At 57.8% G+C, this 125782-nt stretch overlaps 8 protein-coding genes across 14 annotated transcripts; 4 read left to right on the top strand and 4 right to left on the bottom strand.

The window, feature by feature from the left end:
• Window positions 1-16885: 16885 nt before the first annotated feature.
• LINGO3 (leucine rich repeat and Ig domain containing 3) lies at window positions 16886-19253 on the top strand. The gene has a single exon (XM_045544084.1). The coding sequence runs from the start codon at window positions 16953-16955 to the stop codon at window positions 18729-18731; it is 1779 nt and encodes a 592-aa protein (XP_045400040.1). The 5' UTR covers window positions 16886-16952; the 3' UTR covers window positions 18732-19253.
• Window positions 19254-22657: 3404 nt separating this feature from the next.
• PEAK3 (PEAK family member 3) lies at window positions 22658-27186 on the top strand. 2 transcript variants are annotated; one of them, XM_045544060.1, is made up of 4 exons: window positions 22658-22744; window positions 23234-23319; window positions 23620-24149; window positions 25710-27186. In XM_045544060.1, the coding sequence occupies exons 2-4, from the start codon at window positions 23238-23240 to the stop codon at window positions 26490-26492; spliced, it is 1395 nt and encodes a 464-aa protein (XP_045400016.1). In that variant the 5' UTR covers window positions 22658-22744; window positions 23234-23237; the 3' UTR covers window positions 26493-27186. The 2 variants fall into 2 exon arrangements, with proteins under 2 accessions (XP_045400016.1, XP_045400026.1); XM_045544070.1 differs by having other exon boundaries at window positions 22727-22744; window positions 23209-23319.
• A 1540-nt stretch (window positions 27187-28726) lies between these two features.
• Window positions 28727-31796, bottom strand: OAZ1 (ornithine decarboxylase antizyme 1). Its single transcript, XM_045544039.1, is given in 6 exon segments — window positions 28727-29143; window positions 29239-29324; window positions 29602-29774; window positions 29967-30053; window positions 30055-30112; window positions 31554-31796. Coding segments are annotated over 6 exon segments (687 nt in total). The 5' UTR covers window positions 31700-31796; the 3' UTR covers window positions 28727-29006.
• Window positions 31797-41570: 9774 nt separating this feature from the next.
• On the top strand, window positions 41571-44035 carry JSRP1 (junctional sarcoplasmic reticulum protein 1). Its single transcript, XM_045544030.1, has 5 exons — window positions 41571-41763; window positions 41895-42015; window positions 42401-42574; window positions 43308-43399; window positions 43502-44035. The coding sequence occupies exons 1-5, from the start codon at window positions 41623-41625 to the stop codon at window positions 43964-43966; spliced, it is 993 nt and encodes a 330-aa protein (XP_045399986.1). The 5' UTR covers window positions 41571-41622; the 3' UTR covers window positions 43967-44035.
• A 159-nt stretch (window positions 44036-44194) lies between these two features.
• On the bottom strand, window positions 44195-46983 carry AMH (anti-Mullerian hormone). The gene is made up of 5 exons (XM_045544006.1): window positions 46452-46983; window positions 45800-45942; window positions 45488-45596; window positions 45245-45404; window positions 44195-45157 (listed from the first exon to the last, which is right to left on the bottom strand). The coding sequence occupies exons 1-5, from the start codon at window positions 46861-46863 to the stop codon at window positions 44299-44301; spliced, it is 1683 nt and encodes a 560-aa protein (XP_045399962.1). The 5' UTR covers window positions 46864-46983; the 3' UTR covers window positions 44195-44298.
• Window positions 46984-47571: 588 nt separating this feature from the next.
• Window positions 47572-57430, bottom strand: SF3A2 (splicing factor 3a subunit 2). The gene is made up of 9 exons (XM_045544018.1): window positions 57332-57430; window positions 53576-53739; window positions 52411-52482; window positions 51011-51057; window positions 50650-50759; window positions 49407-49456; window positions 49172-49312; window positions 48524-48592; window positions 47572-48425 (listed from the first exon to the last, which is right to left on the bottom strand). Exons 2-9 carry the CDS (start codon window positions 53699-53701, stop codon window positions 47667-47669), a joined length of 1374 nt encoding a protein of 457 aa, XP_045399974.1. The 5' UTR covers window positions 53702-53739; window positions 57332-57430; the 3' UTR covers window positions 47572-47666.
• A 311-nt stretch (window positions 57431-57741) lies between these two features.
• PLEKHJ1 (pleckstrin homology domain containing J1) lies at window positions 57742-59890 on the top strand. The gene is made up of 6 exons (XM_045544049.1): window positions 57742-58030; window positions 58125-58192; window positions 58271-58337; window positions 59061-59151; window positions 59244-59307; window positions 59378-59890. Exons 1-6 carry the CDS (start codon window positions 57820-57822, stop codon window positions 59441-59443), a joined length of 567 nt encoding a protein of 188 aa, XP_045400005.1. The 5' UTR covers window positions 57742-57819; the 3' UTR covers window positions 59444-59890.
• Window positions 59891-60395: 505 nt separating this feature from the next.
• Window positions 60396-112964, bottom strand: DOT1L (DOT1 like histone lysine methyltransferase). 6 transcript variants are annotated; one of them, XR_006733530.1, is made up of 29 exons: window positions 112828-112964; window positions 100687-100730; window positions 99172-99246; window positions 95664-95727; window positions 93637-93865; window positions 91956-92050; window positions 91280-91342; window positions 86840-86895; window positions 85135-85214; window positions 82449-82517; window positions 82211-82317; window positions 81798-81839; window positions 80806-80916; window positions 80487-80721; window positions 79906-80019; window positions 79189-79280; window positions 78073-78174; window positions 77707-77844; window positions 77028-77153; window positions 74615-75099; window positions 74347-74482; window positions 73777-73923; window positions 72781-72895; window positions 69912-70495; window positions 69476-69681; window positions 67549-67613; window positions 66121-67065; window positions 63712-65440; window positions 60396-63372 (listed from the first exon to the last, which is right to left on the bottom strand). XR_006733530.1 is itself a non-coding variant. In XM_045543955.1 (28 exons), exons 1-28 carry the CDS (start codon window positions 112906-112908, stop codon window positions 64842-64844), a joined length of 5205 nt encoding a protein of 1734 aa, XP_045399911.1. In that variant the 5' UTR covers window positions 112909-112964; the 3' UTR covers window positions 60396-64841. The 6 variants fall into 6 exon arrangements, 5 of the variants coding, with proteins under 5 accessions (XP_045399911.1, XP_045399950.1, XP_045399923.1 ...); XM_045543955.1 differs by having other exon boundaries at window positions 60396-65440; XM_045543994.1 differs by lacking the exon at window positions 63712-65440.
• Window positions 112965-125782: the final 12818 nt, after the last annotated feature.

Genomic DNA, 125782 nt, shown 5'->3' with positions numbered 1-125782 from the left:
CCCATCTAATCCTCCCAAAGCAATAAGGAATAGTTATTGTTATTCTCACATTACAGATGAGGCTGTCGGGGCTCAGAGAGGTTAGGGCACTAGGCTAAAGTCACACAGCAAAGCCGGAGCTGTTCCCCAGGCCCTTGGAGCGCAAGGCTTCAGTTACTCCCAGTGTTTGCCCCTTCAAGACTGATGACTGTACCCCACTGACAGAAAGGGAGCCCCATAGTCTGGGGCCACACCTGAATCTCCCAGGCCACCTGCCCCCAGCCTCCCATCACCGGGCTGTGACCACCGCACCTGGTCCCGTGCATGGCGCTGGAGAGAGAGGGCGACAGCTGGAGGGCTTTTAATTTTAGAAATAATTCCTGCCACATAAGGTCCCCTGCTGGCTTTGCCCGGCAGGGGAAACAGGATGGGCAGAGCCCCTCCCCAGAGGGGCAAGCGGGGGCTCAAAAGCCCCATTGGGCAGACCCCTGTGCATACAGCCGCCTCCTTGCCCCCAGCCCCTCCCACGGATTCTCATCTGGAGTCATCCCAGGTGGCCCGTCTCCATGGCAACATCTCCATCACAGGTGGTCGTAACCTTAGCAACCAGGTACTCCCGCCCCAGTGCCTGGGAGGCTCTAACCTGCACCCGTCCTCCTCCCAAGCCCTCTACATCCTTCCAGGGCAGGTCTCAGGGAGGGACAGGGGGGACACCCGCCCGGGATGCCAGGCCCAGAGACAACAAGCCATGCCCCAAGGTCACCCAGCGTCCGGGAGCGGTCCGGCCTGGGATTCTCCATGGAACTTCAAACCCACCTCCCTCATCCTGCTACAAGCAACAGAACCTGCACATTCTCATCATCCACTAATGCCTACTTTGTACCAGCCCCATGCTGCGCCCAGGTGCGGTCCCTGCCCTGCCGAGGAAAGAAAGGGAGACATGAGGCCCTGGTTTCTGGGAGCAGGAAGCACCTCCAGGAAAACCGCTCGGACCCCCAGAAACCCTTGTCCTGGGAGCAAACTCCATCTGCCTCAATGCCTCTGGATCCTTCATGCATCCAACCAGCCTGTGTCAGACGCCTGCTGTGTGTGACGCAGCGATGAAGGGGAGGGCAGAGACATGCGGGATAAATCACTGAATCACAGAGATCGTAACAGGAACGTACAGGAGGCTGGGAAGGAGGGACAGACGGGGACGTGCGTGCGTGAGGGGAAACGGGGTGGCAGGGCAGACGTATGTGGGAAGGGCGCCCCAGGACGAGGGAACAGCTTGGCCCGATGCCCCCATCCCGAGTTCTCACCCCTGCTGTCTGGCCACAGGCGTGTGCCCCTGTCACTGGGGGCCCTGGAAGATGAGAACTGTTCCTCTCCCCGTTGTACAGATGGGGAAACTGAGGCTGGAGGGGAGTCCCCCACGGTCACACAGCCAGGCTGTGGCAGAACCTAGACTAGAACACGGGGTTGACTAACGTCCCTTGCCCTCCAGGACTCACAGCAAGTGTCTTCTCCTAGGGCAGCCTCCTAGACCCGGCTTAGGTCAGGCGCTGGGTGTCTCTGCTGTCTCTTCCACCCCCCTCTGTGATTATTTCATGCACCTGCTCCCCCTTGTTCCTCAAAGTTTCCTCCCTCCAGAGCTTGGCCTGGTACACAGTAGGTGCTCAATGAATGCCTTCCTCCAAAAGCCCCAAGAAGCAGAGATGGGGTAGTTATTTTGCAGAGGTAGAAACTGAAGATCAGACAGGTGAAGCAACTCCCCTGAGGTCACACAGCACAGTGGCACCTCCACGCTCCTCCTTTGGGCTGGCTGGTGGGGGAGGGGGACCGTGGGAGGGGCCATGTGGTCCTTCTGGGCCTCTGCAAGAGCCAGGGAGGGAACCGCTCCCCCTGCAGCGTCCCATGGGGGCACTGGCCTGCGGCCTCCCAGGATGCAGTTTCTGGGCCTCCAGCCAACGCGACAGTCTGGGACCGGAGCCTGCTTGAGTCACAGGTGGCCAAGTGGATGCCAAGCCACCACCAAAGCCGCCGGGAGGACGCAGCGGATAGAGAGGACTGCAGGGGGAACAGTGCAGGGTTACACGCCCAGGCCCTCGAGGCAGCCAGGCTTCTTGCCCCTCGAGTGGGACAAGTGGCATCTTTAAGCCTCAGTCTGTTCATCTGAGAAATGGGAATAAGTGTCCACCTTGCGACAGTGCAGATGCAGCAAGGATCAAAGTCTGGTGCTGGGAACCGAGCCCAGCACACAGCAAATGCTTGGCGGGTCTCAGCTGGTGTTTTTTGTATGATCGGGGGTGACCCCACCCTCTCCTCTTTGACCCTGCACCCGCCATGCTGCAGAACGTCCCACCACCCACGCCGGACTCCACAGGGAAGACCCTGTCCTGGGGCACACCCCACCCTTGGTCCCAGTCCTGGTCCCACTCCTGCCCCCTGTGAACCCCCAGTGTCCCAGCTTGGGGGATGGGAGTAGGACCCTTCACCCCCACATTCAGTGGTTCTTGGCCTGTCCTCAGGCGGGAGGCCCGTCATTAGACAAGGACGAAGTTCCCAAGTACGGGGGCACTCACGGCTCCCCAGTCTGGTCACCACATGTGAAAGTAAAAGACTCACTCTTTCCACAAACACTCACTGAGCACTTCCTGTGTGTCCCCGCACGCCGGGCAGGGGGTGCCACGGTGTATGAGTCAGGCTAGACTAACGCAATGGTCACAGACTGCTCCACGCAAGCACCGAGGGAAAGGCATTTCAGGCTAGGGAACAGCAAGTGCAGAGGCCCTGGGACTGGAGGAACTTGGCACCAAGGTGTGCCAGGCAGGGCACATGAGGTCGCGGGTGGGAGGAGGTGAGTGGGCAGGTCCAACGGCTCACCTGCAGTTTAGGCAGGTCCCAGAGCAATGGGGAGCCATAGGAGGTTCCGGAGCACAGTGGCTAAGCTTCCTCTGCGGAGTGGACCTGAGGGCTGGGCCAGGGGAGGTGTCCAGGTGCAGGAGGCCTGGACTGAGGACAGGGGAGCGGAGGAGGTGGCAGGTTCCAGAAGGTTCCAGATGGGACAACCTGCGCACTTGGGGAGCCCTTGCGTCTCCTGCAGGGCAGTCTGCGCAGGCCTGCCGAGGCCGTGGGGACAGAGGGTCTCGGACATAGTGCGGGCAGCATACGCGCTGGTCCCGCCCTCAGCCCCCCGCGCCGCCCTGGCGCGCGTCCCGGCTGCGGCCCGGCAGGCACCCCCCCCCCCCGCACCTGCGCCCACGTGTCCCCGCACACCTGCGGCCTCGGCAGCCGCGCGCGCCCCGGCGCAGCCCCCGCGCGCTCCCGCCATGCGTGCTGGGGAAGCCGGCGGCGGGGGCGCGCGGCGGGGGCGCGCACGGCGGAGCCTGGCAGGCGGCGGTGGCGGTGGCGGTGGCGGTGGCTCGAGTCGGCTCCGCGCGGCCCCCGCGCCGCAGCCCGCGCCGTGTCCACAGCGGAGCCGCCCAGGTGAGTGGCCGCGCGCGGGGCCCGGGCAGGGCGCGTCCGCAGGCCGAGGATCCCGCTGCCTGTGCCCCGCGCCCCTGCAGCCCGCAGCCCCCGATCGGCATCCCCATCCTTGGCCGGGGGACTCCCCCCGCGCGCCCCTCCCCGGCGCATCGCTCCTGGCCAGGCCCCCAGCGCTCCCCCCGGAAACTTTGGGGGGCAACTCCCCACGCTGGGGTCCCCCCACCCCTCCCCTGGGGCGCCAAGGAGCGGGGAACCGGGTGGGCATCTCCCAGACGCCAGGGAGGATGCGCCCCCCTTCAGGGCGGATGAAGGGAGACTGGCTGGGTCTGGGGATGGGGGCCGTCTGGACGGAGCCTCAGCGCCCCACCTTCCTGTCTCCCTCAGCCGGCTCTGGTCCAGCCTGGGGGTGCCGGAGCAGGAAGGCAGACAGGGTGTTTGGGGTCCCTGGAGCTGGAGACAGCTCAGTCTGGCTGGGAGGAATGTGGGGGCACAGGGCTGAGCCCCTGCTCTGTGGGCCCCTGTCCAGGCAGTGCCAAGGATGGTAGGGGCTTCTCTCCATCCCCTGAGGCTGAGCCTGGGTGCCCCCGGCCATCTGGGGTCTGGCCAATGGGGGCCCCTAAACCTCATTCAACAAGTTGGGGAGCAGCACTTTGTACCTCCATCTGGGCACGAGCAAAGATCTGGGTCCTCGTTTTGGAGACCACCTTGTAACTGGGTTTCTCAGCATGTGCCTCGGGCACTAAAGCTGCAGATTCCCCCAAACCCCCCGTTTCTGAGGAGTCACAACTTCTCAGGGGGATGGGCCCCAGAACCCACATTTTTAGCCAATGGCCTCTGGCGAGTGCATGTGCACACAGCTATGCCTGAGAACCTCTTGCTCCGGCAGGGGTGGGGAGGGGGCTTCTGGCATGGCGCCGTAGCAGGCAGAGGGCTCATCTGGGGCCGGCTGGGGGGACCTTTCAGAAACAGCAGAGCCATGAGGCCCAGAGCAACCTGGGAGGGCTTCCTGAGAGAGATGTGCAGGACGGGAAGGGTTTGGTGGTGTGGGAGGGAGGAGAGGCTGAGGACGCAGGCCAGCAGGTTCAGGGAGTCGGGGATTATCCAGGGGCTGGGCTGTGACTTCAGGCAAATGACATCCCCTCTGTCGACTTTACCTGATGCAGGGCTAAATAAGACCGGACCATGGAGACCCTGGCATGGTGCTGCCCCAAAACAGGTGCTCCATAGGGTCACAAAGGTTATGACACCAGCTCTGCCTCGTCCCGCTCAGCCTCAGTGTTCATGTCTGCACAATGGGGGTGGCCATGGCTGTCACCCTCAGCCTAATCCCGGGATCTGAAGGTGCCTTGCTGAGTGGGAACAGAAAGCAGGTCTAAAGCAGCAGTTTGATGTCTCTTCCCACCATGCTGTCATTCCTGAGCGCCCTTGAGTCATCACCTAGTCACCAGGTAGCGAGCCTCTCAGAGAGCTCTCCTGGTAAACTTGTCCCAGGGGGGCCCCAGAGAGCCGCCCACCACCGCATGTCAGTCCTGGGCCTTGGAGGAGTGCCCTCCAACCTCCAGGAGGGAGCTGGGATTTTGTGAGTAGGAGCTGGCATCCATCCTAGGTTCAAATGCTGACTGTCTCCAGCTGAGCGATGACAGGTGAGCTGGGGCTCACTCTGACCCTCAGTCTCCTTTTCTCCAGAATAAGCTTCATTATCCCCACCCTCGGAGCTGAGCTAGTGGGTGAAGCAGCCAGGGTATACAGTGGGTGCTCCAAAAGCGGTTCCAGATCTAGAGGCCCTGCCTGCAGAGGGCAGTCTGTAGACCCCATGCCCAGGCTGGCAAGGAAAGTGGGTTGAGAGGCCCCCAGCCCCTGGAGGGGTTGACAGGGAGGAACAGCAGATGGAAGCTAATTAGGGCTTAATGAATTTCATGGATGAAGCCCCGGGAGGGCCCAGATCTAGGACATAGATTGCACCAGTCCTGGGGGACCTGCAGTGTGTCACCCCAATTGTGGTGGGGGGCCTGGGAACAGAGGGGCCAGTTGCTAAGCTTTTGTCTCCCTGGCCCCATGTAGGTGCAGCTGCTGCCTCCAGGAGGGACCACGTCAGCATGCCCTGCCCCGAGAGTGGCCACAGGGAGGATGTGTCCAGAGTAACCTTGGTGGGGGCAGGCGCAGGTGGACAGAAAGGAGCTGGGGCTTGGCCAGGAGCGAAGGGAGGGGGCTGCCTCTGTTCAAGGGGAAGGACCTCCACAGTCCGCCTCCCGCTTAGGCTTAGAGTTTCCTGGCAGATTCGTCCAGGATCATATCGAAGGACAGCTCGGGGCGTGGGGAAGAGGGGCCTCAACTTCCCAGGTCCCACCGTGAGGGTCAGTTTTCAGGGGATCCCCTAGACAGGTGCCTGCACTGCGGCTAACGCAGGCATCAGACCCCGTGGGGAGTGCGGTGCCTCCCACCTTCCGAGCCCGGGAAGCAGGTGCACAGCTCCAGGACGCCTGTGCCCCCTCGGCCTTCATGGCCTTGTGCGAGCTTCCTCTTACTGCTATAGTGGTCACCACGAATGACTGGAACCACATACGTTTGTCATTCCACAGTTCTGGGGTCAGAAATCTGACATGGTCTCACTAGGCTAAAATCAAGGTATGGCAGGGCTGATCCCTCCTGGGGGCTCCAGGGGAGGACCCGTCTCCCGCCTTTCCCAGGGTCTAGCTGCCGCCAGCGTCCCTCAGCTCGGGGCCCTTCCTCCCCCTTCAGAGCCAGCAGTGCAGCGTCTCCCAGTCTCTCTGCCTCCGACCCTCCTGCCTCCTCGTGGGAGGACCCTGTGCTGACACTGGGCTCCGGGTCACCCAGGGTGACCTCCCATCTCAAGATTCTTAACCTAATTCCATCTGCAGAGTCCTATGTGAGGTGACATATCCACAGGTCCCAGGGATTAGGACAGGGACGTCTGTGGGGAGGCCGTAGTTCAAAACCCCCTAGACAGAATGGTCGGGATTTTGTGTTTTGTTTATTGCTATTTCCCTTAAGAACAAGAACAGTGCCTGGCACATAGCTGGCGCCCATTAAATGCTTGCCAAATGAATGAATGAGGTGACGACTTGGCCAGGAGCAGCACAGGGCCTGTCCCCGGTTGGCACCTGGTGGAGATGTGTCCAAAAGGTGCCAGGTCAGGAAGCACCTTCCCGCTGACTTCTCTCCTGCTCCTCATGTCAGCCCCAGGAGGTGGTTAGGTGTCTTCCGAGTCCCTTGTGCAAAAGTGGAAACTGAAGCTCAGAGAGTTAAATGTCTCTGCCCAAGGCAGTCAGTGGCAGGCTCAGGCAGAAGCCCTTGAGTCCTTGTCTTGGCTCTGGAGTGGGATGGGCGATAGGTTTGCGATTCTGCCTCCTCTGAGCCTGTGCTGAGTTCACCGGGTGTTGCTGAGCCCTTGGCGCACCCAGCTCTGTGTGGTGGTGGGGAGGGACTTGGAGAGGGGAATACTAGATTCCTGCTGTCTCGTGGTCAAGGTCTAGGCAGGAGACAAGGCTTTCCAGGCTCAGGTGAGGTGGGGTCACCTGGGGTCACATCACACGGAGCTGGACACATCTTCAAACTGCAACTCCAATCACGTCATGCTCTCTCTCAGCATCCTCCATGGCTCACCAGTGCTCATAGATCCAAGTCCAAACACCTCACTGTGGGTTCAGTTCCCTGTGTGGTTTTACACTTGCCAACCCCAACACCAACCCCAAACTCAGACACACCCAGCCCCCAGCCTCCCTTGCCCAGGCAGTTCCCTCCACCCGGAACGCTGCTCCCTGCGCCTCGCCTGGTGGGTTCCTGCTCGCCATCCGGGTCCCCGGCCATGCGGAGCAAAGCAGCAGACCGGGACAGACCTCTCAGCCCTTTCCCAGACGACTAGTTCACTCATTTGTTTCCACAATTCTTGTCCGTTTGTCCCCCCAGCATCCTACTCAGTGAGAGACGCCAGGCACAGAAGGACACACAGTGTTTGACTCCATTTATATGAAATGTCCAGGACAGGCAGGTCCACAGAGACAGAACGTGGATTCGTGGTCCCCAGGGGCTGGGGAGGGGGTGGGGAGTGACTGCTGATGGGGACAGGGCCTCTCGTGGGGGTGATGGAATGTTCTGGAATTAGATAGCGGGGATGGTTGCTGAATATACAAAGCATTCAATGGGAGACTTGGAGTGGGGCAAAACGCACCGCGTGCAGGCCGGGATGCCGCAGTCTGCGTGGACATCCGTGAGCCGCCCGCACCCCGTGCCAGCCCAGGGCCTGCACGTGCTGCGGTTTAGAAAGCAAACTCGAGTCCTGGGGTGTGATCGCGTACTGGGGTGTCTGCACAGGGGCTGTCCCCGCCTCCTCAGGGCAGGCCCCCGACTCCTGGCCGCTGTCCCTGCCGCCCGGCCCAGCCCCCCGCCAAAGGCCTTTGCGGCCTCTGCTGTGGCTCGTCGTGCATGGTAATGAACCTCTGTCCTTGAAACAGCGTAGTCTGTCCACAGGGGTCGATACTGCATCCCCCCGCCCCCCACGGCCAAGCAGCAGACGCTGCCCGAAGCCAGGGCCTGAGCAGGGCCCCCTGGGGACAGATGGGCAGCCTGGCTCTTGTGGGGTGCGCCCACAAGAGGGGAGGCAGGAACGTCCTCAGCCACCAACCCCAGCTCCAGCTTCACGCCTGTGAATGGCGGGGCACAGAGCTGAGGAGGTGACATCACCCGGGGACACAGCTGTCCCCTCCTGCCTTAGCATTTATTAGCAACTGATATGCCATATGCTTCCCCCCCGCCTTTTTTTTTTAGAGACAGGGTCTCACCAGGCTGGAGTGCGGTGGCATCATCACAGCTCACTGCAGCCTCCAACTTCCAGGCTCAAGTGATCCTCCTGCCTCAGCCTCCCCAGTAGCTGGGACTACAGGCATGCGCCACTGTGCCCAGCTTTTGATGCGCCATATCCTTGTTTCATTGTGTGTCACTGCACCACAATATAAGCTCCTTAAGGACAGGGATTGTCTGCAAGTCTCTGTTCCCTGTTGTATTCCCGGCTCAGGGAAGAGAGATGAATGAATGAATGAACGAACGAACGAATGAATCCCGAGATCCGGCATATAGGAAATGCTTTATAAACATTCAGTAGTGGCTTGGGCGAGTCTCTCATTTATCTCTGAGCCTCAGTTTCCCCATCTGGAAAGTGGGGTGGTAGAGGGCTTTGGTCCCGAGGGTGGCTGAAGTTTTGGGGATCTGGTCTGTAACATGCTTAGCGCAGGCCCTGGGATTCTGCAAACACTCAATCCACATCCCTGAGGACTTTCCTCTGGTGGCAGCAGCCACACAGTAGCCCCAGGGGCTCCCCCACCTGTGTCACCCGAACATCTGCTGAGCTACCCGTGGGCTCGCTGGCCCTGATGCTTTTGCGGTGGGGCCCTGGGGCGGCATGAGAGGAGGAAGCCTCGCTTAGCCAGGGCAGCTCCTGGGGGCCTCGTGGCTCTGCCAGGCTGCCATGGGATGGGCGCCTGGGTCCCATGGAGGCCGGGGTCCCCCCAGCCCTGGGAGGGCCGTGGGAGGAACACGGAGTGTGTGGTCATGGGGTTGAGTCCTGCAGCTGTTGCTTGAATGCTGTGTGTCCCTGGGCACGTTGCTTGCCCTCTCTGGGCCTCTGCTTCCCTGTCTATAACAGGCTGAGTCATTCTGTTTCCTCCTGGGCATCCGTGGGATGCCTGCTCTGCACTGCACCCGCTAAGGCAGGGGCCCTTGTTTGGGCTGGTTCTGTCCCCCCAGGACATGGGGCCTATGGGGCCCTCACACGACCCCCAGTCCCAATCTGCAGGTGAGAACTGTGAGGCCAGAAGTAGGAGGAGCAACTCATCTGCTGGGGCGCAAGTCCTGGATGTGTTTGGAGGTTGAGCCGATGGTGCCAGGTGACAGACTGGCCGGGCTGTGGGTGAGGATTCTGGCCCGAGCAAGAGGGAGGGTGGAGTTGGGGTCCGCCCGTGTGGCCACCGGGGGTGAGTCCGGGACACAGTGGGTCATCCCAGGAGAGGTTGGGGATGTGGCTGGGTCCCCAGGGCTGGTGCTCAGGGGACACACAGTGGCTGAGACGCACCAGGAAGAGGCGTCAGTGAACAGATGGTATTTGTGTCCTGGGACGTAGGAGGAGATGCCCCAGGCAGGTCCCTGGGCGGGGATGGGGACAGACAGAGACAGCCCTGCAGTGTCACCTCTCCCAGGGCCACAGGCTGAGGCAAAGAGAAGGGCAGAGAAATGTATAGAATCAAAGTCAGCCCCTCCTGGTCCAGCAGGGTCCTGCCCCGGGGCCTGAGCCCCGAGGTCCTCTCCCAAGGGGCCAACTTGCTCACCTCCCTCAAGTCTTTGCACAAATTCCCTGGAAATGGGCCTAATGTCTTAAAACTCGCCGCAGAAGCAAGACTGGGATCCAGATGCCCCACCCTAATCAGGAACTGGGGGCCCGGCCTCCTCACCCCACCTTACGTGAGGACAGGGCTCTAGGGTGAGGTTGCAGGCCCAGAGAGGGTCACCCGCCTGCTCAGGGTGCCCAGCCTCTTCCTCACCCGACAGTGGAAGAATAGAGGGGGTACTCGGGCATCTCGGCTAGAGCCCCCCGAAGACCTCCCCCCATGCCCACCCTCCTGCGCACCCGCCAGCCTTCCAGGTAGTGAGTGTCGGGGAAGGAAGACCAGAGAGGTCGATGCTGTTCCCTCGGGCCACACAATAGACAAATGGGGTCCAATAGGCGGAACCCACGTTCCCACCAGCCCTTCCTCTCAAATTGGGGGCACCAGATCCTGTAGGGGTGACATTAGAGGCTTTAGTCCAGCTGCAGTTTCCTGCCCCCCCAACCCTTCTCAACACCCCGCAGAGAAGATGATCGGGCCAGGCCCGCAGGGAGAGGTAAGGGTTGAGAAACTAGGTCACAGCTCTCGTGGCCCCCGCAGGCTGCAGGGGGATCAGCTGTCCTCTCAGCCCAGGAGTAATTATAGAGCCAGAGCTCCGAGGGCGCCCCGGAGGGTTCTCATGCCTGGGCTCTGACAGGCGAGGTCCAGAGAGGGTGCATTTCTCACTGGAGGTCACACAGCACATCAGAACTGAGGTCTCCTGCCTGCACTTCTGCTGCTGGGACTCAGTAGCCGTGACTGAGCAATTCCTGACCTTCCGTTACTTGAGAACTTTCTGATTTTGTCCTTATCTGCATCCTGTGGGAATTACTTTTTAAAGAATTCTTTCAAACTTAAAAAAATATATAACTCGTTCAAAAAATGTCAACTGGGCACCTGTAATCCCAGCACTTTGGGAGGCTGAGGCAGGAGGATCACTGAGGTCAGGAGTTTGAGACCAGCCTGGGCAACATATAGAGACCCCGTCTCTACAAAAAATAGAAAAATGAGCCAGGTGTGGTGGCGCCTGTAGTCCCAGCTACTCCAGAGGCTGAGGCAGGAGGATCGCTTGAGCCCAGGAGTTGGAGGCTGCAGTGAGCTGTGATGACACCACTGCACTCCAGCCCAGGTGACAGAGGGAGACGCTGTCTCTAAAAAAATAAAAGAAGAAGTTCATTGTCATCTCTAAGACCACAGGGCCCCCATGGCCTCCTGGCTGTGGCCTCTTTCCTCATATCCTGTGAGTCTTACGTGCTTTCTGAGTAAATTGCACCACTGTAAATCCCTAGAGACTCACCAACGCCCCTCCCTGGATTTATTTTTCTCTGCTAATCGCCTCCCAAGGTGGGACAGGGTGTCTGTATTCACCTTGTTTAGCATCTGTCTGCACCGAGAAACCTGAGCTCTTTGTCTTTTGCGCTGCTGTGTCCCCTGCCCCCGGGAAATGCTTGGTGCACTTGTCGATGTTTGTTGACTGACTGACTGACCAACTGCATCCATGAAAGAGGGGAAACCAGTTTTGTGGTCTCTTGGGAGGTAATGATAAAAGTAGGTTCAGCAAAAACACAAGCATGTTTTAAGTTCTAGATGGGGGAGCTGCCAGGACTCTGTCTTTACTCTGTTTAAAAAAAAAAATTAGCAAACGTCCTAGGGCTGTCGGGGTGCAAGGACCATTGAGCTCCACCCCAAGAGTTTCCCCTGTCCCTGACACGAGGGATTCAGTGGTGCTCGAGAAGGGAGCGACCATCTCCCTACAGGCGTCTGTGATGTTGGACGCCTCCACTTTGAGCTCCCAGAGCGGCCGCTCCAACCAGACCTGAGGAACACAGCATCACGTCCTGCAGGGTTGTTGAGAGTCTGTTCAAAGGAGGAGCAGTGGGAGGGAGGGCTCATGCAAAGGCCCTGGGGCAGCTGGGAGCAGGGTGCGTGAGGGTCTTCCACTGAGGGGAGGGAGCTCACGGCAGCCGGGATTAGGCCAGGGAGGTGGAAGAGGGCTTTGAATGTCATTATCTGCACCATCCAGGAAGAAATACTCAAATTCAACAAGTTTAAATGACATTTAAGGGAGGGTGGGGTGGAGACTTTGTTAGAGAGAGCAAGCAGGGAAGTGACATTTGAGGTGAGACCAAAATGAAGTGAGAGAGAGAGAGAGAGAGCCATGCAAGGAAGTCGTCCCAGGTGGCAGGCACAGCCCGTGCAAAGGCCCTGGGGCCGGACCATGCCTGGTGTGTTGGGGGCACAGCGAGGAGGCCCGTGTGGCCAGGGCTGAGTGAGGAGGGGGAGAGAGGGAGGAGGGGAGGCTGGGGAGGGGACAGGACCAGGGGAGGCAGGGTCTGTGGGCCACCTGTAAGACCTGAAATTTTATTCTAGGGTCATGAAGTTCTCTCCGGGGAGAACCAAACACCTCTGTTCCTACAGTGAGTGTGTGTTTCGGGGGCTGGAAGGGACCTCCTTTCAGGGCCCCAACCCCTCCAAAGCAGGCTGCTGAGACTCTAGTCCCGACTCCCGGGTGAGGGTACAGTTGCCCCTGACCCCAGGGAGATGCACAGGCCAGGACAGGGACCTGGTGCTGGCCAGAGAACCCAGGACAGGTTTAAGGTAAGAAGTTGCCAGAGGTGCGAGATGGGGCCTGAAATAGGGGGCCTGTTGGCTGTTCAGGCTCTCTTTTCGCACCCTGGGACACAGCCTCTCGGCGTGCTGTCCAGGGGCAACAGCTCGGGAAAGAATGACCTAGAAAAGCAGCCCCGGGGGGGAGTTTGCGGTGAGAGAAGATTATGTTTCCTGCAATGCCCAGGTCAGGATTAAGGACAATTCCAGCGGGAGGACCCCGTCCAGTCCTCTGTCCTCCCTTGTCCCCAATCTGGGGGCAGAAGGCGAGGGCTGCTGAGCTCCGGGAGACCAGGGGTCCCTCCGTTTTCTTGTGGTGTGACCACACTCTCAGCGACAGCAACTTCCCGCCACTCACTGGTGCCACCCCATGTGGTGTGCGAATTCCCAGACGTTTTCTGGGCATCTGCACATAAACACGTGTCCACCCAACTCTAGAATTCAGTTTGGCATTTCGTTTTATTTTGCCACGGAGAGGCTTACACCATCTGCAATTGTTTGGCAACCTTGATTTTTTTTTTCCCCCATCTAAAGACATCTCAGCCGTCCTCCCCCGTCCCCCGACAAAGATCTCGTCACAATACCACAGATCACAGCTTACCTGAGTGATCCCCGACTGATGGACACTGAGTTTAGTTCCATTGCCACCCCCTGCATGGCTGCATTCCTGCCACCTTTCCCCGCATCTCAGGACAGGCACGGACTGCAGTTGACTTGTCTGATCCCCTATTTGGTGGATACTTCCGTTAGTTTCCAGTTTTTTTCAGTGTTTCTGACAACACTGCAGAAACCCTACCCATCCGCCGCGCTCTGGTCCTACATATAAATTTTTCTCAAGGATACCTCTGTCCTCATTCGAGTCTTGTAGGGAGCTGCCAGGGCTGCCATCACCACGCACCACAAACTGGTGGCTTAAAACAATAGAGAGTGATTCTCTGGCGGTTCTGGCGCTCAGACGTCCAAGATCAAGGCATCAGCAGGGCCGGGCTGCATCCGGAGGCTCCAGGGAAAGATCTTTCCTTGCCCCACTGGTGGCTGCTGGCAATCCTTCGTGTCCCTTGGCTCGTAGACATATCACTCCAGTCTCTGCTTCTGTTGTCACACAGCCATCTCCCTGCGTCTCTGTGTCCACATTTCCGTTGTGTAAGGACACCAGTCATTGGATCGGGGCCCACCCGAATCCATTGTGACCTCATCTTAACTAATCACACCTGCAAACACAAACTCTCCCTGTTACCTACGCGTCGTCTCCAGCACTAAGCAAGCGGGCGCTCGGGCTCTGCACGTGTTGCCTTAAATTCCCCAGAGCGCCGGGGAGGGCGGGAGTGGCCCGCACGGGTGTTTATTTAGCAGAGGAGGATGCACAGCCTGGGTCCGGGCTGAGCCAGGCCTGGGGGAACCGTGGGGAACAGACGGCCTGGTGTGGGCCGAGGGGTGTCGGGGAAAGGCCTGGGGGTGCTCAGCTGCTCAGATGCCCAAAGTAGCTGCCTGGCAAATGAGGCAGAGGAGGCTGGGCCGCGCTGTCTAGCTGCCACCCAGCTGTTCCCTATCCACCCTGACCCCACCTCGACCCCCAGGAGCTGGGCTGTGGCCAAACAGAGTCAGGGGTGGGTGAGGGGTGGCCAGCAGGCTTCCGGGAGAGATGGGAGCAGCTGGAAAGTCACAGCCACTGGGACCCAGGGTGTGCTGGCATCATCTGTTCCTCTGGTCACCACAGGTCCACACAATCTCCCCCGCCCTGCGCCCCGAGACCCCTCTCAACTTACTTCCCACCCCTCCCCCACTCACGCCCCTTGCGGCTCCGCCAGCTGCCTGCTCCACCACAGGGCCTTTGCACAGGCTGTTCTCCCCACTTGCAACGCCCTTCCCTAGCGCCCAGGGCACTTTTCTGCTCATCCCTTGGGTCTGTCTGAGTTTGCCAGGGCTGCTGTGAGAAAGCGCCACATAGTGGGGGCTTCAAATGACAGAAACGCATTCTCTCCCCGTTCTGGAGGGCAGAGGTGCAAAATCAAGGCGTCCGCACCACCCTGCTCCTGCCAAAGGCTCCAGGGGAGGACCCTTGTCTCTCCCGGCTTCTGGGAGCTCCCAGGAAAGGCTGGCTGTGCCTGCATCTCGCCAGTCCCTGCCTTGTCTTCATGCGGCTTTGTTCCCTCTGCATGGCTGTGTGTGTGTCCAGATCCCCTCCGGTATGCGAACACCTGACTCCAGTGCAACCTCATTGTGACCTGAGCCCATCTGCAAAGACTTCGTTTCCAAATAAGGTCCCGTTCCCAGGTACCAGAGGGTAGGACTTGAACATATCCTTTGGGGGGACACAGTCCTTCCCACAATGGAGTCTCAGCTCCAATGTCACCTTTCCCAGCCTGAAGTCACAGCCTCCTTCAGCCCTGGTCACCCATTAGGCTACTTCCCTGCAGAGCCCGTAACGGGCATCCTGCGGCCTTGTTGCCCGTGTTTATTGAACTCATCGATGTTTAGCAAGCTGTTATATCCCAGGCACAGTTCTAGGCCCTGGGGTGACAGCTGTGATGGAGACAAAGGCCTTGGAGAGTGACCATGCATTTGGAAGAGACAGCAAGCAGGGCTTTAAGATACACCATAGGCCGGGCGTGGTGGCTCATGCCTGTAATCCTAGCACTCTGGGAGACCGAGGTGGGAGGATTGCTTGAGCTCGGGAGTTTGAGACCAGCCTGAGCAAGAGCGAGACCCTGTCTCTACGATAAATAGAAAGAAATTAGGCAAACTAAAAATAGAAGAAATTAGCCAGGCACAGTGGCGCGTGCCTATAGTCCCAGCTACTCAGGAGGCTGAGGCAGAAGGATTGCTTGAGCCCAGGAGTTTGAGGTTGCTGCGAGCTAGGCTGATGCCACGGCACTCCAGCTCGGGCAACAGAGTAAGACTGTGTCTCAAAAAAAACAAAAAACGATACACCATAATTTCAGGTGACAGTGCCAGGTAGACAAACAGGGTAACACATGGAGGACAACACAGGAGGTGGCTTTTAGCAGGTGAGGCTTCTCAGGGGGTTGGGGGCTGTTTGGGCCACCTATGTCCCCACCCTATAGCCATGAACCCCAGGAGGGCAGGATCCATGTCTAACTTATTCACTGGTGTATGTGAGCCTGGTACACAGTAGGTGCTCAATAATTTTTTTTTTTTTTTGAGACAGACTCTTGCTCTGTCTCCCTGGGTAGAGTGCCGTGGCATCATCAGAGCTCAGTGCAGCCTCCAACTCCTGGGCTCAAGTGATCCTTCTGCCTCAGCCTCCCGAGTAGCTAGGACTATGGGCGCCACCACGCCTGGCTAATTTTTCTATTTTTAGTAGAGACAGGGTCTCATTGTTGCTCAGGTTGGTCTCAAACTTCTGAGCTCAAATGATCCTCCCACCTTTGCCTCCCAGAGTGCTGGGATTACAGGCATGAGCCACCCTGCCCAGCTAATTTTAAAAATTTTTATAGAAGGGATCTTGCTATGTTGCCCAGGCTAGTCTCAAAATCCTGGCCTCAAGAGATCCTCCCTCCTCAGCCTCTCAAGTAGCTGGGACTACAGGCATGAACCACCATGTCCCACCCTTTTTTTTTTTTTTTTTTTTTTTGAGACAGGGTCTTGCTCTGTTGCCCAGGCTGGAGTACAGTGGCATCATCATAGCTCGCTGTAGCCTCCAACTCCTGGAATGAATGATTTTTAAACAAAAATTTTTATGTTACGTGTATGGTTCCTCTCCAGTCCAACCAATCCTTTCTTTTGCAATGTTCTTATTGAGATAAAATTCATATAAAATAAAAATCACCTTTTTATTTTTATTCCAAAATATTAAGGAGTACAAGTGCTTTTGTTACGTGGATATCTTGTATAATGCTTAAGCCAGGGCTTTTGGTGTGCCCACCACCAGAATAGTGTTCATTGTACCCCCAAATCGCCCTTTTAAAATGTACAATTCAGTAGTTTTTAGTATATTTACAAGGGAGTGCAACCATTGCCACTAATTCCAGAACACTCCATCACCCCAAAAGAAACCCTGTCTGCCTCCCCCAGCCCCTGGCACCCACGAATCCACATCCCGTCTCCGTGGATCTGCCTGTTCTGGACATTTCATATAAATGGAGTCTCACACTGTGTGTCCTTCTATGTCTGGCGTCTCACTGAGCACGATGTCCTCAAGGTCCCTCCACGCTGTAGTCTGTGTCAGAGCCTCGTCCCTTTTCATGGCTGAGTGATGTTCCAGTGTGTGGATGGACCATGTGTGTGTGTGTCCATCATCCACTGGTGGACATTTGAGCTGCTTCTGCTGTTTGCCTGTCACAAATGCTGCCCCTGTGAACGACCTCGTACAGGTTTCCATGTGTTCAGCTCTTGTGTATGCATATCCCCAGGCCTGGGACTGCGGGGCGCGCTGGAGATGCACCTGCTAGGCCGGGCGCGCTGGGGGCGGCTGGGGACGCGGGCGCCCATGCTAACGCTGCCCCGCCCGTCCTCAGGTGCACAGGAGGATGGTGGCGCGGCCCTAGGCCCAGGCCCCGCACCATGAGCTGCTGGCTGTGCGTCCTGAGCCTGCACCTGCTGCTGCTGCCCGCGGCGCCGCCCCCGGCCGGGGGCTGCCCGGCCCGCTGCGAGTGCACCGCCCTGACGCGCGCCGTGGCCTGTGCGCGCCGCCGGCTCACCGCCGTGCCCGACGGCATCCCGGCGGAGACACGTGTGCTGGAGCTCAGCCGCAACCGCATCCGCTGCCTGAACCCGGGCGACCTGGCGGCGCTGCCTGCGCTGGAGGAGCTGGACCTCAGCGAGAACGTGATCGCGCACGTGGAGCCGGGCGCCTTCGCCAACCTGCCGCACCTGCGCGTCCTGCGCCTCCGCGGCAACCAGCTGAAGCTCATCCCGCCTGGGGTCTTCACGCGCCTGGACAACCTCACGCTGCTGGACCTGAGCGAGAACAAGCTGGTCATCCTGCTGGACTACACCTTCCAGGACCTGCACAGCCTCCGCAGGCTTGAGGTGGGCGACAACGACCTGGTGTTCATCTCACGCCGGGCCTTTGCAGGGCTGCTGGCGCTGGAGGAGCTCACCCTGGAGCGCTGCAACCTCACAGCGCTGTCGGGAGAGTCGCTGGGCCACCTGCGGGGCCTGGGCGCCCTGCGGCTGCGACACCTGGCCATCGCTGCCCTGGAAGACCAGAACTTCAGGAAGCTTCCCGGGCTGTTGCACCTGGAGATCGACAACTGGCCGCTGCTGGAGGAGGTGGCTGCGGGCAGCCTGCAGGGCCTCAACCTCACGTCGCTGTCGGTCACCCACACCAACATCACCGCTGTGCCGGCCGCTGCGCTGCGCCACCAGGAGCACCTGACCTGCCTCAACCTCTCCCACAACCCCATCAGCACGGTGCCGCGTGGGTCCTTCCGGGACCTGGTCCGCCTGCGCGAGCTGCACCTGGCCGGGGCCCTGCTGGCCGTGGTGGAGCCGCAGGCCTTCCTGGGGCTGCGACAGATCCGCCTGCTCAACCTCTCCAACAACCTGCTGTCCACGCTGGAGGAGAGCACGTTCCACTCTGTGAACACGCTGGAGACGTTGCGCGTGGACGGCAACCCGCTGGCCTGCGACTGTCGCCTGCTGTGGATCGTGCAGCGCCGCAAGACCCTCAACTTTGACGGGCGACTGCCGGCCTGCGCCACCCCGGCCGAGGTGCGTGGCGACGCCCTGCGCAACCTGCCTGACTCGGTGCTGTTCGAGTACTTCGTGTGCCGCAAGCCCAAGATTCGCGAGCGGCGGCTGCAGCACGTCACGGCCACCGTGGGCGACGACGTGCGCTTCCTCTGCCGCGCGGAGGGCGAGCCGGCGCCCACGGTGGCCTGGGTGACGCCCCAGCACCGCGCGGTGACGGCCGCCAGCGCGGGCCGGGCGCGCGTGCTGCCCGGGGGCACCCTGGAGATCCGAGACACGCGGCCTCAGGACGGCGGCACCTACACCTGCGTGGCCAGCAACGCGGGCGGCAACGACACCTACTTCGCCACGCTGACCGTGCAGCCCGAGCCGGCCGCCAACCGGACCCTGGCCGAGGCTCGCAACGAGACGCAGGCGGCAGCGCGTGCGCCGCTGGACCTCACCACCATCCTGGTGTCCACAGCCATGGGCTGCATCACCTTCCTCGGCGTGGTCCTGTTCTGCTTCCTGCTGCTGTTCGTGTGGAGCCGCGGCCGCGGGCAGCACAAGAACAACTTCTCCGTGGAGTACTCCTTCCGCAAGGTGGACGGCCCAGCCGCCGCCGCGGGCCAGGGCGGCGCGCGCAAGTTCAACATGAAGATGATCTGAAGGGTCTCCAGGGGCCTCCCCTCCGCACCCCCACTGGATCCCGTCCCAGCCGGGAGGGCCGGGCTGATTCTACCTATGCATTTTCCCAAGGGGGAGGGGCGGCTGCAAGGCAGCTCCCGGCAGAACTTCCCGTTTTGTTTTGTTTTTTTTTTTGTAGACACCCAACCAACCGCAGGACTGTTTTTCATCCGGATGCATTTTTTGCAGTTTCTCAAACGTTTTCTAAAGGTTTCAACCTGTCTTCCTGCCCCTGCTGTGGTCGCTGAGCTGGCGGGGATGGAGGGGGTGTGAACGGATGAGGGGGTGAGGGAGCTCAAAGACCCCGGGGTCCTCAGAGCCCACAGCCACACCCAGGACACACACCGCTGCTGCTCCAGGACTCCTGCCCCTGCCCGGCCTCTTTGCACAGCTCACACCTGGGGGGTGGTCTACATCCAGGACCCACCAAGGGCCCACAGCCCTGAGGGGCGGCTGCACAGAAAGTCTGCACTGTTCACACGTGGGTGGCACACCCAGAGCTCACTCGCATCCGGGACACAATCAGACACAAAGCTCAGAAGTGAAACACACGCACCTCACACCCAACTGACACCAAAACCAGGCCCAGGCTCCAGAGCTGACCATGGGGGCGTGCAGGGCTCTCATGAGAGCTCACATCTGGACATGCTCAGCTCATACCCAGGACATGTACAATTCACACCTGGGACACACTCATCTCATGCCAGAGACATGCTAAGTTCACACCTGGGCCATGCTAAACTCACACTCAGGATATGCACAACTCACACCAGGGCTGCACTCAGCTCACACCAGGGATGAACTCAGCTCACACCTGTGACACATTCAATTCACACCTAGGACAGTCACAGCTCACACCAGGGACACACTCACCTCACACCTGAGGCAGTCACAAATCACACTAAGGACACACTCAGCTCACACCTGGAACAGGCACAGTTCACACCTGAAACACAGCTCACACCTGGGACACAACTCACACCTGCCACAGTCACAGCTCACCCCCAGGTCCTGCTGAGCCCAGCATCTCCCAGCAGACCTCGGGGACCCGGTCAAGGTCTTATGGAGCAGGTCAGCCTCACTCTGAGGGGCCCAGCACTCTCTGGGTGGTCCCTGTCACAGGTTCCCATGCCTTGCCCTCCGCCCTCCCACCAGGGCGCCCTGCCCAGCAGAGCCCACTAGGAGAAGCCATTTCCCAGCTTCCAAAACCACCCTTGCCGCTGCCACCTGCTTCCCTGGGGCAGCAAGCAAGAGGGTGCCCACGGGACAGGCAGGTGCCCTGGCCCCTGGCCCAGGAGCATGGCTTCTGGGGTGTCGGTGTCCCTCGAATAGGCCAGCTGGAGGGACCTTCAGCCCTAAGTACACACTGACCCCTGAGCTGGCCTTGGACGAGCCCCGAGTGTGCCCCCCGCCGCCCCTGTGCCCAGCCTCTGCTGGCCCATGGCTCAGGTGCGGAATGAGACCAGAGAGTGGGGGTGGTTCTCAGTTCCCTGCTATGTGCACCACAGGGGCAGAGATGGGGATAAGGACAGAGCAAGGGCTTCACGCTACAGGGAGGCCTGGACCCGGGTCCTTGGTCTCTGCAACGTTCAGGGTGGGGCAAATCTAGGACCAGAGTGGGGGTCACAGGCAGATTGCAGTTCTGGTTAAGGAAGAGTGTCCCCAAGGTCACTGCTCTGTTGTGCTACAGGTGATGAGTTCCCCATCGCTAGGGCTAAGCAAACAGGAGCTGAGGTTTTGCAGGATTCAGACACCAGACAGGGACCACCCATGACCAGCCTCCCCATGCCGAAGTTCCTGCCCTGGGACCCTCCACCTTGGCCAGGCGACAGTTGGGACAACATTGGGAGAAGGGGCCCAGGAAACATCATGGGGCCTGACCTTGGCCAGAAAGGGGCTTGGCCACTGAGTGGGAGGTTAGGACAGTGTCCTGAAGGACTCTGCAGGAAAGCTTAAAGCCAGCTCTGCTCCCACCCAGCTTTGTGGTCTCAGCTGCCAACTGAGAACCACTCAGACCATCAGTGTCCTCGTCTGTGAAGTGGGTCTGAGGGTCAAACCCGTCGCCCTGTATTCAGAGGCCAGGCCCTCAGATGGGCTCGATGGCTTGACTTGGATCCCGGATCCCCCTAGACTGCTTCGATGTCAGCCGGAGAGAAAGCTGGCGCAACCCCGGGGGTGTTGAGCAAAGGACTCAGGTGCAGCCTGTTCTCCCCAGGCTGTGGCTGGGGGCATCGGGAGGCCCCTGGACCGGATGTGAGTGAGGAGTGAAGACCCCACACCCCCAAATTCCACCCCTGAGCTGGGCAGAACTATTTGTTTTTCCCTAGCATCCACCTGACCCTGGTTGTTATGACAACCCCAAGGGCCCCTCAAAAAGACATCCAAGTGCCTTTAGATCATCAAAGACGGGAGGGGGCGCGTTCTCTGCAGCATTCGGGTATACAGAGCATCAGTGTAGTGGGATTCGCAGCCCCCGCCCTCCCCACCGTCCCCACCTGAACCAAGACCCCCCCAGCCCTCCACCTCCAACCCTGCTGTATTTGGTTAAAATCCAATAAAAAAGGAAACTGATTTAATAACAAACTTCTGCTTTTTTTTTATTCCCATGGGAGAGGTAGAGGGAAGGAGGCAGGGCTGAGGGATAAGGGGGCTGCTGGGGTCCCTGGCCGGGGGCGGGGGGGAGCTGACATTGAAAGAATAGCATGTAGTGACAATGTTTGGAGGTCACACCTTGGGAGTGCCCATGCTGTTCCTGGTCCTGTTCCAGGCACTGTCCTTTCACACCGATGACCACTCCAGGAGCTGGGTCCCGTTAGGAACCCACTCTACAGGTGGGCCAAGGCGGGGGCCAGAGGGTGCCTCCTTAGGTTTTAACCATTCTTGATTTTCCAATTATGGTGATTGTATATAAAACGTCTTTTCTAAAAAAAAAAAAAAAAAAAAAAAAAAGAATGTGGCCAGGCATGGTGGCTCACGCCTGTAATCCTAGCACTCTGGGAGGCTGAAGCGGGTGGATTGTTTGAGCTCAGGAGTTCGAGACCAGCCTGAGCAAGAGCGAGACCCCGTCTCTACTAAAAATAGAAAGAAATTATATGGACAACTAAAAATATATATACAAAAAATTAGCCAGGCATGGTGGTGCATGCCTGTAGTCCCAGCTACTCAGGAGGCTGAGGCAGGAGGATGGCTTGAGCCCAGGAGTTTGAGGTTGCTGTGAGCTAGGCTGACACCACAGCACTCTAGCCCGGGCAACAGAGTGAGACTCTGTCTGAAAAAAAAAATAATAATAAAATAAAAAAGAATGCATTAAGGCAGTGGAGGAGGGGGAGGTGGGGAAGTGAGATAATTTTTTAACGAGGAATCCAGCAAGTGCAGCTGTTATGAGGCGGGATGTGGGAGATGCTTTCCTTGACTCGCTGGAGCACAGAGAGGGGTGGAGACTTGCCCACGGTCACACAGTACAGGGAAACGGAGCCAGAGGGGCCCCGCCCATGCTGCCAGGGCTCTGGGACAGGGCAAGGGGTGCGCTGGGGATTCTTCAATGGTCCCGCAGGAGGGGACGAAGTTCTCAGGGAAGCAAAAGCCACAGGGGAAGCGGCGCCCTGGTTGCGTTTCTCCCTGAACAGCCACGGCTGGGGTTGTCTGCCCTCACCTAGGGTGGGGGAGGAGGACGTGTCCCACACCCAATCCCAGGAGGCCCCCATTGCTCTGCACCCCAGCTTGGCCTGCAGAAGAACAGCCTGTCCCCCACCTCACCAATCCCACCTCCAGCCCTAAACTGTTTCCTTTGGGATGCCACCTCCATCCCACCCCAGCTGTGGAAGTCCCGCAGGGGCCCCCAGCCCCACCCCGCCTGGCTGCGGTCTAACAGTCGCCCGGATGGACGTTTCCTGTTGGCTTCCCGGCCACACCTCTCCTGGGAGGCCAGGCACTGCAGCCCTCGGGAGTTTGTCCCCAGGGACCCCTCCTCCCCCCGAAGTCACTCCGGTCTGAAGGTAGGGGCTCCCAGAGGGTGGCTGGACAGAAGCAGCCACTTTCTAAAGTTGGGGGTGTGGCGGGGGAGGGACAGGCGCTGGCTGCTGTCAGCAACCACATGGCTGAGCTCTTGGGGACAGGTCCGAGGGTGGGTCCTGGGGTCTCTGTGTCTTGTAGCTCATCCCAGGCATGCCCCCGACGGCCTGTCATCTGGGCGGGACATTCTGTCCCCGTCCCACACGCACAGTGGGGGCCCTGCCCACAGTGAAGATTGATGGGTAGCACGCCTGTCTCATGAATGAGGAAGTGACCCAGAGAGGGCGAGAGACCCACTCAGGGTCACACAGCAGGGTCACCGCTGGCCAGGAGAGCTGGAGTCTGGGCGCCCCTGCCCTCCCCAAGGGCCCTGGAGCATCTCCCCCTTCCCCGGCAACGCCACCCATCAAGCACAGGCAGACCCGGAGCCCAGGCCCACCCCACACAGGCCCCCACCTCTGACCTTTCTCCAGCGACATGACCAGCTCCGAGCCAGTCCCCGAGACCCTCGAGCCCGATGGCCCCACCTGGCCCGCTCAGCCCACGTACAGCAACCTCGGTGAGCAGCGCCTCGCGGGACCGGGCTAGGGGGACACCGGGAACAGTGGCTTGTGAAAGTGAGTCACCTGCCCAGAGCCACACAGGGAAATAGGGTCACCTGGGGCTGGATGGCACGACTCTCTGCAACTGCCCTCAGTTCTCTCCTCCATACCTTGGGGTTGGCATCACAGAGGGTACAGGGCGATTGGGTACCATTTCCATTTTAGAGACAGGGAAATTGAGACTGAGGGGCGGAGTCACATATCTGGGGCCCCACACTCCACCTTGTCCTCAACCCCCCCAATCTCTCACCCCACAGGTGAGGTCCGAGCCCACCTGCTGCCCTCCAAGGCCTGCCGCCCCCGGACCCATGGGTCCCCCTCTCCAGACCCGCAGCCCTTGCCCCCACCCCTGCCCAAGAAAACTTTAACCCGGACGCAGTCTCTGCCCACCCAGGGGGCCCCCACCCCCAGCTCTGCCAGGGCACAGCAGCCTCGGCAGCTCCTTCTAGGGTCCCACAGTGTGGACGAGACCCAGGCTGAGGCCGGGCCAGCCTGTCCCCCCACAGAGCTGGCCTTCAGCGTGCCCGATTCTACACTGGGCCTCTTGTTCCGAGACCTGAGCAGCCTGGAGGCCGTGCATGCTGCACTGGCCACCAGGCAGCTGGAGGGCCTCCGTGTCATCCGCGCCCTGCTCAGGGCCCGGCTCATGGGGGGCCACCCCGGCCCCTGCTGCCCTGGCGACGGCTTCCGCCTCCTGGACAGCTCACCCTGCGTGGAGAGCGGGGAAGCCCTGTACTACCGGGTGGTGCGGATGCACGAGGAGAGGTGGCACATCCTGGCCGCCAAGGTGAGCCCTGCCACCCCCCCACCTTCTTGGAGGTCTTCCTTCCTGATTTTCTGTCTTAGACATAACCAGGGGCTTGTTCAGCTGGGCTAAGTAGCTTATTTTGCAACTAACATATGAATCAACAGTCAACCCTTGGATCCAAGTTTCTAAAGTGTGAGGCCACCGACATTTGAATCACCAGGGAGTCTTGTGAATATCCCTCCCCACGCCTCTCAGAGGGCCAGGAATCTGCTTTTTTGTATTATTATTAAAAAAAAAATTTACAAACTCCATTGCACTAAAGAGAAAATAGAAAATTTACGAAATAAAAATTGTGTCTTGTACAGATGGGGGTCTTGCTGTGTTGCCCAGGCTGGTCTCAAACTCCTGGCCTCAAGTGATCCTCTTGCCTCGGCCTCCCAAATTATTAGGATCACAAGTGTGAGCCACTGCAACGGGCCAAGTTTATTTTTAAAATACTCACCCCAGGCCAGGCGTGGTGGCTCACGCCTGTAATCCTAGCCCTCTGGGAGGCCAAGGCGGGTGGATTGCTCAAGGTCAGGAATTCGAGACCAGCCTGAGCAAGACCCCGTCTCTACTAAAAACAGAAATAAAAATTATCTGGACAACTAAAAATAAATATAGAAAAAATTAGCCGGGCATGGTGGCACATGTCTGTAGTCCCAGCTACCCAGGAGGCTGAGGCAGGAGGATCACTTAAGCCCAGGAGTTTGAGGTTGCTGTGAGCTAGGCTGACGCCACGGCACTCACTCTAGCCTGGGCAACAGAGCGAGACTCTGTCTCAAAAAAATAAATAAATAAATAAAATAAAATAAATTAAATACTCACCCCAGATCCCCATCCCGGCAACTGTAACTTTTAAACGCCCCCACCCCAGGTGAATCTAATATAATGCCCGGTGCTGACTTCTAGAAAGAGCTTCGCTGTCCAACATTGCAGCCATTGGCCACGTGTGACTTCTGAGCACTTGAACTGTGGCTGGTCCCAATGGAGATACGCTGAGCGTCAAATACACACTAGATCTGGAAGCCTCAGTATCCAAAAATGATACTAGTAATGATTATATAAACTATCTCAGAATTTCTGAAGGACCAGTTGAAATGATAGTATTTTGGATCTACTGGGTTAAATAAAACGTATTATGAGAATTAGCTTCACCTGGGTTCATTTCACTTTTCCCTCCAATGTGGCTATGGGAAAATGTTACATGTCCTGGTGGCCGGTGGCGTGTTGGTATCGGACAGCCCAACTCTGGCCTGTAGCTGACACCTCCCTCCTTACCAAGCCGTCAGGAAGAACCAGCCCTTTGGCAAACACACTTTAACCCCTGAACACCATCCTCCCTGGTTTAATTTTCCTAAAAGTCATTATCTGTGACTAACATCCGAATTAACACTGACCCCTGCTCTGGAGGCAATGCAGTCATCCCCTCACCCGCGGCCGCGGCAGGGACAATTTAGGGGTGAGAGAGGAGGGGTTCAGGGCAGATAGAGCGCCGGGGCAGGCTGTGCTGGTTAGGGGCTTAGTGGTCCAGGCCCTGACGTCCCCTCTGCCCTGCAGGTGCCCAAGCCCGGAGCGGAGGTGCCCCACCCGTGGGGCCTGGAGTTGCAGGCCTCCCTGCCCCCACACTTCAACCTGCAGGGGCTGTGTGGCCAGGTGCCTGAGGGCGTGCTGCCCGGGGCGCCCTGGAGAGGCCCTACGGTGCTGGTGGCCGAGGTGCCTGAGCGCACGGTGGCCCAGTGGCTGGCGGAGGTCGGCGCGCAGGAGTTCGCGTGGGCCGTGGCCCTTCTGCTGCTGCAGCTGAGCGCGGCCCTGGAGCACCTGGAGGCGCAGGGCGCAGCCCTGGCCGAGCTGCGGCCTGAGAACCTGCTGCTGGTGGCGCCGCGGGGCTGTGCAGCCTCGGAGCCCCCGCGCCTGCTGCTGGCTGACTTTGGCCGCGTCCGCCAGTGGTCCCTGGGAGCCCCGGGCACCCACGCGCCGCAGCTGGGCCGCCTGCTCCGCGCACTGCTGGGCCCCGCCGGGCCCTTGACCGCGCCCTTGGCCTCGCCCTTGGCCGCGGGCCTGGAGCGCCTGGCGGCCCAGCTGTCCCGCTTGCGGCCCTCTGCGGCCCGGACCCGCGGCGCGCTGCAGGCGCTGCTCTGGGGGCCGGGGCCGGAGCTGCGCGGCCGCGGAGCCCCGCTTGGGCCCTGGCTGCGGGCGCGCCGCGCGCTGCTGGTCCTGCACCTGGCCGAGCGGGCAGCGGGTGGAGAGGCGCCGGGCCTGGAGGACTGGCTGTGCTGTGAATACCTGGCCGAGGCCACCGAGGCCTTGCTGAGCCAGGCCCTGGTGCTGCTGTGGGACTGACCACAACCTGGGGCCCACAACTTGCCCAGGGCCTGTCCAGGAGGCAGGCACCCCTTCCCAGGGCTGGGGGCCCATGACCCGCCATAGACAACACAGAGTTGCAGGTCTATGTGTCTCTATCATAGACAACACAGAGTGCAGGCCCCTCCAATGCCTGCCCCCTCCTTTGGTGGGGACTTAGGCCCAGGGCTCCCCAAGAGTGCAGCTGCCCACTCCAGGGCATCTCTCTGATGCCAGGGCCACCATCACCGCTCTTCCAGGGGTACACACCCCCTGCCAATCAATGTCTCTTTGAATATGTCCCACCTTCCGGGCCTGTCGCTGTCTCCATGGGAGTGTGGACACTCCTTCCAAAGCCGGGCCAAAGGCATTTCTGGCCTGGAGCACCCCCGCGTGCTGAGGACAGCCAGTGACTCCGAGAGTGTGAACGGCCCAGTCCCTCGTGGAAAACTGCCTGGTGCTCACAGGCTGGGGGTGGGGCTTCCTGGAACCTTAGACACCCAGCCCACCCAGGGGGAGTCCGGACTGTCCTGCCCCCAAGCCTCCCATGCTGTCCCTGCCACTTCACCACTCTCTCCCCACCCTCCGGCCCCCTCCCTGTTCCTTCCAGCCTCCAAGCCTTTGTATGGGCTGTTCCTCTGCCAGACTGTTCCAATCCCACCTGCTCTAAGCAAATAAAGTCACCCCTCCAGTCGCTTGCTGCCTCCTATCCCTGTTCTCTCCCCGCCACAGCAGGTGTCACCACTTGGACGTATTTATTGTTAGCTTCTGTGAGGCTGTGAGCTCCCTGAGGGCAAGGCCAGGCTTGGCACACAGTAGGTGCTCAATTAATAGCCTAAGATGATAGAATGAGCAAGCGGGTAGAGACAAGACTCCTCAGGAGTCCCTGTTTACACCTCTGAAATATGAACTCAGGAGCTCTGAGGGGCCCCTTTGCCCTTGCGTGAGGCCTCCTCCTTGGACGTGCCCCCATCCCATCTCCCACAGCAATCCTGGGGGGATCTTTCTAACCCCCAGGTATGACCAGGCCCCTCTCCTGCTCAAACACCTCCTATGGCTCCCTAGTGCCCTCAGGATACACACAAGGCTCCTGCAAAAGCTCTGTGAACTCTCTCTGGCCAACCTCTCATGCCACACTGCTCATCTGCGGAGGTGCTTTCTGGCCACCAGGCCTTTGCCCACGTTACTTTTCCTCCGCTCTGCTTCAGACTCCTATTCATCCCTCAACACCTGGGCTTCAAAGCCCTTTCCCTGCATTTGCATCGCCCAAACGGGCCGAGAGCGTGTGCCCAGCCTGTCCTCACAGCCGACCCCACCCTCGCTCAGATGCCTGGATGTCTCACCCCTTCAGGTCTGCCCCACCCTCCCAGCTCCCCGCTCCTGTAGAAGGGCCCCTTTCCCACCCGTCCCAGCCAAGGCCCAGCTGGGCGGCGCTCCCGGATGCGGCAGGCAGGTGGCGCTGCGGCCATGCGGACCTTGGCGGGGGCAGGGGCGGGCCCGGAAGTGACTGTCCAGTCGGCCCAGCCCGGTGCCCAGAGTTCTCAGCCTTGGCCTTCACCCCCGAGCTCGGCCCGGCCTCACCGCACGACCCGGGTGGCCCTTCGCCTCCGCGCTGCCTCGGTCTTGCCCCACCCCTGCCCAGGTGACCCCCCCCAGGAGGGCTCCTGGTCCCCAGTACTGCGCTGCCACGCGCCCCCAGGAACGACTGGGGGACACGGGGCCCCACGGGCACACCCCACCCAGCCTCCGCACGCGCGCCCCAGCTGGGAAAGTCCCCGCCGGGACACCGGACGCCCTGGAGGACCCAGCAGACCGGAGGTGGGGCCTAAGAGCCAGTAGGGACCTGGGAAGCCCGGCCACACCCCCAGCCGCCCCTGAGAGCTTCAAGGGTGGGACAGAAAGCAAGGCTTGGCTTGAGGGGCCCGAATGAGGGCAGTTCTGACAGCAGAGTGCTGTGGCCCTGGCCTAGGCCACAAGCCCAGTTTCCTCTCTGGGGACAGGTGCCCGCAGGTGTTGTCAGACCCTCCACCCCTCCAGGGGAGCCCCTCCCAGTCCCCAGCAACATCACCAGCAACCGGGTCTTGGAGGTGTGATCACTTTATTTGGATGTTTGAGTAGAAGGGTAGATTAATACCGATCTTTCCAAGTTAAGAGACCTAAGACTGTTTCCAAAAGACTTCAAATAAGAAACTTTTCAAAGTACAAGGATAATCTGAATCATCTTAAACCAGCAATAAAAAAGTAAAATATAAATTTTTATTTAGAATTAAAGCAAATACTTCAGTATCACAAACACAATATTAAACTTCAAGAAATATACCGCTAATTTGGAGTGAGCATTTATTTGCACAATTACAACATGCGACAAACCCAGAAGAGATGAACGAGTCTGACATTTCCACCCCCAGCACAGCAGCGGCAACCCCACCCCGCAGTGACACCAGGGGCTGCCAGGAAGGAGCTCCTGCCTCTAGCCCCATCTCTAGAGCGGAGTGCAGGCCATGCCTGCTGCTACTACTCCTCCTCCTCGCCTGAGGACTCTTTCTCGAACGTGTAGGCCATGAAGCAAGCATCGGGTCTCTTGGGGACGAGGGGATGCCCCGGTCTCACAATCTCAAAGCCCAGAAAGCTGAAGGTGCGGAGCAGCGCGGCTGCGGGGTACAGGGGGTACAGGGCGTTACACCAGGGTCCGGCAGGCCAGCCACCCCCTCCTTCTCCAGGACCAGGAGGGGACGGTGGCACCTACCTCTGTCTTCTCTATTCTTGTGGAAGCAGATGAAGACATGGTCGGCGCGGAGCTGTTCCTCAGCGAACTCGAGGAGAACTGCAAAACTGAGCCGGCCCTCAGCACACCCCGCCAGGCCGGGCCCACCCCACGCTCCCCGGGCCTTATTCACACTGAGCAGGTCTTCTCGTCTGGAATGGGGCCGCCCAGCACTGCGGGGTGATGAGCCCTTCCCTGCCCAGCCCAGCTCTCACCCCACCCACCATGGCAACAGGAAAGGCTCCCAAAGGTTGCCCAGAGTCCCCCAAGGGGAAGGACTCCTGGGGGTGCAGTGTTTAAAACGGGAGCCCCCTTCCCACAAAGCAGCGGTGGCAGCCAACTCACCTGTCTTTGCTCCCCTCGGGCAGTGCGCCGCCCGGGATCTCGATGTATAGGCTGTCGCCGCGCAGCACTGCCCTCCAGGTGATGTGTTTGGCGTCCGTGAGCCTGGACTGGACATTAAGAATCCTCGTCTTGTTGTTAGACGTTAGTTCCTCTGTTACATTCAGCCGATTATCCTGTGGGAAGACGACACGTCCCCAATCTTGCAGTTTGAAAAAGGCAAAAAAACACAAAGACCACCCAGCAGTGCTACAGTGGGGGCCGAGGGGGGCTGGGGCGCGGGGCAGGTGGGGGTCCCAGTGAGGCTACCTGCCAGCGGCCTGAGCGCGGCAGCAGATGCACAAGAATGCCGTCGCGCGGATACTCACGGAGTACAGTAAGTTAGCTGAAAGACTGTGATCCCGCTGGCTATTCCCTCGCCCACCTGGGATCTTCAGGGGTGGGTGAGGGACATCAGGAGCACCACCGAGGCCCCGGACCCAGGTTACTACAGCAACTGAGTGAGACCCTGGAACTGCAGGAAGCGGCCATCACAACGCGGCCAGCTAAGAGGTAGCCCTCGGGCCGTCCACTGCCCACCGCCTACAGCCCTGCGGGACCCGGCCCTGCCAAACATGTGGCTTTGCGGGCGCGGCTCCATCCCCACCCCACGGCAAGAAGCAAAGACGCTAAGATACTGGCAGCACTCCGCCAGGCCACCTCAAGGTAGGCAGTCTCTCAGGAACCAGCCCCTCCAGTTTCATTTCCCCTTTCTAACTCCGGCTCCGTAGCTTCTCCTTTTGCACATCGCCGCAGCGAGAGCCCCAAGCGTGGCTACGGCTCAGCCACCAGCCACCTACCTTTCCAGAGAAACCCCGGCCCAGACCCTGCGTCGTCAGGACACCCGGGGGCGCGGCCGCCGGCTCCTAACCTGGCCGGGCGCAGCGCTCGCTCCGGCCGCCCCCCCCCCCACACACACCCCAGCCCGGGCCTCCCGATTGCGTCATCTCGGCAGACGCGCCCAGCGCCCCGGGGGAGATTTTCACAATCGCGCAGCCGACAGCGCCAGCAGCCATTTGCCGCGCGGCGTAAACAGGCCCCAGAGTCGCCTCCATTTTGCTGCCACCCGGGCCCCGCCGGCAGGGGCCACTGAGCGCGGGCTCAGGCTCCGGTCCCCACCGACGCCCACCTCGGGCCGAGAAGCCCCTCGGGGAGACACGGCCACGACGCTGCGAGCCGCACCACCACCACCAGCACATCGGGCCCGCGCCCCCGGGAAGGGTCGACACGCGCGCTCCGGGGCGCTGTCCGGCCGGCAGTCACGCGAGGAAAAGCCGCGGGCACCGTCTACGTGGGCGGCCAAGCCGCGCGTCCTGTGGGGCCTGGATAACCACGGCGGCTCGCTGAAAACCGAGCCCACAAGGAAGGTCGCGTCTGGGGGCCGCGTCGCGGAGCCGGGAGGCCGCGTTCAAGTTGGTCCACCTGGGAAGAGCTCGCGGCTCCTGCAGCCAACGCTCGTCGCCGGCGACAGAAAAGTGCAGATTCATGGGCCCTGAGGGCCCCGCTCGGCCTCGGGCCAGCTGTCCGACAGCGACCCCGCCCCCACCTGCTTTCCGCATCCTGCGTCCCCCAAATCCGACTGGACCCCCCCGACCCTACCCGAAATCCGACACATCTGTGCCCCTCCCCACCTGACCCCTGACCCCACGCCCCTCTCCCAATCCAACCCCCCAGCCCGCGCCCCCAGCTACGCAAGTGTGTCCATAATCAGTTTCCCTTTCTGCGCCCCCCAAAACCTGACACGCCTAGTTTGCCGCCAGGCCTTGGGGGGACCTCGGGACCGGCCCCGCCCCCGCGGCCTTGATAAAGGGGCGGATCTCGCGCTCCCGGGACGGATCTGGCGCCCTGAGGCCGGCCCCCCACGGGCTTGCGCGGCCGGCGCTTCTGGAAGCTTCGGGCGGGGGCGGGGCGCTCACTTCTCGCTGCTGCGGCCGCCGCGGCTATGCAGGCTAAGGAGCGGCATGGTCAGGCTGGCGTGGACGGTGGCGCTGGGTTTATCCCCCTCCTTTTCTCTGGCGAAACAGTGGCTGTTGAGGATCCGCTGCAGGGAGGATTTCACCATCCGGCCGCTGGGGTCCGAAACCAGGAAAACCTCCGCTGCACCCCTCCGCGCCGCCGCCGCTGCTCGCCGTCCGCAAAATGGCGCCGCCGCCGCCGCCCGCGTTTATAGACACCGCGTTCTGGCCACGCCCCCCAAGCCGCCGGGAACGCGGCCGCACAAGGGGGCAGAGCCTCAGGGCCTCCAGGAAACCGAAGTTCTCCCTCCCATCCAGGCATCTGATTGGTGGAGGGGGAGGGGACCGGGGGCAGGGACGCGCAGGTGACTGGTCAGTATACCTCGAACCTCGCCCCTGCCGCGGACGACACTCTGTGGGCGCTCGGGGGCGGAGCCACTGTGGCGCCGGGTACGCGCCGCGCCCGCCCCTCGCCGCCCCGCCCCCACAGCCAGGCTTTGGGGCGGGGGCGTAGCGCTGGGGTCGGGTTTTCGAGGGGGTCTGGCGGTGGCCTTGTCTCCGTCATCGTCCCTGTCGCCCTCACTAGGATCCCTTCACCCCGCGGACCCCCCTCCCCGGGCGGCTTGAGGCCACAAAGGCCCTCGGGTATTGGGAGGGGGTTCCACCGCACCCATCCCGTGATAGAAAATTATTTTCTGTAATAACCTTGTAATAATCGGTACTAATTATAGTTCTTTTAATTCTTTTAAGTTTTAAAACAGATTACATTTACAAAAAAAGAACTTTCAATGTTAAAGATATTATTCAAATTTAGTATAATAAAATGTTTCATGTTAAATTTAAACTTAGACAAAAAATTTGCTCCTCGCAGATAAAGCCAGAAAGATTTTTCCTGTGAGAACTAAAATTTGCCCACCAGTGAAAAAGTATTACTCCTGGGAGTTAAAATTCAGAAACACGTTTCACATATAAACTAAAATCTGGATCTACCAAGCAAAAATATTATTCCTCTTGCAGTTACGTTGGGTTGGGTAAACTATTTCATGTGTGAACTAAAATTTGGACTCATCAACTTGCTTGTTTCCTTGTCTGTAGAATCTCGGGCTGTCATTTGATTTTGAATCTACTGTGTTGGTTTGAGTTAGAGACACAAACTTTCCCCAAAGGGACCTTTGATGATCAGGAATAATTACAAACCCACACAGACTTACTGTGCCATGGGTACGGCTGTGTCCCACATGTCTCCAAATTCCCATCCACGTGGATTGCGATATTTATTAAAATATATCTTTTTAAAAAAGCCTAAATTGAAGCTTCCCTGTACAGATTATTAAGACTCAGTCCAAACTGTATTGAGTACAGATGTTAGGCCAACCAGAGAACTTTTCCAGGGAAGGTATATCTTAGGAGTGGCAGCTCATGGGGATAATAAAAACCAAATGGGGAGTTTGGCGAACTTTATAGTTGTTTTAAATTTTCCTGCAGAGGGTGCAGGCTTTCACTGCGAGGGGCCACTCCCGCCAGCCCCTGAAGGGGGATCCAGCGTCCTCCTTGGCAGGAGGATTCATATCTTTGTTATTATTTAGGCTGTTTCTTGAGGCTAGGAGATCCTCCAGGTTTCAAAATCTGTTTTTTGACCTCTTGGTAGCTACCCGGGGCTTGCACAGGCGATTCTGGGCCAAGAGTCCAGAATGCAGACCTGCCAATGGCTGGCCCCTGGTCACCGGGTCACGCTGTGTTTACCCTCAGAACTCAAGCCAGGAAGTGGGAGAAGTCGCCACTGTCCCCCCAGCACGGTGGGTGCCAGGCCGTCTGGCCCTGAGCCAATGCAGAGCCTGGTCTAGTGGGCTGTCCAAGAGCTTCTGGCCTGCTGGGCTGTCTCCAGGGGAGGGGGGACATCTGGGCCACACCCAGGCCTGCGTGGGCCACAAGGAACCAGCAGAGGCCTGGATCCAAGATGTGGGGCGGGCAGGGCTCCTTCCTCATTGGCAGGTCTTACGGGGCCACTGGGCAGAACAGGCTTTAATTTGGAAGCATCGTGGGTGGAAAGAAAAAAATGAAAGGAGTTTCTTGGTAAAAACAAACCAGAGCAGGAGCAGCTCTCAAGAAAGTGGGGCTGGCAGAAAAGTTAGGGGTGTGTGTGTGTGTGTGTGTGTGTGGTGGGGAGGGGGTTCAAGGGAAGTCTCTGCAGGGATCTCAGGCCGTCTGAGGGATCTCAGGTCTGGGCCGGGTTGTGGGGGCACTTTCCTGCCACCTCCACAGACTACAAATCCTGGAGCCAGACCCAGAACTCTTTGGAGATTTCATAGGGCACCCAAAGGCTGTCTGTCATGGTCAATGAGTGTTCACTATGCAGTGTTGACACAGAAATTCATTCCCACTGTTGACATTCAGGCCTGGGTCACTCTCTTGGGTGGGGCCGTCCTGGACACTGCAGATGCTGAGCAGTGTCCCTGCCCCCACCCCTTCCATGCCAGGAGCACACCAGTCGTGGCAACCACAGATGTCCCCAGACATAACCAAGTCCAGGGGAGCCTTGTCTGTTCATACCGGGACAGTTCACCTCCCCTCTGTGTCTAACTCTGGTAGCCGCCTTCAGATGCTGTGAGACTATTTGAAGGGGAAAACCCCAACCTCACATGGCCTCGCTGGAGCTCAGCATGGCCAAAGGTGTCCTGCCAGCCCAGCCTTGCTGGGGACCCACAGAGACATGGGATCTGGTGGGAAGTGAGAGGCCCCTAGACAGCAGGGAGGGAAAGAGGCGTATCAGGGAGGGCTTCTTGGAGGTGGCAACAGTTGAACAGCCTGAGAGGGACAGCAGATAGGGGGGTGCACGTCAAGAACGGAGGACCTATGGCTGGGCACAGTGGCTCACCCGTGTAATCCCAGCACTTGGGGAGGCCAAGGTGGGAGGATCACTTGAAGCCAGGAGTTCGAGACCAGCCAGGGAGACATAGCAAGACCCCATTTCTACAAAAATATATATTTTTTAAATTAGCAAAGAAGAAAGAAGGATTGAGCCTTCGCTTGGTGTCATCTTCAAGTCTGCCTCTGCCTCCTGGTCACAAGTCTCTGAAACAAGAAGTCAGAAGGCCTTTGGGCTCTTTTGAGCGAACAGTGTGAAAAAAAGGAAGTAACCAAGAATTGACCATTTCTAATACGCATCAAGCTGCCAGCAATGAAATCAGGCCCGATGGAGGCTGTGAATGGCTGGAATTTGGCCACAAATTCACAGGGGCATCTGCTGCCTGGCGATAAGACCCAGGACCCAGAATCGTGCTTGCAGCCTTGAGACCAGCTGTGCAAACACGCACACGACAGCCTTGGCAGAAGCCTGGACCCAGATGACGGGCTTATCTCGGGCAGATGGCTGTTTCTCACTTCACGTTGCTTATGTTTATTAGGTTGATGCTCCCCACTAGACTGTCATTATTTTTCTTACATTTGCTTGCTATTTTATTTTTTCTAAGTGTATAAAAATATATGGGATGCAGGTGCAGTTTTGTTACAAGCATAGTGGTCTAGGCTGGGCTTTTACAGTATCACTCCAATAACATACATTGTCCCCATTAGCCATTTCTCATCCTCCACCTCCCCTTCATTATTTTATTTTGCAGTATTTCCAGTGTTTTTATACAAAGGTCTCGTTCTAGAACACAGACGATTCCCAGGCCAAATGCCTGAACAAAATCGTGCAGCTCTGAATGTTTCCGGTTCACTGTCCCAGGCCTCTGTTTGCACGCAGTTTTTTTTTGTTTGTTTGTTTTTTGTGTGTTTTTTTTCTTTTTTCTTTTATTTTTTTGAGATGGGGGTCGCGCTCTGTCGCACAGGCTGGAGTGCAGTGGCATCATCGTAGCTCACTGCAGCCTCCTACTCAGGAGGCTGAAGCAGGAAGATCACTCCAGCCCAGAAGTTGGAGGCTGCAGTGAGCTACGATGATGCCACTACACTTTACCCGGGGTGACAGAGTGAGATCCTGTATGAAAAAAAAAAGGTGTGTTGCCTTAAAAAGGGACGAGGCTCTGACACAGGCTACAGCATGGATGGACCCTGAGGACCTGGTGCTCAGTGAGAGATGCCAGACACAGAAGGACAAATCCTGTGTGGTTCCACTCACAGGAGGTCCCTAGAGTCATCCGATCCACAGAGACAGGAAGTAGGACGGTGGGCGCCAGGGGCTGGGGAGGGGAAGGGGAGTGAGTGTTTCATGGGGACAGAGCGTCAGTTGGGAAGATGAGGAAGTTCTGGAAGTGGAGAGTGGTGATGGCCGCACAACAGTGTCAATGTGCTTAATAATACTGAACTGTAGACTTAAAAATTAAGATTGTAAATTTTGTTATGTATCTTTTACTACAATAAAAAAAAATTAAAATTAAAACACCCCTGCAAACCAGGGAAGGATTATTTCTTGCTCTCCCTCTGTGACCTTGTTGGCTGATGGGGGCACTGCCTGTCACCCCTGCCATCTTTTCTTTTTTTTTGAAACAGAGTCTCACTGTGTTGCCCGGGCTGGAGTGCCTGGCATCAGCCTAGCTCACAGCAACCTCAAACTCCTGGGCTCGAGCAATCCTCCTGCCTCAGCCTCCCGAGTAGCTGGGACTACAGGCATGCGCCACCATGCCCGGATAATATTTTCTATATATTTTTAGGTGTCCAGCTAATTTCTTTCTATTTTTAGTAGAGACGGGGTCTTGCTCTTGCTCAGGCTGGTCTCAAACTCCTGACCTCAAGCGATCCTCCCGCCTCGGCCTCCCAGACTGCTAGGATTACAGGTGTGAGCCACCGTGCCCGGCCCACTCCTGCCATCTTGAATGTCACTATAGCAGAGAGAGGAGGACCATAGAAGGTCTCACTTCTCCTATTAAAAGACCCAGCCTGAGAGTCACCCCAGGAACGGGGACACGTTTCCCTGAGGACAAGGAGGGGTAGACACCCAAAAGAGATTGGGGTGCTGCCCTTTTGCAGGGACAGGGAAGGCAGCCACCCACACTCCTTGCCCGGCACTCCCCAGAGTTCTCGGGCACGTCAACGGCGAGTCCCAAGGGCCCCTGGGGATTTCCCATGGGGGTGTTTTGTCTTCTAGGGGTTGGAAGGGCCCTGCCATGGCCAGCTGTGGCCAGACATCCACGACAGAGATGGCAGTGATGGCCATTTCCAGGATCCAGGCACCCACCCAACTGCTTGGCATAATCTTCACAATAAGCCCATGAGCTGGGGTCTCCATTATGTTTCCATTTTACAGGAAGGGAAACTGAGGCACAGCCAGGAAGCAGCAAAGCAGCAAGGGTTCTAATCTGGGCAGTGGACATCCAGAGCTGATGCTCTCAGATGTCGCTGCCTCTTATAAAATTTACACCAGAGAAAAATCTAGAATGATCTCTGACAACAAATCTTGCAAGAGAGGATTAGTGGGGGCAGAGGGAAAGCTTCAGCTCCCTCAGAACCCGCCTATCTTACCCCCGCAGACTGGGACGTGGTGAGGTTATGGGTAGGCACAGTGTCCACGCCAGGCAGAGTGTGCCCAGTGATGCCCCGTTCTGGTGGCCCAGGAGGGAGGTGGGAGGAAGGAGCTTGGGTGGATGATGTCATAGGTGGCCTCTATTTTGCCATTTAGCTCCTGCCCTGGGAGAAATGAGTTTGCATATTTTACTTTCTTCTTTCATTAGCTGAATGTCAACATCACCAAATGACCCACACCAGGGACCTTCTGTTGATAAGGTTTGGGACCTGCCCAGGCCCCGGGGAGAACTTGCTGCAGCAGGGCCTGCCTGGAATCCCTCCCTCCGGCTCTTTCAAAACAAAGCCTGCAGAGAAGTCTCTCCAAAGCCCCAGGTTTGAGTCCAGGCTTTGCTTCTGGGAGAGCTGAGCCTCCCAGGACAGGCGTCTGAAGGAAGAAACTGCAGTCCTGGGAACGGAAAAATGCCATCAGCCAGGGATATGCAAATCAAAGCCACAATGAAGTCACACCACTTCACAGCCACTAGGCTGGCCATCAAACAAACACACAAATTGGAAAATGACAAGTGTCCTAGATGTGGAAAAAGTGGAACCCTCCCATGCTGCCGGTGGGAGAGTAAAATGGTGAGGCCACTTTGGAAAACAGTCTGGTAGCTTCTTGAAATGTTAAATAGCACCATAAAAGGAAGCCATCCCCATCAGCAGTCACTCCCATCCCCTCCCCAGCCCCTGGTGACCACAAATCCACGTCCCGTCTCTGTGGATCTGCCTGTTCTGGATGTTTCATATAAATGGAGTCTCACACTGTGTGTCCTTCTGTGTCTGGCGTCTCTCACTGAGCACGATGTCCTCAAGGTCCCTCCACGCTGTAGGCTGTGTCAGAGCCTCGTCCGTTTTTGTGGCTGAGTGATGTTCCAGTGTGTGGATGGGCCACGTTGTGTGTGTCCACTCGTGTTGGTGGACACTTGGGTTGTTCCCACTCTTGTGCTGCTCTGAACGTGGGTGTGCAAGCGCCTGTTTGATTCTCTGCCTTCAATCCCCTCGAGGACGTACCCAGGAGTGGAATTTCTGCCTCATATGATCCATCTGTGTTTAGCTTTTTGAGGAATTGCCAAGCCATAATACACTTTAAAGAGATACAAAAAATATCTACTTTACCAAACAAGAAGTTCAGACCTTCAGGAAGGATGATCACTCAGTTTTATAAAAATAAATATGTAACTAATAATAAAATTAACAGTTACGAAAACAAACACCAGAGGGAAGAAGAAAACACCGAACTATTCCACAGTGGCTGTTTCTGCTTGGTAAGATGACAGGTGTTAAGGAAGTTTTTGGTTTTGGTTTTTTTTTTTCAATTTGTCTGCATTTTCTAAATGTGCATGTTTGGTGTGTGTGGAAAGGAAGGAACTAGAGCTGTTTTTGCATTGGGTGCAAGAGGGGACAGGGAAGCCTGTGCCTTCGCTATGCAGGTGGGCTGGTTTGTCGGGTTTCTTGGTGGCTGTGTTTGCTCAAGATTTTTAACAGTGGTGACTCACCGCTAAGATCCACTTCCCCGTTCCCCTCGGGGCTCCCAAAGCGGCCCACAGTTTCCAGCGGGGGCACAGACATCTGGGTACAGGCCTGGGAATGCACCCTTGGGGGTTGAGAAGAAGCCTGAAGCCCCCCAGAAAAGGGGTGCCGGGTTTCTCTGCAAAGCCACACGGGGAGAATGAAGTTTCAGGGTGTGTGGCCACACAGTAGGGAGCTTAAAACAACAAGAGTTTTTCTCGTCGCTGTTCTGAAGGCCAGAAGTCCTAAATCTATGTGTCTGCACATCCGAGCTCCCTCCAGAGGCTGCAGGGGAGGGTCCTCCCATCTCTGCCAGCTTCCAGGGGCTCCAGGTGTCCCTTGGTTTGTGGCCACATCACTCCAGCCTCTGCCTCCGCCTCCACGTGGTTTCTGCTGTGTCTCTAAGTGACGCTGTGTCTCTTCTCATGAGGACACCACCCGTTGCATTACAGCCCACCCCACTCTAGTCCAACCTCATCTCGACTAGTTCCATCTACAAAGACCCCATTTCCAAATACGATCACTTTCTGGGGTCCCAGGGGTTGGGACTTGGACATGTGTTTTTGGAGACACGATTCCACCCATAACAGGGGGAGCAGGGTGCAGAAGGATGACCCCTCCAGGTCCACCTGGCATAAAGGACTCGAGTGAGCTGTGGGGGTGCCCGGTGGAGTGGAGGGAGGTGTTGTTCAGCTGGGTAGGGCATGGACTAGGGAGCCCCCGACATTGGGGGGACACGAGGTGAGGTTCCAGCCACTCTCTCCCAACTCCCCAGGAATGATGTGGCTTCTGCGACGGCCTTTGCCCTGCGGTCCTGGCTTCCTTGCTCAAAGTGATCTCGTCAAATGTATGAGGGTGTCTCCCTCCCAGAAGAATCCCATGTCCAAGGTGTGGACACCCCCTATCCGGGAGGCAGAGATGAAACACAGGAGCCGTCCCCGAGGGTGGGCTGGGCTAAGAAGTGGGTGGGAAGGGAAGATGGTGATTGGCTGTGGGGAACCCGGGCATCCCACCTACACCAGGTGATGTCGCATGGGTACTCGGTGTCCCCAGTAGGGTGTGAGGAGGAGCCTCACCTCTGGGTGTTGGTCCCCAAACTGTGTTTGGTGACTGATCCAACCAAGGTAGCAGCGCGGTGAACAGGTGGACTGATGAAAAACCATGGGCAGAGGCAGCCCGTGGCTATCGGGTGGTCATAGAGTGAGGATTAACTCACTTCCACCCCACCACCACCCTGGGAGGCAGTGGCCCCACTTTCTAGATGAGGAAACAGGTCTCTGGGCTCGTCTGCCAGCGCAGCCCAGATTCCAGGCAGCTCTTTTGCTGCAGGTGTGTGGAACGCCATCTCCTCCAGGGAGCCCTCCCTGCTGCCGCTGTGCTCTGCCAGCCACCGGTTATGGTCCCCTTCGTCCCTGTGAGCCACTTTTGAGCCCCCAACGGGGAGAGAGGAGGAGTCTCCCTGTCCTGACAGTGGCCCTGGGCTGATATAGGGGTGGTGTCCCCCCTTCCAGGCTAATGCCCTGCCCTGCTCCAATAGCAGGTGGGTGGGGGACTCCCTGGCCATGACCTCTTGCCAGCCCCACCCCCCTGCTCCAAGGCCATGCTGATTGGCCTACGCGGCTGTGTCCGGCCACCTGTTGCTGTCTGTCTTGGGGCCACCCTCCCCATACTTCATCCCGGCCACAAGTCTCAGCGCAGCGGCTGGGGGGTAAGCGGGGCTGGGGGTGGCCTGGGCAGTGGTATGGGTCCCCCAGGTCTGGGAGGGTGTCGCCAAGGTCCATGGGGGTCCTCATCTCCTGTGGCTGCCCCCCATATACACACACCAAGGGGGTGCACACCAGGTTCCCCTGCCCATGAGGCCCCTCCCCCACTCCATGATCCAGGCCCCTTCCCTGCTTTGGAGCCCCAGGGATGGGGACACTTTACTGCCGGCAGCTGGAGGCCATGGGGACCCCAAAAAACAGGGTCTGACTTGAAGTTCATGCAGCCTTCAGCCAATGCCTGGTTTCCCGCCTCAGTTTCCTTATCTGGCACATAGGAAAGAGCCAGGCTGGACCTGGCTGCCGGGGCTTGTGCCTCTAGAGTCACAGGGTCAGGCAGGGGGTCCGGGTGCCAGGAATAGCAAGTCGGGATGGTGTGGAGGGAGACCCCATGGGAGCAAAGGCCTGGGAGGGGCTGTGCCACCCGTTGGCCTGTCCCGCTGGCCTTGGGCACCAGATAAAAATAGTCCCTGGTCTCAGAGAACATGAGCCGACGCGGGGCTAAGGGTTCTGGTTTGGGCTGCATCTTTGACTCATTGCTGTGTGACCTTGGGTGGGCTCCAGCCTTCTCTGGGCCCCAGTGGCCTTTGCTGCTGTGCTCATGGGTGTTGAGAGAGGCCGGGTCCCAAGGCAGGCACGTGGGGCCAGGGAGGGTGCTCGGGTTGGGTGGCAGGGCCAAGCCTGGTGTGAGGATGAATTTGTCAAGTGAAGGGTGCCCCAGGCCGAGAACAAGGGCCAGGACGTAGGAGTGCACAGTGTCCACAGAGCCTGCAGGTCAGGCCCAGGCCGAGGCAGGGGCTCAGGGACATGCGAGACCCCTTTTCCCACCTCACCCAGGTGCTCTGGACCTGCAGGCTCTGGCCATCTCCATGGCAACCAGAGGCTGGGAGGAGCTGGATGGAGGCCTGGGCAGTTGCCAGGCTGGTGAGGACCTCTCTGTGCTGGCTGAGCCCCCGGAAAACAGGGCTGGAGGTACCGCCGGGCGCTGGTGGGATGATGCCCATCCCCAGTGGTGCTGTTGAGCCAGGTGGCTCAGCTTCAGAGACCAGGGTGCAGTCTTCATATTGGACTGGCTTGAACTGTGCTCCCTCCCCACATCCAACCTCAGGCCCCTATTTCTGCCCCAGGGGTCTGTAAAGTATCCCCGAGGAATGCGGATGCTGGTCCACACATGTCTGGGCTTGAGTCTCACCTTGCCACTGAAGCCATATTCACCTCTGGGCAAGGCTGTCTCTGAGCCCATCTGCTTTCCTGCTTGTGACATGGGAACAATCACCCGCACTCACCCAGCAGCGCCAGGGGGAGAGGGCAGGATTGGCCTGGGGGTCCCTGCCACCCTGACTGTCCCTCTGTTCCCTCCAACAGTGACACCCAGGCTGGCCAACCCCAACAACTGGCCCCACGTGAGTAGCAGGGCCCTCCAGGTTTCAGCCTGAGCCAGGGACATGCAGGTTAAGGGGGGTGGGTTTCTAAAGCCCATGGGAAGGGTCTGGGGCTGGAAGGAAACACCCAGAACATCTCATGATTCTCACAGGACACTCAGGAGCCCATGGCTGAAGGTGGCAGTGCGGATACCAGGCCCAAGAAGATAGAAAAGGAGCCTGTGGCCAGGGGGGCTCCAGGATCAGGGAAGGAGAGGCTAAAACCTGGAGCAAGTGGGTTTGCAGGGGGCGTGGGTGAGGTGGGGGGTGGGCATGGGACAGCATGGGGCAGGTCCCTGGGCCTGGGTTCTTGGATCTGGAGGTGGGAGCGGGGCATGAGGCCAGAGCTTCTGCCTGGGTGGCATCCAGGAGTGGCAGGCAGAGACAAGTGGGCCGGGAGCCTCCACTAATGCGTGAAGACAGCAGCTAAGGTGCCCTAAGCTCCAGCAAGTTATCTTCCAGAAGCCTCTGGGCGTCCATGGGAAGCTGCCCAGGGTCACACAGCCATGTGGGGTGGGGCTGCGTTCAGGACGCAGGTGACCCCTTGCTCCCTGAGCCTGCGGTGGACGCGGGCTGTTCGGACCGGTGGCCAGAGCGCAGCCCACACTTGCCTCCGCAGCCCCTCGGAGCGCCCCTGCGCGCAAGAAGGTGCAGGCCGCGCCGCCCCCGCAGCCGCCGCCGCCGCCCCCGGCCCTGAGCGAGGAGCTGCCCTGGGGAGACGTGACGCTCAACAAGTGCCTGGTGCTGGCCTCGCTGGTGGCGCTGCTGGGCTCGGCTTTCCAGCTGTGCCGCGGTGAGTTGGGCTCCCCAGAGGCGGGGCGGGGTTGGGGTCGACCTGAGCGCCCGCCCACCTCTCCAGGGAAGGGCCAGAAGGGCCCGGGCTGGGAGCCTTCTCTCCAGGCAGGGTGTTGTGCGCCCCGGTAGCCAGGCCTGCGTCCCTCCCTAGAGCTTTGCGCATCTCCCCTTAAGCGACCGGCCTTGCGCGCCCTCTCACCCCAGGATCGGCCTTGTGCGGGGACCTCCCTTCCCGCGCCCCCACCTTGTGCACTCCCTCCGCAGGGATGGACCTGGTGCGCCCCATGGTCAGGCCTGGGCCCCCCACTGTGGACCTCGCAGGGGCTCTTCCCCTTCCAGGGTGCCCCCTGTGCGCCCCTGTCCCACGTCAGCCGGCTTTCGCCTCCCCACGGACCTTGTGCAACGCTTTCCATATTGTTCCGCGGCCTGCCTTGTGCGCTAAGGACACCTAGTGAGCGCGCCCAGGGGCAGGCCTGCGTCCCTCCCTTGTTGGGACGCTCCTACAACCCGCGGAGAAAGAATGACCAATCCTTTTGTGACCGGAAAAAGGAAGGTTCCGAGGGAAGCGGCTCTCTCGGAGGGATCCGGACCAGCCAGCCTCCGCGCAGCCGTTGGCGCCCGCCGCTGGCTCTATCTGTCCTGGGGAGGCGGGGCTCTAGGCGCGAGGGAGGGATGGACGGTATGGTCGTTCCCTCCGCCCTGGATGACTCGTCCTGACCCTACCCGCCTAGACGCCGTGGTTGGAGAGGTGGCCGCCCCCGCGCCTGCCCCTGAGTCGTGGGTCCCGCCAATCTCAGCCCAGAAAGAAACAGAGTCACCCCGGGTAAGCGCTTCCTCCCAGTGACAGCAGGCCTTCATGGGGGTAGGGCGCCAGGCCTCGAGGGAGGTGGGTGCTGACACCAGGACCGCGCTGTCTGCATTGCAGCCTAAGCCTACGGCCTGGGCACCCCCATCCGGGCCGCCTGCGCCCCAGGCGAAGCCAGGAGACAAGCCCGAGATTCCCGGGAGTCGGGAGACTGCAAAGAAGGACGAGGGGGAAGTTGGGGAGGCAGCCGGGGAGGACCGCGCGCCCCTCGCAGACCCAGGGCCCAAGGAAAGGCCGAAGAAGGCGGAGAGGCCGAGAAGAGCGGAGAGAAAGGAGGAGAGGAAGACGGAGAGGCCGCGGAAGGAGGAGAGGCCGAGGAAGGAGAGACCGCGGGCAGCCAGGGAGCCCCGGGAAGCCGAGCCCCGGCGCTGGGAGGCTCGCGAAGGGGGCCGTCGGCCGTGGGCGCGGGACTCCAGGGACGCGGAGCCCAGGAAAAGGCAGGCCTGGGCCTCCCCGCGGCGCCCCGACGAGCAGGACCGGCCCCCGGGCCGCCAGAAGCACCGCGCAGGCAAGGGGCGGGACTGAGCCGGCTTGGGTCCCGCGCACGAGTCCCCGGGACGCCTTCTCGACGCCCCGCTGCTCCAGCGAAATAAAAGCGAGTGCTGCGGCCGCCGCGTCGCCTGCTCCTTTGCGCCTGGACCCCGGAGCCACACGCGGGGCCTGAATGAGGGTGTCGGGGAAAGAGGCAGCGGGAGTGCGAGGAGAGCGCCCACAGGGGGCCCCACGGGCTCCTGAACACGCACGAACACTCCAGCCGGGTGCTTGCTGGCCTTTATTGGGGCGATGCCTGGGGTCCGAATAAATATGGGAAGGGGCGCGCCGGGCCCCTCGGGGGCAGCGGTCCACACGGCGCGCGCTCACCGGCATCCGCACTCAGTGGCCACCATGTTGGGCACGTGGTGCGCGCTGATGCGCTCCTCCGACAGGCTGATGAGGAGCTTGCCCGCATAGGCGGTGGGCACACAGCAGGGCGGGCGCGCCAGGGCGGCCCCGCGCGCCTGCATCTTGAGCAGCAGAACCACATGGTTGCCGTAGCGCGGGTTGCGGTCGGACTGCGGCCAGCCGCACGCGCCCTGGCAGTTGTTGGCCTGGTACGTCTCTGGGATGAGCACCGAGCGCTCGGCGCGGAGGTCTACGCTGAGCTCGCGCAGCGCGCACGGCCCGTCGGCCGTGGTCGTCCCCGCGCTGCGCTGAGCCCGCCCCGGCCCGCGCAGGTCCCGCCCGCGCCACTCTGCTCGCAGCCCCTGCAGCGCCTTTAGGAGCAGCAGCTCGCGCAGCGGGCCTCCGGGGCCGCCGGGGTCCCCCGGGCACAGCGCGAGCAGGCGTGCTAGCAGCGGGGCCACAGCCGGCGGCAGGCCTGGGAGGCCGCGCAGCTCGGCAGCTGCCGCTTGCAGCTCGGCAGCCACACGGCGCGCCAGGCTATTGGCCCACGGCGCCGACGCGGGGCCCTGCGGAGGCGCGGGGTCCCCGGCGGTGGCCGCGGCGGGCGGTAGCAGCAGCAGCAGCGGCTCTTCGCCGTCGAGCAGCCGCTCCAGTGCCGCAGGGTCCGACAGGTTGACCAGGTCCTGCGGGAAGCTGGCCAGCGCGTCCGGGTCCAGGGCCAGGCGCCGCCGCGAGGCCGGGGCCGGGGAGCCCCGCAGCGCCCGCACCAGGCGCGTGAGCGTCTCTAGGAAGGGGTCGGCGCTGGGCGGCCGTTCCTCGGGCTCCCGGGACGGCCTGAAACCCGCAGTGAGGAGTTGAGAGCGGGCGCCAGGCAGCGCCGCTCCCGCCGCCCCAGGCCCTCCAATCCCCGCCTGCGCGCACCTGGGCGGCGGGAAGGGCATCGTGTCCAGCTGGCCGTGCGCGGGCAGCGGCGCGGGCTGGGACCACGGCAACAGGAGCAGGGTGGGGGTCATCCGCGTGAAGCAGTGGGGGTCGTCGCCGAACAGCAGCGCCTGCAGCTGGGCCGTATTCAGGGGGGCACCTGCGGCGGGCGGGCGCCGGGCTGGCTCAGGCACTGGGGCCCTGGGCAGCCGGCCCGACGCCCAGCCCCTCCGCGGACCTTACCGTCTTCGCGGGGCCTCAGCGTCAGGGCGAGCCCGGAACCGCTCCAGGCCCCCGCCGGGCGGTCCAGGACCAGCGCCAGGAACCGGGTGTCCCGAGACGGGCAGAGGCTCTGCAGGATGGCCCCGGCCAGGCTGGGTGGGGGTGGCAGCAGCGACTTGCCCGGCCCTGCTGTCCATCCCTTGCTCCCACCACCCCTCGAAATCCCAGACTTGACTCACCCCTCCTGTGAAGCGCCCACCTTTTAAGAAACCCACGCCCCCTCCCCTGCAACGCGAGGACTCCCGGGGCCCAGGGCCTGCACCTCCCTGGTACCTGGGCGCCCAGCAGCCCAGCCCCAGTGACAGTGACCTTGGGGCCATGCCCCGGGTACACCACCAGCAGCGCCAGCTCTGGGGGGCTGGCTCCTCCAGGTGGGGGTTCCTGGAACCTCAGCGAGGGTGTCGGCTCCCAGATCACTGCAGCCAGGACAAGGGGACACCTGAACCACTGAGGCCTGGGCCTCTCCCTCATCTGTCCTGCAGGAAGATCCCCCACCCCAGCCAGGAGCCTTTGGGATCCATTCTTGCCGCCCTGGACCTTGAAAGGAGGGACGCTGGTGGCCCCCCTCTGCTGCCTCCTGCAGCCAGGGAGGAGTGACCGGTGGACGGTGGCAATGTCAGGGTTGGGTGGGGTTCTCAGGGGGGCAGGCTGCCTGAGGTGTGTGTGGGGGAAACTCTGGAATTCTGGTGGCCACACACCCTTGGACTCTGTGGGTGGGGTGAGTGATACCTTCCCTGGGCACTGTGGGAGGGGCGGGTCTGAGAGCGGGGCATTGGGGACTTGACCCCAGACAGGAAGATAGCAGTGCCCACCTCCCAGGCCATGGACTGTGGGGGGTGGGGGTGCCCAGCACCCAGTCTCCCTTGGGAGGACCCCAGCTGCCTTAAAGGATGCAGGTGGTGCTGCCCTCTGGGCCCCCACCTACCTTCCTCCAGGTGTAGGATCAGCAGCCGCTGCCCCTGTGGTGCCTCCAGCCAGGCCCCCAGGCGCTGCAGAAAGGGCAGAGTGGCCTGCTTGTCGCTGGGGCTGCAGACCCCAAAGGTGGCCAGGTCTTGGAGTCCCCACTGAGCCTGCTGCACAGCCCCCAGGAAGGCCTGCTCGTAGCTGCTCAGGGATCCTACCACCCGTAGCAGGGAACTGCTGTGGTTGCCACCCCCACCCAGGGTCACCAAGCACAGTGGGTCCTGCAGGCTGCCTGCTGGCCAATCCCAGTCTTCCTGGAAGATGAGACTCCCTGTAATGGCAGTTGGCTCCTTTGTCTGCGGGGTCTCAGCCACCAGTAGAGCCCCCATGGCTGGCAACAGCAGAGCCAGGGGAGGGAGAGGCACGCCCCACATCCTGGGTGCTGCCAGGGCCGCGTTGCCTGGGCTTAAATGGGCCCAGCCGAGGGCGGGATGTTTGTGCGGGAGGTAGGCCCTATCTCTTCTGTGTGACCTTGGGGGACAATGCCCAGCATCCCGGAGCCCAGGCCTGAGCCATCTTCTCAAAGGGCCTTTTCTGTGCCGGCCAGCAGCCTATCTCCCCTCTCAGCCTGTGAGGGACGTGTCAAACCCTGTCCTTGAGAGGCTCTCCCCTCTGGAGGGGTGGGAACCAGAGCAGGGAGTGGCGGGGGCGGCCAGACTAGACAGTGGTGGGTCTGGGCAGGGGTGGTGCTGGGAAGGCAGAGACCAGATGTCCTGTGTTCTGGCTCGTGGGTGGGTGGGCCTGGAGGAGGATGGCCCCAAACTCAGCTTGGTCTCCTCACCCCTGGGGGGCTGCCTGGAGACCCCAAAGGGCAGTGAAGAGTCAGTGTTTGCTCTTCCCCTCCCCAGCGATGGGCCCCCAGACCCACTCCTGACAGGTCTGTCCTCCACAGGGTGGACTCCAGGGACCAGCTGCCACCTGAGCCACCCACAAGTGTCTCCTGGGGGGCTGCAGTGTCCCCCCAGTCAGTCCGGGCCCTGAGCTGTCCTGTGCGTGGTGGTGATGGGGTCCCCACCCAGAACACTGAGCATTTACTAGCAGCCCCCTGGGCCCCACAGCCGCCACACATCAGTCCCGCCAAGCACGAGAGAGTCTGTTTAATGAGCTCGGGACAGTACAAAAGACGGAACTTCTCTCCTGGGAAAACGCCAAGGGTGCTGGGCCAGGGGGCAGCTCTTCAGTTGGTCGGGGGAGGAGGAGGTATGTTCCCTGGGCCTTCAGAGGGGAGTGGGGGCCTCAGCATGGGAGGCAAGGGAGTTGGGGGGTGCACCCCGGGATTTGAAGGGTGGACTCCAGGAGCTGAGGGGTGGACCCCAGGAGCTGGAGGATGCACCCCAGGAGCTGAGGGGTGGACCCCAGGAGGCTGGGGGTGGATCCCTGGGGCTGGTGGGTGCACCCCCGGGGCCTGGGGGTGAACTGCAGTAGCTGAGGGGTGCACTCCAGGGGCCTGGGGGTGAACCCCAGCTGATGGGGGAGGGTGGACCCCTGGAGCTGGAGGGTGGACCCCTGGAGCTGGAGGGTGGACCCCAGATGCCGGTGGGTGGACCACTGGTGCTGGGGGGTGAACCCCAGGGGCCGGGGGGTGGACCCCAGACGTGGGAGGGTGGACCACTGGTGCTGGGGGGTGAACCCCAGGAGCTGGTGGGTGGACCCCAGAGGTGGGGGGGTGGACCACTGGTGCTGGGGGGTGGACCCCGGGGGCTGGTGGGGGCAGCTGGGGAGGTCCTGGGGGCCCTGAGGGTGCAGGCCCCGTGGGAGGCATAGGTGGCAGAGGCAGGCCTCCTGGTGGGGGTGGTGGCAAGGACTCGGGCAGCGGTGGTCTCGGGGGCAACCCGTTCATCAGCGGCGGTGGGGGCCGCTTCACCCCGGGAGGCCCAGCAGGGAGGCTGGGTGGAGCCGGGGGCTTCTCCATCTTAAAGTGGAACTGGAGGAAAAACTAGAGAGAAATGAAGAGGTTCGGCAGGGCCCTGGCACGAGGACATGGCCAGGCAGGGTGCTGCCAGGCCCGAACTGCCCAGGGCCCACATAACTGACCTGCTTGGTCTCCCTGTTCCAGTGAGTCCAAAACTTGCCTTCAGCCTTGTCAATCTCTCTGCTGGGCACCTGGAAGGCAGCGGTGACAGAGAGGACTCCTAGTCCCTGGACTTCAGGACAAAGGCCCAGGGCTGCAGGGCTGCCACTCAGGCCAAGCACTCAACGGAGCCCGAGGCACGAGCTTCCCGGGTTCTCAAGGGTACCCCTCCTCGGAGCCTCAGGGAGGCCCAGCCTGATACGGCTTTTTGTAGGGTGACAAGGTTCAGTTTTGGGGTGACACAGACTTAGGGCAGATTCTGGCTCAGCTGCTTGCCAATCCCACCACTCTGGGGAGGCTGCAGTTATGTTACTTGCTGCTGCCGGTGCAGGCATGAGACCCAGGTTACAGTAGCCCCTGGGGGTTAAGTCACCTGGCCAAAGCCTCACAGATCTGGGTGCTGAGCCCACATCAGGGTCTGCACTTTGTGGCCACAGTGGGAGTCACTAGAAGCACCTTCTCCAGGAAGAAGGGTACACTAAGGGGGGACACCTCCAGCCAAAGGGTGGGGTGCCCTGGAGTGGGCTGGCAGCCAACCCCACCTCAACTGTGCAGACACTCCTTGATGCCACATGTCATGGGGTCTTGAAGGGTCCCAGCGACCATGCTACCTTGAAGGCGATGGTCTCATAAGGCTCCGCGGCCATCAGCAGGTACTGCCAGCGACGGTCTGGGGGCTCAATCCTCTGCTCATAGGCGGACATGAAACGGTGGCGTGGCATAATACCCTCAGCGATCTCGGGGTAGTCAATCTGTGGGGACACAGCCGGGTGGCAGCACCGCCCTTCAGGGAGCACCTCTGGGACCCCCTCCCCTCATGCCCAACACCTGGAAGCCTCATCTCACCTGGAAGAGGAGACTCTGCTGGCCCATCTCCGAGTCCCTCTGCTTGGTCACTGCAACACACAAGAAAATTGGGTCAGGGCCGGCTTGGCCCCCAGCTAACTCCGCCCACTCAACAGGAGGGCAGGACGCCAGGGAGGTTCCGAGGCTGGATGGGCTCACTTGGGCCTGGCACTCTGTGCTACAGGTGAGGCGCGGGTATACCAGGGCCAGGTCACCTACCCAAGATCACCCAGGCAGGGGTTGGAAGGTGGGCCCCATCCCCAGAGCCCAGCAGGAAATACCATCCAACATGGTGCTCAGTCTCATAGCTCCTGGAGGCTGTGGCATTGACCTTGTCCCTTATCCCTGAACGCTGGGACACCACCGGGCAGGAGCCAAGGACTTTGCGGCAGGGAGAGACCACTTTGCCACCAGAGTGAGGCCAGCCTGAACCCCTCACACCACAGCTCAGCTGCTAGAGGTGGTAGCCCCATCCCTGCAGAGCCACCTGCCTCCTGTCTGTTCCCTACATGGCCCCGTTCCCCATAAGCCCTCTGTCTCCCCAGTGTACTGAGGACAGACCTAAGACCCTGCCATGGCCTGCCCATCCGGGCCCCAGGACTCCAGCCGGCCCTCGTTGGTGACGTAGGCCTGTCCAGGCCACAGCACTGTGGGGTCCCCTATGCAGCGCTAGGTGCACAGCACGCCCCAGCATCTATGAAGCACATTGGTTAGGCAGGTGGCCCTCTTCCCTCCTCAACTTGCAGAAGTCAATCCTGTTCCAGCCTGGCCACCCGCCCAGCTTGTTGGGACAGCCAACCCCAGACAGTCCCACTCGGTGAGCTGCTCCCAGACTCCTCTCCCTGTCCTCTTCTGAGGTGACGAGGATGTACCAGGGTCCTGGTGCCCTTGCACTGCTTTTACTTTGCTTGGAATGTAAGGAACTCTGAAGAGATTCCAGGACACCCTGACAGAGGTGCGAAGAGGGGAGGCCGAGCTCCACACGCAAGGGATGGCGGGGCTCGGATGGTGTGGACCCGGGCTCGGCCAGGGAAGGTCTGCCAGATGGGACGGACACTCACCCAGCATCCTGGACAGCAGCAATAGGCTGCGCGTGGGTGAGGGATGGCGTCAAAGGCCAAAGGACAGTGGTTCTGAGGCTCAGGGACAAGGGTGTCAGGTCCCGCCTCCTGTGCTTGAGCCCAAAGAGCCCATTCATGCTGCTGAGCAGCTGCCAGCCAGCGCCACTCCCGGACAGACTCACCTTTGTAGCCCGGGCGGCCGATCTTCACAAACTTCTTCACCTCCACTTTGACCTTCTCGGGTGCGGGCTGGGCAGGGGCCTCCTTCGCCTCCTTGGCTGCTCGCCGGGCCCTGTGGGCAGGACGGACTCGGCACTGGGGCCCCTCCCCATGCAGACCACCAAGGCCACAGGCCCTGGTGCTGGCAGTTCCCCCGCCCCGACCTTGGTGCTCATCTACTCTGGGGATGAAACAGCGATAGGTTCTCGACACCCCTCCTTTCTCTCCAACACCTATCGGAGACCTCAATCTGGCGCCAGCACAGGGCCTCATGGAGGTGCGAGCGTCAGCCATGGGTTGGGGGCATACGCATGAGGTACTCACAAGTTGGTCTGGTGCTTCTTTCCTTGGGTGTGTGCAAGGTAGCTCCCCTGGTGTGGAGAAGGAAACATGAGTCAAGGCCAAGTGCACTTGCAAAGGGGGCAGGTCCCTGCTCCAAAGTTGAGCCATCACCATCCAGCCTGCCAGCCCTTGCCAAGGCCTGCTGAGAGCAGGGCCCAGAGAGGAGCCAGGCTGGCCTGTCCGCAGGGACAGAGCAACTGGAGAGGCCTGGAGCAAAGCGGGCACCTGACTCGTGCAGAGGAAACCAGTTCTAGCCGGTTTGCTGAGGGAGATGGGAAGCCTCAGGAGTGCGGGACACTGCAGCATGTATAGCTGGACCAGCCTGGGCTGTAGACAGCTGCTTGGCAACCAGTGTACTCTGTGACCCGCCGTTCCATCTCCAGCATACCCGCACAGGCAGCATGCAACGCATCTATCACGGGGTATCACTGGGGGTGACCCTGCAACCCCCCAGGGGACACTGGGCCATGAATGGGGGACATCTGTGGTTGCCACGCTGGGGGTGCTCCTGGCAAGGAGTGGGTGGCAGCAGGGATACTGCTCAGCACCTGCAGTGCCCAGGACACCCAGCCCCAGAGAACCATCCAGGAGTTGGGGTTGGCAGGGAGACCCTGGTCTCTGGGACTGCTCCCTTCAGCCCTGCCTGCAGACATGAATGAGTCAGAAGCAAACCAAATGTTCAACACGCAAAAAAATAAACAAAACCTGCTCCTTAGTGAACAAATTAGTCCAATGTGGATGACGGTCCAGCGGCTATTCACTGGAGTGTCACTTGGACAATTGTGGCTATTCATTGGAGTGTCACTTGGACAATCTTACAACCCTTAAAAGTGACCTGGAGCTACACCCAGCTGACTAGATTTCGAAACCACAACATAGCACAAAAACCACCGCCAAGTGACAGGTGCATTATTATTTGTGCGAGACTTAACACAAAAGGCATGTGATAGTGCCTGTCACTCACGCCGTACCTCCTGCTCACAGACACACACTTATGTGAGACATGGTATCAACAGTGTCCAAAGAAAGTGGACTGAAGGACACCCAGCAAACTGGCAGTGGTGGTGGCCTCGGGGGCCAGGAGTCCAGAACAGAGCTAGGGACAACGGGACTCAGCCTGTACCTACAACCATCAATTTCTTCCACAGAAAGACAAAACTCGAAGCAATCTCCCCAGCCAGTGAGTGGCAAGTTCTGAGTGGTGGGCCCAGGCTTGTAATACTGTCTCAGGGGACAGGTGTGGGGACCAGGACATGCAAGGAATAGGGTAGCACAGCGCTGGAGGGACACGCCTCGCTGGGCAGCGAGAGGAAGCTTTGGGGCAGGGAAGCACCTCGGGAAGCCGGGCCCTGGCCAGACCCATGGGAGCCACGAGAACACACCTCATTGTTGTGCAGCGTCAGGCAGAGTTTGCATTCGTACGAACCCAGGTGGTTTTTCATAAAATAGGGGTCCTGGGGAGGGAACGAACAGTCCAGTTAGATAGCAGGTGATCACACCCACCCCAAGCTGTCCCTGCCCTGTGGTCAGGGCACTCCAAGGTGGGACAGTCCTTTCCTCAGCTGTCCTTTGTGGCTGGTCAAGTGTCTCTGTGATGCAGGACCAGGCGAGACTAGGGTCGGTGGCCTGCCAGGAGGCCTTGGTGACACTGGTGCAAACCACCCGGGGTCTCATGGAAGTGCAGGGGCCAACTCAGCAGAGCCGGGTGCCTGACTCCAGGGAATCCCAGGCCCACATTCTGGGCAGTTCTGAGTCTAAGGGGGCAGAGCCAGGATAGCATTGCTGGTCACTGTCTCTTGGGCCACGGGTCTGTCCCCTAACCACACCAACGGGCCAAGTGTTGGCACTAGCCAGACACAGGCAGAAGAAAAGCAAATGGGCCAAACAAGTGGCCTGAAGACCCACGATCCCGCAGGCCCTCAGCCAGGGCAGCTGGGCTCCCTCCTTCCGGAAGCAGAGGTGCCAGGGCATGCGCTTCTCACCTCAGGCACCAGAGCAGACAGACCAGGGCTCAAATCTCAACCCCACCACCCACAGCTGTGCCACCCCCCTCCAAGCCTGCTTCCTCATCTGGAAGATAGGGACAGTAACAGAACCACTTCACAGGCCAGGCCCAGGGGCACTTCAAGGGCAGCCAGCACACAGCGAGGGCTCGGCACATCTTGGTGGACTTCAGAGTCTAAGGGGAACCACATGCTGATGCCAAGGGTCTTACCCCAGAGGACAATGTCTGGGGACACTGGTTATCACAGCTGGGGAGGGCCGCTGGCATGGAGTGGGTGGAGGCAGGGATGATGCTCAGCACCCTATTGTGCCCAGGACGGCCCCACCCCAGAGAACCATCTGGCCCAGGCTCCCCGGGGTCTTTGCACAAGCCAGGGTCAAGTCCCAAGGTCGAGCTCCCAGGCTGTGAAGAGCACGTCCAGTGTGGGCAGGGGCCGGGTCTTGGGTAGAGCCCTGTAGTGCCTCTTCCTGGCCGCCTTGGATCCCTGCCCTCACCACAGGCCTCTGTTTGCCCCCTCCACGTGCCCCCCACACAGGGCCCACCTTGTTGATGTCAATGGTCTCCAGGGCCAGCTGCCGGAGGCGCTCCCGCCTGTCGCGGTTGCTCTCGGAGGAGGAGGCCACGCCCCCGCTCCCAGTCTTGCCCCCAGGCCGATGCTGGAAGTCCATGGTGCCGGCCTTGGGGCTTCAGCAGACTGGGGTGAAGCCTGTGGAGAAAAAGGAGAGTGACTATAGGTGTAGGTGCAGTGGCTGCGGCTGGGACTGGCCCTCACCCTGCACTCCCACCACGCAGAATCCAGAATCCGGCCAGGCCCAGGGACCATGCCCTAGTCCATGGAGTCTATTCCAGGAGGCTGGGGCCCCTGTGGGACAGGCACTGAAACAGGAAGCCGGAACCTGTTTTGAGAGGCTCCTGACCTGGGTCCTAAAGGATCATGGGCACCTCTGCAAGTGACCCTGGAGAAGGGTGGCAAGGAGGTCACAGCCCAGAGTGAAATGGCAATGCGGAGCCCACAGAAGGCCCAATCAGGCAAGACAAGGCCAAGTTCTCACAACGAGTCACCACCTCCAGGAAGTCTTCCCTGACTGCTCAACCTTCCAGTGTTCCCTCCTTTCTCCAAAGTCCCTTTCTGGTTGACTGACTCATCCCAACCTAAATTCTATTTCTTGGGCTCAGCTATCAATTCGGTGGAGGCAGGAAGACTTCTGTCTGTGGATCCTCACCACCTAATGCACAGGAGATGTTCAAAATGTATCTGAGAAAAAAGAAACTCGATGGAAACCCCAACAAAGAAATTGTTAACATTCTCCTTCATTATCTGGAAGTTATTGTATCCTGAAGCTAGAATAGGAAGCTAAGTGGTAACAAGTCAGATTAAAACAAAAAGAAGCCCTTGAAAAGTAAAAAAACAGCCAATCTAAACAAAAAATTCAATACCAGAGCCACAAGGTAAGAGTCAAATCTTTCATAAAAAACAACAAAAGCCGGGCACGGTGGCTCACGCCTGTAATCCTGGCACTCTGGGAGGCCGAGGTGGGTGGATCGCTGGAGGTCAGGAGTTCGAGACCAGCCTGAGCAAGAGCGAGACTCCGTCTCTACTAAAAATAGAAAGTAATTATCTGGCCAACTAAAATATATATAGAAAAAATTAGCCGGGCATGGTGGCCCATGCTTGTAGTCCCAGCTACTCGGGAGGCCGAGGCAGTAGGATCGCTTAAGCCCAGGAGTTTGAGGTTGCTGTGAGCTAGGCTGATGCCATGGCACTCACTCTAGCCAGGGCAACAAAGCGACACTCTGTCTCAAAAAAAAAAAAGAACAACAAAACATTGAAAAAAAAAATAGGAGAAAAAGAGCCTAGATGAAATTCCAGAGTGAGAACTGGAAAAAATAAAATCCAACAAAATAAAAACTGCAAAATATCATCAAACAAATAAGAGTGTTATCAAATAAAAATTTTAAAAAACTCTCAGGATGAAAAAGACCTAATTGTCCAGATAGAAAGGACCCACCCAGATCAACAAATAAAGAGACTCTCAATAAATGGATCGGGAAATTTTATACCACCAAGAAAAATCTTAGGCTTCTGCTAGACAGAAAGAAAACTGGAAACAAAAGATCAGAAACCAGAATAGGGTCAGACCTTTTAAGAGCAACACAGAAAACTAAACCAACGCTGTCACTATCTGAATATGGACTTTCAATCTAGATTTGTATACCCAGTCAAACTTCTAAGTACGGGAGTAATATAAAGTCATTTTTCAGATAATCACAGACTCAAAAAAAAAAAAACCCTTATTACTTCAGAAGCTACCAAGAGATCTGCTCTGACAGAATGAAGAAAAAAAGAGGCCCTTTTGTTACAACAGGTTTCCGTCCGCTGTCCTGCGGCAAATGTATCTTGCTCTTACTCTGTAAACCTGTATCTTGATCCATAAATCTATCACGTCCTTCCTCAATAAACTTCATTTCATGCTTCCCTTGCTTTTGGTGTGCCTGGTCATTCTTCGACCAAGAGCACACCAAGAACCGAGAATAGACAAAATTACCAACCCCAAACCCTGACATTTTGGTGACCATAATTAGAGCCCTTCTGTTACAATAGAGGGGTCCGTTCACTGTTCTGTGGCGAATGTATCTTGCTCTTACTCTGTAAACCTATATCTTGCTCTTGTTTTGTAAATCTACCTTGTCCTTCCTCAATAAACTTCATTTCACACTTCTTAAAAAAAAAAGAGAGAAGAAAACATATGCCCAGATGGAAAACAGAAGCCAGCCCAGGAGAACAATGACACAAAGGTCTAGGAGAACAGCTCTGTTGCAAGGCTAGAGAGCAACCAGTCCAATTTGGAGCAAGAGGATTTGGGAGTCTGGCAGGAGAAGGGAGATCACTTTATCAAAACCTGTGAGGCCGGGCGAGGTGGCTCACGCCTGTAATCCTAGCACTCTGGGAGGCCGAGGCGGGTGGATCGCTCGAGGTCAGGAGTTCGAGACCAGCCTGAGCAAGAGTGAGACCTCGTCTCTACTAAAAATAGAAAGAAATTAGCTGGACAACTAAAAATATATATAGAAAAAAATTAGCCGGGCATGGTGGTGCATGCCTGTAGTCCCAGCTACTCGGGAGGCTGAGGCAGTAGGATCACTTAAGCCCAGGAGTTTGAGGTTGCTGCGAGCTAGGCTAACGCCAGGGCACTCACTCTAGCCCGGGCAACAGAGCAAGACTCTGTCTCAAAAAAAAAAAAAAAAAAAACCTGTGGAAAATACACTCGGATAGATGTGTGAGATGTTGAAGCCTCGACGAAAAAATTAACAAGTGAAAGAAATAAAAACCAGGCTAATGAAACAAAAAAGAAAATCCTGAAGTTAATTAGCTTTGGGGGGGGGCGCGGAAGAAAAGAAGTCTGGTTGAATGTATTACTTGGTTTATCAGCCAACAGTATTTTCAGCCTTAGAAAATACAACCATTAATTTGACTAAAGCTTGTGATATAAACTCATTTAGGGTAAGAAGGTGACACTGAAGTGGAAGGATGGGAGGGAAAAGTAAGATCTCACCGCCCATGATAGGAAATAAGCAGATGGTATCTAAAAATCGATATATCCAGAAGAAGTGCGTTATTTATGAAGGTAAAGACCAGCGAAAACGGCTTTAAGAATTGAGGAGAAGCAGCCTCTGGGGCCTGGGATTGGACCAGAGATCAGGGACTAATTGCTGTTTTCGGTGGAAATACCATCTCCTTAAGAGCAAGCAATCTGTTTTTCAGAGCTCCTCCCGGTTGTTCTGTGCTGCCAAAGGGCAGACGGGAGCGGTGGACCCGGGCACCTACATCTGAGCGCCCAAGGATGCACCTGCAAAGCAGGTTACCTACTGTCTCAACTCGCCCTCGGCGTGGAGTTTAGGCTGTTACTCCTGTCTTAACAGTTAAGACAACTGATGCTCGCGGTGTCCTTTGGTGACCCGCCACGATCCCAAAGCCAGTCAACTAACAGATGTAAGTTGGAACTCGGAAAAACCCTGGGATACAAGGAAGGCGCCTGACGCCATTTTAGCCGCGATCCCCGACCGGACCCCAACGGGTCTGCCGGGAGAACGCCGAGCGGGCAGGGAGAAGGGTCTCTCCCAGCGCGGGACGCCGGAGGGCGCGGGGTGCGGGAGGCCGGACGCCCGCGGGAGGAGGGAGGTCGGCCGCCCGCCCCGCAGCCCGCGCCCCCCGCCGCAGACGCCTCCCTCCCACATCTGCTCGCCTCTAGGGAACTCCTGGACCCCGGCGGCCGCAGCCTACACCCGGGACCGCTACTCACCCGCGCCTGAGGCCTTGCTGCAGCCGCCTTATCAGACACCGCCACGATTTGGCTCTGCGCACGCGCGTCGTGAGCAAAACAAGCACTTCCGGGTTAAAGGAGACGGAGCCCGCAGTGTGCGCATGCCCGGCCCGTCCAGCGCGGGCCGGAGGCTGTGGAGGCGCGAGGGAAAAGACTCAAGGGGGCGGGGCTGAACTTGCGGCCGGAAGTCGAGGTGCGCGTGCGCACAACACGCTCAGCGAGCGCTCTGGGTGGCTCCCGGCCGCGTGGGCCCCTCTCTCGCGAGAGGGCGAGCTCAGCCTCCCTGAGACGTTACTGCTCCCTTTGCCTGCTCTCGGCAGCCGTGGGGGAGGGCTCCGCCAGTCGCAGGGGGGTGGTAATTTGGTTCTGCTTCCACCCAGGTCCAGCTTATTTCCGGTTTCAAGGTTACGTGGGGCCCCAGGGCTCCAGCGCCCCCCAGTGGTGCCGGCGGGAACGGTCGGCCCCGGATGCGCAGGCGCAGCAGCTCGCGCGGCGCTTCCGGAACTGCGCCCCGAAACGTTTTTGGCGCCGGCCGCGGCCGGGCCCGCGCCCTGGTCCCCGAGGTTCCTCTGGTCCCCGGCGCCATGCGTTACAACGAGAAAGAGCTGCAGGCGCTGTCACGGCAGCCGGCCGAGCTGGCAGCCGAGCTGGGCATGCGGGGTCCCAAGAAGGGCAGCGGTGAGCGGGGCCGGGGGCCGGGGCGCGGGGCGCGGACGAACGGGGGGCCGGGGCGGGGTCCCGCGGCCGCCCTGAGCCCGCTCTGTGCCCGCAGTGGTGAAGCGGCGGCTGGTGAAGCTGGTGGTGAATTTTCTCTTCTACTTTCGCACGGATGAGGCCGAGGTAGGGGAGCGGGGTGCGGGCCCGGGCGGGGGTCCCCGCGGGCCGCGCGCTCACGGCCGGCGCCCCGTGTCTCCCCAGCCCGTCGGAGCCCTGCTGCTGGAGCGCTGCAGAGTCGCCCGGGAGGAGCCCAGCAACTTCTCCATCAGTGAGTGCGCGGGGAGCGCGGCCGCGGGCCCTCCCCGGGCTCGAGAGTCCCTTGTCCGCGGGCAGCTCAAGGTCAGGTCTTCTCCCCGGGCCGCCCCGCGCACCTGCCAGGTGCCCCAGAGGCTCCCGCCCGTGGGACGCCGGCAGTGCCGCACGCGGCCCGGTGGTCAAGCCGGCCGAGTCGCTTCCTGAGCCGCCACCAGAACTGTCGCTCTCTGGGGTGCCGAGCCGGGTGCTGTGTACTGGGGGGTGTTCCCCGGTCTCCGTGGGAGATGCACGTGTGCAGGGGACGGTGGGACCTCTCCCGGTTTGCCAGGGTCTTCGTAAGAGTTCTGTAGATTGGGTGGCTTGAGTATCAGAAACACTTCTCTACAGTTTCTGAGGCTGGAGGTTCGAGATCAAGGCTAGGTCCTTTGGGGGCCTCTTTCTGGGCTTCTGGTGGTGGCTGGCAATCCTTGGGCTGCTTGTTTTGTAGAACCGTCACCTTGATGTTCACAGGGAGTTCTCCCTGTGTGCGCTTCGGTGTCCCAAATTTCTCGCTTTTGTAAAGAGACCAGTCAGATAGGATTTAGGGCCACCTTCCTAGGTTCTGGAGGCTGAAATTAAGCCCATGACAGGCAGAATGATGACCAGATGCTGGGTCCAGAGGGGGATGGTTTTGGGGCACCAGAAAGAGGAAGCTGAGCCTTGTGGCTGACAGAGCAGGGACTGGCTCCCTCCCCAGGCTTCATTGAGGACCCGGAGAGGAAGTACTACTTTGAGTGCTGCAGCGAGGAGCAGTGTGAGGAGTGGACGGAGGCTCTACGTCGGGCCAGGTGGGGCCCGGTGGCGTGTGGGGACAGCTGGGGGCTGGGGCACAGCCGCTCAGCCAAGTGGGAATCTGATGGAGCACTGCCCTCTCTTGCAGCTACGAGTTCATGCGGAGAAGCCTTATCTTTTACAGGAAGGAGATTCAGAAGATGACAGGCAAGGTGTGTGCAGGGCTTGGGGGAGCAGGGGTGGTCCTCCAGGCCCAGCTCATGGCACCCGTCTGCCCCGCAGGACCCCCTGGAGCAGTTTGGCATATCCGAGGAGGCCAGGTTCCAGCTGAGCAGCTTGAAGGCATGAGATGGGCAGCCGCCTGCCCCACCCAAGCCTGGATTTTCAGTGGGAGGCGTTTGGGTTTGAAGACCAAAGCCAGAGGCAGGGTGAGGGTGGGCAGGGGCCGCCTTTTTGGAGAAATGACACGGCAAGCTGCTCTCCCCGTGCGTTGGGAACCACTGGACTGGTTTGGCACTTGGTAGCATGTGCTACTGCCAGGCATGAGGCTCCACTCCCAGGAGCCCCGCCCCAACCCCTCAGCCGTGTCCCTCCAGGGCCTGGCATGCACCTGGGCTGGTGCAGCTCCTGCCCTGCGCTGAGTGAATGTACTCAGCTAGACTAAGCTAGACGATGCTGTGAATGGCGAGGGGCTGTCTCCCTCAGCCAGCTGTGAATCTGCCGGACTCCTGGGGAGGGGTCACCCCAGGCTAGCATCTTGTTTTGTTCAAATAAAGGTACCTCTGTTCTGTGGTGGATGGTGGTGCAGTGAAGTAAGAGTGGGAGCCCCTTGCTTTGAGGGAGGGGAGGCATTCAGGGGTGGGGGTCTCTTCCAGGTTGAGTATTTTAAGTGCCTGAGGGACAGGGGCTGGATCACCTGCGCTGAGGGAGACCTAGGACCCCAAGCCAGGGAAGGTGGGGGCGGTTGGGACCCCAGGGATGGGGGTGGAGTGGGGTCACAGGAATCCTAAGGTGACTGTAGTCCCAGCCCTGGTGTTCAGGGCACTGCCCTTCGGTGTGGCCGGGGACCTCGACTGGCCTTTCACCCATGGGACTAGGTAAAGGCCAAGGGTGTTGCCCATGTTAAGGGTTTGAGTTCCCCAGAGGGAAGACAGAGGAAAGGCTATCCTGGGGGCCTGGCTCAACCAGTGTGAGCCCTCCTGGGCACCTCTGCTGGCCTTGGGGCCCATAGCTGCTGCCAGGGGACAGTCCCACTTCAGGGATACCTTGTGTCACCCAGGAATAAATCTCTCAGACCAGATCCAAGTGAAAACAGTCTCTTTATTACAGCATCTAGAGGTGGAAACGCAGGATGTGGCGGAGTGCCATGGGAAAGGCCAGGCAGCAGCCCGCAGGGGACCGTGACAATGCACGCAGTTTAGATACAAGAGTTCACTGTAAAGACAGCAAAGCTTGAGTTACAAACAGGCTGAGACATGAGAAAAAGAAGCAGCCGATGGATGGACCATTTGACCAAATGATGTGTGGGTGGGAGGGGAGGGGGGGTCCCCCGCTGACCCCTGAGCAGAAGGATGCGTCCTGGGGGTGGATAAATAAATAAGTCACCATTTGGGGGCTAGTCCCTTCTGGCCAGTCAAGGGGCCTCACAGGGCCTCAGAGGGGGCAGTCTTAATCGTTAGGGGGTTCCTGAGCAAGGGCCACCAGGCAGCCCCCCAGGCTTTCCTACAGCGGCCCATAGTCAGCAGCATGATGCCCCGAGACAGCTGCCCTGGCGAAGCCACCCCAGGCACCAGTGCCAGACCCCGGGCCATGAGGCCCCATGGTTATCCTGCTTCTGCCACCTGTCTCCCTGTGCAGTGGCATCTTGACGCTACTCTGGGGGCATCTGGGTGGGCACAGTACTGGGGCTCAGATAACGGGGGCCACCACAGCCATCAGTACCACGGTTATTGTGTGTGTAGATGCACGCATGGCCCCCAACGGGCTTGAGACTCCACCCGTGCCAGCTGCACCTGAGACCCAGCATGTCCAGACATGTGGTACTTGGTATCCCAACACTCAAGTTATACATTGGACATTGGTTCTGTAGGATGAGCTACACATGGCACATCAGCCGAAGCCCAGCACTTATTAGCAAGACCTGTACTGGCAGCCGAGCCGCCTGCATCCCCGGGGTGGTGGGTAGAAGCGTACAGTGTTTATGAAAGAATGTGTTTTGTTCTAGAGATGTGCCACTTTCTCTGCTTCAACCCCATAGCGTCTCAGGGAGCCGTACTGGGTGGCTCAGCCCTGGCTCCCTGGGCCCAGTGGCCACCCTGTCCGGAAGGCCAGGGCACAGCACCTACAAGCTGAGAGCACCAACGTGAAGGGAGGAAGGAACCCAGAGCAGCCACCTAAGGGAGGACGGGCCAGTGTGAATGCAGGTCTTGAGCACCATCTTCAGAGTCTACTGCTAGGGTGGAGGGATCTGAGATATGCACTGTTGGGGGTGGGACGGGATGGCCCCCAGGGGCAAGCAGGGTTCTTCCAGGCCCTCCCCCAGCTGGGAGCCCAGTATAGGGCTCCCTCCACTGGTGGTGGCAAGCAGCAGGGCGCTGGGGGACGGACGGGACGGGACACACCTGCTCTGACTGAGCACAGCAGACTGCCAGGGCCAGTGGCCAGCAGTCTCTGGGAAGGGAAGGTAGGCGGGGCCGGGAAGCACTGGGAAGGCGGGTCCCTGATGCCACCTTATAGGGGCAAGCACTTGACAACGGGCCTACTGGGGCCCAGACACACAAACCACGGGGGTCAAGGACACCCCCTGCCAGGACCTGCTGCCATTTACCGACCCCAGTGGGTAGCCTGTAGCCAATGCTGACCGTGTCAGGGGATCTAGGGCTCTGCCCAGACACCACTGCTCAGACAACAGAGAAGCCCCAGACCCTTCACAAACCTCTGGAAGCACCTGGAACGGTCCTGCCTTCCTGCCAAGCTCAGCCTCTGCTCTACTCTACCATCCACACCCCATCCCAAGGCTGGGGCAGGGTGTGGGGTGGGAAGTGCGTCAACCCAGGCCTGGGGCCAGAGACACGAGGCTCCAGCAGACACATCCTGTCCCGGTACACCCACAGGAGCCGCAAGAACCTGCAGACATGCGTGATGCACATGAACATGAACTTGACAGGTAACGCGGGCCTGGGTGACTCGCGGCAGGGGTGGCAGCTCTGCTCCAGGCTTCTGGAGCTGCAGCCAGGCAGGGTCTGGGGTGGGGCTGGCCTGGGGGCCACTTTTGTGCACTTGAATAAATAAAAGATTTTCCCCTTGTTTTTTTTTTTTTTTTTAAGTTCACTGTGCATTATACCATCTAAAAATAAATGCAGTCAAGTCTATGAAATGTATAAATTCTCATCACATCTATAAAATACTGTCACTCGTCAGTGTGACTCTCTCCTGTACAGAAACACCAGGGACCCACGACCGACCTGCCACGTCACACGCGTGCTCCGAGCCACAACAGCAAAGAGATACAAAGTAAATGCACTTGTTACGCAGGCCCACCCAGCTGCTGGGGGTCCCGGATGACCCCTCCTCAGAGCACCACTCAGAACAGACCACAGAGCTAAGTGTGGGGCCTACTCCTTTCGGCCCGCAAGGCCACGTCGCCATGCACACGGGGAGGGGCCTGCCCAGCCGTTCCTATGCCAAAGGCAGGATCCTGAGCCCCGGGGTTAACAGTCTGGGTGTTCACAGTGCAGGGTTGGGAGGGGAAGGCCCAGGCAGGCACAGGGACGGGAGGAGGGGTGGACGTGCCTTTGCCTTTGGTATAGGAACGGGGCGGGGTGGGAGCTTGAGAACGGGCGTCGGCGGCGTTGGTCAGCGTCTAGGCTCAGCACCAAGCACGGTGGAGGGCGCGGCCGGGACATAGCACCAAGGCGGGCTGTCGGCGACTCCGCTGGCGGGCCAGCCCTTCACACGCGTCTTTATATAGATCCTCTTATATATAGATATTTATATTTCTTAATAGGTTGCCTCTGACGACTTAGATGGAATAAAATAAGTCAGAATTGTTTATACTTTTTAAAAAACGATAAATACTTTATCTAAAACTATCGACAGTACAACTGGACCAGGCCCAGCCTCTCCTGCGGGTGTGCCGCGATTCACAGTAGAGCTCGTCCTCCCGTCCTCCTCACTGCTCAGGGAAGCCCGGCAGGCCGGCGAGCACCGTGCAGCGGGCGCCTTGGTCCACACCGTCCTTGCATAGGTCTCGCGGTTGAGGTAGAAATCCTAGTTACCTGCAGGGGCACAGCAGGGGAGAACTGTTAACACCTCCTTCTGAGGCGCCCCACACGCACCCAGGCCAGGGGACCGAAGGTCTGTGTGCACAAGCCACACTGGGCCGGGGCTGCCCCGTGCAGCGGGACGGTCTGAGGCAGGTGTAGGGCCAGCTCCCTCTGCTGGAGGCAAGTGACCCTGTGGGCCAACGCGGAGAGCCCAACACCAATTGCCTGCCTTCTTCCAGTAGCCCCCACAAGGAGACACAGCCCGGCCGCACCACTGCCTCCTCTGAGGATGAGAGATCAAGTCCAGCTAAAGCCACCCTACATTCAGGACTCCAGCAGCACCCGGCATACCTGTCCCCAGCCCTTTGGTGACTGGCACTGACCAGGTCGCTGATCCCACCCAGCAGCCAAGTCTCAGGTCTGCGTCCAATCACACACATGGGAGGGCAGCCGGCAGCACACGGTCCTGCACCCAGCTCCTGTCCCAGTCCTCACCGGGGGCTACAGGTGACACTGTCTCCCTGGGGGAAAGGGGTGGCACGCTCTCTGCCAGCCTTGCACCCAACAAACTCTCGCCCCAACTTCCTCCTGGCCCCCAAGGTATTGCTGTCTTAACTGGTGGGTCCAACTCAGCCCTGATGTTCTGGGACTGAGAGCCCTCAGCTATGCACCAGAGCCACAGGGCGCCACAGGCCCGATAAGGTGCAGAGCCTGCCCTGGTGGCCCCACCTGTCACCCCCAGCTCCCCTAGAGCAGGTAGGCGGGGCCCCCATCTGGAAGATCCTGCCCGTCTTAGAAGGTAGGCAGCATTGGGGCCTCACGGGCGGTGCATTTTCTTAATGCTCTAGGCCTCCTGATTTCAAGATTGTTCTTAAATTTTAAACACCAAAAGAGGCAAGAAAAGCTTCATCTTTCTCCACTGCTCCCCTTTTAATAAAAGGATTTGTTCTGTAAAATCTGAATTTAGCCAAAAAGCTGCACTTAAGGACCCAGAAGGCCACAGTGGCCTTCAGGCTGCAAGTTCCCCACCCTGCCCTGGGAGCTGTGCTCAACGCTGGCGTGGGGCTGCCATCACACCACCCTAGTTCCTGGCAACTCCACCACGGACACTATGGCTGCCACGTGCCAGGAACCCTGGAACTAGAACGGCGCCCAGGTCACCGGGGCCTGGAGGGCACTCTGGGAGCCTCCCCTGCCAGGGCCGGTGCAGGACCAGGATTACTGTGGGCAGCCACAGCCCCAAAACGCTCTTGAACTCCGCAGGCCCCGCGCTTGGGCCACACCATGACCAGTGCTTGCTGCCCATCCTGAGGCCCTTCTACGGTGCTGTCTCCCTCTTTCCACCTCAGAACCCCCGGCCCTTCTGTGGGGCCCTGCAGCTGTCCTCTGTGCCAGGGGAAGGGCAGTTCAGTCTCGAATGAGCCAGTAGGCGTGGCTCTGGCCTTACCTTACACAATACGAACTGCTAGCTAAGCAAGTCTTTATCGCGGCTTAACCCCCGAAAGGTGCGCGGCATAAGGAGGCGGCATGCCAAGGGAAACCCACACAGCCGATGGCCCTGTGGCGCTGGCCTGCGGGATCCCAGGCGCGGCCTGCGCCAGGGCCAGCCGAGGCAGGGGCTGGTGGTGCACCGTGAAGGAGGGGCGGGCGCCCTTGTGTGGGAGGGAGGCCAGCTTGGCAGACAAAGAGGCGTTAGCAGGCTGCAGGGAGGCGGCAGAGGCGGAGGGCAAGAAAGCGCGGTTAGGTGGGATGGACGCAAGGCTCTGCAGAAGCACGGGCTCGGGGTTAGCGGCCAGCAGCGTGGGGGGAGGAGGCAAGGCGGCGTTAGGGGGTGCGTGGAGGGTGGGTGGCCCCGCAGGGGGCCGGCCCAGGTGCAGAGGCAGAGGGAGCGGGGGAGGCGGAGGCGGAGGGGGCGGCCGAGGCTCGACCGAGGCCGGGGCCTGAAAGGAAGAGGCCGAGGCGCTGGCCGCCGGCTGTAATGGGCTCGGGCCCAGCGTGGCGCTGCCACACACGGCCCCGCGGCCGACACGGGCTCCAAACGGATGAGCAGAGGCGGAAGGCACCGCGTGGTTAAAGACACCTGCAAACAGGAGAGAAAAACTCAGCTTCAACAGGTGGGCACTGTCCAGTCCAAGCGAAGAGAAGCGCAGCACAGAGGGGAAGCAGGTCGCAGGCCAGCTCCAGCGTGTGCAGGCTCAAAGCGCAGGCAGCGGCAGCGCAGGCACCAGCTTACCTGCACGGGGCGCCCGCCCCTCTGGGCCCACCTGCCGCCCGCCCCGCAGGGAGCCCGCCCGGCCCAGGGCGCCGCTTCGGCCCGGCTCCGCTCCCGCCTGCATCTATGGCAGGCGCCGCAGGACTCGCTTCTACAGCACCAGCTCCCGGGCTGTGCCAGGGCCCAGGGCGGTCACTCTTAAACAGGTGACCTCCACAGGAGAGAATAATGCCCTAGTGACCATGTGCACCGTGGCCTTCTGAAAACGAGAGGGACGCCGTTACAACCAGAGAACCCGACAGGCAGCTCGGCAAGGAGTCTGCTGCCCACACAACCATTGCCTGGATTTCCTGACGGCAACGAGGCAGCAGGTACCAGTGCAGACAAGAGGCCTCGAGGGCGCAGCTGCTCCCCCTGTGCTGGGCCCTGCAAGGGACCCTGCAAGGCAGCTGGTGACCAGCCCCAGCTGTCCAGGAAGAGTCGTCACCTGCACGGGAGCCAGAGCCCTGCCCTCGGGACTGACAGGCAGGAGAGGCGCTCTTGCCTACCTCCAACTGTTCCGCCTGTCACCCCGGAGAAGTTGCCCATGGCGTGCGAATTGGTCAGTCTAGTGGCGGCGGAGGACACGTGGACCAGGCCCGCAGCGGCCGGCACCGAGCTGAACAAGGACTGGAGCACAGATGAGCCGGCCACCGAGCTGAGGTTGGCCTGCAGGGACACGGGCCCCAGTGTGAACTGTGGGCCCGGGGTGAAGGCGCCCAGGAAGGGCCGGTGAGTCTGAGCGGCGGGGGCCGCACCGCCTGCAGAGGATGCCGCGGGGGCCAGGCCTGGGCCGCTGAGGAGGCCCCCGGGAGGCACGGCTGCTGCGGAGATGAAGAGATTGTGGCCATTCTTGAGGTCAAGCTCGCGGTCCCGGCCCTTGCTGGCCTTGATGCCCAATGGTGGGGGCACCTTCTCCCCAGGCACGCACAGGGCCAGGCTGCCCTCGCCCGCCTCCTTGCCTTTGGCGCCCTCGGCCTTCAGGCCAGATAGGCCGTCCAGCTGCCTCTTGCCAAGGAAGGGGTTGGCCTCCGCAGCCTCCTTGCCCCGCTGCGAGGGGAAGCTCAGCGGGGAGCCCAGAGCCTCGGGGCCCTTGTGGGTGAGAGAAGCACCGTCGCTGAAGCTGTGTAAGTTGAGTTCCGCGGCCAGGCCCCCGCTAAAGGCAAAGCCATGCGAGGGGTTGGTGCTTGGGCTGAGTGTGTCAGCCCCGGCCAGGGTGCTGGAAAAGCCTTTCCTGGGGTGAGCGGCGAGCTTGGCGTCGGTGGCGACAGGCTCCTCTAGGGCGGGCCGGAACGCGAACAGGGAGTTCTGGCTCAGGGCGGAGCCGGCCTGTAGCGGGCTGTCCGCAGACTTGGCCAGGCTAATGTCGGAGATGGGTGAGAAGGTGGATTTCCACTTGCTGCTGTTGACAGGCTCGCTTGCGGGCGTCAGCTTCCTTCCCGCCAAGCTGCCACCTGACAGGGAGGACAGGCAGAGGCATGAGACCCGGGGTGCTCTGGACAGTGGCCCTACAGGGCTGTGCCCCCCACCCCCATAGGCCCGAGGCTGAGACAGGGCGGCAGAGCTGGAGGCTGGGGCAGTCTGGGGATAGGAAGAAGTCCTGCAGGGCCAGACTCTGCCCAGAACTGGTGCCTCCCAGGGAGGGAAAGGTACCAAGTTGCACACAGCTCTGAGCAGCAAGGACAGGCTGTCCCCAGGTGACTGACGGGCCACACAGGCACAGGCAGACGGGGCCATGGCAGCCTGGGGCGGCAGGGTGTGAAGACACAGATGGCTGTGAGGCCAGGAATGTGAAGAGGCCCCCACGGCCGCCACCCAGCAGGTGCCAGCTTAGTGGGTGCCCACCCTCTGCCAGAGACAAGTCTAGAAGGCAGCTTAGCCCCAAGCAGAGGAACTGGCCCTGGACATCTGAGACCCCAGGAGCACTCACTACTCACCATTCTCCAGGGTTTTCGGGGGAGACTTGCTTTCTAAAGAAATCGTTGCAATTTTTCTCTCAATTCTGAGGGAAAAAAAGATCATTAATGTTTGAAATCTGACCGTGCACTAACACTGGCTAGCTCAGGGAAGGGGGAGGCAGGTGAGGCGCAGCGCACTCTCCACCCAACAGGAGGACCCGCTGGCGAGGCCGGATTCCCAGGGCCAAGACCTGCCCTTATCGTGCCAGGCCCAGCACAGGGCACTGTCCTGGCGGGGACTCCAGGACCTCTGCTGGGGCGAAGGGCTGAGAGCTCAGCCACAGCACTCGACTGGGGAAGCAAGCAGGTCCCGAGGGGAGCTGTTCTTTCCTCTCACAAGCCCCTCCGTGTTTGTCCCGGCACATGGTCCCAGCTGTGCACGGAGCTAGGATTTGCAGGTGTGTCAAATCACGTGTCCCATGTGTCAGTAGTTTTACTGTATACCCCAGACAACACTGTGACCTCCAGGACACAGAAGAATCCCTAAAAGATTCTGGAACCCCGCCTTGGGCGTTCCCAACAGAAAAACAGAGCACCCAAGTGTAAAACATGTTTGTAATATAACACATGCGTGTGGAATAGGAACAAAATGGACACCTTAACACAACACCAAAAGCAGAGACACCAGAAGCAAAGAGACAAATGGGACCTCATCAAAAGTTAACTCTTTTGTGCTTCAAAGGACACCAGTGGCAAAGTGAGACCAAGGAGATCTGCAGATCGTGTATCTGATAAGGGGCTTGTATCTGTTTTGGCCATCAAATGGGAAACCACTTGTACCTGCCTCTAAATTTAAGCAAATAAATAAAAAAAATGACAAGATACCACTTCACACCTACTCAGATGGCTACAATTAAGAGAAAGAAAAGAAAAGAAAAGAAAAGAAAAGAAAAGAAAAGAAAAGAAAAGAAAAGAAAAGAAAAGAAAAGAAGTGTTGGCAAGGATGTGGAGAAATTGAAACCCTCATGCACAGCCTATAGGAATGCAAATGGCATGGATGCTACATAAAATAAGGCGGTTCTTCAAAAACTTAGATACGATGTTACCATGTGATCTGGCAATTCCAGTTCTGAGTATACACCAAGAGAATTGAAAGCAGGTCTCAAAGAGCTGTTGGTACACCCCTGTTCACATCAGCATGATTCATAATGGCCCAAAAGGTAGACATAACCCAACTGTCCATCGATGGGTAAATGGACACAACACGACATGGTCCATCCACACACTGGAATATCACTCAGCCATGAAAAGGGACGAGGCTCCAACACAGGCCACAGCGTGGATGGACCTCGAGGACATCGTGCTCAGTGAGAGACGCCAGATACAGAAGGACACACAGTGTGAGACTCCACTTATAGGAAATGTCCAGAAGGCAGATTCACAGAGACAGGACGTGGATTTGTGGGTACCAGGAGCTGGGGAGGACTGGGGAATTAGTGTTTCATGGGGATGAAGTGATGGAATGTTCTGGATTTAGATAATGGTGATGTTTACACAGCCCTGTGAATACACTGAAAAATTTTGAATTCTATAAATGAGTGGCATGGTACACGAATTACACATAATAAAGCTATTATTAAAAAAATAAATGGTTCTTCACAGTAAGATAAACTGGGCCAGGCGTGCTGTGGCCGACTCCACTCCCTTCTCTCTCCTAACCCAGAGATGTTAAACGTGTGTCAGGACACCGTGCTGACCCCAGGGAAGCCACCCTGCCCGACCTCAGGCACACAGACCCCACCCCACGCTGCATGGGAGGCAGATGACGCCCGACATATTCGCAGGACTTTCGAGAAGATGCTTCCTACAAAGTTGACACCTTCCTCTGAGCCAGCGCCAGCCGGCACCTGACACTGAACCCACCCGTGCCCACCAGGCCCTGCTGCCTGCCTGCCCCGCAACTTGCCGGGCGCTGCTGGGCTCGTCCTCCGAGCCGGGCTCCTCGTCTGAGGTCAGTGGGGAGTAGTGTGCTCCGTTGGTCTGGCCCAGGGGCCGCTCCTTTTTGAGCACGGGAGGCTGGTCGTGGTCCTGGTAGGGGATGGGGGAGTTCTTCAGGGAGTTCTCCGGGGACGAGATGGCCGTGATCTCCAAGGGTTGGTTGATGTTACTGACCTGAGGGGCAGAGACAAAGCAGATTTGCACAGGCCCCACAGACAGGCAGGTCCCCAGGACAGGGCACCTGACAGGTGTCGTGGGGTTTCTGCCTCCCGACATGGCGGGGGCACGTCTGACCCCTCTCTGTGCTCACATGGACGGGGCTTTGTGGTCAGCCATGTGTCTGCCTCCCTATCCCTGTCCCGATCCCCCTCGCACCCCAACCTGTCCGAGGGCCCCGTCCTCACCATGGAGTTGAGGTTGAGGGGGGACCCCGACGGCTGCGTGAAGAGGCCAGCCACAGGTGGCAAGGCCCGGCGCTTGGGGGACACGCCTGTGCTCAGGCTAGGGGTCCCAGCCGACGCTCGCTTCCTCCGGCCCCGCTTCCGGCTGTCCTGCCCGTGGCTCTGCCCGCAGTCCCCGCGGGTGCCCGCACTCAGAGGGCTGTGCTTGCTGGAAGGCGACTGCTTGGTGCTGCCCATGCCGGCGGAAATCGTGAAGACAATCCTCCGCTTGGCTTCGCTCTCCGGATCCGAGAAGCCAGCGTCAGAGGGCAGGTCCCCCTTGCTGGCATCGGGGAGGGGGCCCTGGGTGGCCCCACCCAGTCGGGGGCTGGTGGAGAGCTGGTGGGCGGGAGAGGCTGGGTGGGAGCTGCGGGGTTGCGCCAGCAAGGGTGGGTGCTGCGGCGTCGAGCTGCGGGACCCCACAGCAGCAAAGATGCTCCCCGAGCCAGAGGAGTCCTCGAAGGTGGCCGGCTCGGCTCCTGGGCCCAGTGGGGCAGGGCTGCCGGCCAGGGCCCCACTGATGGCCACCGAGCCCGCATAGGAGAAGCCTGCGGGGGACACAGTTTCTCAGGGGACCCAGGATGGCTGGAGCCCACGGTGTGGACACCAGGACCCATCTTGGCAGAGGGAGCCAACCTTGGGAAGGCTTTCCTCCAGGGGCTACCCAGGGCAGAGCCGGCAGAGCCCAGGGAAGCGGGGACGGTCCTGGAGTCAGACATGGCCCTGGGTGTGGATCCGGAAGGTTCCACAGTCAATCTCGAGTGGGAGATAACGACACTGAGGGTTCTGTGTTCTGGGGTCACGTGGGAGGAGAGGGAGTGGGAGGGGACAGGGAGTCAGAAGCGGGAGAGATCTGCCACGCTGCCCCATGGAGTCTTGGGGACGCTCACTGCCACTGACTCCCACCCCAACCGTGACCACGCCCCAGCAGTGCCCCTTGGTGGGTCCCACCAGCCTGGCCCACCTGCCTCCACCTTCAGACCCTCAGGGGTTGAGCCTTTGCACACCAGGGCCCCGGCCACCAGGCTGAACTGCCGAGGCCCCCAAGTCTCAGCTGAGACATCACCTATGCCAGGACATCTATCCTGAACTGGCCCTGGGCTGGGTTAAGTGTCCCTAGACAGCAAAGTGTGCCTGGCCACGATCCCGCCCCAGAGATACCGCCCTGGCAAGAGTCCCAGGCTGGCCTGACCCCCAGAACCACTTCCTCCCTCCTGGCCACAGAGGACAGCTCTGGGCTCAGAAACACGAGGCCACTTGCTGTGGAAACCATGAACACCAAGGGCCCTCTCAGGCCCCTCCTGCCCAGGCTGCAGTTACACTTCAAGACCACCCCAGGGACAGGGAAGCCGCGGCCCCAGCTTGAGTGTGAGGGACGTGTGGGTTCTCTGGCTGGAGCTCATCACAAGTCTGGCCCCAGCGCACTCTCCTCTCTAGGGCCTGGCCACTGGCAGCATGGTGTCCATGGGAGGTGGGGCCTGTGGCACATTCCAGGCACAAAGGTACCAGGCAAGGGCCTTAAAAAATGCCCCTGGTTGGGTGCAGTGGCTTCCACCTGCAGTCCCAGCACTTTGGGAGGCTGAGGCAGGAGGATCACTTGAGCCTAGGAGTTGGAGGCTGCAGTGAGCTGTGATGACGCCACTGCACTCCAGCCTGGGTGACAGAGTGAAAACCTGTCTCTAAAAAAAAAAACAAAACCCTGGTACAGCCACCACATGTGAGTTGCAGAACAGTCATTGAGACATCTCTCCACTCCTGGGCGCATCAGAACGCTGAGCGCTCAGCAGAGAAGGTTCCCAGAGGATCAGGGAGGCTTGGGAGGGGAGGAAGAGAGCCCGCTGAGGGACACAAGCCGCAGGGAGGGCACAGAAGAACAGCAGTGACTGATGGGGGAGGCAGGGCCACTCAGGCTGAGGCTCCTCCCACTCTGCAAGGGAGGCATGATGCTGTGGGTGGGTCTGAGACTTGCACACAACTGCACCCACAGTTCCCACTCCACATGCTGGGCCTGCCAGGGAGCCCCTTCCTAGACGCCTCCAAAGCCCTGGTCACAAACTTCCTGACAATGTAACTATTTCAGAGAGAACAGCCCTGCGTCACCTGTGCTGGGCACAGGACGGGCCATCCCTGGACTTGAGGGCATCCCCAGGGACCTGGTGGCCTCGGGTGGCCTCCTCAGGCCTAAGAAAGACAACTGTCCACAGGCTGCACCTGTCTAAATAGCAGCCTCTTGCACTTTACTTTTTACTCCTAAAAACTTACCTGCCATGTCACACCATGTATTAGTTAATACAGGGCCAGCAAACTATAGCCTGGGAGTCTGGCCCATGGCCTGTTGTTGCAAATAAATTTTAATGGCGCACAGCCACACCCACCTGTTTCCATATTGGCACTGGCTGCTTGCACACTGAGTGGTAGGTAGGTAGGATGATAGGAGGGACGTTACAGCAAAAGTGTTTGCGAAGCCCTGTGTTAACGTAACTCCGTGTGGCTGAAGCTTTCCGAAGGAGAACAGAACCCAGCAGGCAGCTACACATCCAACCCCCACGGCTGCCTGCATCAGGCGCCACTGTGTGCCCACCTGATCCCCGAGTCCTGGACCTCAGAGACCCCAACGCTTCGCAGCTGGGTGAGCGACAAGACCACCCCTGATGGGAGCAGGGCACAGCACAGGCTGGAACAGCCAATGCGTGCATCAGTGTCAGGGAGACTCAGGCCTGACCAGGTCCCTGGGGCTCACTGTGGCTGCAGCTCAGACCCACTGCCGGGAGGTACTCAGGCCGGAGCCAGCCTGGTGGGCATTCCCGAGTTGTGGGGGCAGGATGGGCCTTACCTGTAGGGGCCAGGGCAAGGCTCTTGCTCACAGCACCGTGGGCATTAGCACCGATCTGCTTTTCAAGTGTAGACGCGGAGTCTCGGGGCTGCAGCACGGGGCTCGGGGTGCTCCTCTGTGGAGGGAAAGCCAGTGTGTCAGGAGGTAGATCCGTGGTCGGGAGGGGATGGGGCTTCTTTTTTTTGAGACAGAGTCTCACTCTGTTGTCCGGGCTAGAGTGCTGTGGCATCAGCCTAGCTCACAGCAACCTCAAACTTCTGGGCTCAAGCAATTCTCCTGCCTCAGCCTCCCGAGTAGCTGGGACTACAAGCATGTGCCACCATGCCCGGCTAATTTTTTCTATATATTTTTATTAGTTGTCCAGCTAATTTCCTTCTATTTTTTTTAGTAGAGATGGGGTCTCACTCTTGCTCAGGCTGGTCTCAAACTCCTGAGCTCAAACGATCTGCCCACTTTGGCCTCCCAGAATGCTAGGATTACAGGCGTGAGCCATCACGCCCGGCTGGGATGGGGCTTCTTTTTGGCGGTGACAGAATGTTCTGGAGTTAGAGATAGCTGGTTGCACAAGTCTGTGAATATACTAAAAACCATTGAAGTGTGTAAATTGTATTCAATGAAAAAACAAAAAGAGAAATGACTCATTGCCCAGGAAACCCCGCCACATGCTACACAGACGGTCATCCGTGTGTCCACCGATATGGGACAGGAGAACCGAGTGTGGGAGCCAGGCTGCAGCCGCTGCAGACGGCCCTGGAGGAGGGAGGCTGGGGTCCTCCTGACCTGGGTTCCATTCCCTCTCTACCTGCACACACTGCCTTCTATCAGAGAAACGGACTGGAGACAAAAACTGCAAAATATATCATAATTAATATGGGTTTGGGATATTCTATTTTTCTTGCATTTTACAGTGTGCTTGAAATTTAAGTGCCCAATTTTTAAAAAATTGCAAAAGCCCCTCTACTCCATCTTGCCTCAGCTGGCACACGGGACACTCACCACTCTCTCTGCGCGGCTGGGCAGCACCACGCTGGCCAGCGGGATGCTGACGGGCAGCTTGCTGGGCTGCACCGTGCTCAGTGGGATGCTGATGGGCAGGCTGGTGATGGCCTCCCCGCTGCTGCCATAGGCACGCTCCTTCAGACCCTGCAGCACACGCCGGCAACCACGCAGGTCAGCAGGCCCCAGGGGCCCCCAACCAACTGCCCCCACAGTCCTAGACCCTCAGGCCCCAGCTCTTCCCCGTGGAAGCTGCACTGGAATGTTCTAGGTACACTCCTGTCACTTCCAAAGGACACAGTGGACTCCTGAGGGGGGCTCTGCATCACACCAGTGCTCCCAGCCCAACAACACAGATAAACCCCGTCCGCCACCCAGACCCTGCACCCTCCACCGTGCCTGCCCAGTGTCGCCTGTGCCATTCCCACCAGCCCCAACTCGGGGCACACATTCTCCTCCACCCCGAGGTGACCAGGGCCCCCTCTCCTGCTAACCCTAAGCCCTGGGCATTGCCGCTTCAGCGTGAGCTCCAGGAGCACAGGCAGAGGGCGGGAGGGGCCTGGGCCGCACCTTCTCGCTGCTCTTCTCCCCGGCGAGCTGCAAGGCCCCGGGAGACGGGGGACGAGGGTCCTGAGGGCTCAGCTTCAGGCTGCTGGAGGTACTGGGGCTCTGGTAGGGAAGGCCGTTCTCCTTGGCGTGCTCAGCTCTGGGAGGAGAAGCCCCGGTCACTCTTGGGGAGCCCTCCTGGGGCAGCCCAGGCCCAGCACACAGCCCTGAAGCTCTTCCCAACTGAGGCACTCTCGCAGAGAAGGTCCTCCACAGACCCTGGGGGACTCACCGCGGGTGCAGCTCGCTGGCGGCCGCCCTGCTGGACGCTGCATGGTCCTGGCTCAGGTGCCGCCGCAGCACGATCTTGGCCGGGGAGAGCCTAGTGTAGTCAGGCACAGCCAGGCCAGACAGCTTCTCCAGCCGTGGCCGGCTGCCATGGCTGGGCGTGCAGGGCACCACCTCCTGGTCCAGGGGAGAGGCCAGGTACTGGGGAGTGTTCTGCTTAGATGAGGGCCGGCTCAAGGCGCTGCAGAGCTCATAGCTGGTGGCATGGCCGTTCATGGAGAGTTCCGGGCTCATGTTGCTGAAGCGGGGCAGCGAGAACTTGGCGCAGTCCAGCTCAAGGTGCAGCCTGCCGGGGTCAGCCTCCAGCTCGCGGCCCAGGGTGCCTTTCCCACGCAGGTGCGTGGACAGGGCATCATCGGGTGGCAAGCAGGACTTGAGCTGCAGAAGCTCCTGCTGCCGCTGGCTCTTCTCCAGCTCCACGATGCTGATCTGAGAAACAGAGGCAGCGTCAGACCCAAAGCCACGACAGACGGGGGCGCCATCCCTGGGACCCTGCCGCGCACGGCACCCAGGGGGAATTGCCGGATGCCAATCAACTGAGTATGATGGAAAAAACCAAAGTGGCCCATGGTCTAGCGTCAGGCCGGGAAGCCCCGGGGAGCGTGGATAAAATGGCACGTGAGTGGCAGGGACGGCTCCGTAGACGTGTACTCGTCAACAGGAAACACGCCACCAAGAACAGCAAGAAACACAAACATACACAGAGAGATCTCGTTCTGTGAAAAATAGATTTGTCAGCACAAAAACCACTAGGAAGACCGGAGGAAGGATCGCACCCCTCTCAAATGGAGCGGTGTTTCCTCCAAGCCGTCAGCCTGAGGGAAGTTTCTGCCTGTTGGTCTGTTCACTGTCTCTCTGTCTCCTTCCTACAATAGGCACGTGTGGTTTCGTTATGACACAAAAACATGACAGAAAGAGTCAGAATCCAAACTCATCCTCTCACAGAGATGGGAAGACCATGGGAACGAGGCCAGCAAACCCCTCTGTCCCACGCTGGCATCAGAAAGCAACGTATCCTGCAACCCTCAAACACTAAGAAATCTGCTTTCAGGAGCACGCCTTTAAGAAAAGCGTGAGAATTAGTCTTTGGTGTCAAGAAATGCATCACAGCATCATTTTATAGTAAGAATCAGACGTTTGAAAGGACTCCAAGGGCCCAGCAGCAGGGAACACGTTACATAACTGACAAAATTCCGCCGCAAGGAGTGGGACACGCTGGGAGGATACAGCCCTCATGGATGGAGCCTCCATAATGGAAATGCTGACACCACCCATCTTTCTGCTTTATTCTTGGTACCGCATGACAGCTACACACAAAAATCAACTCCTGGGAGCATTCTGAAAGGAAACGCACCACACACCGTGCCTCTCCATCCTCCTTGCACCTTCTAACTCACCTCATGTTTCTGTTACTAATCCATCAAATAGGACAAGGATTTTTTGTTGTTGTTGTTGTTTTTTGAGATAGGGTCTTGCTCTGTCACCCAGGCTGGAGTGCAGTAGCGTCATCATAATTCACTGCAGCCTCCAACTCCTGGGCTCAGGTGATCCTCCTGCCTCAGCCTCCTGAGTAGCTGGGACCACAGGCACCAACACACCCGGCTAATTTTTCTGTTCTTTGTAGAGACCAGGTCTTGCTCTTGCTCAAGATTGTCACAAATTATTTTATTTTACTGAGCAAATTCTTTTGTGACTCTTTCAGAAACCATTTACGAGAAGGCAGCTAGGAAATCTTAGTTCAGCAATGAGTGCTTGGCTAAATGAGCCCCAAGACGCTGGAGCAGAGGGGACAAGAGTGAGCAGAGTGGCCGGGCGCACTGGCTCATGCCTGTAATCCTAGCACTCTGGGAGGTCAACGTGGGAGGATCGCTCGAGGTCAGGAGTTCGAGACCAGCCTGAGCAAGAGTGAGACCCCATCTCTACTAAACATAGAAAGAAATTATATGGACAACTAAAAAATATATATATATAAAAATTAGCCAGGCATGGTGGTACATGCCTGTAGTCCCAGCTACTCGGGAGGCTGAGGCAGAAGGATTACCTGAGCCCAGGAGTTTGAGGTTGCTGTGAGCTAGGCTGACGCCATGGCACTCTAGCCAGGGCAACAGAGTGAGACTCTGTCTCAAAAAAAAAAAAAAAAGAGTGAGCAGAGCCTCCCCACGCTGCACAGGGGTCTGGCATGGCGAGTGTCCAGGGGCAACCCACCTGTCCCTCCGCCCCCACAACCCCTCTTCCAAGGGCTGCAACGTGGAGGCTCCTGGGCCACTGCCACCAAGGGGACCCCAAAGCTGAGGCCGTCCTGGGAGGAAGCAGCCGGCTTGCCTGGCGTACACAGCAGGAAGCCCCAAGACGCCCACCTGCAGCTCCAGGCAGTGCCGCTGCTTCTCCGAGATCTGGGTCCGCAGGGCCTGTTTCTCCTTCAGCAGCTTCTCCAGGGACAGTGTGGCCCAGTCCAGCTTTAGCTCCTCACACCGGGCCTTGAGCTGCGGGGACAGAATGCGGCGGCTGCAGCAATAACCTGGCAAGCGGGGCCCGTGGACAGAATGGGGTGGGGATCCATGCTCTCCAGAACACCAGGCCGAGGCCCCCAGGACACAAGAGACATGGCCTCAGTGCCACACCTAGGGCAGGGAGGGGCGAAGCAGGTGCGTGAGCACCACGGCCTGAGCGGTCTGTGCCGTCTGTACAGGCTCCAGGAGCCCCGGCAGGGGCAGAGCGCGGGCAGCCACACACATGCAGGCCCGTCCGTCTAGTGCTCTGCCAGAGCTCTGGAAGGCTGCACAGGAAGTCTACGGAGGAGCTAAGGACAGAGGGATCAGAGGGGAGGATCCGGAATCGAGCTAAGGACAGAGGGATCAGAGGGGAGGATCCGGAATCTCCCGCTGTAGATAAGCAAGGCTGTGGAAAGCCCAACCAGCTCCAGGCAGGGCCCTCTGGTCACTGATGAGCCCAGCCCCTGCCCCGCTGATTAGGGAGTTGGGTTGACAGGCTTCCAGCCCTGCCAGGGCACCGAGGAGCACCGATGTGGGTACCCACCAGCTGCAGGCTCTGGCTGCGGAGCTGGCTATTGTCCTTTTCCAGCTGCTCCGACTGCTCCCGCAGCTGCTGGTTGTGCGCAGAGATCTCCTTCTGCGCCTGGATCAGGTCGTTATAGGTCAGGGCCTTCACTCCCAGCTGTGGACACACATGGACACACAGGCGGTGGGCACACTGGGCCCCGAGGGGGTAACCACCCCACAACCCAGCCCCAGGGCAGCCCACTTGACTCCCCAGGCCCCAGTCCTCTCCCCATCTGGGTGATGCATCCATAAAGGCAAGGGGGCCAACAGGAGATGCCCTGCCAGATCCAGGCCACCCCAGGCTTCACCTGCCTGCCCACCCCAGCCCAGCCCCGGGCCAGACCTCATCCAGTTTCTGCTGGAAAAGCCTCCTGATCTCCTCCTTCTGCGCCTGGCAGTGGCTGAAAAGCTGCTGCGCCGTGCCCAGCAGCTGGGTGTTCTTCTCCTGCAGGGGATGGGGCAGGTGACCCCAGGGCCTGCCAGCGAAGGCCCCAGGCCCTGACCCTCCACAACACCCTCAAACGGGCCCCCACAGACATGCTGATGAAGAGCTCCATGTGTGGGGGCTTCAGGCACGGGGCCACCACACATCCCAGTGGCCCGGAGACCACCAATTTCTCTGAGGATTTATCCCAGGAAGTACCAAAAGTGGGCTTTTCCCATGAATTTACAAGAAGTCTGTTACTAGAACAGCAAAACTTCAGACCACCCCAATAGCCTATCTACACAGGAAGGGGTGGTTCCTAAATGCGACACGACACTGGGAGCCACTTAAATGTGACAACCTCCAGACACCAATGGAAAATAAGGCCTCAGCAGCTGTCAGCTAAGCAGGGGGAGATGTGCACATGTCTGCGAACAGTACGGCACGAGCCTCTTCAGCTTTTACAGCAACATCCGAGTCCCAACAAAAAACCAAGGCTCAGCCACAACGCGACCATGGGATCACAGGCCACCTGAGCCTCCTGCCAGAGATGTTTCTAGACTGTAGCACCTTCAAGCGCCAGAATCACTGTTCCCTACATCCCTTAGCTGAGACAAAGGACCAGGCGGCAAGGTGGTCTCTGGGTTCAGCTGTGCTCCGCCAGCCTGGAGACAATGCAGTCCCCTGCACCCAAGCCCCAGGGCTATGACGAGAAGATGGACCATGGCAAGCTCAGAGCCACAGGGAGACACAGAGCCAGGGACAACCCAGCCTCTCTGAGCTGTGCACCCTCCCCCCTGAGGCAATGACACCCACTAGGCACCAAGGGCGCTGGAGCCCTGACTGGAGGGGGCTGGCTCCCCACGGCTGGGCCCCAGGCAGCCTTGACAGCGGGGGCCTCAGGTGTGAAGCTCAGCCAGTGAGGGGCAGGTAAGGGCAGGAGAGCCTGCTCAGACGCGCTACTCCCCGGGGCCTGCATGGCACCAGAGCTAATGCCACGCAGCAGGAGACAGGCGCAGCACAGGTGGAACCCACCTTCTCCTGGTCCAGCAGCTGCTGCAGGTTGGCCTTGTACTGAGGGGTCTTTGTATATGCCAAGAACTGCAGGTACTGAATCTTGAAGGACTCTGGGGAGAGAGACATGTGACGTGGTTTTGGGGAAGCACTCTGACACATGTGACCCACCTGAGGCCACGGGGAAGAGGGAGCAGTGGTGCAGAAACAAGCTCTGGACTTGGCCCACCCAGCGCCCACGCGACAGCCTGCTCAGAGCGGCTCCTTGGGTGCCTGTTCTGGCCCAGGGCCTCCCCTCTCCTGTCATCGCAGGACTGTCATGAGCTCATCAAAGCAGGACATGCCTGCACCCTCACGCCACGGGGAGCACCAGAGCATGGGGGGGCCTGCCCAGGCCCTCTCTCCCCTGGACAGCTGACCGTTCTCTGGGGGACTGCCCTGGGCACTGCAGGGTGCTGAGCAGTGTCCCTGCTTGCCACCAACTCCATGCCAGGAGCACCCCCCCTCATGACAACTGAACATGTCCCCAGAGATCACCCAGGGCCCCCTGGGGTGAGAATGTTGACCTCAGACAACCCCGGGGCCCATCTGCTAACGCCTCTAGCAGACTGGATCCCAGGCCCTGCCACTCGTGTGGAGTCCAGCGCAACTGTCCCAGGGGCTGCTGCCAAGCAAGAGTTGTGACCCTCTGTCAGCTGGGACCCCCACATGCCCAGGCCCCCTCCCCGCACAGCTCACCTAGCAGCTTCTGCAGCGCAGGCGGGGTGGGCGCCCCCAGCAGCGGGTTGGGGGAAGGCCGCTGCACGCTCGGAGGTAGCTGGTAGAAGGGGCTATGAGGTGACCTGTAGGCATCTGCATGAGAGGACGGACCACGAGTCAACCCAACCACACTCCCAAGGAGCCAAGGACCATCCCATGGACTTCCCGGTTCCTTAAGGAGAAGCTCAACACATTACCCAGAGTCCAAGACAGTGCTGACCGCCAAGGCGGAGGCCCCTCTGGAAGCCTCCCTCTAGTCCCCAACAGCAGCATTTACACTGCCAGACCCTGGCTGGCAACATGGTGAAAAAGCCCCTTGTGCCCACTGGTGAGACTCTGCCAGGACTGGCCCCAGCCTGGTGTGCAGGGCCCCTCTCTCTGAAGGTGGGACGCGGACAGGGTGGGGTCTGGGGACCCTGGGGCAGAGCCACCACAGAGGCAGAGCTGCTGGGACGCTGTACACCTGAGACCCAAGAGGGCCCATCCCTCCGAGGGGCTCCCCAGGCTGCTGCACAGCAGGTGAGGCGTGGCCTGGAGGTGGCGGCGAGGACGGGACTCACCCTGGGGCGAGGGGGATGCTGTCTGGGACGCGGTCTGCGTGTGCAGGAGATCCAGTGCAGTTTGGCTCTTCTTGGGCCTTCGCTCGGGGTTTGCAGTGCTCATCTTCTTGGGGCGCCCGCGCTTGCGGCCAGCCATCTTCCGCCCCTTCTTGTTCAGCTTCTTCTTTCGGGCCTTGGAGGGGGACGGCTTCTTGACGGGGGCTGCTCCGGCTTTGTCTTCCTCAGCACCGGAATCCTGCACAACACAGGGGGCGATGGCAGGGCGAGGGCGGGACACCACGGGAGCTGTACCTGCCGGCCAGGGCAATGCAGGGCTTACCACGGGGGCGTCCGTGAGGCCGGCCGCCTTGCTCTCGGTCACCTTGGTGGGTGTGGTCGCGTTGCTCTTATTCTCCCGCTGCTGCCGGCGCCGAGCTGCCTCTTGTTCCTCCTGCAGAGGAAGAGCTGGATGGCGCTGCAGAGTCTGACACTAGCCAGAGGCCCTCCTGTGCCCAGGGACTTGCATCCCACACCCAAGGGGCCGTCCGCACAGATGAGGGAGCTTAGACACAGACCTCTCGAGCTCCCACATGCCACCCAACGTGGCACCCACAGCCGCACGCACAAAAGCAGACACCCTCACCCGCAAGAAGCCAGGCAGCCTCTGAACCATGAACCACACCAACAATAGACCCCCAGGTGCAAAGATGAGAAGCCCCTCCTTGCCTGTCCCTCCCGCCTCCCCTCTTGGTGAGATGCACCAAGGCCCCACCAGTGGGTGCTCTGTGCACACTTTGTTCTCTTCAGTGAGTTACTGGAAACGCCCTCTAGATGGGAGGTGCACGCGGTGCGATCAGCCTTCGATGGTGCCTAATGGCAGTGCCAAGAAGCAACCCCTCTGCACCGGAAACAAGGAACGCTCCAGCCTCAGGTGGTGGCAGCACAGACCACAGCCCGCTGGCGCACCAGGGCAGCACAACGGGGAGCAGATCCCTCGTCCTGAACTTCACAGCCAGTCGCCAATCACCAAAAATAACCTTTAGGACACCATGACTCACCCAATGACTACCCCCAGATTGTTATTAAGAAGATTGGCCCAGGTCAACCTATCAAAGACGAGGACAAGCACAGACAGAGACAGAGACAGAGAGAGCTGGGGAGGACGGGGGTGGGAAAGGCTGCGGGGCTCAGACCCCACAGGAACTGCAGGGCTACCTGCGGGACCCATCACTGCCATTATCCTGCCTTAACCCAGCCACTCCGGAACGTGTCAGGTTTTCACATAGCAGCATGTCCACATTATTACTCAAGGAAGAAAACACATGAACTTACCCTGAGTTTTGGATTTTTCAGACTAGAAAAATAGTTTTCAAGCTAAAAAGAAAAGAAAAGAAAAACTCGCATTAGAAGCGAGTCCCGCATTCTGTCAGGACGAAAGGGACACCCCAGATGACATCACATATTCTGGGACACCAAGCACATGGCTGGATCCCGCTGGCGGCAGACAAGGGTGTGACCCAACCCTGCCATGGCAGGCATCATCCTTGATTCACCAACGAGCCACAGCTGGGCACGTGGGCCATGTTCCCAGGACACGGAGTTAGCTGAGAACAGGGGTGGCGGGTGGTCAGGACCGGGATTCCCTGGACAGGAGCTGACTCGGCTCTCTCAGGTCCAACAGGCTGACAGAGGCCCCAGCGGGGTTGTAAGGGGCCACAGAGCAGGGGTCCCGCCGGGACACTCACTATGGTCCGGTCAATAGTGTGCAAGTAGTAGGAGACTGGCTTCCCTGTCCACGACACGGAGCCCTTCAGGGGCGACAGCTCCACGACGCGCATGATGGTGCCGATGTCTGCACACACAACAGACGGGTTAGCGCCACAGCTGCCCCCGCCTTAACCACCCGCCACAGCACCTTCAGCAGATGCACGTCAAATGCTTAAAATTACTGATACTAATCAAAGCAACATGACAGTGTCTTACCACTCAAGTTTCTACTGTTTATTCTGAAGTTTAGAGGTGCAAAGGGCTTCGAGGACACGATCCTGCCACCTGAAACATAAACACCGATCACTGCCACGTATGGGAAAGTGGACACACATACAGACAAGCATGGAGCAAGTCACACAGAAGGAACTGAACACACAACAACCACGGCTCGGAGTCCCATCCGTCTTCCTACAAGTTGAACCAAAACTATGCAGTACCTTCCGTGTTTGAGCCTGTCATACAACCTTCCTTTAAAAAACATCCCCAAGTCCTCACAAAATCCCAAGCACGGACCCCAACCCAGCACTCGCACACATGGGGTGGGCTCCCCAGAGGAAGCTGCTCAGCCAGCCACAGGCTCGGCCCACACAGGACACCCCGAGGTGCAGGGCCCAGGACAGACACTGCAAGGGAAGGTGCAGCCGGAGGTGGAGCTCATCTGGGGTGATTTCCAGGACTTTTTGTTAAATGAGAAAAAGAGGGCAGACCAGTATGCACATAGCAGGTTCTCTGAACATCCTACAAGGCCCAAGCAGGAACCCCAAGAAGGGTGCCCACTGGAGCCAGAGGGACAAGGCTGGGCCTCTCCAGGCCACGGAACATGGGCAAACGTGCCACTCATCCCAGACTAAGACCTGAGAGGAACGAAGGCAAACCCCCAACGGGCCACAGGTAAACCAATCCAGCTGCAGGTTCCAACAGGCAGCAGCCACAGAGCAAAAGTAATTATCTCAACCAACTCTTCAACATGCGTCTGTGCGTCCTTAATGTGACAAATTCAAGGATGAAAAGAACCACAGACAAATCCTGACCTTCACTCAGTAAGTCTGCTGTTAAATATCAGTATTACTATTAACAGCAATCATGGAACTTCCACGTAGACTGTATAAAATACATCATAAATAAATATATTAGCCCTTTCAGGAACCAAATTTCTCAGTGTAAAAAAGAAACAAATACAAAAATCAAAGATCATAATGTTAAATTTAAATTGAAAAACTCAAAACGAATCCATTTATACACACACCCCCACCACCCAGCTCTCTCCTCCCAAAGCTGCACCACTCTGTGACCAGGAGGAGCAGGGAAGGGATGGTCCTAGGCTGGGCCAGGCACAGACAAGGTCAGGCCGCTGCTCCATCATGTCCGAAACAAGCGAACAAGCTCAAAAGCTAATAGGGCCATGTCAAAAGGTGGCAGGGCAGCCTGACAGGCTCTCAGTGGCACACAGCGACCTCTGCCACACAAGGACCACGCTGGTGACAGCTGCTCTTCCAAGGACCCGTGAGGTCCACCAGCCGGCAGTGCTCCAACTAGGGGGTTGGGAGGACACCATGGGGACGTCAGGAAGCAGTGCTCTCGCCAGAGACCACCCGGGCGGGCAAGCTACTATGCACTCAGGGGCCAGGAGGGACCTCCAATGGGAAGTGGGGGTTCTGGGCAGCGCCACGTGACATGACAAAGCACTGCCGCTGCGGGGCACCTGGGCCCAGCCATGCGCAACGAGCTGGTGTCCCACATGCAGGAAGCAGAGCAAGGAGAGACACATCAAAGCAAAAGTGCAGGCCAGGAGTGGTGGCTCTCGCCTGTAATCCTAGCACTCTGGGATGCCAAGGTGGGAGGATAGCTTGGGGTCACGAGTTTGAGACCAGCCTGAGCAAGAGCGAGACCCCATCTCTACTAAAAATAGAAACAAATTAGCTGGACCACTAAAAATATATAAAAAAATTAGCCGCGCGTGGTAGTGCACGTCTATAGTCCCAGCTACTGGGAGGCTGAGGCAGAAGGATGGCTTGAGCCTAAGAGTTGGAAGTTGCCGTGAGCTAGTCTGACGCCACGGCACTCTAACCCGGCCAACAGAGCAAGACTCTGTCTCCAAAAAAAAAAAGCACACGTGCAGAGATCTGCCCAGGACGCCAGGCAGGTGACAGGGCTAGAGACGAGAGGTCACCACGACAGCCACAGCCACAACCACCACCCACAGCCAGGCCCAGGTGCTGCCTGGACAGTCGGGGAAACACCCCCAAGGGGTACTCCTAGGCAGTGGGGTGGGGCCAGGGAGCAGGTGGCAGGGCCCTGGGAATCCCGGGCTCTCTGAGTGTGACAGCGAGGTCAGGAGGCCTTAAGCCCAGGAGAGGCGCTTGGCTAGAGAAGGAAGTGTGTCCTCAGTTAAGGTTTAAGATAATTTAGGACCACCCTCTGCTCACAGGAGGGCACAAGTGCGCAAGCACACACACACACATACACACACGCGCATGCCAAGCCCCCCTGGACACAAGTCATCAGTGCTAAAGGCAGCTGGAGACTGGGTCCTGCTGGGCCTGTGGGCTCTCGCCTGCCTGCCATCTTTACAAACCGTGGGAGAACCCATCGCACCGGTCTCCCACCTCAGGAGGCAGCCCTAGAGCTGCAGCACCAGCTCAGAGCTCAGGCCCTGTTAGCTTCCCGCAGTGACAGCCCCAGGCCAGGGCGGGGAGTGTCCAGCACTCACCTCCAATGTGACACTGCAAACTAAGGGACAGTGGAACAGGGAACACAGGGAGGTGCCTGGCGCCAGGGCACCGCTGCAGGAGCCCAGTGTCTCCGCAGCCACCGCCCCATCAGGGCCACGTCCGGGCACCCGGGACTGTGGACTCTGGGAAGGAACTCAAGGTAGACAGGGGGTGGGCGGGGCACGTACCTTCCTTCATATTTGCGAACCGCTCCTTCAGCTGGTGATCCACCTCAGGACCAAAGGCAAAGTTATTCACAAATATAACACTGCAAAACAACGTGCCAGTTGAGTAAGACCAAGGCTCCGTCTCCACAGGCGCAAAGCATCCAGTGCAGTCTGCAGTGACCGCCTGCCAGCGCCAGGCTCTGCCCACACCCCAGCCTGCCTGCCGCGGCCGCGAGTCCCCAGTGGGAGCCACATCGGGCACTGCCAGTGCAGGCGGGAGAGAAGCACTTCTTTGGAACGGGGCAGAAAACAGGGTAAGCTGCTTGTTTTGAATCCTAACAGTTTTAAAAATCAAGAATCTGGAAACATTCACCAGCAACCCCTCCCGGTTACTCAGCACAGCAAGAAGGGCCTCAGCTCCAGGAAGGCAACAGAGATGGAACACCAAGCAGGGTTCCCATCCTGCCTCCATCTGCAGGAGGGGCAAGACACCAGAGCGTGGGCCCAGGTGGAGGCGTCCTCGGGCACCGTTGGGAGAACAGACACGCATGGGCCCGGGGTGCTGGGCCCACTGTCCCTGTCTGACAGGGTGTCCCCAGGGACTGCACAGGGGCAGGCTGGGAGTGAGAGCCGTGAGTTCAGGAGGCCACAGGATGGGAGCAGGGGCTAGAAAAGACCCTTGGGAACTTGTGTTTACAGAAAAGGAAGCCCCAGGACACCTAGCTCCACAGCTACCACCCTGCTGCGTTTTAGAAGCAAGGGAAAGTGCCACTGGTCCCCACAAGGACACCAGGAGATGCCCCAGCCAGGAAGCAGACCTGCGGAGCTGCCTCGCATGGCCAAGGCCTGCTCACAGTCTGCCCACAGGAAGGGCAAGCCAGACCCAGACCACAGGGCAGAGCCCACAGAGCCGTCAACAGGGTGGATGTCAAGCAGAGACTCGGTCCCAGAGGCTAAGGGTACAAGACCCACATGAGCTAGAACTGGAAAGCCAACAGGACGCCAGGAAAGCCCTCAGCTTAAGGGGTTAACAGACGATGACCACGGCCTGAGTGCGGCTGGTCAGCACAAGCCCAGTGTCTCGGGTAGCTCCCACAGGAGGGACCCTGCTGCACTCCCAACCCCCTGGATGGGGCCACCCATAGGGCAGCGGGATCCCCCAGACCGGGTGGGACACCTGCCCATGGGCACAGCGGGCCCGGCCATGTCCCGATGGCACCACCTGGGAGAGATCCCCACACTCCACTCACGCACAGATCAGCGGGCGGCACATGCCATGCAGGCAGTTGTGCCTAGATGGGGCAGGGTGGGGGGGACCCCAAGACTCGGCTCCATGAGCTGCTGGCACCAGGAGCCTCCAGGTGAGGTGCGTGGGAGCTGGGTTGAGAGCAGCCTGCCCAGAGGTGCAGCGGACACAAGTCGCTCGAGGCGGCAGGGACAACGGACAAGGAGACGGGAAAACACCCAGACCCAGCTGGGGGGCAGCAAAGGAGCCCAGCGCAGAGGAGACAACAGGGCGAGAACCTGTACACAGGCTCGGGGCTGGGCTTGGTGACAAGTGCCACTGCAAAAGCAGGTGACGGGCAGGGGCGTTTCTGCCCTTCTGACCCTCAGAGGGAGATCCTGGCATGAGGAGAGGCCTGGGGTGCACAGGGACCATGGCCTGCCCTGAGCCTGGCCCCATGCCCACCACCCACCCTAGCACTATGCCCCACAGCCCGCGTACCTCGTATTGGCGATGCGCTCTCTCCACTCTTCTGAGAGGAAGTCGCCTCTCTCCAACTGCAAGAGAAGACAGCAGTGGCATTCATTCCCGAGGCCTCATCTGGCTTTGTTGCCCAGCCCAACCAAGCCCACCCCGTCCTACAAAGAAACAATGAAATGGGCACACGGTCGCTCGACGGAATGACGCAAGAGAAGCCCAGGGCACCACCAGCCACTGCTCTGAGGGCAGGAGGGGACAGTGGAGGGACGAGTGGGGATGGGGCAAGACCACCGAGGAGTCCACAGCAGAGCTAGGTGGGCAAACGCTCCAGCACTCACTCGAGTCAGAGGGCAGAGCCCACCTGGGCACAAGTGCACACTGGGAAGCCCCAGTGCCCTGCCCAGATGCTTTCCTACAGAAGCTCAAACTCGGAGGCTCCAGGCACCCCAGGACGAGGCAGCCAGCAGCCGTGCCTATGTCCCCACTGTGCTGACCCCAAGCCACCCCGAGGGAGGCAGCATGGTACTGGGGTATGCCAACACCCCAAACAGGCTGCAGGACACATGCACGTGGCTCCCTCCTTCTCAGCTGACCACAGACGCACAGGCAGAGAAGGTGGACCGTCTGTAGATGGAGGAGGGCAGGGGAGGGTCCCTGCAGCATATGCCCTTTGGCCCCTGCTGGACACAGAGCAGTTTCTACCAGGCGACTACCCGCTACGCAGTGGCTCTGGTTATAGACTAATGTCCTCCACCCTCCACAGACCAAGGTCTGTCAGGGAGAGCAGCTCTCATTAACCTACGTCCAGAGCCACAACGTTCAGAAAACTGATGTATCCGGTTTCATATTTCTTCGAAAACACACCACCTCCTCCGTTCCTAGATCTATACCCAAGAGAAATAAAAATACGTCCACAGGAATCAGCACACAAATGCCTATGATAGACGACATGACTCACAAAGCCAGGTGGGAACAGCCCAGCATCACACATGGAACATTCACACGTGGAACATCACTCAGCCATGAAAAAGGACAAGGCTCTGACACAGGCTGCAGCGTGGATGGACCTTGAGGACATTGTGTTCAGTGAGAGATGCCACACACAGAAAAACGCAGTGTGTGATTTCATTCACATGAAATGTTCAGAATAGGCAGATCCACACAGACGGGACGTGGATTCGTAGGTGCCAGGGCTGAGGGGACGAGAAGTACCAGCTTACGCATCACGCCTGAGGCCCACACCGGCACCCCTGCGGGCTGTGCAGTGACCAGGACACCCACCTCGCATGGCACCGCAGGCCTGGTGCCCAGCCCAGAGCATCTGTCAGGACGGCCAGGAAGACCCTGAGCAGAAATGGCCCCACGAGTGGATGGCTACCCCACTGTGACAAGGCTGTCCACCTGGGCCAGCAACAGCCACACGTCCTCCAAGAGGCCACCCACAGACGGAAGCGATGGGGCATGAGGTAGGAAAGACAGGTGACCACCCTGAGCCTTGGGTGTTGGGACGCCTCCACATCCCCAGGCCCCCACGTCCCCGTCTCTACCTCCCTCCGCCCTGAGCAGCCCCAGCATCTCCCTGGTACCCCAGATAAGCCACCAGGCCTGGAGACGTGACTCAGGCCCACAGTCCCTGACGGCAGTGCAGGCTGTGTCCACAGAAGGCACCGGTGAGGCTGCCCTTGAGGTGTCCAGGAGCCTGGACAGGCCCCACCTTGTGTTACCTCAGGTGCTGCTGGGCCTAAACTGCCTCTATCACGGGCGGCACCTCCAGGGAGGCCATGGACCTCTGCAGCCCTGTTGTCCTGCCAACGTGCCGAGCAGCCCGGCACCACCACCAGAGTCGTCTCTGCCTGGCCTGATGCCCAGGGAGGCCACGGTGGACGCAACCCAGGCCAGGATGTGCCAGGGCCTCAAACACAGCCCTGGCTGAATGTCCCATCAGGGCAGCCACCCTGTCTTGGGGCCAGCCCTGTCACAGTCCTGACACATATTCCTGGAGGGTGGCAGATCTTACACAGAGTACCAGGAAGAACCTCTGCAGAGGTGGCTCCACCCGCAGCTGTGGGCCTTCCTCACGTGGTACTTCACTGATGCCACAGCCACCCGAGGTGCTGCTAGCTCTGCTCACGCTCTGGACTCAAGAAACCACTGCAAGGGGCTGACAGCACAGAGCTGAGCCTGGCCTAGTTTCTGCCCGGGGGATGGCTCCAGGCTCCAGGAGGACCAGGGCAGAGTTGGCAGCAGCCGGCAGCACTGGCCCAGTCCTTGCTGGCCTGGTCCGTGCCAGCCTCTGTGGCGGGGTGGCGAGCCCGCCTCAGCCCAGAAGCAGGTTCTGGGCCTGGAAAAAGTCACCGTGCTATTTTTAGGCTCCTGGTTTTCCTCTTTGCTTCTTGAGGAACGGAAGGCAGGACTCCAGCGTGCCAACCAGGGCACCTGGTCAAAGCCACAGGAAGCTGTGGGGAGGGGTTTTTCAAATTTCAGGACACAAGTTCCTGCCAAAAAGGGCACTGAAACAGGCTAAGGCTGTTTGACTGACAGCAAGGCTGGCCGTGACATGGGCACTCTCGGAAGCCGAGGACCGATGCTGAAGCACAGGCTGGCACAGGTGCCACCACGTCCCTGCAGTGGGTTGCTCTGGACACAGACACCAAGGCCACAAGGAGTGGCATCCTTTTCAGAGAATGCCACTCCCAGCCACATCTCAGGAGCCACTGGCACGACCATGACACCCTAACCTGCACGAGGGCAGCGCGAGGAGCACCTACTTTGTGCCCCATGAGACGGCACCACTCGCAGCCGCCTCACTGACCTCAAACCCAGCAGGCCAGGTGCTGCCACTGCCAACGACAAAGACGCAGAAGAAGGAAGGAGAAACCACTGCCCAGGGCAGCCCCACCGCCAACACTCCCTCCTCCGACGTCCACACTGTGTTTGGAACCGCATGGCTCTCCCTCCCGGGTGCGTGAAGCCTCAGGAACCTTCAGCCAGAATACAACGGACACAGGCACCAGGCTAGCAGAACTACCCAAATGGGCTCACCGCGTGGTCACCCTGAATCACACTCAGAAACATCAGGGGACAGAGACCAACACGTGCCTTCTGCTGGGAGGAGATTCTGGAAGAGCTTTTCGCCAAGAGAGGGGAAGGGCAGCTGGGCCCCAGCTTCACACGTGTAAGCCCTGCCACAGCCGGACTCCAAAACAAGCAAACTTCAATCCGCAGCTGGGTCAGCACCAGCACCCAGGACAAGCAGTCAGCCTCAGCGTGTCTCGTCACGTACCCCCTGCTGGGGTTTACTGACCCTCACGCCACCACACCTGTCCCGCCAGCATTCATTGCTCCTGTCCCCACAGCTCCTCTTGCCTGGTCAGGAGGGACCTCTCCTTGGATTAGGGGTGCCCAAAGGCCACCCTGCGCTCATGGCTCCTTCTCAGTCTGGGGAGCGGGAAGCAGCTTCCTTCCCACCCTCGACACTCTGCGTCCAGCTCCAGTCAGCACCCCACGCTATCTCGACAGGGAAAGGAGGGGGCCGTGCAGGGCCAGGGGGACCTCAGTGATCTGGCCCCAACCTCAGCCCGTGGCGCTGGGATGACTGAGGCCACTGAGGAGCACAGAGGTGAGGGACCCAGGCTGACGCACTCTGCAGGCCAGGCACGTGTGAGAACGTCAGAGCCGCCACACCACCTCATGCACGCCTGGGATGCTGCCCTGGGAGCAGTGCCTGTCGCAGCCATGGCTGTGTGTGCAGACACAACGCTGGCTCTGGTGTCTGAGGGGAACAGCACAGAGCAGGAAGACGTCCTGACAGGATGATGGAGGAGCTGCTACTCTCACGAGCGCCGTCTAAATAATGAACCGCCTGAATCAGGAGAGCCGTCCTTCCTGTTGCCTAAAGAGCATCCCCTTCCCACCCCCAGCGCGTTCCACTGACACTGGTGCCCATGTGCAGGGGCACACACACGCAGCTCCCAGGGGAGGGTCATCGGGTCAGCCTGAGAACTCCTGAGACCATATCACGTAAGGGCTAGGAAGGAACCCTGCCAGTGCCACGTCCGCCACCTTGTCAGTGGGGAGGCTGGAGCCTTCCATGAGGGAGTCGCGCATGAGGACAGGTGAGGGCAGAAGCCAGGACCCCCTCTGTGACCCCAGAGCTGCCCCAGAGCCAATGGGCCTGACCCCGCAATGGGCCTCTGTGCCACAGAACCACAAGTCCCTTGCCCTTCACATGGCTTGTGTTCACCACATGTGTTTGAATGACACAGAGACTCCCGCCAGGGGGAAGGAAGGGGAGGTGCTAACAGAGGCTCCCAGTGCCAGCCCCACTCGGGAGCCAGGTGGTCCCATGAGATTCAGAAGGGAGTGCCATGTGTCTACACAACAAAAAGGAGGGGTGACGGAGAGGAGGAAAGGAGGCTGGCGCTGGCGTCGTAGCCGCGGGCATGGCGCGATGGCACTCACTGTGTATTCTGCATGCTTTTTTCCATACCATTTCATCCACTTCCTGAACTCTCGGTCCATGGTCTGCAGGGGAGAAACCAAAGTCTGTCACAGACCCAGCCGGCCAGGCCCTCCAAATGCCCAGGGCCCACAAGGCCCACGAGGACAGGCTGGACAGACAGGTGGGGGCCCCAGGGGACATACAGCCAGGAGGGGCGACATGGGGCCCACCCAGCCTCCTGACTCTCAGTCAACCAGAAGCCACAGCGTGCCCAATACTCCAACCACATTCTGTGGTGGGGAGACCCCTGACCCCCAAACCTGGGAAGACTCAGGACAACAGGTGCGGGGACAGCAGGGAAGCCAGCGCCCCAGGAGGAACCAGAGTCGGGTGGGGGCCGGGGTGGGGGCCGCATCAGCCTAGGATGGCTGCCAAGAGGGGCCATGCCAGGGGCAGAACCAAGTCATCTCCATCACAGGCTACTCCACGACCCCGAGGGCACAGGGACTCCACCAGGGCTTCCACTTAGACCTGCTGGGAGGCTGGAGGCACTGCACACACAGGCCTCCCTTGATTTAGCCAAACCATTCAGGCCCAGAAACACCACCACGCAGGAGGGAAGCCTACCCAGGGCGCCCACCTCCTCTGAGCAGCCCCCACCTCCGACACACACCCCAGGCCCCCAGGACCACTCACCTCCGCGTACTTGGCTGGGATGTCCGCTTTCTCGACGCCATAGTGATGCTTGCAGTTGGTAGCTGCAGCGACCTGGAGTACGACCTGGCCCACACCTTCAATCAGAGAGAGACGCGGCGTGTCAGACACCCACGGTGCTCAGGAAAGAGGCCGGGACACCACCCGGGGAGGCCCACGCCAGAGTCAGGGCGCGAGCCGCAGGACACAGCACTGAAGCCAACAAACAGGGAAGCCACGAGACGCTCTCTGGGCTCACTCAGGAGGCCTCTGAGGAGCCAGGCCCCCAACAGAGCCACAAGGGCACCTGGTACATCCTGTCTCCTGTGGACACCATGCCATGGCCCCCAAAACTGGAATCTGGTCTCAGTCTGAGGGCCTCGCTGCTCAGACTGAGTCACTGTTCAGACTCAGACATGGCTCCTGGAGGTTCAGCAGCCTGAGTGGCTCCTCAAAACCCCAAGTTACCCTCCAGGCCACCACTGCAGTGCAGGGGCAGTTGGCATCGCGCCTAAGCAGATCCAAGTGCCTCCAGAAAGCTCAGCGGGAGCTGGCCAAAGCCCGAGCAGGGTTGGGGGCAGCAGAGGACCCCATAAGCCAGAATGGAGCCTCCGACCATAGTATCCACATGCTGCCAGGTGGTCTGGGCCAGAAAGCAAGGGACAGGCCTGCAGACTGGTACCATTGGGCAGCGGGGCCTGCACAATCCTCTCTCCTTCTGGGAGGCCAGTCTGCATCTCACGTGACGTGCCTAAGCCACTTCACTTTCCACATTGAATATGAACAACCATAAACATGCTAATTAGAAACACGCACAACGGTGGCCTGAGGACACTGGGACCTCATCTAGAAAGGATAAGCCTGAGGAGATGCTACAAAGCTCCAGGGCAACAAGAGTAAGAGGTGGGGTCCCAGGAAGTGACCAGGCCACCGCCCTCTGCCCTGTGAGGACACGGCAGGCAGTACCATCTCAGAAGCTGGGTCCTGGCTCCTACCAGACACCGACCCTTCCAAAGCCTTGGCCGTGGACCTCCAGCCCCCAGAACTGTGAGAATAAATGTCTGCTGTTTATGCGTCACCCAGGCTCCAGTGTTGTTACAGCAGGGAGGTACAGAGACCGCAGACACGTATGAACCGCACAGCTTTGCAGGGCCGTACAGAAAGATACTGACTTGGGAACTACAGATCTGCATTCTTAATGGCACATCAGTTACCAACTGTCCACTTAAAAACAGCGTAAACTTAAGGTAACATCACAAAGAAGTCCCCTTCATCCCTGTCCTTGGGCCCCTTCCCTGGCACCAAGACAGGGTTTCTGCATCTGAGCTCCAGGTCTGGTGTCTGGTGAGGTCCGAGGTGCCTGGGGACGGCCCTGACAGACACCCCCTCAGCACTGTGACCCCCACTGGGGGTCTGGTCAGGAATCCATCAGCCTAACGAGTTCACTGAGTGAGAGAGTGTCCACCATGTGCATGTCTGCCAACCGTGAGCCGGGTTGCTCCCCAAAGGCTCTGAAGGGCAGAGGCAGGTCAGCTGCAGGCACGGGCGGGGGCTGTGGACACGGAAGCCCTCAGAGTGAGAAGCCTGGAACCTTGCCCTATCTCCAGCCGAAACTCCTCCCTGAGTGGAGTTTCGAGAGTATGGCCTGGGAGAGCAAACCCCGGCCACCGGCGCCGACACTCACCACTCCCCAAGTCCACGAATAGGTCATCCTCGGTCATCTTGATCTCGTCAATCATCTGGGCCACCAGGTCGAAGGACGTCTCCCCATATACCTCGGGTGAGAAGGGCTCGTAGTTGTTGAGCTTCTCGGGGTCAGTCACCGAGTGGTTGTAGACCTGCTGCAGGACATGCCGCAGGAGCCCGTTGGAGGGCCGCGTGTTCAGCTTCATGGGCTGGGTGGTGCCCTTCCACTGGGGACAGGAAGGGACACGGACACGTCACACAAGCCACAGGCAGCCCCTCCACACTGAGACCTGGGTACTCTCCCCAGTTGGGAAAACGTGTGCACACGAGTGTGCGTGTGCGTGAGGGTGTGTGCTCCTGTATGTGCATGAGCAGGCACACATACCCTTTCTCAGTTCTAACCTGCAGCTGGGACAGGAGGGGCAGGACAATTGCTTCTGTCTCTGCCTGGCCTGGCAGCCTGCTGGGCACTTGTTGCACAGGTCACTCTCTAACCCGGCACCCACTTCCTATGAAAGGCTCGGCCTGGGGTAGAACCTGATCTGCAGCCTGGGCCTCAGAGCCTGCTCCTGCCCCGGCCTCTCCACTTGCAGGAGAGACCCCCATGCACTTGCTGCCCAGGCCACACAAGACACACGTGCCTCCTCACTGGACAACAGGGTCTGTGCAGCCTCACAGACTCCAGCATCCCGGCCTTAGAGAGTCCATCTGTCACCAAAAATCTACTAGGGAGAAGAAATTAGCTAAGGACCCCAGAAAGTGTCAGCACTTCTGACTCCAAGGTTAGGGCACCAAGATGGCCTGTCCAGCCCAACAGCTTGGCTGGCCCCAGCAAGGGCTGCCTTCTGAGCAAGGCAGCCTGGGGCCTGGCACACCAGGGCCTGCTCAGCCACCCTGAACCCCTAAGCCCGGGATGTTGCTCTGAGGACGGTGCTGACACCCCACAAGGACAGCACACGAAGCTCTGCACACAGCCTCTCCTGGGCCCGTCTGCTCTAACGCTGCTTACCAATTCCACGTCCCTCAGACTGGCCTGCAGTGACAGGCAGTACAGCTCCCCATGCAGGGTTGGCACCTGGGGGCCAGGCCTCAGCTCTGCAGGGGGAGGGGCTGGGCAGACCCCTGCGTACGGGCCATGTCAGCCTGAGAACAAAGCAGGCCTGTGGCCCAGGCAGCGGGGTGGGGGTTGATGCCACGGGACTGTTTTAGGCCGCCCAGCACCACAAGCCACACAAGGGCCCTAGCCTGCCTCATGCCTCCTTCACCAGAGCTGTCTGCCGGCCCCCTGCCCCCCCCAGTTCCACCAGCGACAGCAGGGAAGGTCATCACCAAGGTGCACTGAGGCCAACCTTGTCCTGAGAGCTCCAAGGGGCTGCTCTTGCTGCTGGCTCAGGAGTGGCCCCCACCCAGCCCCCCACAGCAAAGGCCTCCAGGAGAGGCCTCCTGTCACTGCAACCCCTCATGCCCCTGACACCTGTCTAAGACTCCCACACCAGGGACCCTGCACGTGCTAGCAGGGAGCGCCGCTGGGTCCACAGTACGCTCTGCCTGTCTGTCCTTTGTTCGGGGGCCTCACAAGACACTGGCATAGCCAGAATCAAGGACATTGCCCTCAGGGCCAGCTGGAAGGTAGGTCTCCACACAGCCCCAGGGCAGCTGCTGGCCACCCACCCCTGCCACCGCCCAGGGGACAGGGTGCAGGAGCACAGGTGTGTGCGAACACGATAGCTCCCAGGGAGCAGCCTCAGACAGCAAACTACGACCAGCTCCCACCCAGCAAGCGGTCCCCAGCTCGTAGACGGCCTAGGACACCCCACACCACGCCTGTTGCGATGGCAGTGGTTCTCACCCCACCTGCATATTCAATCCTGGGTTTCTAGAGGAGCTCCCAGAGCTCCCAGGTGGTGACTTAAGTGGTCTAGAGGGGTCTGGGGCCAGCACTGTGAAGAACCACCTAGGGGATGGGGACCAGAGCCACACCTGGGCCCACACAAGGCGACAGGCCAGGAGGGCAAGGCCACCTACCAGCTGATGGATGCTGTCGATGGCCCGGTTGTACTTGTCACAGAGCCTCTGCATGCTCTCGAAGCTGGAAAAGGCAAGGGAAGACACCGGTCACCAGAAGCTCAGCACAAGCTCCAGGACCTTCCCAGGGAGGGCACAGCGTCGGACCTGGCAGCGTCAGATGCGGCCAGGTGCCCACGACAGCCACCAACCACTGCAACCCTTGGGCAGGAGCCTCGCCTCCGGCCCAACGAGGGGAAACCCACAACCAACGCACACACACAGGTACCACGGCCTGGACAGGCTGAGCTCACAGGTCAAACCCACGGTCAAACCCTGCAGGCCTTAGTGTGGGACCAATTCGGGGCCCTCCCTCTCTGCACCCAGCCATGTGTGGACAGACCCAGTCGGGGACCCTTTTCTTCCCTTCCCTGGCTGGAGAGAGCCACCACCTCACCCAGGCCAGGATGCCTGGGCGGAGGCCAGCAGGCCTCCCTCTACCTGAACAGCCAGGACTGAGAACCACGACAACCCAGCTCTGCAGGAGGGAGGGGGGCACCGTTGCTTCTGTACATAAAATGTTTTAAAAAGCTCTGACACGTCCAAATGTACAAGTAGTACGTGCTAAATACAGGAGGAGGAAGTTGCTGGAGGTCTTTCAATGCTACTCAATTCTCCAGAACGATTCCAGGTGTTACTCTGCAGCCCTGACCAGTGTGCCGTGCTGTCCAGAGCATTAAGAAACAAAGGACTGACCTGCTCTGAAAACACTGTCACGCAAGGTGGTTCTCACCTGGGGACCCCAGGAGACATGTGGAAAGGCATAGAGTGGGTGGAGGCCAGGGACATGGCTGCACACCTGTAGTGCCCAGGACGGCCCCCCAGAACATGGCAGACCGATGTCCACAGTGTTGGGAGACCCTGCATCTGTGGCAGGAAGACCAGCTCAGGGCCCTTTCGCTGCCACTCCACGCACGTGCAGGGGGTGGTTTTCTCCCCAAAGATGCCGGCCAGACAGGGTTACACAGTCATACCCTCTTGATACGAGGGGAGCCCCTGGCCGCCCAGCCCCCTCCTTGCCCTAAATAACCGGGGCAACTGCTCTGCATGGCCATGTTCCCTGTTTTCCCTTTCCAACAGAAGACTAGTACTCAACGGGACAAATCCCAATCTCCTTAAACAGCAGCTGCAGGTGAGCAAGCATGAGAATTTAGGAGCAGTGAACAAGACAACTACCCTGAAATCAAAATCTCGGAGTGAAGGCCGCATCACTGCACTCGAGGGCCTCGGGACATTTGCAGTGCCGGGGAGGTGGGACAGCAGAGTCCTGCTGCATGCAGCCATGTGCACACCCTCCCCAGCCTGCCTCCCGACCGTCGGAAGGGAAGAGTGGATTAAACAACAGACCTAAATCTCCAGCTCATGGTTTTTTTGTTTGTTTGTTTTGTTTTTTTTTTTAAGACAGAGTCTCGCTCCTGTTGCCCGAGCTAGAGTGCCATGGCGTCAGCCTAGCTCACAGCAACCTCAAACTCCTGGGCTCAATCAAGCGATCCTCTTGCCTCAGCCTCCTGAGTAGCTGGGACTACAGGCATGTGCCACCATGCCCAGCTAATTTTTTCTATATATTTTTAGTTGTCCAGCTAATTTCTTTCTATTTTTAGTAAAGACGGGGTCTCGCTCTTGCTCAGGCTGGTCTCAAACTCGTGACCCCAAGCTATCCTGCCGCCTCGGCCTCTCAGAGTGCTAGGATTACAGGCATGAGCCACCGTGCCCGGCCTTCGGCTCATGTTTTCTTACGCAGTCTCAGAGAGAAAAGGAATAAATGCAACACCATTTTGCATTTTCATTTCCTTGTATTCAAACTTTTACATCTCATCTTTGACCCTGACACTAGAAACCAACCCAAAACCTCTACATACTCCCTGGAAGCCTTTCCTGGAGGATGTGCAAATGCGGAAGCTCAGAGGAACTGGGGGCTGACATTTGGGCTCCTTGCTCAGACAGGTGGCATGGGGAGAGAACCAGGACCTTCCACTGCGTGCCGACACCAGGTCACACTAATCCCTCAGGCAGATACCAGGAGACCGCCCCACTCCCCTCTCCAGCTCTGACATCCTTCCAGTCTTCTCTGACTTCCTAAGTGGCTCGAACTCAGAGAGGAAGGACACCCACACCCAGAGCAGGGCTGCTGCCAGCAAAGCAGCTGACACCCTCACGGCTCAGGGCCAGGCGCATGTGTGGCCAGCATGAGTGACAGGTGCTTAGCTGACCTGGGGATGAGCATGAGGGGCCAGTCCCGACTGGGCACTCACCCTCCCCACAGGCTGCGACACTGTGGCATCATAAGAAATGTGCATCTGCCCTCCATCCCTGTGTCCTGGCACAGAACCCCTAATCCCCAGGAGCTTCCTGGGTGACAGGGACACTGACAGGCCAGTCACCAGAAAGCTCGAGCAGTGATCAGCAGAGACTGACTTAATCACACCTGGGTGAGGACAGGGCCAGGAGAGACATCCTCCTGCCATGAGGCTGGCACCCCGACCCCACAGGGACAGAGCTCCTGGGCTCAGGGCCTTTCAGACCTGGCTGCAGGCCTTGTGCTGTGGCCGTACCTGCCTCACATCCTCTGTAACTAACCAGTGAAGGTGACAGTGTCCCCCCGTGCTGTGGCCATACCTGAACACAATCTGACTCTCTTCTTGCTGATTAACAACTAGGGTGAAGATTATGGGATAGGGAAAGGCTCGAGGCCAGCGGAGCAAGAGCTGGGTTTATGCAACCTGAAACTGCAGACCAAAGTCCCTTCTGCATGTGACAGCGGAATGTGAATGAGGTAAATCCACCCGGGTGCTGGGTGCACAGGGGCTTCAGGGCTACTTTGGACTTGACCCTCTGTCAGAGGGAGTGACCCAAGCTCGGGATGACATAGCCCAAGGGAGGACTGCCCTGTCCACTTGCGGCCTCTTGAGGGCTGAAATAGGCATGAGCCTGGAATGTCTTCCTTCTTTCACAAAGAAAAACAAAACAATCCCAGGCAGGCATTCCAGAGACGGCCTTGCCCATCTCCACCCACAAGACTCTCCTCTGAGACCCAGGAGATGCTGGGAAGAAATTGCTAGAAGTGGCCACAGGGCTGAAGACACAGTTACTCACCAAACCTAACTGTAACCTGAACGGGGCTGCGCCCGAGCCTCGCAGGCCAGCCTGGCAGCACGGCTCTGGGCGGGAACACTGACTTCTGGCAGTCAGCCGCCTGCTATAAAAAGAGCGCTTGCTAACTCGGGTGATTTTACACATAGCAACTCAAGTTTCCACAATGTGCAGTTTCCAATTATGTCCTCGCTCTGACAGCCTTTGCCAATAGTTGATAAACATTTCCTCCCAAAATAACTTTATGGAGGCTACAGCCAACTCTAAAAGGAAATTTCAGATGGGCTTGCACTATCTAAGAAGAACTAATTATAGTCTGTGTCCCCTGAGCCCTGAGCCTGTCCCCAGGGGAGGGGAAGCTCAGCAGAGCCCCACCCACCTTTTGGTGTCATAGTCTATCAACACGTAGTTCTCCATGGCGAGCTTGAGATCCGGGATTTCTTCACAGACCCATCTGGAACAGAAATACAGATACGACAATGAATATCATCACTCAGGCTCTGTTTTCCACATTCAACTTTCTTAAACGTTGTTTACTCCCAGATATAAACACACAAACCCCCATTACTCAACTCAAAACGTGAAGGAGAAAAGGGAGGGATTATTTCAGAACAACTGCTGGAAAGTTTATGGTGAAGTTGCAAATTGCAGAGTTTATATGGCTCCAAAGTCGAACCATGGTGGCTGTCGGAAGCTGAGTGAACTCACATGTCATAGGATTAGTAGGGAACCAAGCAGCTCAAAGCTGAGCACGAAAAGCAATATATTGACTAGAAACTAAAGAAAACTATTATTTGAAGAATTCGCTAATCCCAAAACACACAGGAGCTTCCTCAACACACACATTGCAAGGAAAAGTGAGATGGAGAGGGACCCCCAGATTAAGAAACGGGAAAACACACCAACCCATCGCTCGTGTAAGCCTCACTCAGGTCCCGACATACCCTTAGACGAAACCACAAAAGGGGGGTCATTACTATAGGTCTCACAGACAGTAAGAGGGAAACGGGATAGTATGAGAAATGGTAAGCCAACAAACCCAACAACTCAGATGGAATGAGCAAATTTCTTGAAAGTCAAAATTATCCAAATGGACATAAGAAAAAACAGAATGTCCTAATAGCCCTACACCTATTAAAGAGCTCCATTTCCTTTTTTTTTTTTTTTTTTTTTTGAAACAGGGTCTTGTTCTGTAGCCCAGGCTGCAGTGCAGTGGCATTATCACAGCTCACAGCAACCTTGAACTCCTGGGCTCCAGTGATCCTCCTGCCTCAGCCTCCCGAGTAGCTGGAATGACAGGCGTCACCACGCCTGGCTTCCATTTTCCTAATCAAGTTCCTTCCCACAAAGATAGCTCCAGGCCCACAGATTCTACCAAATATTTAAGATGTGACACTAACCCCACAAAAACTTGCTCAGGGTTTCACGAGGCCAGCACCATCCTGATACCAAACCAGAGAGAGACAAAGAGTTGCAAAGTCAACGTCATTACGAGACAGGACCCTACAGACCAACATCCCCCATGACCACAGACACAAACTCCTTTAAAGGTGTTAGCAAGCGGAATTCAGCACACATCACAGCCCAGGGGGCTCCTCTGGGAAGGAAAAGTCATCTGATGTTTCTCACATTAATCACTGAGATTCACTCCTTAGTGGCATAAAGGGAAAACCACAGTGGAGTCATTACACGTGTGGGTGCAGACCCTGAGGGCAGGCCAGGCGGGGAAGCACGCTGACAGTGCACAGGGACGAGGACCCAGGTGGTGTCCTGGCGTGAGAACGCCCAGAGGATGCCAACCGTGACCCGTCAGCGGGGCGCACGGACAGGCAGCTCTACAGACACCCCTGCCCACGAGCGCCCCTCGTGCCCCCCAGTGGGTGCCAGGACTCACCGGATGGTCTCGATGATCTCGTGAGCAGCATCATGATGTTTGTCCTGGAAAGGAAAGGGACAGTTCAGAGCCGTCGGGCCATGTGATCTTGGAGTTGATCCTGGACAACCAGAGGCCACCCTTCCTCCTGGATGGTCCACGACATTGGCTCTTTTCATTTCCTACTGATATGGCTCCCAAGCCCACCTTCCAGGCAGGGACCACCAGGGACACTCCGGGACCTGTTCCTGGCACACTTCCCCCCAGCAGGGAAGAGGGAACAGGGCTGGGTGGAGTCTGTGGCTCCCGCCCACCTGCTCTCCCTGTGTTCTCCCTGTGGCTGGGGTTCCTCGCCCACACCCTGGCAGTGCAGGCACCTCGCCCAGCCTCCACGTGCCCACTGCGACTCCTCCCTGAGGCCTGTCCAGTCTAGGAGCCATGGCCTAGGAGGCCTGAATTCACACATGCCCAGCACATGATTGCAAGTGACTGAGCTTCCTGGACCTCTGTTTCCTCGTCTGTAAAAACCACAGGGCCAGCAGATGTGGAACATGTCACGCGCAAAGAACCGGACCCCCTCCCCCTGCACAAGGCTGCCATCTGTCCCACTCCCAAGGCCCACGCCACAGGCAGGTCCATCATTCTGCAGGCATCAGCAAGCCTGACTGAACAGCCATCAGTTAGAAACACAGACCACAGCCAGGCGAGGTAGCTCACGCCTGTAATCCCAGCACTCTGGGAGGCCGAGGCAGGAGGATCGCTTCAGCTCAACAGTTCGAGACCAGCCTGAACAAGAGCAAGACCCCATCTCCACTAAAAGTAGAAAAAATTAGCTGGGCACCATGGCACATGCCTATAGTCCCAGCTACTCAGGAGGCTGAGGCAGGAGGATCACTTGAGCCCAGGAGTTGGAGGCTGCAGTGAGCTGTGATGACACCACTGCACTCCAGCCTGGGCAACACAGGGAGACCCGTCCCCAAGAAAAAAAAAAAAAAAAAAAGAAACAGAGACAGTTTCCCGCCAGTGCACACGTAAGCATTTACATGGGGACTATTCCACTAACAGAACAGAACAGGTGGACAGGAAGAGCAGGGGCTGCTGTTCCCCATCCCTCACCCCTCACCAGGTGGTGGAACCCCATGCATAGGCCCCAGTCTGGAGACCACGATCTGAGGCTTCCTCCCCTCCCCCATCCCAAGGACTACAGACAACCACATTTCCCCAGCTACTTATGGCAGTGGACACGTCCAACCCGTCCCCACCAGGAGGTGCTGGGCCCCCACATTCTTGACCATGATATCTACATCTGAGAGACACCAGACACAGAAGGACACACAGTGTGAGATTCCACTTATATGAAATGTCCAAAACAGGCAAAACCACAGATATGAAACATGGATTCGTGGGTGCCAGGAGCTGGGGGAGGAGGTAGGGGGTGACTGCTGATGGGGACGGGGCTTCTTCGTGCAAAATGTCCTAAAATTGATTGTGGTGATTGTTACACAACTATGTGAATATATTACAAGCCAGTGAACTATATACTTTAAAGGGCGTGAATTGTACAATGTGTGAATTATGCCTGAAAAAAGCTTACTACACGGGGGCTCCCTGACACCCAGCCAGGCCAGAGACACATGGCGGAGGCAGGGGCAGAGGCAGGAGGCTCCTGAGCCACCCCCCCCCCCAGTGCTGCTCAGATGTTATGACATGATCTTGTAACAAACTTTTTACTTTTTTTCCAGAGATGGGGTCTTGCTGTCTCCCAGGCTACAGTGCTCACTGCAGCCTCCAACTCCTGGGCTCAAGCGATCCTCCTGCCTCAGCCTCCCGAGTAGCTGGGACTACAGGTGCCACCACACCCAGCTAATTCTTCTATTTTTCATAGAGATAGTGATTTTTCTTATTTTTTGTAGAGACAGGGTCTCAGTATGTTGCCCGGGCTAGTCTCAAACTCCTGGGCTTAAGCAATACCGCCTCAGCTTCCTAAAACTATCGCCCCTGGCCAAACCTTCCTTCTTGATTGCTTTTTTTTTTTTTTTTTTTTGAAACAAAGTCTCGCTCTGTCACTGTGGGTAGAATACAGTGGCATCATCATAGGTCACTGCAGCCTCAAACTCCTGCCCTCAAGCAATCCTCTCACCTCGGCCTCCCAGAGTGCTAGGATTACCTGCCTGGCCTTTGATTGCTTTAAGTTGAGTTACACCGTCTCAGTCCACAGTTAAGCTAATTAGGGAGGAATTCTTCTGGCAGGCATAAAAGTAACTGATTTATGGTTTGCTTTTTTTTTTTTTTTTTGAGACAGAGTCTCACTCTGTTGCCCGGGCTAGAGTGCCGTGGCGTCAGCCTAGCTCACAGCAACCTCAAACTCCTGGGCTCGGGCAATCCTCCTGCCTCAGCCTCCTGAGTAGCTGGGACTACAGGCATGTACCACCATGCCCGGCTAATTTTTTCTATGCATATACATATATATATACACATATACACACACCCACATATATGTGTATACATATATATATAGTTTTAGCTGTCCCTATAATTTCTTTTCCATTTTTAGTAGAGACAGGGTCTTGCTCTTGCTCAGGCTGGTCTCGAACTCCTGAGCTCAAACAATCCGCCCGCCTCGGCCTCCCAGAGTGCTAGGATTACAGGCGTGAGCCACCACGCCCGGCTGGTTTGTTCTTAACGTGACCAAATACAGTATAATGACAGCACCTTCACCACCAGGTCAAAATTAGCAGGAACCCAAAAAGAGAGGCCACGTGCACAAATAAATAGAAAGCAAAGCACACCAGCACGACGGCTGGCTCGGGTGGCCTGATCCCATTCTTAAGACTGGCTTGGAGGGCAGGCAGGGTGAGACCCTTCATCCCGTCCCGGGAAAGGGCAGCAAGAATCTTGGAGTCACTGGTGGGACCCGGCTGGAAGGCAGAGGCTTATAGGCGCCCTCAGGACAGAGGGGAGTAAGGGTCAGGAGCGGAGGGCACTGGGGGAGGCCTGCCCGGCCAGGTGGCAAGAGGACGGGCAGCATTCTTGGGGCTCCTTGTCCAAGAACAGTTTAGGAATTCCAGATAGCCAGAGCCTACCAAGCATGGGCCTCTTCTGTGTGGAGGTTCATGACCCACAGACCAGGAGTCTGAATCCAACTCCATTTCTTGAAGGGGGCCTTGGACAGGTCATCTGCATCTACGGCCCAACTCCCTGTCTGTACCCCGGGCCCGGGGCAGGCCTGGGCTGGAAAGGCACGCTGTGTGCCAGCCCCCTCCCAGACCTCCCAGCTCGGTCGGGGTCCAGCAGGCACCACACACCCACCTGCCCAGAGAGGGGACATCTCTCCTTGACCCTCAGGGTTCAGAAAAGCCTGGTGAGATCCGTGCAGCAGAGACACACCCCAGGCTCATGGCCCTCGGTCCACACAGCAACTGCCACCACAAGCTATCTCTGGACTCCTGTGCTTAGCGGGAGCACAAGCTACTCCAAAGGCACGTGACAGGGACACAGGGTCACTGTTGGGCTGGGGAAGTGCCTCCCGAGCTGCGGGCAGGACCACTGTCCGTAGGAGGGCGGCAGCGGATGCACAGGGCTGCGGCAAAGGTCAAGTCCACCCACAGCAACTTCTACGTGGCACTCATGTTAAGAATGACTATTACGTGGCCCCCCAAAATAATGTCACACTGCAAAGGAGAGCAGAAAAGGGCAAATGACATTTCTGCAAGTAATCTTTCTCAGGCAGGGGGTGCTGAGTCAACACTTTAATAGCGCCTTCCCATACTCATACCTGTGATTCATCTGGCTCCCAGGGAATGTTTTCTGCTCAAATGAAACACAACTGCGAGAAATACGACCAGGCAATGAATCACCAGGAAAGAGGGCTCGGCTCTGCGCCGCCCACCCTGGGTACCAACTCTGACCCGCGCGGGCCCTGCAACAAAGGAGGTACTCGCAAGACAAAACCACAGCTAAAAATACCCTGCCAGCCAGCCAGCCTCCAGCTTCTGCGGCTTACAACCGAGACAGCAGACAGCGGCACTAGGTGACAAGGAAAACCCCAAACCCAGGCGAGGCAGGGCCCTCTGGCAAATGATTGCCAATGCAGAACCGTCCCGACACTGTGGAGAAGCAGGAAGGGGCCACAGGACCTCCCTGCTGAGCAGAGGCAGCCTCTGCAGAGAACCTGCCCGGGGGCCAAACAGTGGGAGAGAAGGGTCTCTCCCAGAAGCAGGACGCCCCTGCAGGTGAGACAGCGGGCACAGCAGCCCCTTCCCACCATCAAGAGCAGCTGACCAGAAAACCAGCAGGACAGCCCGGTGCGAACTTGCTCCAGATGTGGGGTGCCGATCACTCTTGTGGTCACTGTGCAATGCCCCCTCAGCCTGGCACACTGTACTGTGGCAGCTGGGGAGGGGACCTCACAGGGAAGCAGGCTCCAGAGCTGCACTGTCCCAATAGCAGCCAGTGGTCCCACTTTTCTGTAGTGTCATCCCACAGCACCCAATTGCCAGAGCATCTTTAGACTTGACCCTGAACCCACGGTCCGTCCCCAAAGGTCCTGGCCCAAGTCCACGCAGCTCACAACAGGGCTGGGACAGGAGTAAGGGTGCCGCATGACCAGAGTGCGCTATGCAGCTCCAGGGCACAGCTGCGACCAAGGAGGGCTAACAAGATCATTCCCACGGATTTCCTAACAATAGCCCTCTGACTGCTCAGCTGCCCAGCAACCACGCAGGTGCTCTCTGTGAGTGCCCAGCAACTTGCCATGAAGTGGCACAGAAGGGAGGCTGGGCATGTGGACCAAGAGTTCTCGCCAGAACTCTTTCTGCCCTCAGCTGAGGAAAGGCCTCACCACCACAGACCACGCCAAGCTGAGGCCACAGCCACGGGTGTAACGGGAGGAGAGCAAAGCCCAGGCACTGGTGAGGCCTTTGCTCAGCAGCTCAGTCCAGGACTCCTTGCCCTGAGCAGCGAGATGAGACCCCACCCCAGACCCACACAGCCAGGGGCGCTGTGCGCTGCCAATCCCACCCCTTCCTCACCCTGGGCATGGGGTTCGACATCAGCATCACACCCCAGGATGAAGGCCAAAGGCCCCACCACCTGGTCCCTCCACATACTGGAATATCACTCAGCCACGAAAAGGAATGAGGCTCCGATACAAACTACGGCGTGGAGGGACCTTGAGGACATCGTGCTCAGTGAGAGACGCCAGACACAGAAGGACACAGAGTGTGTGACTCCATTTATATGAAATGTCCAGAATAGGCAGATCCACAGAGACAGCACGTGGATTCGTGGTTGTCCGGGTCTCAGGAGGAGATGGGGAGTGACTGCTCATGGGGAGGGGGCTTTTTAGAGTGACCAGAATGTTCTAGAAGTAGATAGTAGTGAAAGCTGCACGATCTATGAATATACTAAAAAACCACTGCATTGTACACTTTAAATGGGTGAATTTTATTGTATGTGAAAAGGCGCCAGCGACTTGGGGCCCCACCCTGGGCACACAGCCCTGCCCACTGCTCCTCTGCTCTCCCCTCTGGGCACTCCCTTCTCTCACACCCAGGGCTGGTGCAGCACCACCCGCCCCAAGGCCGTCTTTCCTATTGGAGGGTAAGAGCTCTGAGGGCAGGGGACTCTCAGGCCCCAAGGCAGTGACACCCACCCCAGGAGGAGCAGCTCTGGCTTGTGTCACTCAACTGAGCAGGAAAAGTAGCTCAGAGCAGTGGGATGGTGAGATAAGCAAAACCCATCAGGCCCAGAGAGCCAGCAGGTGACCACAGTCCCCATGCCCAAGGGCCATTGTTTACAGGCAGCTGTCCTTCCTTCCCTTCCCAGCAGTTTCCAGCCCAGCTGATAAACCCCTGCAGAAGGTATCTCAGTTGCACAAGGTGACCCTCACCCATTATTATCTGTCATACAAAGAACACTGGAGGAGCATCAGTCCCTCATGTCATTTTAATGAGGCAACGTAAGAACTGCCCTGCTCTTTCCTTTGAAACCCACTCCTAACTGCCCTCGTCCAGCCAAAGCTCAGGGCAACTGGGATGTGTCTTGGGGCTGCAGTCCTCAAATTTGGGCTCAATAAGCTCCTACTTAAGTCAACCCTGCCTCAGTTTCCTCCTCTAGGTGGACACAATGCGTTGCTTTTGACAGACCTAACAAGAACTGCTGACACTTAGGGTGAGTGTCTTCAGAAAGCCTAGGTTTTTGGGCCTGAGCCCATCAGACGCACTCAGTCCTTAGTACCAGCGAGGACAACTGCGCATGGCGTATGGGGCAGCACCGCTAAGCCTCAGTGCTACTGGCATTCAGGGTCCCACACTCTGTGTTGGGGCCACCCTGTGCACAGTGGGGTGTTGAGCAGCGTCCCTGGGCTTCCCTGAGGCCCAGCGGTGACAACCCAATGTTTCCAGGCATCACCAGGTGTGGTGTCCCCTGGGGGCAGAACCAGCCCTGCCTGCTGTTGGAACCTCTCCCAAACCAGTCTCTTCTGCCGTACCCCCAGCCCCAGCACACTCACCTCCCTGAAGTCCTGCAGGGCAAAGGGTGAGCCCCTCGCCCCAGACCCTGGCCTCATGGGGACAAAGTGGGGGACACAATTCCACTAAACATCCCTCACAGATCACAGCCAAAAGAGCAGTCAAACACAGAAATCCTTTCAGGAAAGAAACCTTCCGCCCATTCGCAGGCTGCCTTCAGGATGCAGGTCCTCTGGGCCCTCCCCCCAGGCCCCAGACACAGCCTGGGGTTGAGTGCAGAGCCCATCTGTGCTGCCCAGGCCAGAGCATAGGCCCGATCCCACCACTGGTCAGAATTCCGACAAAAAGTGTCAGGTTTTTAAAATTACGTTCACAAAAGTATTAAGAAAGTTAACATCATTTACCACGCATAAGCACCAGGTAGGATTCTAACATGCTTCCTGTGCTCTGTCCCACTCGTCCCATAACAGAGGGGACACAACTGTGCCACAGAGATGCAGATTATTCCAATGGCCACATGAAGTGGCAGAGCCAGTATTCAAACCTTAGCCACTAACCTGTGCTGTGGGCAGGGAGAGGGCCCAAGCACCGCAGGGCAGGGACCCCGAGAGGCACTAGAAAATGCAGCCAGGAGCACGGAGTCTGGGAAGAGAAGGACCCAAAGAAGGCGGCGAGTTCCTGGGACACACTGAAGGCCACCATGGGCCCCGGTGGACCAGAGAGGATGGAGCACAGCTCCCGGCTGCACCAGCACCCCAATGCCTTGCTTGGGGGCAGCAGGTGCTCAGTCAACACTGGCAGCATCACTGCAAGACACCCAACACCCTGCCTGCACACACTGATGGGACCAGCAGGAATGGTGTGGGGGGACAGAGGGGGCACAGAGGCAGCTAAGGTATAAAACCACACGAGACAGAAGGGAACCGAGTCACAGCATCCGCCCACTAGGGAGGCCAGGACACACTCCCCAGGCAGGGAGGAGACAACACCCAGGTTAGAGGGAACATCAGGTAGAAAGAGCAGGGAGGGACGCTTCCTGGGGCCCACCACCTGCAAACACATGAGCACCTGCAGATTCCAGCGAGGAAAGGGGGCCCCAAAATATTCTGTACCTGCCTGCACCAATATCAACATCAAGGATATAATTATACTACTTCCTAAGACACCACCACTGGGGAACTGGGTAAACGAACAGGTTCTCTATGTGATCTCTTATAACTGGGAGAGTGTGACCCTGTGACATATGCATTTGGTCTTTGTCTTCTTACCTCCTAAAATCCTAGGTTATCTCCTAAGTGATAAGTGTCTAGCTGTATGCTAATGAGCTGACTGGTGGCTGGCCACCCAGGTAGAGTGCTGGGACTCTAGCCCCACCCCAACTGTGGGGAAGGGCAAGGGGCAAGGGGCAGAAGGTGGAGTAGGTGACCTGTGGCCATGGATGTGATCATTCCAGCCCAGGTAATGGAGCTTCCATAAAAGCCCCAAAGGACTGGCTTCTGGGAGCTTCCAGATGGCCAAACTCCAGAGGTGCCTAGAGGGTGGCACCCGGTGCGGCTCTTCCTCTGTGTCCACAGGTATCCTCTGTCTGTCGGGTCCTTTATCATGAACCAGCCAATGAGAGCGTTTCCCTGTGTCCGGTGGGCCGCTCAAGGAGGCTAACCACGCCTGAGGGTGGTCACAGGACCCCCGACTTACAGCAGGTAAAAGAACCCAGGGCTCACAACTGGCATCTAAAGTGGGGGCAGTCTTGGGGACTGAGCCCTCAACCTCTGGCCCCAGAACTGAACTGAAGGGTCCAGCTGCTGTCGGCTGCAGAACTGGTTGGTTGCTGGGCCTATGGTGAAAAACCCCCAAACATTTGGAATTCCGAGTGCTGACTGTTGAATGAATACAGGAGAAACGCGTTGGCTTTCTTCCTACACATCACCAGTGCTGAGGAAAGAGAAGCAGCCCAGGGTGTCTGAGCTGTGGGAGGTGTCCAAGGTTTGCCAGGCCCAGAGCTGGGAGCAGGGACTTCAGTCACTGATGCCTGACCCGGGAGCCTAGCAGCGTCACCCTTTATCTCCAGATCCCTGGACTCTGTGACACAAAGATCAACGCATACAGTCAATCAATCACTCATGTTACTTTAAGTTCTTGGCAAACAACTTAGGAACTGGCTCTTCTTTTCACTGTACATTCAGGGCAACTTAGAGCCTATGTTCCCAGGTGCAGTCCTTAAACTTGGCCCAAATACCATCTCTACTTATATTAACTTTGCCCCAGTTTTCTTCTTTTAGGTCAATGGTGTAAATCTACAATTATCTCAAAACAAAAGGTTTAATTACAAAAAAAGAACATTAGTTGTGCACAGTGGTGGTGGCGCCCTGTAGTCCCAGTTACTCGGGAGACTGAGGTGGGATGATCGCTTGGGCCCACAAGTTCAAAGCCAGCCTGGGCAACAAAGCAGACCTCATCTCTTAAATTAAAAAAAAAAAGGAAACAAAGAAAGGAAAAAAAAGAAGAAAAGAGCAGTGTGATCTCAGGGAGACTAGGCTAGGGATCTAGCTCCTGGACAGCCCATCTTGCGCTATCAGGATGAAGCAGTCTACGTGGAACACCAGGTTTCTCCTACTATTCCTTCCTTTACTAAGGCAACTCCTTTAGCCACACAAAGTAGTCTAAAAGTTAATCTGCCTCCCACATGAGCTCGGATTAAGCAGGACACTCATGCACAGGGAGGTCAGAGTCAGAAAATAACTTCTGAGTCAAACGGCGGGATGGCTCACTCCGCCCCCCTCAGCTACTACTCACCCACTAACTGCCGCCCACGGTCGCTCATCAGAGAAGAGGGACACTCAGCCAGGGAGGCTCTCTGCCCGCCCACAGGCCGGTGAGTCAGGAAGGGGAAGGTCCCACTCCTTGCCCTCTCAGGTTCTTCCTGTCCACCTGCGCCTTTCCCACCAAAAGAAGGGCAAGTCCATCCTGCCTCACAAGTGCCACCATGCACTGCTCTCGGGAAGCAGTTCCCCAGGAACTCTAAAGCCATGTAACAAAAACCACCCTCCCTCCCTTCTATTGGCAAACGGCAAACCCCATTTCCAAAGGGCTCACTTCCGAGTGTGGACAGAGGTTTGCTTCCGCTTCCTCCTATATGAGCCCCTCCCCCCAAGAAGCCACCCACAACCTCCCCCAGAACAAAACTGGCAGCTCTCCCTCTGGGACCTCACTGTACTCAGCATTTTATCTGCTCAACTCTTGTTTATAATCTACCTACCTTCATTCCATGAATTTCTTGAGACTAAGAATGCCGGCTCACTGGCCTCTGCATCCCCCATAAATAGGGAAGGTATTCAGCAGGGGCTTTTGGAATAAATCAGGAATAAATGTGCTCGGTCCTTTCAAATGTGTGGTTGAGTACTCTGGCCCTCCGAAAACCTACGCTTCTCAAACAGTCCACGTTCCTCACGTGGCAATCACAGAATTCTCAACGCACATGAATTCCTACAAAGTACTGCCTCCTCATTCCTCACAGGAAGCCAGATTCCTCAATGGGAACGGAAAGTTAGAAGCCGTCACCACAAGGTTGTAAGAAGGTAGCTGCTGGCTACTCATGCTAAGAATTCTACTGGGCCCGCCCGCCCGCTGGCCCAGCACACACTGTCCCCTGCCAAGCCGAGTCCAGGCCAGTAAGGAAAAGGCGCTGGGCAGCTCAGTCCCGCCCTCCACTAGAAAGCGTGCTCCCACCAGCCCTGAGCAGAAGGCCTTACTTACAACCAGCGCCAGCCAGTCAGGTCACAAATCGCCCAGGCAGGGACAGTGGAGCTGTCTCCGCGTGAACTTTCCCGTTTAGTACTGGGGACAAGGGCAGAGGCAGCTGGCAAGACCACTGCCCAAGGCCCAGATACCAGGCTCCATGGATTTCTTAACTCTTTGAATACTCAAAAACAACAACTCTTACGATGGAGAAATGTGAGATGCACAAGTACACTGGCCCAGCAGTCCCATTCCGACAACCTTCCCCAGTGAGGTGAGCGCTAAGTTCACAGGAAGACTTGCCAGATGTTTAAGGCAGCTTCATTCTAATCCCTAAACACTAGACACAGCCCATGCATCTTGAGACCCACCGGCAAAGGGACAATCGCTGGTCCTCCCTCCAATGGCTTTGACTCAGCAAAATAAAGGGGATAATTTTGAAACCCCCAGCAATATGGGTGAATCGCAGACACATTCTGAGCGAGCCCCCCCAAATCCAAAAAGGCTACATGCGGCTGAGCCTATTCACCTGACTTTCTGGAAAACGCAAAACTTTCAGATAAGAACGGATCAGCCAGGTGGGAGGCGGGTGGGGAGTGACTGAACCATTGCACATCTGGTCTGTGACACTGGTTCAAAGACTTCATGCATTTGTCAAAACTCACACAACTGTGCCCTACAGGGAGCTATACTGTATGCTAACTAAAAGAGGGGAAAATAAAAGTTAAGTTTAAAATGGTGAGACGTCTTCTACCGCCTCCTAGGATGAGCAGACAGCGGAGGGGGGGAGGCGAGGAAGGGCTCGGTGAGCTTTGAATGTTTGAAGGTGGAAACCTGTAAACGCGCTACGGAGCCTCTGCTTTCAGTTTCTGTCGTTGGACATCTCCCCGCCCTGCTCCCGGCGCGGGCACACACCCGGAGCTGCCCAACCGGAAAAGCCAGAGCCCCAGGGCCAGACCTGGCGCCTCTGGGCGCGGGCCGGGCGCGAACAGAGCGCGCGGCCGGGCTGGAAGCCGCACGGAACCCTCCAAGTCGCCAGGACCCGGGGCCGCGCGCCAGCCCGGGCTACCCGGGCGCTCGCTGCGCGCTGACTCCGCCCCCGGACACCACGTTTCCAACAACTGACACATGCCGAGCGCGCGCGGGAGTCCCCGGGCGTGCGGGTTTCCCCCGCCGGGGTCCCCTGCAGGGCCGTCTCCCCGAAAACACAGTGCGTGCAAAAACAGATGCCCCGAAGTCGCTCGCCAACAGCGCCTACTCCGTTTCCCACCCAAAAGGCGCGCTGCCCAGGCCGGAGCGTGAACCGAGTGAGTGGGACACGCGGACGCAGGCACACCGCCTCCGCCACGGGCCGACGCCGTGACACCGACCCCCGGCGCCCCGCGTGGGCTTCTGGAACCACCTGGGGGTCTCATTTCCAAGTTTCCACCCGGCCTGTCGTTTCCAAGGGTCCCCAAGATCAAGGGGACAGTAATTCCTAACTTCCCAGGGTCGGGCCAACCCAAACGCACTCAAGATTAGGGGAACAAAATTTCCTAACTTCCCAGGGTCAGGCCAGTCTCGCCCATTCAAGATTAGCGGGACAAAATTCCTAATTAAAAAAAAAAAAACCCAGGAGGAAAAGGGGGAAGGAACAAGAGTGTCCTCAAAAATAGCAACAGGGGAGCGCAGCGCGCTGACAGCGCCAGGAGCGAGCCGCCAACGGCGCCCGGGGGCAACGGCAACACGAACTGCCGGGGGGCGCAGGGTCCCGCTCCCGCCCCGCGCGCGCCGGCTGCCACCTCCCGGGGAACGGCCGCGGGCCCCGGAAGGGCGCGAACCGGGTCCCCAACAACCACTTCGCGGCCCGGCTCCCGGCTCGGCGTCCCCTCGGGGCTCGGCGCGCCCGGTGGAGGGGCCGGGGGTCCCGGGACGCGGGGGAGGGGCGGCCCGGAGACGGGGGAGGGGCGGCACTCACGTAGACCGGCAGCGGCCACGGGTAGACGGCGGGCTCGGCCCCCACGGGCGACTTGAGTCTCAGCTCGAGCTTCTCCCCCATGTCGGCGAGCGCGACCGCCGCACCATGCTAGGCGGGCGGTTGGGGGAGGGGCGGGGCCGCCGGCGGGAGGGCGGGCGGAGGAGGGCGGGAGGGAGGGGCGGGAGGCTGAGGGGAGGGGGCCTGGCCTCGGCCGCCGCCGCCGCCGCCGCCGCCGCCGCCGCGCTCCCGTCCGGCCCCCGGCTCCCTCTTTGTGGTCACAGGCCCGGGGCCTCCAGCGCCGCCGCCATCTTGAGCCGGCGTGAGTCGAGCACAATGAGCCGGGGGCCGGGCGCAACCACTCGCCGCGCGCGCGCGGGGGGGCCCGGCGCGAGGAGGTCGGCGCGCGCCCGCCAACTCCGCCCGCGCGCCGCGCGCGCCACCCCCCCCGCCCCGCCCCGTGGACTCGCCCGCCCACCGGGATCCACGCACGCAAGTACGCACGCACGCACGCGCGTCCTCGGGTGCCCTCGCCCGCCCCGCCCACACCCGCCCGCCCCGCCTCCCGAAGCGGGGACCCCGGGATACCCTGCGGGCGCTGCGGGTTCGAATCCTGTCCCCAGAAGAGGACTCGGCCTGCCGCCCCGCGCACCGTGTAATAAAACCAGAAATCCTCGTGCGACGGAAGAGCCCCAGTGCTGGCCCCAACGCTAGCTCCAAGTGCGGGATTCATGCATATAATGCTGTTTGTTGAGCATCTAGGATGCGCCAGACACTGGGCACTCCGTACTGGCCCAGTAGAAAAAATGAAACGCGCTGCCCGCAGAGGGCTTCTACTTTATAGGAATAGTTGTAATAATGGTCAGGGGGAAAGATAATGACAGTGTCATAAATGCCCCTCCCCCCATGTTAATCTGTGTGTCCACTGGCTAGGCCAAACTTTATTCTAGATGTCCCCATAAAGGTATTTTCAGACTCGATTATCATTTAAATCAGGGCCTTTGAGTAAAGCAAATGGTTCTCGTGATGTGGGTGGGCCTGCCCAAGATTCCCTCCTAGACTAAACTTCTTATTTTTTTATTTTTTGCACAGAGTCTCTGTCACCTGGGCTAGAGTGCAGTGGCAATCAAGGGATTCTCCTGCCTCAGCCTCCTCAGCAGCTGGGATTACAGGCACCACTACATCCGAGCTAATTTTTCTATTTTTGAGTAGAGATGGAGGTCTCACTCTTGCTCAGGCTGGTCTCGAACTCCTGACCTCAAGTGATCCTCCCATCTCGGCCTCCCAGAGTACTAGGATTACAGGTGTGAGCCACCATGCCTGGCCTCTTTGGCTTTCCAGTGGAGTCCAGCTCTAACAAGAATCCTGCTATTAAGTCAGTTTAGGCTGGGCGTGATGGCTCACGCCTGTAATCCTAGCACTCTGGGAGGCCGAGGTGGGAGGATCACTTGAGCTCAGGGGTTTGAGACCAGCCTGAGCAAGAGCGAGACCCTATCTCTACTAAAAAAAATAAAAAGAAATTATCTGGACAACTAAAAATATGTAGAAAAAATTAGCCGGGCATGGTGGCGCATGCTTGTGGTCCCAGCTACCCGGGAGGCTGAGGCAGGAGGATTGCTGGAGCCCAGGAGTTTGAGGTTGCTGTGAGCTAGGCTGATGCCATGGCACTCTCTGTCTCAAAAAAAAAAAAAAAAGTCAGTTTAGAAGGCATCGCCCATCCTCCATAGCTGGGTATCTGACCAAATTCCTCACCCCCAACCTTGGCCTTGCTGCCTTGGCCTTCTGTCTGGTCACCCCAGCCTGCCTTCAGCAAGAATCCTGTTAGGTTGGTTTTGCCAGAATCCTCCTTCCTCCCTGGGCTGCCTTTTAGTGATTTTCCATCCACTGACTCCTGCCTCCCTTGCTCCTTGGCTGTGAGTTCCTATTTTTCCTGGCTGTATTTAGAGTCAGGCGAGTCCAGTCTCTCGCCCCTACCTCAAAACCCTGTTGCGTGGTCCCTACACCTGCTCAGAGGGTCCTGAGTAAAGTCTGCCCTACTGTGCTTGTAGCAAGTGTCATTGAATCATTTCTTCTTTAACAGGCCTCATCCAATCAGTTGAAGACCTTAAGAGAAAAAGAAAACAAGGTCCCCTACCCCCAAGGAAGAGGGAATTCGGCCTCCAGGCTGCAGCATACATCCATTTTTCCTGATGTCCAGACTGCCAGCCTGCCCTGCAAATCTCAGACCTTCTGCCTCATGATTGCGTGTGCCAGTTCCTTAAAATAAAACTCTGTTCTGTACAGGGCATCCTCCTCAGTGCTCCTTGTGCCCTGCCCCCAAGGAATGCAGCCACCTCTATTTACCACTGAGCACCTGCTGTCCTTCCCATATCTCCCTTCCATGTGGAAACTTTCCAGGGGGGCAGGTGGTGCTGGTGTCTGCTCTGCCCAGGTGAGGTGCCCTGAGCATTGGACAGGGGCAGCAGCTGGCCCAGGGGCCCATGGGTGAGAGGTGAGGAGGCTGAGATTTCAGCACAGGTGGAGTTCTAATAGCAGAGGCTATGCTCAGCCAGGACCCAGCTAAGTCTTCAGGCAGCAAGAAGGGCCTTCCTGAACCCCAGTGTAGACTCAGCCACCCTGGCACCTTCACATAGGTCTCCACTGTTGGGCACCAGTTCAGAGCCCGGCATTGAGCAGGTGACAGATGGATGATGCTTATGGGGAACGAGTGGGGTGGAGTCCACAGCCCATCAGCCCTGCAAAGCCAAAAATATTCATCTGTGTTTATTTTCTGTGTGTATTATGGAAAACTCCATCCACCCCTACGGACTCATATGGCTCGTGTAGATCAACTTAAATCTCACCAGGAAGGAGATGGGGTTCGGGTGTGGCACCTCCTGCAGGAGGAAGTGCCAGGTGACCTGAACCTGATGACTTGGTGCTCATGGGCATCCCCCCTGCTGCGCCAGCCATCTGCTGTGGGTCCAGGACCAGGGCAGGCTTAGCAGGGGGAGGGGTGCCTGGAGCCAACACCCTCCACATAGTTGTCCCTTGGGAAACTCTGGGTTCAGCCCAGCCTTGTGTCTGCTTCTCGGGGGCACAGCATTCATGGGATGGGAAGGGTCACCATGGGTGGCTGTTTTGGGGATGCCATGCCTGCCAGTCTAGGGTCAGCATGTCCTTAACTCAGTTTCTTGTTTGTTCTGTCTTTTTTATCAGAGACTCCACTCATGCTGTCTATGCCGAGCTTACAACATGTTACTACTTTGCTGTCCAGACCAGGGGTTCTCAACAAGGGATGATTTTACCCCCAGGAGACACTGGGTGATGTCCGGGGATATTTGTGATTGTCACATTGGGGGGTGCTCCTGGCATGGGGTGGGTGGAAGCAGGGACACTGCTCAGCACCTTCAATGCCCAGGGCAGCCCCACACAGAGAAAGATCTGGCCCCAGTGTCCACAGTACCCAGGGGGCTGTGGGGGGAGATCCACTTTAGAAGTCTCAGGAGTTACAAGCCCTGCCCCTGACTCCCTGCCTGGACTTCACGCATCCCAGGGGTCTCTCCCATCCTATTTCTTTCTCTCTGTGTCTATCTCTTTGTTAAATAAATCCTTCATTGGCACGATTTATTTCTCTTATTCTCCATAGTAGCATTGAGTGTTCTCAAACGATACAACAAACAGATGTCATGGAACCATCTACCCTACATGCATGCACATGGGTGACTCTCCCAAACTATGTTTTGCGAAGCAGACCAGATCAGAACGATGCAGTAGGGTCCATATGTATGGGAGCAGAAGACAGTGAGCTGGGGACAGTGTTTGCCCTGGGGGGAGCTGCAGAGGTGAGGCAGGGGTTGCGGAGCTGGCCCTGTTACAGGGGCCATGAGTTTCTGCCATGTCCCCATCGTGAACTTTTGTGTATGTGTGTCAGTAAAAAGCCTTTTCAAAAGAGACTCCCCTGGTGGCTGTGAGAACAAACTGGGAGGTTTAGGGATGGGGAAAAGGAAGCCACTGGGAGAGGAGGGGCCTTGTCCAGGGGACAGGTGGGAATATGAGGATGGACACCCCCCACCAGGAGCAGATGGGCCACGTGGCCCTCCAGGGACAGCCCTGGGCTCCCAGAGGAAGGGGTCTCTGCTCCCTCCCTGCTTGTAACCCCCTTGAGCCCTAGAAACCCAGACCCAGCCCCTGCCTGAGGGACAAGCTGGATCCTCTGCCTCCCAGAGCCACAGCTACTTATATTTTAAGCTTCCATCGCTTAGTGCACAGTCTGAGCTGCCAGGGAGCCCTGGCTCCCTCTGTCGTCTCTCCTCGTCACCTCCCTTCTCTGCCTCCCTATCTCTGTCTATCTCTGTGTCTCTGTCTCTCTCTCTATCTCTCTCTCTGTCTCTATCTCTTTGTCTCTGTATCTCCCTGTCTGTCTCTGTCTCTCTATTTCTCTGTCTCTGTCTCTCTCTGTCTCTCTGTCTCTCTCTTTATCTCTGTCTCTCTGTCTCCCTCTCTCCCTCTCTGCAGAAACCCCCCAGGGTTCCCCACACCCAGATCTGGGCTGTCCATCAGAGAACATGGCTCTCAGGCCCTTGCTCCCCTCCCCCCAACCCCACTTTCTCCATTGCAGGATGGTCAGGGCCAACCCTGGCCAGGAGAGACCCAGGGCCCAGGGCACATGCTGTCCCCTGCCTGGAACGTTCTTCCCGGGACTCCTCCCTCCATCCTCCACCTCCTTCCTGGGCTCAGCTCACGCTCAGTGCCTCCAGAACCTTCCCCACTCCCTAGGGAAGACCAGGGCCTACCTGGCACTGCCAGGGTCCACGCATCCCTGCCCAGCTGGGTGACCCCAAGAGAGTCACCATGTCCCCCTGGTTTCCTCTTTGCAACTGTGGGTGCCAAGGTCCCACCATGGCACCTGGCAAATGGGGCCCTAGAAGTGTCAAAGGACAAGATTCCTACAAGTTTTCTTTAAAGATCTCAATTAACTTTATTGTGCTTCTAGAATCAGGCACACTTCACTCCACAGAATAGAATGAGTGTCCCAGCAGGTGGGCAGAGGTGATGGGCTGTGTAGACAGAGCAGGGGCTGAAGGAGGCAGACACAAAACAAGAAGTAGATTCATCATTTTAAAGTCATTTTCCTTGTGAGGCTGGGATGGGGACAGAATGACAGAGCACTGAGTGGGTGGCAGCAGGTGATGCCATGTGGAGAATTACAGCAGAGGGAACCCCATGGTCATGCCAAAGAAACTAGCCTGTTTTGGGAAATTTGGCTGTTGTATATATCCTGACTGCTAGGGAGAATCAGATAACTCAGTTTGGGTTTGGAACCCTAGAACCTCGGCATGAATGACCACATGTTGATTTTTAGTCTGGGCTGTGGGGGCCTCGTGCAGGAGCTTGGTTCCAAATAATGGCTTCCTATAATTTTTATTTTTATTTTATTTTATTTTTTTTTTTGAGATAGAGTATCACTCTGTTGCCTGGGCTAGAGTGCCATGGCATCAGCCTAGCTCACAGCAACCTCAAACTCCTGCGCTCAAGCAATCCTACTGCCTCAGCCTCCCGAGCAGCTGGGACTACAGGCATGTGCCACCATGCCCGGCTAATTTTTTCTATATATTTTTAGTTGTCCATATAATTTCTATTTTTAGTAGAGACGGGGTCTCGCTCTTGCTCAGGCTGGTCTCGAACTCCTGAGCTCAAATGATCTGCCCACCTTGGCCTCCCAGAGTACTAAGATTACAGGCATGAGCCACTGCACCCGGCCGAGATGGGGTCTTTCTGTGTTGCTGAGGGTGGTATTTTATGCCTGTAATGCCAGCACTTTGGGAGGCCAAGGCAGGAGGATCACTTGAGCTTAGGAGTTGGAGGCTGCAGTGAGCCCCCCTGCGCTCCAGCCTGGGAGACAGAGCGAGACTTCCTTTCTAAAAAAAAAAAAAAAAAAAAGCAAAAGCTAAACATATTATTGTATCAATGTTAAATTTCCTGAACATGGTTACCTTACTGTGGTTATATGGGAGAATACTCCTGTTCTTGGGATGGGGGGGAGGTAAGAACATAAATTCTGGAGTCATGGTGCCACCTGTCAGTTGAGGGTTCAAATCCCAGTTCAGTCCCTTAGCAGTTGTTTGCTTTTGGGCCATGGTCCCCAGTCTCTGATTTTTATATAAACCTCATATGGGAGTTAAATGAGGTGCCATAGATAAACTTACAGCATATGCTCAGTAAATATGCCTATTATTATGATAATCAATGTCAGCATTATTAACACCTTTGTCCCTCCTACTTTCCATGGGCTCAGGCAAACAGGGAAGGTAATGACTCCCCTATACAATTGGGGAAAGGGAGGCCCAGGATCATACTGTCAGGCTGAATGTCCAGTGGGGCCTTGGCGAGGAGCAGGCTCCATCCTCTGTCCCGGCTCCTCAGCCTGCTCCCTGGCAGCCTGACCTTACATCATCTCTCCAGGAATTGTCAGGCCCTCTCCCACCTCCCAGTGGACATGGCACCTGTGGTTACCAGGGCCACAGGTGATGCAAGATGATGGATTCCTTGCTGGGCCTCGCCTTGGACCTCTGGAGCCACCAAGGGCCCAATGGGTGTCTCGAGGGGTGGGGGGTGCTCGATCACTCACCCACGCACCTGGCTCCATCCTCAGGACAGGCTGCTGCTCAAAGACAGAGGCACCAGGTGTTTCTGACTCTGAGCCAGACAGCTCTGCTGGATGACCTGACCTCTGAGACTTCCAAAACTGCCAGGTGGCACTGTCAGGATTGCATCATGTATTCATTCAACAAACGTTGTTGGCAAAACCAAGCATTACAACTATTATGTACCCATGGTAATTAAAAATAAAAATTAAAAAACAAAATGAAACAAGTGGTGACAAGAATGGAGCTCACTGGGAATGCTCACTCACTGATGTTGGGATTGCAAATTCCTACCACCGTTTTGGAAAACTGCTGTCACCTAATTAAAACTAAACATACGCTTACACCAGGACATAGGTCCACCAAAAATCATGTAGGAGAATGTTCATATGGGCCAGGCACAGTGGCTCACGCCTGTAATCCCAGCACTCTGGGAAAACGAGGCAAGAGGATCACTTGAGACCAGGAGTTCGAGCCCAGACTGAACAACATAGTGAGACCTCATCTCTACAAAAAATAAAATATTAGCCAGGCGTGGTGGTGCAAACCTGTAGTCCCAGCTACTTGAGAGGCTAAGGCAGGAGGATTGCTTGACCCCGGAAATTGGAGGCTGCAGTGAGCTATGACGACACCACTGCATTCCAGCCTGGGTGACAGAGTGAGACCCTGTTTCAAAAAAAAATGTACAGGCTGGGTGTGGTGGTTCACGCCTGTAATCCTAGCACTCTAGAAGGCTGAGGTGGGTGGATCATTTGAGCTCAGGAGTTCGAGACCAACCTGAGCAAGAGTGAGACCCTGTCTCTACTAAAAATAGAAAGAAATTATGTGGAGAACTAAAAATATATAGAAAAAATTATCCGGGCGTGGTGGCACATACCTATAGTCCCACCTACTTGGGAGGCTGAGGCAGAAGGATCACTTGAGCCCAGGAATTTGAGGTTGCTGTGAGCTAGGCTGATGACATGGCACTCTAGCCTGAGCAACAAAGTGAGACTCTGTCTCAAAATATATATATACATATATATATGTATAACAAAAAAAATGTACATAGTAGTGATAGGTTACACATCATCAAAATGAAAACTTTTCCTGCTGAAAGAGCATCATTGAGAAGTGAAAAGAAAACCTGTAAAGACAGGAGAAAATGTTTGCAAATCATGTATCTTATAAGGGACTGGTGTCTAGAATATATAAAGCATTCTTACAACTCAACAATATTAGGTTTTTAAGTATGAAATGTCTGATTTCATTAAGTACTAAGTTTGACAGTTGATATCTCTGACATTTCACTTTGACACTTCTTGTTTTATCTTCATTGCGAAGGTACAGTCTTTCAAATGCATGTTTTGGCTTGTGATTATCTTTCAAATCTTTTTGTAAGAGCAATTTTTGTGAAACGAGGCATAAGTCAAAAATTCATGTTATTTTCAAATACGAGTTCCATTGTGGAACCAATACAGCACGGATAGCTCAAAATATCAATGAAGTGTTTGGGAAGGATGTGGCTAATGAACGCATGCTACGTCAATGGTTTGAGAAGTTCCGTTGTGGTGATTTTAATCTTGAAAATGAGCCACATGGGTGACCTGAGACCAAGGTGGATAATGATGAGCTGAAAGCTCTAGTGGAAGCAAATCCATCTCAACCTATGTGTGAATTAGCAGCAAGGTTTGATGTTATTAATGCTATTCCACAATATTGGACTATTTGAAACAAATTGGCAAGGTAAAGAAGCTGGATAATGGGTTCTGCATGAATTAAATGAAGGTCAAAAGAGAAATTGTCTGGAAGCTTGCCTTTCTTTGCTGTCACGACATAAAGGTGAACCATTTCTACACCATATTGTGAAATGATCTACACCATAATGAAAAATGGACTCTTGGCTGGTTTCAGTGACACACGCCTATAATCCTAGCACTCTGGGATGCCGAGGTGGGAGGATTGCTTGAGTTCAGGAGTTTGAGACCAGCCTGAGCAAGAGCAAGACCCTGTCTCTACTAAAAATAGAAAGAAATTAGCCAAACAACTAAAACTAGAAAAAATTAGACGGGCATGGTGGTGCGTGCCTGTCGTCCCAGCTACCCAGGAGGCTGAGGCAGGAGGATTGCTTGAGCCCAGGAGTTTGAGGTTGCTGTGAACTAGGCTGACACCACGGCACTCTAGCCCAGGCAAGAGAGTGAGACTCTAACTCAAAAAAAAAAAAAAAAAAAAAAAAAGAAAGAAAGAAAGAAAAAGAAAAATGGATTCTTTCTGACAATTGCAAGCATTTGGCATAATGGTTGGATAATGATGAAGTGCCAAAACATAGTCCAAAACTGAATATTCAGCAAAAAAAGCTAATGATGTCTATTTGGTGGTCCAGCGCTGGTATTATCACTACAGCTTCATGAAACCTGGTCGATTGATCGCAGTGGATATCTACTGCCTTCATCCATTGTCATGAGGATCAAAATACAAGAACATATGTGGGGTATTCCATAGTCACTCACTGAATGCTCCTATAAAATGGTGCCTGATCTGGCCCTTACTAACCCTGCCGAGTTCACCTTCCTCAATCCCCACCAGCCCTGCCAGCCTCCTCTCTGCTCCTCCTGCTGCTAAGCTTGAGTGGACCCTGCACTTTGTCCTCACATCTGCCTGGACCACTTTTCCCCAAAACTTTCTCCCAGCTGTGAATTTGTCCTCCATCTCTACTCCTTGCCAAAGTTGGCATACGGTAGATAGTATGTTATTTGATGGGTGGATGGATGGGTGGGTGAATAGATGGATGGATGGATGGATGGGTGGATGGATGGATGGATGGATGGCAGGATGGATGGATGGATGGGTGGATGGGTGGATGGGTGGATGGTTGGATGGTAGGATGGATGGGTAGATGGATGGGTGAGTGGATGGATAGATGGTAGGATGGATGGATGGATGGGTGGGCGGATGGGTGAGTGGGTGGATGGATGGGTGAGTGGGTGGGTAGGTAGATGAAATGGCTGGGTGGATGGATGAATGGGTGAGTGGGTGGGTAGGTGGATGGATGGATGGGAGGATGGGTGGATGAAAGGGTGTGTGGGTGGGTGGATGGATGGGTGGATGGATGGGTGAGTGCATAGATGGTAGGATGGATGGATGGTTGGGTGGGTGGATGGATGGATGGTAGGATGGATGGATGGATGGGTGGGTGAATGGGTAAGTGGGTGGATGGATGGGTGAATGGATGGATGGTAGGATGGATGGGTGAGTGGGTGGGTAGGTAGATGAAATGGCTGGGTGGATGGATGGATGGATGAATGGGTGGGTAGGTGGATGGATGGATAGGAGGATGGGTGGATGGATGGGTGAGTGGGTGGGTGGGTGGACGGATGGCTGGATGGGTGAGTGGGTGGGTAGGTAGATGGGATGGATGGATGGATCATTTGTGGACCAGGGAACTAATTCAGGGCTGTAGCTGGGACTGATGACAGATGTCCGAACCTCCTATCAGGTGCCAGAGCTCAGGGCTCCAGGCCAAGATCCTTCCAGAGGAGCTGCCCCTTTTCTGAGCCTGTCTAACACTGCTCTCTGCTGGCCACCCCAGAGATTGCAGACAGCCCACCAGCTTCCAGGATGTAAAAACTCAGCTCTTGTCAAAAACATTCTTCAATCTATATCAACATAAACATTTATTTTGTTTGTTTGTTAACATAAATAACAGACCTCTGTATATACTTAAACATTTCTTTTTTAAAAAAAATTTTTAAGAGACAGGGCTCACTCTGTTGCCCAGGCTGGAGTGCAGTGATGTCATCATAGCTCACTGCAGCCTCCGACTCCTGGGCTCAAACAATCCTCCTGCCTCAGCCTCCTGAATAGCTGGGCCTACAGGTGGCAAATTTGCCACCACACTTGGAAAATTTTCCTATTTTTTTGTAAAGATGGGATCTTGCTTTTGCTCAGGCTGGTGTCAAACTCCTGACCTCAAGTGATCCTCTGGCCTTGGCCTCCCAGAGTGCTAGGATTACAGGCGTGAGCCATCTTGTCTGACCTTTATTTTTTTTTTATTGTAGTAAAAAACACCTAACATTAAGTTTACCATTGTAACCATTTTTAAGTGTACAGTTTAGTAGCGTTAAGCATATTCACACGGTTGTGCTAGGACTCTCTTATCACTTTTTCATCTTTCAACACTGAAAATGTATACCCACTACGTAATTCCTCCTCCCCTCTCCCTGCCCTTCCTACCTTGGCAACCACCTTCCTATTAATACTTCCTGTTTCTATGATTTTGACTACTTTAAATATTCCTAAGGAGTGGAATCATACAATGCTTATCCTTTTGTGACTGGTTTATTTCCCTTAGCAAAATGTTCTCAACGTTCATTGCTATTACATGTGGCAGAAATTCCTACTTTTTTTTTTAAGACAAGATCTTGCTTTGTCCCTGAGCTAGAGTGCAATGGTTTCACCATAGCTCACTGCAGCCTCAAACTCTTGGGCTCAAGGCATCCTCCTGCCTCAGCTTCCCAAGTGGCTGGAACTACATGTGGGCACCACTGCCACCATACCTGGCTAATTTTTTTGTATTTTTTTGTAGAGACTGGGTCTTGCTCTTGCTCAGGCTGGTCTCTAACTTCTGGTTTCAAGCAATGCTCCTGCCTCGGCCTCCCAAAGTGCTGGGATTACAGGTGTGAACCACTGTGCTCAGGCCCTGAAGCCCTTTTATAAGAGCTCTACTTCCATCTACGAGGGCCCTGTTTTCATGATTTAATCACCTCCTAAAGCCTCTACCTCTTATCACCTTAGCGATTAAGTGTCAACACATAAATTTTGGGGAATATTCAGCACTCTATCACCATAGATTATTTCTTGAACTTCACATTAATGGAATAATACCATTGACAGTCTTTTGTGTCTGGCTTATCTTATTCAACACTGAGTCTGTGTAATTCACCCACTTTGTTCTCTGTGTCAGTAATTTGCTCTTCTTTCATTGCTTCGTAATATTCTATGACACAAATCTACCACAGTTTATCTATTTTCTGCTGATTTTACATTTGAGTTGTTTTGAATTTTTGGCTGATATAAAGACAGCTGTTTTGAACATTCTTGTCCATGTATGTGGTGGACATATTCATGCATTCCTGTTGGGAAAGGTGGTGTCATTGCTGGGTTTTGGTGTATACAGGTGCTACCTTTTCTACGTACTGCCAAACAGTTTTCCAATGTAGCTGCAATGTTTTATGTTCTATCCTGAAGCGTACGACAGGAGAGTTCCAGTTGCTCTACATGCCCGGAACACTTGATATTGTCAAACTTTGTATGTTTAGCCATAATCTTGTAGGGAGTGCAGTGCTATCTCATTGCAGCTTTAATTTACATTTCCCTGATCACTGATGGTACAGAGGAGCACCTTTTGCGTATACCTGAGTGGCCATTTGGATGAAATATTTTGTGAAGTGCGTATTACTCTTTTGTCATGTTTTAACTGGGTTGTCCTTTGCCTCGTTATTTGCAGGAATGTTTGTTTTTTTCTGCTTTTTTTTTTTTTTTTTTTTGAGACAGAGTCTCACTCTGTTGCCCAGGCTAGAGTGCTGTGGCGTCAGCCTAGCTCACAGCAACCTCAAACTCCTGGGCTCAAGCGATCCTTCTGCCTCAGCCTCCCAAGTAGCTGGTATGTGCCACCACGCCCGGCTAACTTTTTCTGTATATTTTTAGTTGTCCAGATAATTTCTTTTTATTTTTTTGGTAGAGACGGGGGTCTCGCTCTTGCTCAGGCTGGTCTCGAACTCCTGAGCTCAAATGATCCACCCACCTCCGCCTCCCAGAGTGCTAGGATTACAGGCGTGAGCCACAGCCTGCTTTGTTTTTTGTAATTGCATTCTGGATAAATGTTTATCAGATATATGTATTGTAAATATCTCATCCCAGTTTGTGTCTTGCTTTTTTCACTGTCTCAATGCTATATTTTCAGAGGGCAAGGACTCGGCCTACCTCACCCACTGCCCTCTGCCCTTTGCCACACCTGGCACATAGTAGGATCCACAGTTATTGAATGGGCGGCCACGTTGAGTCCCAGCTCTGGGCTCACTTTCCTCCTGTGGGCATGTTTATCCTGGTCCTGCCCATACCACAGGATTTTGTGAGGCAGTGGGAAATCGTCCACCCCAGCTTTGGGTTTTGGAGGCTCTAGGGCAGCGTCAGCGCTTAGATTCGGAGAGGGCGGAGCTGGGTTGTTTGAGGGAACTTGCAGGCTAAGCTCCACGTGGGCGCCCCGCCCACATCAGGCCCCGCCCACAGCTGTCACATAGACTAGGGGCTTCTAAGAGGCGTGGTTGGAACCCGGAACGAGGAAGTAGGTGGAG

Source organism: Lemur catta, chromosome 1, assembly GCF_020740605.2.
Source record: "Lemur catta isolate mLemCat1 chromosome 1, mLemCat1.pri, whole genome shotgun sequence".
Classification (NCBI taxonomy): domain Eukaryota; kingdom Metazoa; phylum Chordata; class Mammalia; order Primates; family Lemuridae; genus Lemur; species Lemur catta.
Note: the sequence above shows the minus strand (reverse complement) of the source record. Positions and strands in the feature narration are given on the sequence as shown.

What these genes read in the sequence shown, in the direction of transcription:
- DOT1L (XM_045543955.1), bottom strand. Translation starts at nt 112,908, where the DNA reads ATGGGGGAGAAGCTCGAGCTGAGACTCAAGTCGCCCGTGGGGGCCGAG. An exon ending in GAGCGCATCGCCAATACGAG is followed by an intron (nt 85,215 to 86,839) that starts GTACGCGGGCTG and finishes GTTGTTTTGCAG; the next exon opens with TGTTATATTTGTGAATAACT. An exon ending in CCCGAAAACCCTGGAGAATG is followed by an intron (nt 67,066 to 67,548) that starts GTGAGTAGTGAG and finishes CCTCCCTGTCAG; the next exon opens with GTGGCAGCTTGGCGGGAAGG.
- JSRP1 (XM_045544030.1), top strand. Translation starts at nt 41,623, where the DNA reads ATGGGAACAATCACCCGCACTCACCCAGCAGCGCCAGGGGGAGAGGGC. An exon ending in GAGGCTAAAACCTGGAGCAA is followed by an intron (nt 42,016 to 42,400) that starts GTGGGTTTGCAG and finishes TTGCCTCCGCAG; the next exon opens with CCCCTCGGAGCGCCCCTGCG. An exon ending in AAGAAACAGAGTCACCCCGG is followed by an intron (nt 43,400 to 43,501) that starts GTAAGCGCTTCC and finishes TCTGCATTGCAG; the next exon opens with CCTAAGCCTACGGCCTGGGC.
- PEAK3 (XM_045544060.1), top strand. Translation starts at nt 23,238, where the DNA reads ATGACCAGCTCCGAGCCAGTCCCCGAGACCCTCGAGCCCGATGGCCCC. An exon ending in GCCCACGTACAGCAACCTCG is followed by an intron (nt 23,320 to 23,619) that starts GTGAGCAGCGCC and finishes CTCACCCCACAG; the next exon opens with GTGAGGTCCGAGCCCACCTG. An exon ending in GGCACATCCTGGCCGCCAAG is followed by an intron (nt 24,150 to 25,709) that starts GTGAGCCCTGCC and finishes TCTGCCCTGCAG; the next exon opens with GTGCCCAAGCCCGGAGCGGA.
- LINGO3 (XM_045544084.1), top strand. Translation starts at nt 16,953, where the DNA reads ATGAGCTGCTGGCTGTGCGTCCTGAGCCTGCACCTGCTGCTGCTGCCC.
- AMH (XM_045544006.1), bottom strand. Translation starts at nt 46,863, where the DNA reads ATGTGGGGCGTGCCTCTCCCTCCCCTGGCTCTGCTGTTGCCAGCCATG. An exon ending in GATCCTACACCTGGAGGAAG is followed by an intron (nt 45,943 to 46,451) that starts GTAGGTGGGGGC and finishes TCCTGGCTGCAG; the next exon opens with TGATCTGGGAGCCGACACCC. An exon ending in GCTGAGGCCCCGCGAAGACG is followed by an intron (nt 45,405 to 45,487) that starts GTAAGGTCCGCG and finishes CGCCCGCCGCAG; the next exon opens with GTGCCCCCCTGAATACGGCC.
- SF3A2 (XM_045544018.1), bottom strand. Translation starts at nt 53,701, where the DNA reads ATGGACTTCCAGCATCGGCCTGGGGGCAAGACTGGGAGCGGGGGCGTG. An exon ending in ATGAGACCATCGCCTTCAAG is followed by an intron (nt 48,593 to 49,171) that starts GTAGCATGGTCG and finishes GCTGCCTTCCAG; the next exon opens with GTGCCCAGCAGAGAGATTGA. An exon ending in GGAACAGGGAGACCAAGCAG is followed by an intron (nt 48,426 to 48,523) that starts GTCAGTTATGTG and finishes ATTTCTCTCTAG; the next exon opens with TTTTTCCTCCAGTTCCACTT.
- PLEKHJ1 (XM_045544049.1), top strand. Translation starts at nt 57,820, where the DNA reads ATGCGCAGGCGCAGCAGCTCGCGCGGCGCTTCCGGAACTGCGCCCCGA. An exon ending in TTCGCACGGATGAGGCCGAG is followed by an intron (nt 58,193 to 58,270) that starts GTAGGGGAGCGG and finishes GTGTCTCCCCAG; the next exon opens with CCCGTCGGAGCCCTGCTGCT. An exon ending in GAGGCTCTACGTCGGGCCAG is followed by an intron (nt 59,152 to 59,243) that starts GTGGGGCCCGGT and finishes CCTCTCTTGCAG; the next exon opens with CTACGAGTTCATGCGGAGAA.